We start from the raw sequence: 137,916 nt of genomic DNA, 5'->3' as shown, positions 1-137,916 counted from the left end.
CTCCATGGGAAACAAAGCCCCTACTGGGCGTGCTCGGGACCGCCGGGCTCCACCCGCCCCTCCATAAAGTGCCTACTAAGCGCGGGCGCGGTTTGCGGGAGGACACGGCTCAGGCCGGGCCCGCGCCGCCCCCGGGCCCCTCACAGGCTCCGGGGCAGGGGCCGGGAATGGGGCGCCGCGGCGCGCGCGTCCTCCCTAGTCCCGCGAGGGTTCCGGAGGGGGCGGGGCTCCGGGCCCGGGCACGCCCGGGGACAAAGCACTGGCGGGGAGGGCGCGCGGTGCCCGGCACAGCCTCCGCCTGGAAGCGTTGGGGGCGGGGCCGTCCCCGGCGCTGGCCGCACCCACATCCGGGCCCTTCGGGGCCCAACCTTCCCTGTGGTGACCGGTTTTAAGTGGGGGGTGGGGGGGGAGCTTCCTGGAGCTCGCGGTCGGGGGTCGTGCGCGGGCCTGACGCGGGGATAGGACTAGCAGGGTCACGTGGGCTGGAGGCTTGCGCAGGCCCAGCACGGCAGCAGCGCCTCCTGGATCACGTGCCCCGGCATCCCGCCCAGGCCTAGCCTAAAACCGGACCCTCCTGGTCATGCGGCTCCTCCCACCTCCCGTGGAGCGCGGGATGCGTTGCGCGCTGACGTCATCGGCGTTTACGCCATCAGTCTGCGCCCGTATCGGGAGCCGCTCCGCGCCGTCCGCGGCGGTGAGTCCGCTTTTCCGCTGGGGATTGTGGGGCGGGGGCCGAGCTCCCGCGTCCTTAGGAAGCCTTCCGTCGGGCCCCCCCCCCCCCCCCATTCTGCGGACCCTCCCTCCCGGCCCCGTCCGCCCTCCGCCGCTTCCCCTTGTGCCGCGCAGCGCGGCCCCGGCGCCTCCGTTTCTCTGGGACCGGGGGCCCCCCCGCCGGGGAAACGGAGGCGGCGAGTCCGGGGCAGGAGCCGGCGGGGAGGGGGCCCGTGGCCCTGCCCCTTCTACCTCCCCTCCCCCCCGCTCTCTCTCCCCCCGTCCCTCCTTGTGCTCCGGTTACTCCTCAGCACTTTCCGCTATTACAGTCCGCGGAAGGGGAATTCCCCTGTGACCCCCTCCCCCTCCGTCCCCGCCCCCCAACGCTGGGCCCCTCTCACCCTGGCCCCTTCCCTGTTTCTCCGAGACTCTCCCCTAGCACCGACTAAATAATAACCGTTTAAAAGGCAGCTGACCCAGCTGGAAAAGCACTTTTTTTTGTTTTTAAGAGTTATTTATTCATCAGGCAATCGCTTTATAAATCACGTTGGGAGAGAAAAATCAGAGCAGAGGGAAAAACTGTGGGAGAAAGAAAAAAAACAAACAAACAAGAAGCGAACCCAGCAAGTGTTGATCGACATTCCATCTCCATAGTTCTTTTTCTGGCTGCAGACGGCACTGGACCACGGACCACCGAGCAGAACCACGCCCTTCGTAGGGATGGTGGCATGTTGTGCTGTTCCTGCGTGCAGGGTATTCCTGGCTCTGCTTGTGCCGCTCAGCATCCTTTGTGTAAATCTTTCCAGGCCTTTCTAAAATCAGCTGGTTCATCATTTTTTAAAAGAACAATAATCCATAACCTTCATGTACCGCAGCTTGTTTAGCCACTCCCCAATTTTTCCGTTTTTTTGCTACCGCAGACCTCTTAGCACATATGGGTCCATTTCCCTCCTTCATGATCTCCTGGGGACACGGACCCAGTAGTAGCACTGCCGGGTCAAAGAACATGCACAGTGTGACAGCCCTTTGGGCAGAGTTCCGGATCAGTCACAACTCCAACAGCAATGCCCGAGTGTCCCAGTTTCCCCACATCCCTTCCAACCTTTATCATTTTCTTGGAAAAGCGTTTTAGCTGAGCCAGAGATTCTCTGGACCTGCCTTCTGGTACGTCTGCTGGCCCAACGTTTCTGCTGCTGGGCTGTCCAGTGCTTAGGGGGCCTGGGACTTAGGTCAAGGGTTAGAATAGGGAGTAATTGTCCTTTTTCTTGGTATCTTTCACAGGCCATGTAGGACATAGAACTGATGACAGTCTTCTCTCATCCTGACTTGCCACATCTGGGCCAGTGCTTCATTCACTTGCTGCCCGCGGGATGGCCAGCATCACCCAGCTGTTTAATGAGCTGTGTGAGGCTCACCTCGGGCACGTGCGTTGGAAGGCCCACCGTGGCAGGCAGGGTGCCAGCGTGCGGAGGGCCAAGCAGGGCCTAAAAAGGGTGGTGTATGATGCCCTTTTTGTGGACCTCTTCCAGGATGAGGGCCACAAGCCACCATCAGCTGGGTCCCAGCTTCCTGTGAAGAACAAAATCCTCATGTTGTCCTTCAATTTGCGGGTTGGGGGCCTGGGGCCTGATGCCGACAGGCTGGAGGAACTAGTGGAGGGCTTGGAGGCGGCCCCTGCCCTTGGCCTGCCTCTGGCTGACATCAGGGCTGTGCTGGACCTGTTGGTCCACCTGGCGGGGAGCGGCCCGCCGCTACTCCCTCCGAAGCGAGACTATTTCCTGAATAACAAGCACGTGGGCAGGAACGTCAAGCATCAGGGCTATGATTACTACGATGTAAGCATGTTCGAGGCCGACGCGCGCTTCCTGATCGCCAGCCAAGAGCAGCAGTGCCGCGACGTGATTCAGAAGACGCTGCAAGTGATGGAGGCCGCGCCGGGCACCGGCCTGCCCTCCATTGGGCTGTTCGCCCAGAACTACCCCGGCGTGGACAGGTTTGAGAGAGAGACCCATGGCTCGCTCTTCGGGGCCCTGGTGCACAGCCGCACCTACGACATGGACATCAAGCTGGACCTGCCGCCCGTCCCCGACAACGCTGACTTGTCCGGCATTGCCATCCAAGTAGGGGAGCCCGAGGTTTTCCCAGTACCAGGGTTCGGGGGCCCCAGAGAGCTCTTATCTGAGCTTTGTGTCCTTTTCGCCCTGGTGCCCGAGTTTCCGTACCTGAGTACTCGCTTAATAGAACGTCTCAGGGCTCTGAACTGCAGAAGAGATGCTAGCCCACTTTGGGAGAGGGGATACCTCACTCAGGACTTCCTTATCAGTCATTAAACACTTAAGCACCTACTGTGTGCCAGGCACTGTGCAAAGCATTGGGGATATAAAAAGGGGTTTAAAAAAATAACACCCGCCCTCAGGGTGCTTACAGTTTAATAGACATGCAAACAGTTACACAGAGTAAGCCATTTACAGGATAAATAGGAAATAATTCACAAAGAGAAGGCACTAGAATTAAGAGAGGCCGGGAAAGGTGGAATCCCAGGTTCATCCCTCTTGTCCCTTCTGCCAGTGAAAACAAAATTATTAAGGCTAGGCACGGTGCCAAGGGCTGGGGCTGCAGAGGGGAAGCCGAGCCAGTCCCCTGCCCTCAGGGAGCGCCCAGGGAGTTCTGAGGTGCTTGGTGCTCTCAGGTTGACCTTTTGTGCCCATCTCCTGACAGCCTCTTAGTGGCTCTAGCTCCACTGTCGGGTGCTGCCCCTGGGCCTTGCCACCTCGTTCTCTGCAGTGACCCCTGCCTGCCATGGCTTTGGAGAATATCTTTTTGGGGGATGGGCAGTTGGGGTTAAGTGACTTGCCTTAAGGGACATAGCTAGTAAGGCCAGAACTCGGTCCCTTCTCACTTCAAGGCTGGTCCCCTGGGTGCCCTGGAAACTTCCTTCGGGAGTTTATTTTTATAGATTCGGATGGTCCTGATAGCTCCGTCTTGAGGGCTTCCGAGTAGAGGGTACCAGGTGTGTATTGAGGTGGGGAGCTCCATCCTGCACAGCCCTTTGTACATCCCTCCAGCCAGCCCCGCTTGCAGCCAGGGTTCTCTGAGGCTCAAAGTGATCACAAACACTGATCGATGTGGCCTTTTGGAACTGATGGGGTCCTATACATGGAAGTAGAATTGAGAAGATGGAAAAAAGAGTAGGCTGTGACTGAGGGGGCCCCGCCATGGATCTAGCCAGAAGTCCCCCTCTCCCCCCTCCCGGTTTACAAAAAGGCCCAAGGATGATTTTGTTCCTCTTGCTGATCTGCAGGTTCCTCAGAGCATCGATCAGTCAGAAGATGAAGGGTTCCAGTCAGCATCAAATCTGACTCCCGATTCCCAGTCGGAGCCCAGCATGACCCCAGACATTGATCTCTGGGATGCTGCACTTAATTACGAGCCCAACAAACGCAGGTGTTGGGAGAGAATTGGCTGGTAGGTGGGATGCCATCTGGGTGTGGGCACGGTGCCATGGTAGAGGGCTCAGGCTGAGCAGAGGGAGCTAAGCTCTACCCCAAGGCGGATCTGCTGCCATCTCAGTGAAGCTTGTATCAGGCATGAGACAGAAATGGCCTGGAGCCAGGGGTGGGTTCACTCCAGGCCCTGGAGCTGTAGGCCTGCCTGTGCCTAGTTCTGGGTTCTGAGGGTAACCCAGAGGAGGCTTCACAGCAGATCGAGAAGATCAGTGACACCCATGAAACTGGGAGCCCGAGTCCCATTTTACAGATGAGATCAGAGTTTAGGGTGGGGAGGTGACACGTGTTAGAGGCAGGATCTGAGGCCTTAGGGGCTCCTATCTTAGAGCCCGGAGGAGGAGCTGGACATGCCCCCATCTAGATTAGCCCCAAACTGCCATCCTACCAGGCCCCTTATTTATTTATTTTTTTTCTGAGCTAAGAAGCAGAATCCCAGAGGGCCAATAGGACCTCTTCCTCCCTGTGGACTCGGCCCCTTCCTGGGATGGCTTCTGCCTCAGTGGGGCAAGGACACATGATGACTCTAACTTAAAAAGAAAAATTGTAAGATGCTTCAGACCAGGGGACTTTGCTGTTCTTCTGTTCCCTCTTGCACCCAGTGTGGCGCATTGCTCAGAGCAGGGGCCCCAGGAACATTTGGGGAATTGAAACAGTTTTTTCATTTAAAATTTTCACATCTAAATCTTTTTTTTTTTTTATCATGAACTCGGTCATCACCAAACAAGAGTTGCTGAGTCTAGAAAGCACAGAGAAGATGATTGTATGTGAAACTAAATTTTTGGATATGTAGTTTTTTTTGTCAAGGTATATTACATTGAAGTCAATAATAACAGAATTGTCTGCATATGAAATTGAGCTTTAGAAAGTGCTTCCTTATACAATATATATGTAAATATATATATATTTACCTCTTACTGGCTTGGCTCGGCCCTCGGAGCTTTCCTCCACAGTCAGGGTGCACCTGACTGAAGGGCAGGGAGCTCCCAGGATGGCATCTTGACCCTCAGCAATCGCTCTGTGGTTCTGGGCGTCATCTCTTTGAGCTTTGGCTCCCTGTGTGTTAACTGGGAGCATTGATACTCGAACTACCTGCCTTGCGGGGTTGTTGCCAGGAAAGTGCTTGAGAACTGAGCTAACGATGAGGTTATTGTTTAATGGGATGCTCATCAGGCCTTTAAGGAGTGGTCACGGCCTTCCTCCTGCGGCTCTTTAGCGTGTCCGCTATTTTCAGTGAGCTCATCCTTCTCTGGCTTTGTTTCAAGGCTTCTTTTTTCTGCATGCGGTCATTTGATATGTCCTCCCCTGGTGCTCCAGACTGGAGCCCCTGCCTGCTTTGCCCAGGAGCCACAGCTGGCCCCTGATTGCTTCAGGCTCCAGGCAAGCAGGGCCCTTCTCAGCTCCTCTTGACTCATGGACCTTTTCCACATCATCTGTTATTAAGTCCAGTCAGTCTCTCATCTTATACTTGTACACTCTAAATTCAGAATTTTATAATTACCCTTGCTAAATTTAATGAGCATTTTCTCTCATTTTTCTTCCTCTCTTTAGCTAACCAGATTTTACCATATTGATCTTTAAATTGTAGCTGGAGCTGCACAAAGCAGGCCGAGAGACGGGTTTTAGAATGCAAGTAGCAGTATAATTAATCACTTTCGGGGCGAGGAATATACTTTGCAAACTAGAAATTTGCACTTATTGCAAATTGAGTTGAATTTGATTTTTTTCTTTCCTTTGATTTCAATGCCCATGAGGAAGTAGATAAAAGATATGGCTTGGTCTCGCTGTACATTTTCATCTATTACTTGCTAAACTTAGAAAGCTAAAGAAATTAGGTGACGTTCCCTATAATGAAGTAACAGTATAATTAATCACTTTCAGGGTGAGGAATATATTTTATAAACTAGAAGTTCTGGGTATGAGATCTCCAGTTGTTGCAAGAAAGAGAGATTTTATACACAAATTATAAGTGGGAAGGGAGGGGAAGGGTGAATTTTTTTTTTTTTTTTTTTTAATAGCCTTTTATTTACAGGATATATACATGGGTAACTTTACAGCATTAACAATTGCCAAACCTCTTGTTCCAATTTTTCACCTCTTACCCCCCCACCCCCTCCCCTAGATGGCAGGATGACCAGTAGATGTTAAATATATTAAAATATAACTTAGATACACAATAAGTATACATGACCAAAACGTTATTTTGCTGTACAAAAAGAATCAGACTCTGAAATATTGTACAATGAGCTTGTGAAGGAAATCAAAAATGCAGGTGTGCATAAATATAGGGATTGGGAATTCAATGTAATGGTTTTTAGTCATCTCCCAGAGTTCTTTTTTCTGGGCATAGCTAGTTCAGTTCATTACTGCTCCATTAGAAATGATTTGGTTGATCTCGTTGCTGAGGATGGCCTGGTCCATCAGAACTGGTCATCATCTAGTATTGTTGTTGAAGTATATAATGATCTCCTGGTCCTGCTCATTTCACTCAGCATCAGTTCGTGTAAGTCTCTCCAGGCCTTTCTGAAATCATCCTGTTGGTCATTTCTTACAGAACAGTAATATTCCATAATATTCATATACCACAATTTATTCAGCCATTCTCCAACTGATGGACATCCATTCAGTTTCCAGTTTTTAGCCACTACAAAAAGGGCTGCCACAAACATTCGTGCACATACAGGTTGGGAAGGGTGAATTATAATACACTCATTCCCAGAGTTTGAATAGTTTCTCACATTAAGCCCACGGATGGAAGACAATACAACAATTCTTGCATTGTTTTGTATCTTGAGGGTTGTATGTGACTATTCCCTCCCCAGAACCAGAGTCTTGTGACGGGAACATTTTTCTGTAGTTCTCTATTTGCTTCATTTAAGGTACATAGGTACAGTATAACACCAGAATGTAGCTGTTATTAGAACGCTTGATCATTTTAAGCTGCATTGTGAGTTTCTGACTCCCAAGCCAGAAAAGGCAGCTCTGTGAAATCTAAATTATTGGTTTATTTATATATAATATAAATGTATGTGGCAGTTTTTGACAACCCCATAATGGCAGTATGGAAAGCTGGTGGCCAGACCCCCAAGCCAAGCAGGCAGCGGCCTCGCGGCCTGGGGGTGGTCAGGTCTGGGGGCTCTGGGTTTGGTTCTAGGTTTTTTTGTACGTATAAGCAAACCACGTATTGAATGGAATCAGGATGACAAGAGCCCTTGACATGGCCTTGGAGTGAAAAGACCCAGGTTTCAGTTATTAATCTCCTACTTCCTAACGTTCCTTCAGTTTCCTCATTTCTTAATGCGAGGGTTGAACTAGATGCTTGCTCAGGTTGCTTGAGCCAGTTCTGAGTTTCTGTGGTTCTGTCTCCCTTTGAAAGATGCCTTTCCTCACAGAAAATGAAATAGGACCCTCCTGGCCACTGACACAGGCTGTCTCTGCTGGCTCTTTCCGGCTTTGGTCCCAGAGCTCTCGGCCCCGGCGGGTGCTCGTCCTCTCCCTCTTGGGGCTTGTGGTAACTAATGGACAAACGGGACTGGCGTGGAGGCGACCTTCCTTCTTGGTGTTTCCCACACAGTCCGCCTGGGAATAAAGAAGAGCCGTACCTCACGGAGGCTGGGAGGGAGGCTTTCGACATGTTTTACCGCCTCCGGGAAGGGGAGCTGCAGCTTCTGCACAGCAGCCTGCTCCAGCTGCCGCCCCTGTTCCTGATGAAGGAGAGGGAACTGGTCAAAGACGTCCTGAACGTCCTCATCGGGGTTGTGTCGGCCACCTTTTCCCTCAGTCAGGTGAGTCCCAGTTCCCTCTGGGGAGGGTCCTCTGCTTTGGTCCTGAGGAGGCCTGGGCAGGGGGAAGCAAGTTCTGGGTGTTTCCTGAGATCACAGCTTCAGTCAGATGCCTGGGTGGGGGCGTCTCTTAGAGCTGCTGTGAATAAGGCTGTGCCCAAGGGCCTGCTGTGCCCTCCAGGCGGACCACAGCTGGAGCAGCAGCTGGATCTGGGCCAGGAAGACCATTGGCCACTAGGCAGGGCAGGGCAGCTGGACCAGCAGGAGGGCCTTAATTTTTTCCCTTTGAGCACCAAAGGAGCCACATCATTTCCACATAGTGGAAGTAGAGTCGTCATCCAGGTGACGCTGCAACTCACATTTAATCAAATTGCTTTTTAAAATGCACAATTTATCCCATTGCTTTCAAAGCTTCTGGTTTTTTGTGTGCTTTTAAAAGTGTACCCCTGTCCTTCTTTCTCTTGGGGTCAGAGGATCTCACCCATCCGTCCCACTCTATGTCTCTCCCCTTCAAAGAGTAAAAGCACCGCTGATGCTGTGTGAGGTTATCCTGAAGGGACCAAGGGCACGCCCTGGAGAAGAAACCAAATGTTTTGGGGAGGCTGTGGCGGGGATTGCTGATGAAGAGGGGCTGACCGAGATGGTCTCTTGAGGCCCCTTGTCTGGGGTCTGAAATTCTGTTTTTGACCTTGTTTTTTATTGGTTCAGCTTTTAGAAGTACTTTTATTCTGAATTTAATTTCTTTGGGTTTTCTCTGGATACTTGTGGTATCTTGAGGGGTCAGGCAGGGTGGGCTGGGGAGCATTCAGGAAGGTCCTTTTAGGGAGGCTCTTGGCTGGACTGGTACAGTGAGTGGAGTCAGTCAGGAAGACCTGGGCTCCGTGCCCGGCCTCAGTTTAGTCCTCTGTAAAGCTCGCTGGCCCGAAGCTTCCTTCCAGCTCTGGGTCTCTACTCTCTTGAGGATTTTCCCAAGATATTTGAGGAAGCAGGGTGGGCCGCCTCCCCCCATTAAAGGTCCGCACCCTCTGCCCGCCCAGGCCAGTCAGGCGTTCGAGGTGAAGCAGGGCGTCTACGTGTCGGGAACGTCTCCGCAGAACATGAGCAGCCTCCTGTCTGAGGTTGCCGAGTACGGCACACACTACACCCGCCTCAGCCGCTTCTCCTTGCAGCCTGTCCTGGATTCTTCCTACAGCAAGGGCCTCGTGTTCCAGGTGGGCTCACCAAGGTCCCAGCCTGGGGGACCTGCTCTGGGGGGGCGGTGTGCTCACACTCAAGCTCAGGGCAGCTGACAGGTCCCCACTGGGTGGGCTGCCTTTGCCGGGCCCCAGGCTGGAGAGTGTTGGAAGCCCCCTTCATCACTGAGCAGGGAGCCTCCCCTACCCCTGGGTCATGCAGGTTTTGGAGTGGAGGCTGGAAACCCTGAGGGCTTCAGATTGGTTGGAGAGCAGCAGTCTTCACAGTGTTTGTGTCTCAACCTGGCTGAGGCAGGTTTTATTATTATTCCTTCTGGCCTCCCAGTGGTTCATACCTGTTTCTTTGCCCAGGCTTTTACAAGTGGCCTACGGAAGTACCTGCAGTATTACCGAGCCTGTGTTCTCTCCACGCCACCCACCTTGAGCCTGCTGACCATCAGCTTTCTCTTCAAGAAACTGGGGCGCCAGTTAAGGTGGACGTCTCCTTGTGCCGGGCCAGAGAGAGGTGGGGTTGGGGGGGGGGGGTGTCTCTCTGCCCCTGAGGTGCTGGCCTGGGCATGAGCTGGGAGGACACTGAGGTGGGCTTGGATGGTTTCCAAGCCAGACCTGTTTCCCCGGTAGAGCTGGGCTGCTTCCCCCACTTTCCCCAGGGCACCCTGAATTGTGTCCTGGTGCTGTGGGCATTTGTGACCGACTGCTGGGCCGTGACCCAGGGCATGGCGTTGCCCTCTCGGACCTGGCTGTCTACTCTGTAAAATGGGACTTGGAGCCGATGTGCTCTGACAGTCTCTGATCACCTATGCCAATCTGGTATGGTGCCCTGGCAGCCCTTTACCTGCAGTCTTTCTGGTCAGTGAAGTCATCCTGAGCTGTCCCAAGTATCCCCGAGTGAGCCAGTCCATGTGGGAGCTCTGGGGTCTGGGGTGGCGGCCTCCGGGCTCTGAGACCACAGGGTGAGGGCTGGGCAAGAGAGTCCACAAAGAGCCAAGGAGCCTTTGGTGCAGCCGATGAGGGAATTGGGAACCAAGGCTTCCTGACCTGCTGCTGTGCCTTAGGGCCCTTCCTGGGCATCCACTGCATTGGCGAGCTGTCTGGCTCTGAGGCCACCAAAGACGGAGCTCACTTACAGGTGGCCTTGGAGCTTATGAGGCAGAGGAAGGGAAGGGACTTGCCGGGCCCTGCCCTGAGCCCCACTTCTACCTTCCCATGTGTGGGAGACCTTGTCCCACCCCCCAGCCCAGGCCTTTGGGATTGACATGGCCTCTCTCCCTCAGGTATTTGGCTGAGCTCTGTGGCGTGGGCGCTGCCGTTCCCGGGCTCAGCGAGGGTGGGACTAAGTCCTCCTTCCCGACTGTGAGTGTTCTTCTGAATCCTCCTTCCAAGCTCTGCTCCCCTGGGGTGCATGCACAGCCTGCTGGTTTCTGTGGTTCTCAGCCGGGCAGCAAAGGGGGAGGCTGGAGGGGCCCCGCTTCCTGACCCCCGCCAGCTGCCAGCCGTGCTTGCTTCTGCAAGAGCCGGCTCTCAGATACCCGCCCCGGACTGGAGCAGTGTCTGCTTCCCTCTGCAGGGCGTGAAGCTGCTGTCCTACCTGTACCAGGAAGCCCTGGATAACTGCAGCAATGAACATTATCCCGTCCTGCTGTCGCTGCTGAAGGCCAGCTGCGAGCCCTACACCAGGTGAGGTCCCCCAGCCCACCCAGGCCTGGCAGCTCCCTTCTCTGTCAGGCCACAGGGACCCTGCGGGGCAGAGGAGGAAACTCAGCCGGTCACATAGGAAGGGCTGCAGTCCAAGCCCAGACCCCTCCAGCAGCTCTGGCCAGTGCACGGACCCACAGCTTCTCAGCTAGCAGGGCCAGGTAGCCTGAGAAGAAATGGGGTGGGAGAGGCAGGCCCCTTACCACCTCTGTCCTCTTCCTTATCCCCACCCCATCTTCTTCCTCCTGCTCTGTCCTCCCCTTCCTTTCTCTGTCCCTCCCTCTTCCTTTTCCTCCTCCCTTTTCTCTTTCCCCTCTTCTTCCCTTTTAAAAATATTATTTTTTTTTTAATGTGCATTTAGAAATTTCTTTGCGTTCTAGATTCTCTCTCTCTCTAGCTCCTCTTTCATCCCCTGAAAAGGCAGGCAGCATGATATCCATTTTACATGTGAGGGCAGGCAAGACTTATTTCCACATTACCATGTTACAAAAAAAAAGTGAAGAAAAATAAGATAGTAAAAACTTTTCTTTGACTGCATTCGGCCTCCATCCGTTCTTTCTCTGGAGGTCTTTCATCATGAGCCCTTAGTACTGTTGACAATAGCGAAATCATTCATAGTTGACGATTGTACGGTATGATTATTTTTGTGTACAACGAAGCAACTCAGTGTCAGAGCCTGGAGTCCAGGAGAGCTGAGTTTGAACTCAGCCTCAGACATTTAACCCCATAGGTTTATCCATGACTGGGTGTACAGTGGCGTATTCCGTGACGTCTATGGGGAGTTCATGATCCAAGTAAATGAGGAATATCTCAGCTGCCGAGGTGTGTGAGCTAGCTTCAGGATGTGTGTGTGGGGGGGAGGGGAAGGCCATGGGGCTGTCCTGCATCCGAAGCTAGATTGGGGTTTGTGTGCACGGGGGGCAGGGCATGAATGGGGAGGGCATGGCATGAAGCATATGCTTTGGTCAGGGCAGCCAGGAGAGCTGAGGAGACTTTCGGCAGTACCCGGTGGGTACTACTAGGGGGCGTAGTGCTAATCTCTACGTGCTCTGACCACGTCCAGAAGAGTACCCAGGTGTGGGTGCCACCCTTTATTTAGGAGGGTTCTTGGTAGGCTGTGGAGCGTTCTTGGAGGGAACTCCAAAGACGAAGGGTTTAGGGACCAAGCTGTCATAGGAGGCCCGGCCAGAGGCATCGGGCTGTTAGATTTAGAGAGATGATGTCCCAGGGAGGAGGGCTTGATCCAAGGAAAACTTCCCAGCGAGCCTGAGCTCTGTCCTTGCAGATAGGAGGCACCCCGTTATTAATAGCTTGAAGTGGAGGCCACCAGCTAGGGGCGGGGGTGGTGTTCTGGAGGGAGGCCTGTCCATTGCTTACGGAATCAATGGCCCTGACCCCCAAGTTCTCTGGTCCTTTGATCCCACTCACGTGTGGGCCCTGTGATGGGCGGGCGCCTCCTTCGGCGGTGGGTTCTCCCCGGGATGCCCGCGGGCCACGCTGTTGTCCGGCTTGTGTGTCTGACTGTACCCATCTTGTAGATAAGTTTTACTGGACGCACGGGTACGTGCTCATTTCCAAGGAGGTGGAGGACTGCGTCCCTGTGTTCCTGAAGCACGTCGCCAACGACGTCTACGTCTGTGGCAAGACCATCAACCTGCTGAAGCTGTGCTGCCCCCAGGTGATTCTCTGCAGACCTCAGCCGGGGGCTGCTCCTGCCCGTCCTGCCCAGATACTCCCACCTCAGAGGTGCTGGGGCTCTCCGGAGGCCACAGCCCAGGACACTCACTGGGCGCCACTGTCACTGGATGCCAGGGGATCTGGCTTGGGCACCCAGTAGCTTCCTTTTGCTTGGAGTGTTCCATTTCTGGGCTTTGATTTAAGTGGATAAAGCAAACTGGAAGGGCCCAGAAAACACTACCACAAGGAGGATAAGTGAGAGGAGGGTTAGAGAATGATTATTTAGCCAGAAAAGACAGAGGCAGAGATCAGGAAATGGTCTTCAGAAGGAGCCGATGGCTGCAAATAGAGGCAGTTATCCCAGATTGGCATGAGACAGGCGGGGCACATGGTGCCGCAGGATGCTCAGATGCAGACAGTGGGCTGGTGAGGCAGGAGGGAGACGTGAGCTTGGTCGGGCCAGGTGGGCCTTGTGGCCTCCCAGAGACCTTCTTGGCCCAGTCCTGGACTCCTTGGTACCCCAGGAAAGGTCTTCCTGTCCAGAACTACGTTCCCCCTTCCTGTTCCGACTGTGCCTTCTCCTGGCAGTGCCCTGGGGCTTGCTCCTGAACAGTGGCGGGTTTGAATGAGCCGGCCCTGTGCGGCAGCAGGGATGCTACAGGTTATGGTGCTCTCTCCTCATGCAGCATTACATCTGTTGGTCCGACATCCCCGTTCCCCGGATCTCGGTCATCTTCTCCTTGGAGGAGCTGAAGGAGATTGAGAAGGACTGTGCTGTGTATGTGGGGCGCATGGAGAGGCTGGCCCGCCACAGTGCTGTGAGCAAGGAGGAGAAGGTGAGCCGGGGCTCTGGATTTCTGCCCTCAGACCGAAGGAGGAAGTCTGGTTCCCCTCCTCCAGGAACTGTGACCCCCTGACCAAGGGGCCCGCTCTCCAGCCTTGTTTGCAGGGGGCCTACAGCAGGCTCCGGTGACTGTGTGCTGGGTCTTCCCGGAGGTAGAGGCCTTGTCCCAAGCCTTTGTCCACAGAGTAGGGGAGACTAGGGAATCCCTGTGGCCTCCCCTTTGAGAAGTTGCCTTCAGAAGCGCTGGGCTGTCTCATAAGCCCTGGCTTCAAGTCCTGACTTTACTTCCCTGTTATGTGGTCTCAGAGCAGTTACTTAATTGCTCCAAGCTTCAGGTTCCTTATCTACTAACAGTTTGAAAAAGCCTTGCCCTCCTTACTTCCCAGAGACAAAGGACGGGTATGTCGGGCTTAGGACTACACAAGACAGTCTGTGATTCATCTGAGATGGCCCTGACGAGCCTAGGTGGAGAATGCCTCCACTGGCGGGAGAGTGGCGAGCAGTGCCTTCTTGGCTGGGCCTGGTGCTCTGTGGGCAGGGTAGAGACCAGGGAGGGGGGGCACATGGAAGGTTCTGTACTTAGCTCAATGGCCTGAGGGTCACACTGCCAGCCAAATGCTGAGCAACTGGGATAGGGGCTCAGAAGGGCCCCTGAGCTTCTTTGGTCTATTCCTGAACCGCAGGCCTGAGACCCAGGGACCGCGTATGACACTGACCCATGATTGAGGCACTTTAAGGAACTGCTATGGCACAGGTCTCCTGGGGAATGCTGTGGTTCTGTGGCCATAGTAGTTGCCTATCTGTGAAATGGGATTGCTGGCAAAATTTCTCCCTAGGATTGCTTGTAGGTGTGATAGAAAACTGAATTTTAAAATGAACATAAAGTATTTTACAGGCCAATGATTTGCCACAGAGTCTTGTAAATTCAAGTTGGTTATATGAATAGTGCTTGATTGCTAATGTTTGGAACTGGCAAATTGTCCCCCATTTGGGAAGAGTTAAAAGAGTGGAAATCGATGATCTTGGAAAAACAGGGTTGTAGGTGATCAGTGTGGCAAGGGAGGGGTTGTCAGGGAGTCAAGAAGCTTTTTTGGAGGGGATGCTCGGCCATTCCTGAGTACACAGAATAATTTTGTAAAGTGACAGCTGAGTCCAAATGTGTGCAGATGGTGGTGGTGGCGGGGGGGGCGGGGGGGAGCGGAGTTGATGGGTGCAGATGGAGTCTGGAGTTTCCGAGAGACTGGCAGGCAGTGAGGGCATCTGGGCCAGAGGCTTCTTGGAGGAAAGGGGATTTGAGCTGGCTTTGGAAGCAGCAGCAGAGAGCCATGTGGGAGGGAGATGTCAGGGGGTAACAACCGGGGGAGGTTTTGTGATGAGGGGCCTTCTGGAGGGGCCAGATGAGCCATCTGTGGGACTGAGCCTGGAGCAGGTCAGAAAGGGCTGCCCGAGAACCTCGAAGGCACCAACCACTCACCTTGTTTCCTGTCTTTCAGAAATTGCGGATGGAGATTGCCAAGCAAGAATTAATTGTGCATGCCCGGGACACGGCCTCCCGAGTGCTGAAGGCCTTGAATGGTACGCTCTGCTTCCCTGCTCCCCTTTACCATTTGTGCACCAGGAAGGATCCTGGATTTTATGAACAATTCAGATTGCTCAGGGTCTTCTCTAACAGAATCGTTCCTTTTCTGAACAGATCGACACGTGTCTGAAAGGATGGCCTTGGATGCCAAGAAACGAGAGCAGTTCCAGAAACTGAAAGAGCAGTTTCTGAAGGATCAGGAGGTGGGTCTGCTGTCTTTGGAAGTGTCTTTGGGGTGCAAACTGCAGGCTGTCTTGGGTCACTCAGTGCCAACATGTGTTGCTGTAGCGTCGCCTGGCAGCCAAGCAGGAGGAGCTTGATGATGACTTCAGCTACGCCCGTGAGCTGCGCGAGAGAGAGAAGAGACTGAAAGCGCTGGAGGAGGAACTGGAGCGGAAGGCAAGGTATGTTCTCAAACAGCTCAGGCCCGTTGGCAACAGAGTTTTTCAGGCCACAAGCCTCCTTGGGCCTGCCTGGTCCCATCCTCTGTTTTCCCAAAAGGTTCATATCAGTTTTAAAATTTTAAAAATTTTTCATTTTTTTTCATCTTTTCAAAAAATAAACATTTTTGTTTGTTTTTTATATATACATTTTATGTAACATTATAAAAACATTTTTAGTTCCAAGTTCTCTCCCTCCTTCCAGCCCCGCTCCCACCCATTGAGAAGGCAAACATGATGATGCCCATTATACATGTGAAGTGAAGCAAAACATATTTCTAAATTAGCCATGTTGCTGTGAAGACCGCGTATTTTAAAATCAGCCGGAGTCAGGAATTCAGGTTAGGGGAAAATCATCAATCTTTATTCTCAGTGAAGAAAGATCAGAGGTGGAAGGGAATAGGCAATAGCAATGTGTGCAGCTGAGTCAAGAAGCTAGCTAGACCAGCAGCTAGAACCCAGGCCAATCTCTCCCAGCTTCTCTTCCTGTCTCTCTCTCTGCCTCCACCCACCAAAATCGTCATTTCCTCTACAACACATCAGGACTTGCACAGAGAGTGGGTGGGGGCCATTCTTTATCCAAGCATGTATATTAATAGAGTATAGTCCAATTACTATTTAGCCTCATGTGCTTGGGACCTCAGTGCATCAACTTTGGTTCTGTTCCTTCAATATATTTGAGGCCTTTTTCATAGAAACTTGCTGTAAAATTTTTTCCCAGTTTTCTGCTTTGCTTCTAATTGTGACTTCATTTGTTTTGTTTGTGCAAAAATCTTTTTAATTTCATGTGATCAAAATTACCCATTTTATTTCCTTCTTTCTCTTTCTTGCTCATAAACACTTCTCTTATCCACAGACCTGCTAATACATTTTTTTAACCTAATTTTTTTTATGATATCATTATGTCTAACTCATTTATCTTTTTAGACTTTATCTTGGGTGTGAGATATAAATCTATACCTAGTTTCTGCCAAACTTCTTTCTAGTTTTCCCAGCAATTTTTGTCAAATGGCAAGTTTTTGATCCAAAAGCTTGGCTCTTTCTTTGGATTATCCAACCCTAGATTATTCTGGTCATTTGCTTTTGTATATTGTATACCTAATCTATTCCAGCAATCCACCATTCTGTTTCTTAGTAAGTACCAGATTGTTTTGTGATTACTACTTTGTAATATTATTTGAAGGGTGGTATTGTTAGGCCACCTTCCTTCAGATTTTCCTTGATTATTCTTCCCCTTTTGTTCTCCAGATGAATTGTGGTGTTATTTTTTTTTTTTTCTAGTGCTTCTAAATAATTCTTTGATAGTTTGATTAGAATGGCACTGAGTAAGTAAATTGACTTAACTAGAATTGTAACATTGGCTCAGTCTACTCATGAGTAATGGATATTTCTCCAGTTGTTTAACTCTCTCTTTATTTGTGTGAAAGAGTGTTTTGTAATTGTATTCATATTGTTCTTGTGTGTGTATTGACAGGTAAACTCCCATGTAATTTATATTGATTGCAGTTTATTTTACATGGAATTTCTTTTGTTGTTGTTGTTGGGTTTTTTTTTTTTTTTTTTTTTTTTGAGTTTTGAGTTTCAAACTCTATCCTTCCCTTTCCCTATTTCTGAAAGGGTAAGTAATCTGATAGAGGTTATACATGTGTAATCATGTAAAACTTTTCCATGTGAGTCATTTTGTGCAAGAAGACTTAAATGAAAAAGAAAAATGAAGGAAGTGGAGAAAAAAAAGCATGTTCTAATCTGTATTCAAACATCAAGTCTTTCTCTGGAGGCAGATAGCATTTTTCATCCGGAATTCTTTGGGGTTGTTGTTTTGGATCGTTTGATTGCTGAAAACAGCTAAGTCATTGTTATAGAGAAAAGAGTTACTCTAGATATTTTTGTACAGATACTTTGGACTTTCTCCCCACATCTGGCTAGACCAGTATACACCCACTATTCTGTAGAAGGCACGGACTTTTTGGAAGCATGTTATTTTCTAAGTCAGTTATCAGGGATTGACCTGAAGCAGGAGAAAATGTACTTTGAACTTTGTCTCAAGAGAACATGAAGGCTTATGGCTGCTATCTCCACGAAAGGCCACATGAACTGGTAGATTTTTCCTTTTTGTGCATTGCTTAAGCACCTTTGATGTGCTTAGCCCTGTGCTAGGTTATAGGGTTCCCAAAGGCCAAAGTGTTCCTGGCTTTCTGCCTGTCTCCTTGCTGTCAGTGCCAAGGCTGTTTTGCCTCAGCAGCCCTGAATGTCATTGTAAATGGAGCCTTTCTTGAATATTATACTGGGCCTCCGTGTCCCTTTCATTCATTGAACGTTTCCTGATGCATCTGAGGGATTTGTTTTTTGTTTTTTGCCAAGGCAATTGGGGTTAAGTGACTTGCCCAGAGTTACACATCTGGGAAGTGTCTGAGGCCAGATTTGAACTCAAGTCCTCTTGACTTCAGGGCTGATGCTCTGTCTACTGCACCACCTACCTGCCCCTATTTGAGGGATTTGTTGATGAAAAAGTACCTAGTATGAATCAGGAAGTAAATCCCCCAGCCTCGTGTCTGGACTGCAGAAGACATCCTTCCTCCCAAGTCTGAGGCCGGTTGGTCCCACTCTAATGGGGACTTCTCACACACTGGGTGTTGCTCAAAGCCATTGCCTCTGACTTCCCTGTGTCAGTGTTGGAGTCACCATAGACTGAGGAGGAAGGAGTTGGTTGGAATAGAGGTCGGGACCTTTGGAGGGCTTCTTTCAGATTTTTAAAAAAATGTGGATAGTCATCAACAAACACAAGTGATTCTCTATAGAAGGAAAGACGCAAAAAAGGAAGGTTGTTTTTGAAAGTGATTCTAACAAGTCATTTCTCGGTAGATAAATGGTCAAAGGAAATGAATATGCAGTTTTCAGAGGAAAGCAAAGTTATCTGTAGTCGATGAAAAACTGCTCTTATTCACTATGAATTAGAGAAGTGCAAATTAAAACAACTTTGTGGTGGGTGGCTGATGTGACAGAAAAGGAAAAGGACAAATGTTGGAGGGACTATGGAACAATTCGGACACTAAGGCATTGTTGGTGGTGTTGTGAACTGTTCCAGCCATTCTGGAGAGCAGTTTGGAACTACACCCAAAGGACTATCAAACTGTGTCTACCCTTTGAGCAGCCAGCAATACCATTACTAGTCTGTATCTCAAAGAAACCAAAGAAAGGTGAAATGGACCTATATGTATGAAAATATTGGTTGTATCTCTCTCTTTTTTTTTTTTTTTAAAGCTTTTTATTTTCAAAACATATGGATGGATAATTTGTCAACATTAACCATTGCACAGCCTTGTGTTTCAGATTTTCCCCTCCTTTCCCCCTCCCCTAGATGGCAAGCAATCCAATTATATATTATACAGGTAAAAATAAATCCATTATGTATAAACATATTTACGCAATTCTCTTGTCATACAAGAAAAGTCAGATCAAAAAAGAAAATGAGTAAGAAAACAAAATGCAAGTGAACAACATCAAAAAGAGGATTGCATCTCTTTTTGTGATGCAAGAAATTGGAAATTGAGGAGACGCCCATCAATTGGGGGATGTCTGAATAATTAGTTGTGCTATTAGAAATGACGAACAGGATGATTTCAGAAAATCTGGGAAAACTTACGTGAATCGCTACAAAGTGATTTACGTGAACCACTACAAAGTGACTTGTGTGAACCGCTGTAAAGTGACTTACTTGAACTGCTACAAAGTGAAGTAAACAACCAGAAGCACACTATACACAGTAAGAGCAACATTGTATACACCATGATCAACTGGAAATGACTTAGCTCTTCTCAGCAATACAATGTTTCGAGAAGATTCAGGAGGAAAAGTACTAAATGCCTCTAGAGAAAGAGGAGACTGAATGCAGATCAAAGCAAACTTAAAACTAGTTTTAAGTAACTAGCAAAGTAAAAGTCTTTGCTTTTTTTTTGTGGGGGTTTTTATTTTTGGTTTTGGTTTTTTTTTGGTCTGTTGTCTTTCTTGGCATGACTGATACAGAAATCTGTTTTACCTGATTGCATGTGAACTACCTGTAGCAAACTGGTTTATCTTAAAGGGAGAGGAGGTGAGGGAGGGAAAGAATTTAGAAGTCAGGATTTTTAAAAATGAAGGTTAAAATTTGTCTTTGCATGTACTTGGGGAAAGTTTTTATTTTTAAAAAAGTAAGTGTCTTAGTGTAGAGCTTGGGGTTCATAACTTCCCAGCCCTTCCTGCCTGGGTCCCCTCCTGCCCTTTGGAGGATTTATTTGATGTGTCTTTGATGCTCTGTTCTTGGGGGTGGGACATCTCTTCCCTCCCCCCCATTTTAATACATGTTCTTGAGGGCACACAGAGCCTCAGGACTGAGCTTTCTCATGCAGGGATGCATCAGGTCTGTCTCTGTCCCTGCAGGCAGGATCTAATTGACCACTACAGCAAGTTGTCTGAGGAGGCTGCTCGCCGCGAGCAGCGGGCTCTCTGGAAGATCCGGAGGCACAAGCTGGAGACGGCCCGGCTGAACTTTTTCAAGGAAGACCAGAAACGCATCCAGGTAGCGTCAGCTCGGACACCTGAAGGGTCACATATAGTCACCAAATGAGGGTCAGTCCCAGCTGGTGACCACGGGCAAGTCCTGTGACCTCTCTCAACCCCAGTATCTTCATCTGTAAAATGAGCGTAGTGATCCCTGTCCTGTTTATCTTGTAGGGCCGTTGTGAGGAAATCCCCCAAGGAGGCAGTCAGTTATTAAGCGCCAGCTCCCGTGTGCTGGGCACTCAGTTGGGTGTCCCTGTCCATGATGAGCTTTCACTCTGTTCTGGGTACAGATGAGAGTCTGAAAAGAGGCCCGAGCTAGCAAATCAGTGGGTTGCTTGCCCGGCTGCATTTGTGCCAGGCCCTGGGGTGGGTGCTGGGGAAATGGCTTATGGGCTCCTGGAGGGAGCACCACCGAGTATGAACGGCTATCCAAGCCTGTTGTATATTCGGAACAAAGAACCAAAGACTGGAAGAGAGCGCTCGGTAAACCTACACATGCTAGAAAGCATCGGTCTGTTGCTGTGCTATATTCTGAATTTCAGGAGATGCTTCAAAATGTCTCTGAAGGAAAATACAGGGAGAAACTTGACATCCTCCCCGGTGTCCGTCCTCCCGGTCACGTGGATGCCTCTGCAGGAGAGCCTGGAGTCCAGGTGAGCCCCCAGCATTGGGCCTGATCATCTGAAGCCCCCTTGGTCCCTTGGGATGGGGAACTGTCCCCCTTCCCTTCTTGGATCAGAGATCCCAGCTCTAGTTCTCTGCTCCCCAGCCCGCCCCACACCAGCGTGTGCCCTCCGTGTGCAGACTGGCGGAGTATATGTGGTGCTGACTCACAGTGCCGGGGGCTTCGGTCTCTGCTGTCTGGGATGACTGGCCCCCAGTATTTACTGTCAGGTTCCTGTTCCCCACTTCCTCACTGTCGTGGTACTGCCAGTTTCACTGGGATAGGAAGTGAAGCGTGAGCGTCAAGGACGGACCCAGTGATGGCAAACGGCCCTCTCGAGCTTTGAGATCAGGCCTGGCGATGGGCAGGAATAGGAGGGCTTCCACCCTGGGAGACTGGCGGGGGGCCTGAGGGGCCACTCACGAATATGTCCTGGGGAGTCCTACCCCAGCATGTGTAGGTCTGAGCACAAGCTCAGGTTCACTCCATCTGTTTCCAGAACTTTCCTTTGTCTCGTCCCAATCCCCCACGCTGCCCTGCTCACACCATCAGCCCCTGTCTCCGTTTTAGGCTGGGCAGTGCTCAGAGAACATTGGTGAGCGTGCGCAGGGGCTGCCGCCCTCAGTGGGCACCTGGACAGCAGAACAGATGGACCCTGAGAAGGAGGGCCCAGAGAAGGCAGGCCCAGAGGACGTGGGCCCGGAGAAGGATGGTCTGGAGAAGATGGGCCCAGATGGCCACACCCTGGAGCCCAAGCTGCCGGGCTCCGGCCTGGACATGGATGATTTCCTGCCCAGGCCCCTCCCAGAGCAGCTGCCCGCTGCCTCGGGCTCCCCGGCCCTGCTGGAAGCAGCGCTGCAGACTATCTCCGCAGACCTGCCCCCTGCAGCTCCCGGGGGGGCGGCGGACCAGGAGGGCGGCCCAGAGCAGCTCTATGACTTCAACACCATCCTCCGCTCCGCGGCCACGACCAAGGTCCATACAGATGGAGTGCCCCCGGCACCCGGGGACACGCGCCACCGACCCCGCTGGAACCTCCACGGTCACGCCTCAGACTCCAGCATCCAACTGGGAGAGTCGGTCCCGGAGCCGCTGGCCCCCCAAACCACGAGGGCCAGGTGGAATGTCCACGGCCACGTCTCCGCCTCCCACATCAAGATGGGCGAGTACACTGCTGATGTGGAGGCGGCCCCACCCCGAGGGAGCGTCCACGGCCACGTGTCGGACAGCAGCATCCCCCTGGGGGCCTACGTGTCAGAGGTGGTCTCGGCTCGACCCCGCTGGAACCTCCACGGCCACGCCTCTCAGTCCCACCTGAAGTTGGGTGACCTCACTCTGGAGGCCGAGGACCCCCGGCCACAGGGCAGCACCTTTGGCCACGTCTCAAAGTCCAGCCTTCAGCTGGGCCAGAGGGAGCTGCCCCCTTCTCCCAAGCCCCTTCCCAGACAGACGGTCCCCGCTGCTGCCACCTCCACCATGCAGTGGTTCCTGTACAACAGGGAACTGGGCTGCCCGGTCCCAGACCAGCCACCGCAGGCGGGGGAAGCACCCCGGACCTCGGCTGCAGCTGCTGAAGCCGGAGAACCAGGACAGGAGCTCGTCCCACGGATGGCAGGGGAAGCTGAGGAGAGGCTGGCCATCGAGGCTGAGGAGAGGCCGGCCATCAAGGCCGGGGAGAGGCCGGCTATTGGTAGGCACCCAGCATTTGTTCACCTCACCTGATACTGTGGCATTTGGACCATTAAGGAAGCCGTGGGTTGACGCCTCTCCAGGGGCCTGGTTTCCTCCTCCTGGGGGTTGTTGCCCCGACCAGCCCCCTCTGTCCTCTGCTTATGAAGGATTGGCTTGGTTTGCTCATGAAGCCCCCAGGGCAAAACTGGGGGTGGGGTGGGGAACCAGGGGGACAGAGGCCACCCTGAGGCCCCAGAGCAGTTTAGGGGGGCTCCTCGGTGCCAGGGGATCTCCTCTCCCCTCTCAGGGGCAGGTCTGCAGTGAAGTAGGCTTCTCACACAGCCAGGACCCTGGTATTGGGGGGCACAGAGAGGAAACTGAGACCCTGCAAAGCCTGGAGACAGCTCAGGCGAGGCTGTTGGTGGTGGACCCAAATGTGGGAGTGCTGGACGCAGGGAAAGGGGAAGGGGAAGGATATCCTGAATGCGATGGCCCCATTTGGCTTTTCCAGATTCAGACGTAATGAGCGATGAGAGTGGGGATGTCTCTCCAAACCAGCCTCCTGAACCACAGGTAAAGGGGGCTGAAGCCCGAGCCACAGCCGGCTGGGAGCAGGGACTCCGAGCTAGCTTTGGCTCCGCCCTGCCCTCTCCCCCACGTCCCTGTATTCCCTGGGCTAGGCCCTCGGTGACTCTCTGTCTGTCCTTGGGGAAGGGCCCTCCTCCCTCACCTTATACCTGCCCCTGATCCCGTACTTGTCCCTGGAGAAGGGTCTTCCCCCCTGCAGCCCAGAAACCCCCATGGTAATGATCTTGGCCTGGGCTGGTTCCAGGCAGTACCTTGTACTTCCTGGAAGGCGACTCTGCTCTGTCATCGAGGGCCCGAGCGCCTCCCAGGTGGGCACAGGCTGGCTGGCAGGGTCCCCCAGGAGAGGCCCACAGCCACAGCCACGGGGTTCTGCTTTGATGTTTTCCCAAAGAAAGAAGCAGAAGCCCCAACCATGGCCGCCAGCCCCGAGGAGGCGAAGGATGGAGCCAAGGGCTGTGCCCGGGAGCAGGCCTACCTGAAAGCCTTGTCGGACCAGTACTGTCTCGAGAAGTACCAGGACAGCTACGGCCTGATGTGTGAGTGGCCCTGGGCTGGGCCAGGGGCTGCGGGATGGGCCTTGGAGCACCCCAGGCCTGCAGACACAGCTGAGCCTTTGGGTTCCCTCTCCTGCAGCGGAGCCTCCAGTGTCCCACCTGCTGCGCCACATCATTCCCAGACCCTTCTCCTTCCCCATGGATCCCCGAGGGCCCACGGCGACTGACGAGACGTCGGTTCAGCTGAGTGAGCTCTTGACCCTCCCTGTGCTCATGAAGCACTCCATCACGGCGCCGCTGGTTTCTCAGTACGTGTCTGCCCGGGCCCCGGAGGCTGAGCGGTGGCCTTGCCGTGCAGGGGCTTTGTGGGGAGAGGCTTCCCCTGGGGTCAGGGAGAATTCCATAGCAGCTCTGGCTCTCTGAGCAACCTTGCATGATAGTGAGCGCCCGGTCCCTTGGAGCAGAGAAGGGGGGGGGGGTCTGAGGCCCCCCTGTCTGGGCCACGGCCCTGCCCTCGTGTCCGAAGGCCGGGCCCGGCCTTGACCGTAGCACGCTTCTCCCCGCAGCGTGTCCCTGGTGAACAAGGCCGTGGTCGATTACTTCTTTGTGGAGCTCAGCCTAGAAAAGCACTTTGAGGCCCTGAGGCACTTTCTGCTCATGGAGGACGGCGAGTTTGCTCAATCTCTCAGTGACCTGCTCTTTGAGAAGGTGTGTGTGTGTGTGTGCTGGGGGGGGGGGGGGGGTGCCGTCCCCGACGGGCCCAAAGAAGGGACCCCAGGGGGAGGGGCCCGAGGACAGCTGTTGGGGAAGGGGTGGGGTCCTGACCAAGCCCAGGAGAGCAAGAGCCTACTGTGGAGGGACCAAGAGTCCAGCCCAGGGCAGGCCCAGGGAGGTAGAGGGCCTTACTAAGGGACACTGGGGCTCCCAGCTGTGGGACCCGGGGCACCGGCCTACTCAGCCCTCAGCTCTAGGAAGGGGCTCAGGGGCTGCTGACACAGAGAGCAGGTCTTGATCTCTGCCGCCCTGTGGGGGAGGCTTTATGGGCTATTGAGGATTGGCTGCTGTTGATCTGGGTCTCTCTACTAGTCTCTGCAGAGACTGCACTACCTTGTGGGCAGTCAGCTACTGGGGGCACAGCCCCCTTATGGCAGCCCCTGCCAAGTGCCACATCTTGGTTTCTCTTTCAGCTGGGCTCTGGGCAGACCCCCGGGGAGTTCCTGAACCCTCTGGTGCTCAACTCCTTCCTCACCAAAGCCCTGCAGTACAGCCTGCATGGGGACACCAAGCTTGCTGCCAACCTTTCCTTTGCCCTCAAGTACCTGCCGGAGGTGTTCACCGCCAATGCCCCCGACGCCCTGAGCTGTCTTGAGCTGAGGTACAAGGTACATGGCGGCGCTCCTGTTCTTACATCCTCTCCTTCCTCTTCATTTCCAAGTGTCTCTCTGCTCCGGTAAAATCCTGGTGTTTAAGGAGACAAGTCATCCCCACAACTTCTGACTGTATCTGCCAATTGTTACCTCCATCTGAATGTAATGAGGGCATTGATACCCATCCCTTGCTTACCAACAAGGAGGGCGCAGAATCCCTGTTGGGGCAGTGGATAGGGAAAGGAGCAGTCCCCTGGAGAGGAAGCTGCCCAATCACAGTGAAGCCCCCCTAGATAATCTGGGCCACATCCTGAGGGCTTTGTGGCCATGTTGGAGTCGGCCCATCTCCATCTTGAAGTTCTGAAAGCTTCACTCGATTCCCTGCTAGGCTGTGCCCAGTTTCCCCCAGACCCCTTTGCAGGTTTTGTTGGAGTGAGCTCTTGCCCACACTGGGATGCTTGGGTTGGTCAAACACTGGGCTGCAGTGCTGAGTTTTTCCCCACCTCATTGCCACCCCCTGTCTCATCTATTCCAGTGAACATCCTGTTTCTTTTGATGAGTATAGCTTTTCCGTATACTTGGAGATCCCATCCTGCTGGCCCTTCCCATTTTTTAAATTTTCATTGATTTCCTTGCTACCCTTGAGACCCTTTGTTCCTCCAGATAAATTTTGTGAGATTTTCCTACCTCTGCAAATCTTCTCTTCAGTAATTTGATTGATATGGTGCCGAGTTAAGGAAATTAACTTAGGCCATATTCCTGTTTATATTATTGGCCTGCTGTGTCCATGAGGCCAAAGGATATTTATTCTTGCAATTATCTACAATTACTTAGATGTCTTTATGTGGAGAATGTTTTATACTTGCATTTACATGGTTCCCGTATGTGTCCTAGTAGGCAGATTCCCCCCAGGATTTTATATCATCTGCGGTTCTTTTAAGTGGAATTTTCCCCATCTCTTCCTGCTGGGTTTGTTGAGGATCTAGAGAAATAAGTGGTTGGTCTGGGTGGATTTATCTACGACTTTGCTCGGAAGTAATTGTGACCAGCTTAGTTGATTTCTCTGAGTCTTCCGTAAAAAGTGACTTTGCTGTCTCTGTTGCCTACATTTCAATCTCTTTTTCTCATCTTATTGCTATAGCGCCTATTTCTAGTCTCACCTTGAAGAATGGTGATAATCAGCACCCTTGCTTCTCCCCCGATCTTCCTTTAGCTTATCCCCTCACACACAATGCTTGCTGACGCTTTTAGACACTTTGCATTTTAAAGAAAGCTCCATTTATTCTTGTATTTTTATTCTGCGTAACAAAGAGTATTCTGTCAAAACCTTTTTCTGTATTTACTGAAACAACATTTTTGTTGGCTTAGTTATTGACACACGGTCAGTCCATGCTTCTCGTTTTTGAGAATTTTGGACCAACTCAGAATTCCTAGTGTGAGTCTGGCTTTATTAGTGTATAGCATTTGCAATAGTTTTCTAATTTCCATGCTCGTGTTTAAATTTTTCATCAGGAAAATTGTCCTAGAGTTTTCTTTGTGCTTCAGGTACCAAGATTGGGCAAGAGTCCTTTAGTCCTGGAATTGTTCTTTAAACGTCTGATAGACCTCACAGGCCCACTCGGGGCTTGTTCGGTTTCTTGATCTTAGCGTCTCTGTGCCCTGTGCCCAGGGGCTTCCACCTGCCTGAGCGCCCACCCTTGGGTCTCTCTCCTCCTTAGGTTGACTGGCCCCTCAACATCGTCATCACAGAAAGCTGCCTGAACAAATACAACAAGATCTTCTCCTTCCTGCTGCAGCTGAAGCACATGATGTGGACCCTGAAAGACGTGTGCTTCCACCTGAAGCGCACAGGTAAGGGCCCTGGGGCCTGCCGCGGGCCTAGCAGCCGGGGAGGCAGACCCAGAAGTGGGTGGCCTGCTTTCTGGGACGCTAAGGTCTCTTCTGCTCTGTTGGCTCCCTCGTTCCCTCCAGCGTTGGTGAACCACGCGTCTGGTTCGGTCCAGTTCCGCCAGCTCCAGCTTTTTAAACACGAGATGCAGCATTTTGTGAAGGTGATCCAGGGCTACATCGCCAACCAGATCCTGCATGTCACGTGGCGCGAGTTTGGCAACAAGCTGTCCTCTGTGAGCAACCTGGAGGAGATTCACCGCACTCACGCCGAGTACCTCAACAAAGCCATCTTCAGGTAAAGAGCGGGGGGGGGGGGGGTTCTCGGGGTGGCAGGAAAGAGGTACACGTATGGTATAATGGGAAGAGGGCAGCTTTTCTCTCCCACACTCAAAAGGGAATAAGCCTTTATTAAACACCTACTTTGCCAGGCAGTGTGCTAGGTACTTCACAAATATTTGAGCCTCACAACAACCCTGTGAGGTAGGTACTACTGTTATGCTCGTTTTCCAGTGGAGGAAACTGAGGCAGACAGAGGTGAAGTGACTTGCTCTTAGGCTGGATTTGAACTTGGTCTCCTTGACCCCAAGTGCAGGGATCTGTCCATTACATACCTCAACGGCCCTAGATTTCAAAGGTGCCAGTGTCTGCCCAGAAGTGCCACAGGAAACTGCTTGCACTCGTCTGTGTGCCGGCCCAGAAGGAAAGCTGGGCAGAATTCAAGTCGGTGGGAAGCATCTGTTAAGTGCCTGCTGTGTGCCAGACCCTGCCCTCAAGGAGCATAGTCTTATGGGGGGAGGGGGGCAGGATGGACACAGAAAACGTGCAAAGGAGCAAATGCAAAGCAAATTAGGTCCAGGATAAACAGGAACTAATGGAGGGAAGGCACTAGAATTAAGAGGGGCTGGAGGAGGCTTCCTGCAAGAGGGAGGGGCTAGAAATGGAGTCAGGAGTGGCTGATGTCACTGGAACGGACCCCCTGTCACCAAGGCTGGAGTTTGAGCAGGGGTGATGTGGTCAAAGCCATGCTTTGGTGGCTAAATGATGGGAGCAGGGAGATTCTGGAGGCAGGTAGCCCCCTGCCTTGCCCCTCCCCCCCACCCCCCCGTAGCAGCTCTTGCAGGGGCTGCATCCGGGCAGGATCAGAGGGGGAATGACCTTGGCTGGTTTGTAGGTGGGGCTGAGAGACAGGGTCCAGGATGCTGGTGAGAGCGCGAGCAGGATGGGGGGTTCTGAGGGATCCGCACCAAGGGCCAGGAAAGACTCATGAGCTCACCTGGGGGGGGGGGAGCCAGGACTGCTGCATGCAGTGAGATCAAGGAGACCATGGAGGAAAAGTAGGGGGGATTTGGCAACTCAGAGCTCGTTGAGCAGTTTGGGTGGGATGAGGAGGGGAAGCAGGGACACTGTGACCAGTCAGACATGCCTGGGGACTTGGTGGCCTAGGAGACCACCGGCCTGGAGGGCCGCCCTAGCATAGGATGGGTCTCTTCTCAGCAAAGGGAGGGCCCAGTGGAGACCAAGCTACCCCCATGGGCACAGCTGGTTGGGAGATGGAGGCCTGTGTTGAAAGGGCTCCCTTGGTGGGGAAAGGAGCAGAGGGCTTGGCTGGGGAAGCCTGACCTCGCCTCCGCTTGCTCCCCACCCCAGGGGGCTGCTGACGGAGAAGGCTGCCCCTGTCATGAACGTCATCCATAGCATCTTTAGCCTCATCCTCAAGTTCCGCACTCAGCTCATCTCCCAGGCTTGGACCTATGATGGCGGCCAGCAGGTGGCCGTGCACCCCAACTTTGCCCTCATGCAGCAGTCCTACAGCACCTTCAAGTACTACTCTCACTTTCTTTTCAAAGGTGAGGACCGGGGATTGGGGGAGCCATCTTCGGTGGCCTTTGTCACCCCGGGGTACATACCCTGCCTCTTTTTCTTCCCTGCAGTGGTCACCAAGCTGGTGAACCGAGGCTACCAGCCCCATCTTGAAGACTTCCTCCTGAGAATTAACTTCAACAACTACTACAGAGACACATGAGTCCCAGGCAAGAAGTGCTGTATAATAGAATTCACTTTCTTACTTTTCTGTAAATAGCCACTTAATAAAGGCTCTGGCGCCCCTGTGGGGCTGTCCCGGGCAGCTCTCCACCCGCCAGGTCGGAGGGGCAGTCAGCTTGAGCCATTTATTGGAGGGGGGCTGTCGGGCGGACAGGACAAGCAGCAAGGGCGGCCCCCTTCCCCTCACTGAGGTTAGCCATACTTTCCTAGTCGTGGGCCAAGTGTCTCTAAGGAACTGAAGGTAAAGAAGGCAGCAGCTGGGCTGCTCACGCTCTTCGGGGGCAGGAGGAGGGTCCCGTCCCCCTCTCCAGTCTTAAGTCCCCTCACAAGAGGGAGATCTGCATCCACCAGAAGTGAATGTCATTCCGTGAACAGCTTCAAAAGAAAGCAAAGGGGGAAGCGGGGGCTCTGACCAGAGCTGGAGGGAGAAGCACAGGAGGCCGGGCTGCTGAGCTGCCATCAGACAGAGACAGGTCAGAACTGACTGGATGTCTTTGTCTTCATGGAGAAACGACCAGAGGGGGCTGAGGTGGGGTGGGGCTGACCAAAGCTGCCCAATGGCCTGTTTCAGGGGCTCAGCGTGCCCAGAACAGCCTTGTGGGTAGGAAAAGACCCCCAAGGCGGCTACGAAGATCACGTCACACACAGCTCTGCAGCCCAGAGCGGGGGCTTTCTGCTGTAGGATGGGCGGCTGCCACCTGAGGCCTCCCCACTCTGTGCGGTCTCCACTGGGCCTGCGGCCTCTATGTCCAGGGCCGCCTCCCAGTCCTCACAGTAGGGCTTCTCCAGCAGCTTCAACACCCTCCTCACCTGCACAGGGAGGTGGAACAGAGCAGGCCATAAGCAGGGAACACGGCAGCCCTCACCCCGTGCCCTCAGCAGCTCCCACCCATACCTCTGAGAAGTCTCCCTGCTCTGCGGCTTCGATGGCATTCTGGGCGATGTAGTTCCTCAGCACGTACTTGGGGTTGTTGGAGCGCATGACTCTGACGCGCTCCATGCCCCACGTGTCCGGGCCACTTGTGCTCTGCACGTCTCTCTCCAACCGGGCCCTGGAATCACATGGAGGAATGCTGGATGCCAGCCGTGGCTCCCCCCCTGGGGTATTCACCAAACCCTGATTAAGCACCTCCTGTCTACCAGGCACTAGGCTAGGTGCAGCTGACCCCCCAGGGGCTTACAGTGTACTGGAGGACGGGCACAGGGCCCGGAGCTCAGAGGCAAGCCCCTCCTCACCTGTATCTCTGGAGCCACGTCTCCCAGCGCTCCCGGTTTCGGCTGATGAGCTCGGTGGGCAACAAGTGCTGCAGCTTGGAGGACTGCTCGATGCGTTCGAGCTCCTTATTGATGCTCGCCTTCGTCCCAATTAAAGCAAAGAGCTGCGGATTGGACTGAGCCAGCATCAGCATCATAGAGAGCTGCCTAGGAGCAAAGAGATTGGGGTGTAGCCTAGGCCCATGCTCCCACACAGGTGAGCCTCCCCCACCTCCTCACCCTGGGTACTGCTGAGTGAATCAGGGAACGGGCTGGCTGCCTGGGCCCTCCGGACCTGCTCTTCCCACCTCAGAGCTCAGCTGACCTGCACAGGTCAGGGAAAGTAGAGCCCCTCTCTCCTCCCCCATCCACCTCTCCAGGGTCTGTCCACAACCCTCGTGTCCCCCCCACTCTCTCTTGCAGCTTGTGGGTAATGAGCAGCTCTCCTTTCTTGTCTAAAGTTAGCTACTAGTGATCTGCTGGGGCACAGTCCCGGCCTGGCTTCAGAGCTCGCCTTTCCCCTGTCAAGCCTCCTTGCAATCTCACTCCCACAGCCTGGAGGTTCACCTTTCCTTAAGTCATTGGTGTCTAGTCCTACTTTGTCCCTTCCCATGGAGTGGCCTCTGGAGGCGCAGCCCCTTCCCTGCTTCTCTCAGGCCACCATGATTCAGGAATCGAGTGTCCTCCCCACCCCCAACCTTGTCCTGCTGTCACAAAGAGCGGACTGGCTTTCCACACAGTTGTCTCCCCCTGTTCTGCCCAGAGTCCTCCAGGACTTCCTCTGAGACCCTGCCCAGGCACTCACTCCTCCAGAAAGCCCTCTCTGACGGCCTTCCATCTACTAGCTCATGAAGGGCCTCAGGCCTCCTCCTGTCCTGTGTCAGACGTTGGAGAAGGGGTGTGGAGACTTCACAAGGGCCACTTCTGCATCCCAGAGGCTTTCTCTTGGCAGCCACCCAACAGGGACTAGTGTCTCTCCCTCTCCCCTGGGAGTGGGGGACAGCCTCCCATATAACTCCCTACAGCCTGGGCATGAAGCACAGCACAAAGCTCACTGCTAGGAAACTGCAGCTTCCAAACTCAGATTTCCAGGAGCCATAAAAATCTGAGCCCAGCTTAACCTCTCTGCCTGCCTCAGTTTCCTCATCTCAGAAATGGTAATGTCCATCTCCTGGGCTGGAGGCTCACATGTCCTCTGTAGACCCTAAAGTTGCGTCCAGTGAATGTCATTATTCTGCCCTGAAGAGTCATCAACAAGGGACAGAAAGAACTTCCCAGCTCCCTTGGGGGTCCCACAGAGATGCCATGAGCAGACCCAACAGATGAGCGCTCGGGACCCCCACCACTCGGAGGGGAGGGAAGGGCTGCAGTATCCCCACTCTGCAGAGGAGGAAGCTGAGACAGGCAAGTGCTCTAGGGTCACCCAGATGGGAAGGTCCGAGGCCCCGTGCTCAGGATGCCGTTTGGGCCACACAGGGCAACTACCTGGGATCCATCTGCGGCCTGAAGGCCAGCTTCAGTTCTTCCAAGGAGGCGCACTGCTGAGCCAGCTGGTCCAAGAAGCGGGCGTCCTGGCTGGGCTCCAGGGCCACCGAGAAGGAGCTCAGTAAATTGAAAGTGTTTGTGAAATCTGCCCCTGGAATCCAAAAGGAGGCCCGTGGGTGCCGGGGGCAGAGGCCCTGGCTCCACGGAGTCGCTCCCTTCTCCCGGCCCTCAGCCCACTGACCTGTGAAGTGCATGGTCTCTAGAAGGGCCGACACCAGCTCCCGGTCCTCCTCGAGCTCCAGCCGGATCAGACCCAGCTTCTGCCTCATCTTGTGCAAATAGTACCTCTCAAACTCGGCGTCGTACTCCTCCTCCAGGATGGGCTCGCTGAGCTCCAGGGGCAGCTCGGGCACCAGGGCCTCAGCCAGCTTCTGCAGGTTCCACTTGCACACCTCGGGCTGCTTGTTGTAGGCGTAGCGGCCCCCCGTGTCCGAGGTGTTGCAGATGTGGTCGGGGTCGTACCTGGCCGGGGAGTCACAATGAGTTGCCCTGTCCTGGCCAGCGTGGGGGATCCCTGGGTCCCGGGGAGAGGTGACTCACCTGTCCATGAACCCAAAGGGCCCATAGTCAATGGTGAGTCCCACAATGCTCATGTTGTCTGTGTTAAGCACGCCATGGCAGAAGCCCACACACTGCCAGTCGGCCACCAGCCTCGCCGTGCGCCGAGTGACCTGGTCAAAGGAAGGGGCACGGTCACCGCCCGGCTTCAGAGCTGGCTTCTGCCCGGGTCCATCTTGGTGCAAGCAGGCCACTCTGGTTTTTCTTTCTTCCCCTCCTCTGAGCCCATCACACTGCCCACAGAGGCTGGAAGGGCTGGCCCGGTGCCCCTCCGCATGAACAAGAGCCAAGGGGATGTGGCCTGGTGGGGAAAAACTCAAGAGGAGGCGGTTTCCTAGGGAGGTTCCCCAGGTGTGCGCCCGCCAGCTGTCCCACTCCTCAGTCAGAGATGGCTTCTTCCTAAAAAGTGGCCTGGTGGCCTCTGCTCTCCACCTAGTCCTTTTGCCCAAGGAGGAGGGGAGGTGGCCCCCCAAAAGAGGATCTCAGTCCCAAACTCCCAGAGATGGGGAGAGCACTGCCAACCATCAGTAACCACAGAAAGGTTTCCAAGAAGTTCAGTTCTGAGAACACAGACCCATGCCCTGCCTATCCCTCAGCTCCCTTGTGCGTCTTATATTTACTGATGGGCCAAGTACACAGCAGACAATAATAAAGACGCTGAAGGCTTCAGCAATAATTCAGAGGCCTCAGGCTATTGAAAACAGAGTTCCTCATCTTTTCTATCTATCCTTGGTTTGTCCTAATGGGATTTTCAAGCTGGCGTCCCCAGGAAAGGCAGGTGCTCTTGCTGCGGCCCTGGAGGGCAGAGGGGCCTGGCCGAGGTCATCTGAGCACCAGAGAGGACTCTGGGACAACTGCCCGGCCAGGCTGGCTCAACTCCTGAGGCTGCCAGAGCATCCTGCCTTCCCCTGCAAGAAGCCGGCTCCAGGTCTCAGGCTCCTCCAGCAGAGATGCAGAGGGTCTCCTGAGCCCTTTAAGACCCAGGGGTACAATGCTTAACAAAAAGACTCACTGAAACCTGGGCAAAAGGTCTGCCAGGAAGAGGGAGGGAAAAGCTACAGGAGGGACCCCCAACCCTACCCACCTCGCGGAAGAAGGCTGCATTCCTCTGCACGCTGTCTTCTGCAAAGGCCGCTTGGATTTCTGGGTAAAAACTGCCGATGACATAGTCAAGCATCTGGATCCGGATGTCATTCCGGCCCACACTGGGGCCCTTGCGCCCCGTTTGTTCATCTTGGGGCTTAAAAATCTCAAAAGAGCCAAATCTGGGAGGAGAAAAAGGGTCTGTGAGGACGGCAGCCCCTCCCTGTGTAAGCAGCCAAAGCTCAGGTATCACACCTGGGACCCACAACTCGGGAAAGGGGAAGGACCCCAGAGCCCAGAAGCCCCCTTGGGAGGCAAAGTGAAGCCAGTCTTTATAGGGACTCTCCCTGGCCAGAGGGAGGAGAGAAGGGCCTCCCCCCCATATTCCAGCTCCTGGGCTCCCTTTGGCCTCCTCCAGATTCCATGCCAAGAAAGCAGGGCGGGCCCTGAGCAGCTCTTTAATTAGTAACATCTCTCCTTGGCATCAGAGGCCCCGGGCTTGTGCCGGCCCATGCAGCTGGCACCGGATCAGCAGCCAGCGATAAAGGAGGTCCAATGTCACGGCTAACGCCGACCCCGTTCGGCTTTCAAGCCATCAACAAGGCACCCTTCCGGGGCCAGGCTGGCCTGCTTATTACATAACTGCATGCCCTAATCACTGAATTAGGGGGTCCCGGGTCCAGCAAAGCCAAGAGCCTTTCACTGTGCGCCTCAGGGCGACCCATGCCAGGAGCCAAGCAGACCCTAAACTGGCCATACTGTAGTGGACCTCCCCAAGGTCTTCCCAGCACCATCTTCCACTGGGGAGGGGGGACAGCATATACCCCCCCTCATCCCTTAGAGCCTGCCCAGAGCGCTTTGGTCTCGGGAGGCTGGCGTTGGGCCTGGGCCAGAATCCAGACCAGCCAATCCCAGAGTTAGCCCGAGGTGGGTCTCGACCCTCACCTCAGGAAAGTCGAGGCTATCCGCAGCACCACCGCGCAGTTCTCATACTTGGGGTTGCCGTCATAGTAAATGTCCCGGATGACTTTGGACTCGGAGGTCACGCACGAGCCGGCCCGGGTCGTGGGGATGCCCAGGTGGAACATGGCTTCGCTGCACAGGAACTCCCTGATGCTGGAGCGCAGGACTTTCCGGCCGTCGGCTTGCCTGGGGACCACAGGGAAGGTGGAATGCTTATCCCCGCAGCTAAAAGGGCTCATCTCCCGCTTCCCCCAGCTCTGACCCCAAGGCCACGGCCAGTATTTCCATTTTAAAAAGCTGTAGCAGACGCACCTCCCCAAAAAAACCAGGCCAAAGCCCAGGCGAGGACCTAAACGTGGCAGGGGGGAGAACCCAGACGGTTCCCTAGAAGAGTCACTTGTCTGCCCACATTTCTGGGGCCTCCATTTTCCTCTCTGAACTACACAATTTCTAACGTCCCTTGCAAATCTGAATCCTAAAATAAACAGGAACAAACAGGCTCCTGGGGCAGCCAAGGACTGTCCTGTGCCACAGGGATCAATCCATCCAAGAAGATAAACCTGGGGGATTATGTAAGCCTCTTCCCAAAGCAGGAACCTCACTAATGTGTCATCTTCTGGTCTCTGCTGGAATACTCTATATCACAAAGGAACTCGCTCCCAAACCCAATGCACTCTGGGACAACTCCAGCGCAGAGGAAGCCAAGCCCGGGTTCAAGCTCTCACCTGCAGACCAAGCAGATTAATCTTATCTCTCTGCCAAATGCCCAATCTTTCAAAAATGTCCAGCATTAAGTGATGAAGGGAAGAGGGGCACAAAACACACACAAGCAAAATCCCAGGCCTCAGTTATCCAGAAAACCACTTGGTGAGAAAGCAAGTGGAGGCAGAGAGTAAAGGAGTGATGGACCCTGACTGTCTATCACCAACAGAACTTCCCGGGAATGCTGAGATCTCGGAGAATCCATGTGGAATTAAATTCTCCCTGTGACATTTACCCAGAGAAGCTTCATTGGTTCAAACAGAGGGGGCTGGCCAAGCTGTGACCTGGCTCAGCATAGAGCCCCGAGCCTTGGCAGATACTGGCAAAGACAAACTCCCCTTGGCGCCTGTTTTAGCTGACCCTGAGACAAAGGGACTTACTTCTTATCCCAGGTGAGATTTCAGAGTCCTAATCCAGAATCTGGCAGCCATTCAGACTAATCCTACAAGAACGATCTTCCTGAAAGCCTGTAATGGGCTCTTAGGCTCCGGCAGTGCCCATTCTATACACGGGCACCTGACCAAGGAACAAACGGCAGCCCCCGAGCACCCCCAGTTAGACAGGCTGGGGAACCACTGGGTAGTTAACCCAAGTCGCCAAGGTTAGTGTGTGAGATGTCAGGCAGCAGACACACTATTACTATTGTCAGGTGCTCAGTTTCTACTGGGGTATCAGTGGGACCAGCAGCGCTTTTGTAAACAGCTGGCACAGCATTTAAGATTCAGGACTGCCTCCATCCCAGGCAAAGAGACCTCCGCTGAGGGTTTTCAGAAACAATCAGAAGTTTCACCCACAAAATGTTAAAACAAAAACTGGCAGAAAAGTCAAAGAAACCTGTGAAATCTGATTCCTTAAATTTGTCACCTGCTGCTCATATAGAAAACCATGTTGATCTTTGGTCAGAAAGGACAGAACACGATAGCCTGTGGTTATAACGGCTCACATTTCCAGAGCCTTTCCTGGTCACAAAGCACTTCCCTCACAGCAGGGCAGATTTTACAGAAAAGTAAACTGAGGCTCAGAGGTCATCTACTTGCAAAGCTGCAAACCCAGGCCAGCTGTTCTCAGTATTTGGGATTCTCTTAATGAGAGAACTCAAGCTAGAGACGGAGCATGTGCTGGAAACACGAGGGCTGAAGGTGGCTTGGGAAGGTAAGGAGGGGCAGAAATGTCCCGAGACTAAGAGGAAGCAGAAGCTTCAGACAGCAGGGCCAGGGGCCCTCCGAGGGGGACACACGATCACCCAAGAGGGAGGGCCTTAGTGACGGGAAGCGAGTTGTGTCAGGACAAGATGCATCACTATCTGAGCCTCCTCGGGCTCGCTGCCCTTCTGCAGGCCTCGGTTTCCTGTCAAATCAGGGGCCAGACAGACCCTAAGTCCCGCATCTCCGAAAACAGCCAGGAAAGAGGAGTGAAGCGGGTGCCCCCCGCCTTCCCCGGGAGGGGGCAGGGGAGGGGAGGGAGGGCGGGCTCAGGAACCAGGCACCTTTTCCTGTGGTCGAGACGCCCGAATTCGAGCGGGACATCGGTGCCAGCCGCGTATTTGGGGCGGGGGGGGGGGGGGGCTCCCTCTGACGGGCACATCTGCGGGGGCGGGGGGGGGGGGGGCCGGCGGGGGCGGGGATCGGGCGCGCGCGCGCGGGGCCGGGGGCTCGAGCTCACCTGGAGAAGGGCGTGAGGCCGGCGCCCTTGAGCTGCAGCTCCCAGCGCTGCCCGTCGGGGCCCAGCACCTCGCCCAGGTACATGGCGGCGCCGTCGCCCAGCTGCCCCGCGAAGCTTCCGAACTGGTGGCCGCAGTAGCAGTGCGCGGCGGGCTCCGAGCCGGGCAGCAGCGCGTTGCCGCTGAAGTACAGCTCCAGTTCGGCCTCGGCCGCGGAGGCGGCGCGGCGGCGGCGGCGGGAGGCGGCTGCCCCGGCCTCGGCTTCCTCTTTCTGCCCCCCCACCTCCTCCTCTTCGCTCTCGGGCGCGGCCCCGGGCGGCGGCGGGCCCAGTCCCAGCAGCGCCAGCGCCGGGGCGGACAGCGCCACGAGACGCGGCTCGCGCAGCGGAGAGGGCCGCACGCGGCTGAAGCAGGCGCCCGGCACGGGCCGAGGGGCCGGGTCTCCGCCGGGCGGCGGCTCCTCCACGGGCAGCATCCGCAGGGCCCGGTTGTCGAAGCGCAGGCCCGAGAGCCAGCCGCGGGCAGCGGGCGGCGGCTGCATGACGAGCGGCCCCGAGCAGCGCAGGCGCGGCCGCGGGCCGGGCCGGGCGGCCCCCGGGAGCGGCGGCGGCAGCAACAGCAAGCGCGGACGGCGCAGGGCGGCGGAGCGAGAGGCGGACGCGGCCATTCACCTCCGCGGCCCGCTCCTACTGCGCAGCCCCGGGGCCCGCCCATCGCTACGTCTCCGGTTCGGGGGCGGGTCTTCTCGAAACAGCCAATCCGAACCCTGGAAACGTCATCTTACGGGGCCTGGGGGAGGGACTTCGTCTTTTTACAACTTTCGGACTCGACGCCAGAAGTGGAGCTCTTCAAGCGGGGCGGGGTAAAGGGGCGGGTCTCCGCGCTCGAACGGAACTCGAGAGCTCGGGGCTGGCCGTTCAGAGACCAGGCTTCCTGAGGAGCCGGCCTTTGCACTCCCAAGGCCGAAGAGCGTGCCGGGCGGGGCTCCGCCTCCCAGAAAACATCGAGTCCTACGTCCGGAGCTCTGCTGTCCGAAAAACAGCGAGCCGAGGGGGCGGCAGCGCGCCAGCCAAACGGCACCGAGTTCAGGGATCGCGGCTCCTGCTTGCGGCCGATCCCGCATCCCGCACCCGGCGGCACTCCTCCCTCTAACCAATACGGAGCCCAGAGGTCCGCGTCCAGGGGACGGGGCTCAGTCCGCCAACCATCTCCGAGGGGAGGGTCCGCGGCTCCACCCTCCAACCAATAGGAAGGGTCAGTGCCCGCACTTTGTTTACCAAACAACCCAAAGTCCGAGGGGCGCGGTTCCGCCTTCCATCCACTCCGGAGCGGAGAAAAGGTAGCCCCGCCCTCCAACCAATAAGGACCAGAAGGGACGGGGCTCCTCTTCCCGAGCAAAACAAAGTCTAGGGGGCGAGGCTGCGACCTCCAACTGTCGCCGAGCTGAGTGGTAGTGGCTCCGCCCTCCAGCCAATAGGGAGCGGAGGGGGCGGAACCTCGATTTCCAAACAGGGAATCCATGGGGCGATCCGAGAACTTCCAGGGATCTCCAAGTTCGTGGCCCGTGGCTCCGCCCTCTCCCCAATATGGAGGAGAAGGAGCGAAACCTCGCTTTCCAAACAAAAGGTCTGGGGAGCGGGGCTTGGCTCTGTAACCGTCCCCCCTGTAAGAGAATGTAACTCTGTCGTCCTGCCAATAAGGGGGAAAGGAGGCGAGGTTTCTCTGTCCCAGCCGCAGAGATTCCTGGGAGCGGGGCTCCGCCTTCCACACGTCACACGGGGGAGGGTCCCGTGCGGGACTGTCTCTCCAGTAGTGATCGAAGGCGGCGGAGCTTCGTACTTCGGGGCTCGGCCAGTCTTGGTGGCGGAATAGTGTGGACTCTAAAACGGGCTGCGAGGTCCTTCTGGTCAGAGGGGGACTCGGGGCTCTTCTTCCCCCTCTCAACCAGCATTGCTGGGCTGAAAGCAACTCCGGGCCACGCCCCCCCGGCACCTCCCAGAGGAAGTTGGGTCCGGGCTCCTCCCGCCCTCCCGAGAGGAGTCCTGGAGGCGAGGTTGGCCGGGAGAAGTTGCCTTCAGAGAGAGGCCACGAAGGATTGGACTTGGGTCGCCCGAACCAGGAGAAATGCGGAGAGGGAGGCCGGACCTTCCGGCTTAGGGGCGGGCCTTCGTCCTTCCACCAATGGGGAGCCGCCGGGCCGGGACTGGAGCGGCCGGGGAAGGACTGGGAGGACACAGGCCCCGCCCAGCGGGAATGAACCGCGGGAGTGTGACTGCTGCGGCCGAACGGGGAGGAGCTGAGCAAGGAAGGCTCGGCTCCTCGCATCCGGCCAGGTCCGGGGGACTGGACCCTGACCCCCCGCGGACAAGAAGGGCGGTCCAAGGGGACGGTGCTGGGACTTCCAGCCAATAAAGAGCTGAAGGAGGCAGGTCCTGCCTTGCGTCCGCCGCCACTACGAGGGGGTAGTGCTGCTCCCTCAGACCATTGGCGAGTCGAGGGGGCCGTACTTGGTCTTCCAGCCAATAGGGAGCTGAAGGAGGCAGGTCCCGCCTTGCGTCCGGCGCCGTTACGAAGGGACGATGTTGCTCCCTCAGACCATTGGCGAGTTGAGGGGGCGGTGCTTGGTCTCCCACCCAATAACGAGCTGATGCGGGGAGCCTCCGCCCTTCGGCCTTCCCCCAGCCGAAGGGAGGTGGCTCCGCCCTCACGCCGGTGACGGACGGTAGAAGTTCCCCTCGGAACGAGGAACGGGCTAGTGGGACGTTCCCCTGGTTCCCAGCAATCGCCTTGCTGAGGGGGCGGGGCTCGGCTCTCCCGCCGATGGCGGTCCCCCGGGGCGGGGCTGCGTCTTCCCTTCACGCCGGCACCTCTGGTGAGCTGGGCCGCCCCCCAGCCTTCCCCTCGCGGGCCGGGGGTGCTACCCGACACGTGCCTCCAGGGTTGAGGCACGGGCTGGGGAGCGGGCCTGGTACCCAGGCGCGGGCTGACTGGGTGCGCCGCTGTCTTCCGAGGCCTGTGGTCCGAAACGTTCCGCAGAGCAGGCCGGGGCGCTGCTCCTCCGAAACTGCCGAGCGCCGCGGGGTCTGGGGGCGGAGCTCGGCATTCCCGTCTCCGCGGAGGCGGAGAGACCCCGGCGCTCCGGCCCACCACGAATACGGAGCCCAGGGGCCGCGGCTCGGCTTTCCAGCCCTCCCACGGCTGCCCCGTCGAAGAGCCCCTGCTTCGGCTCACTACCACTACCGAGCCCAGGGGCCGGGACTCGGCAGTGCCCCGGCCTCGAGCCCGGGAGTCCACCACTCCCCACCCCGCGGATGGGCTCCGCCCCCCGGCCCAGGAGCCGGCCAATCGGCCCCGTGTGCCGCCCGCGGGGCCCCGCCCCTCTACCAATAGAGGGCCCCGCGGCGGAGGCTCCGCCTTCCCGCCGTCACCGCTCAAATCCACAGCGGCCCGGGTGGCGGGCCTCCGCATCGGATCAACCACGGCGGGGAGGGGGCGGGCCTTGGCGTTTTCCCGCCCCCACGCCCGGCCGGGCCGGCTCTCAGCTCTGGGCAGAGCGCCCCGCCGCCTCGGCCTCGCTCCGGGGGGGCGGAGCTTCTAGGACACGCCCCTGTATCTTTATGACGCCACAAAGGCGCACGTGGGTCGCCCCGCCTTCCTCGGGTCCAGCTTCTCTGGAGGCACTTGATGACTTTGGCGGAGGAGTTGAAGTGTAGACCGTGTGTTTGCGCGTGCGCGTGCGCGTGCGCGCCCACAGACATGAGCTCTCGGGTCCGCCGAGACGCCTTCCCCAGCCAAGCACCAGAGCTCCGTAGTCATCGTTCACGCGGGGCGCCCACCTGGCTAACGTTGTTGTGTGCGCGTCTGAGCGCGCGCGCTCTCCAGGGACCTGCCCCCTAGTGGTGTAGCCAGAAGGGCTCTTGTCAGATTTGGGGGCTTGGCATTTTTATTCCTTTTTAACTAATTCTGGCTATTTAGTTTAATACAATTTAATCAGGCAATTGAGGGGAAAGCGCAGCCCTGGAGGCTTGAGGGCCTGAGTTCAAATGCGGCCCAGACACTTCCTAGCTGCGTGACCTGGCCAACTCACAACCCCAATTGCCTGGGGGGGAGGGGGGAGAGACTTTATCCCCCTAGCTATAGAAGGTAGTTAGAAAAAAAAAAGACTACCTTCAATTTCTGATTAATATTGACTTCCGTGATTTCCTTTGATCATTACAGCAATCCTATGAGCCAGGCAGGGAAGGGGATGCGAAGTTGTGAAGCACCTATTATATTCTAGGTACTGGACTACTTACACTTAGGCTTTACAGATATTGTCCCTGTTTTACAGATGAAGAAACTGAGGCTGAGGCTACATGATCTACCCAGTTTTTCATAACAAGTTTCTGAAAAAACTATTTGAACCCAGCTTTTCCTAATAGCAACCTCCGTGTCTCATAACTCTACGCTCGTGCTCTGCCCTCATGGTGTGTGCCGAAGATAGGGTCTTCATGTTGTAACCTTTCTTCCTTCCCATTGATTGTATGATTGTAGAAAAACGTTCCCGGGTTCGGAGAAATGGGGAAGGTGACTGTTTGACTTCTGGTTTTCTGATGATGAGAGATGAGAAGATGAGAGAAGATGAGAAGAAGCTCATGAGATGAGAAGATGAGATGATAAAATGAGAAGATGAGATAATGCGAAGATGAGAAGATGAGAGATAATGAGAGATGATGAGATAATGAGAAGATGAGAGATGAGATGACAAGATGAGATGAGAAGATAATAAGATTATGAGAGAAGATGAGAGATGATGAGATGATGAGAGAATGATGACAATGATGAGATGATGAGAGATATTGAAAGAATGATGAGAGATGAGTGATGATGAGAGATGATGAGGAGTGATGAGAGAATGATGAGAGATGATGAGAGATCATCGAGTGCCCGCTCGTCCGCATGGAGGCAGGGGCAGGCGAGGACCTCCGCAGTCAGGGCTGCCGGGACATTTGCTTACTGAACGAGAAGCCTCCGCGAGAGCCCTGTCATTTAAGTCTCAGCTCAGGGGTGGGACTCGCTGTTTCTAACATGAGGATTTGTGCCTGAACCCAACTTGGCTGGGGGAGCGCCGGCCTTCCCGTCCCTGCCTCCTCCCCTGGGTTTTCTCTGAAATGTACAAAAATCTTGCTCCTAAGTGACCAAGCACGGTGGACAACGAGAAGCACCATGTTGATGGGTCAGTTTTAAAACGTCTCTTTTGCCCTCTAGACCTCGATTCTAAAAGGGTGGTTGGAGTCCATGGTCCCAGATTAACCCTCCAGCTCTGGCAGAGGTTTGGGGATTGTCTCCAAGATCGATCCAAGCTTGAGTTCTCTTCTAATGGGATTCCTCAATGACACGGTGTGAGAAGGGGCTGTGAGATCTGCAGAGACGCCCCTGTTGGTGTCCTTGGCTCCGATGGCTCAAGTCTGGGGGCAGTGAGAACGGGACACTTTTTATCCTTTGCCAGGGAGAGGAAAGGTGCAGCTCGAAGTGGAAGGATGGGGTGAGGTTGGAGAAGGGATCGCAACCCTTGTGATCCCAGTGTGGCTGAAGGGGGAGGGCAGGGAAGCGACACATAATAGGAGCAAGCTTCTGTCAACTCTGAAGCAACTCTGGGGGTCTCCAAAGAGTAAGTGGAGTGTGGGGAGAGGAGAAAGACTGCAAGCTTGATGCTGGGCTCCTTAACGAGGGAGAATGATGTGGAAGCCGGGAGTTAGCCACCAGACTATGGAAAGGGGATGTTGCTGCTAACATTTACCATGTACTAGGTGCTGTGCTAAGCACTTTCCACATTTGATCTTTACTTTTGAATCCCGACTGGGATGGTTGTTATTTCCACTTTACAGTTGAGGAAACTGAGGCAGAGATAAGGGACTCACCTAGGATCACAAGCAGGTTTAACTAAGTTCTTCCTGACTCCAGGCTGGGATCAATACTGGCCACAGAGAACCCCCATCCCCTTTAGGATGGTTGCGGGCAGTACAAAAGAAGGGGCAAATGTGCCTCAGCCCTCAAGATACGGACGAGGTAGCAGAGCAAGGTCTTCCATTCCCTACACGATGTCCTCGGCCTTTTTCAATGACTCGTAACAGGAATGTCATTCATGAAGAACTGTGTTGGGTACTCCTGGCTCCCTTCTCAGAATGATAATTTTATTTTGTTTTAATTAAAGCTTTTTATTTTCAAAATTTATACATCACATGATAATTTTCAACATTCATCTGTGCCAAACCTTGTGTTCTCATTTTTCCCTCCCTTCTCCCCACCTCCTCCTCTAGAGAGCAAGTGATCCAATAGATGTTAAACATGTGCAATTCTTCGGTACATATTTCCACATTTATCTCATTGCACAAGAAAAACCAGATCAAAAAGGGAAAAAATTGATGAAACCAAATGCAAGCAAACAACAAAAAGTGCAAATACTATTGTTGTGGTTCACACCAGAACGATATTTCTAAATGCATGAACTAAAACACAGGATTAAGAAGGAAATCAATTCTGTGGAAACAGCAAAATATCAAAGGACTCGATGGAGCTTAAGAAAGGCTCCTATTTGCAGAACTCATTATATTAATCGAATCGAGCACTATCACAATTCAAAGCTTGCTGAGTCAAGTCTACAAAGTATCATGACCATCCACACGGGGAAAACAGTGTCTGGGAACTACATCCTGGCCAGCCAGTGACGTGCAGCCAGAAGCATTGGGTGACGAGCGAGTCCATCAGCAGACTAGAAGGGCGTTCAATAGGCCGGACCCAGCAGGAGGAAGAGGATCCTGGGCTTAATTCTATTTGGGATTTGGGCCACACTTTCGGGGATACTAACCTGATTTAAAAGCACTGGGGTTTTCCCAAGGCCCGTCTATGGTCTCAAATCCTAAAAAGTCACAAGCTTCGGGAAAATAAGAGATTCCAGGACCCACAAAGGTGGGGAGGCATAAGTAGTCTGTGGCACTTCACCAGCAAGTTCCGAGGCATCAGAGCCACTGGGCCCAGGGGTGGCAGCGAGTGGGCACAGCACAGGAGGAGATGGGGGCGCGACAGAGATAACGGCAAAGGGGGAGTGCAGGCTCAGCTTCCCCGAGAGGGTAAAAGGATATGGAGGAGATTTATAAAGTGCACAAGACAAGATGGTCTGCCACTGCAAGTCTGCTGGGGGGGGGAGGGGGTCTGCCTCCCCTCCCTCCATCTTCCATTCAGCTTCCAAAATGATTTTCCCAAACTCCATCCGACCAGCTCACTCACTACTCAGTCATCCTGTAGCCTCCAGGATCAAACTCAAAATTCAAATCCTTCAGAATCCTTCCTTTCTAGGCTTCTGGCACCTTAGTCCTCAGCCTTAGCCCCTGGCCTTCTCTCCAGTGACGCGGCCTTCTGGCCAGTCCACAAACGCGTGTTCTTTCTGGCCGTCCCCCTGGCCCCGGAGACTCTCTCCTCATCTCCCCCTGCTGGCTAACCGGGCTTCCTTCAAGGGCCAGCCAAGATCCCTTATTTTACAGGGACTTTTGCCTTCCTCCTTTTGATTCTAGCACCTCCCCATGCTAACGAAGGACACCCCCAGTGGCAAAGACACTATCAATGAAGGGAGAGGGGCTACAGCCTCAGTGGTGTGGGAACCTTCCATGGAGGAGGAGGGCTGGGGATGAGGGCAGGAATCCCCCCCCAAACCTCCCCCCACACACCCCGGCCGTGATGAGGGAAGTGACACATTCACACTGTCCCCAAGCTGATCGAATAAGACGTGTTCAGCAATCAATTCTGAAGGACTCACTCTGGCCAGGGCACCGAGGGGAGGGGAGACAGGACCCGGAGGGGCAGCAGGAGCAGCAGGTCGGGGTCCCCTTCAGCCAGGGCACTGAAGGGGGGGGAAGGCAGGACCCAGAGGGGCAGCAGGGGCAGCAGGCCGGAGTCCCCTCCAGCCAGGGCACTGAAGGGGGGGGAAGGCAGGACCCAGAGGGGCAGCAGGGGCAGCAGGCCGGGGTCCTCTCCAGGCAGGGCGTGGAAGGGAGGGGACGCAGGACTCAGAGGGACAACGGACTGGGAGTACTGGGACTTGCTCTGACAAGGGGAGGGGAGACAGTGTTAGGGCTGGTAGGGGGGACCCAGGAGGAAGAAGGGTCTCGGCCCCTGAGGCAGGAGGCTGTGGCTTTCAGGTGTTAGATTTTTGCTTAGGAAGCAGCAATGACGCCAGGTGTCTCCCTTCTGCGGATCCACCCACGCAGTGCTGAGCCAGATGGGCGCAGGGTAATCCCAAAGGAGAGAAACATGAATGGCAGCTTTGCCATAGTCAAAGAAGAATAAAGAAGTAGAGAGAGAGAGAGAGAGAGACAGAGAGAGACAGAGACAGAGAGACAGAGAGAGAGAGAGAGGAGAGGATAGATGAAAGGATGATGAGATAATGACAGGATGATGGGAGACAATGAGGGGTTGATGAGAGACGAGAGGTTGATGAGAGATGATGAGAGGTTGATGGGAGATGATGAGAGGTTGATGGGAGATGATGAGAGGTTGATGAAAGATAAGTTGATGAGAGATGATGAGAAATAATGAGAGGATGATGAGAGATGATGAGAGATGATGAGAGATGATGAGAGATGAGAGGTTGATGAGAGATGATAAGTTGATGAGAGATGATGAGAAATAATGAGGGATGATGAAATATAATGAGAGGATGATGAGAGATGATGAGAAATAATGAGAGGATGATGAGAAATGATGAGAGATGAGAGGGTTGATGAGAGATGATGAGAAGTTGATGAGAGATGAGAAGTTGATGAGAGATGATGAGAAATAATGAGAGGATGATGAGAGATGATGAGAGGTTGATGAGAGATGATGAGAGATGATGAGAGATAATGAAAGGTTGATGGGAGATGATGAGGTTGATGAGAGATGAGAAGTTGATGAGAGATGATGAGAAATAATGAGAGGATGATGAGAGATGGAGATTGGGGATGATGAGAGGTTGATGGAGATGATGAAAATTGATGGAGATGAGAAGTTGATGAGATGTGAAAAAATGAGAGGATATGGAGATGAGATTGATGAGAGATGATGGGGGTTGATGAAAAGATGTTGATGAGAGATGATGAGAAATAATGAGAGGATGATGAGAGATGATGAGAAATAATGAGAGATGATGAAATATAATGAGAGGATGATGAGAGATGATGAGAAATAATGAGAGGATGATGAGAAATGATGAGAGATGAGAGGTTGATGAGAGATGATGAGAAGTTATGGAGATGGGGATGGAGGTGAGAAATTGAGAGGATGATGAGAGATGATGAGAGGTTGATGAGAGATGATGAGAGATGATGAGAGATAATGAAAGGTTGATGGGAGATGATGAGAGGTTGATGAGAGATGATAAGTTGATGAGAGATGATGAGAAATAATGAGAGGATGATGAGAGATGAGAGATTGATGGGAGATGATGAGAGGTTGATGAGAGATGATGAAAAGTTGATGAGAGATGAGAAGTTGATGAGAGATGATGAGAGATAATGAGAGGTTGATGAGAGATGAGAGATTGATGAGAGATGATGAGAGGTTGATGAAAGATAAGTTGATGAGAGATGATGAGAAATAATGAGAGGATGATGAGAGATGATGAGAAATAATGAGAGATGATGAAATATAATGAGAGGATGATGAGAGATGATGAGAAATAATGAGAGGATGATGAGAAATGATGAGAGATGATGAGAGGTTGATGAGAGATGATGAGAAGTTGATGAGAGATGAGAGAGATGATGGAATATGAGAGGTGATGAGAGATGATGAAGTTGATGAGAGATGATAAGTTGATGAGAGATGATGAGAAATAATGAGAGGATGATGAGAGATGAGAGATTGATGAGAGATGATGAGAGGTTGATGGGAGATGATGAGAGGTTGATGGGAGATGATGAGAAATAATGAGAGGATGATGAGAGATGATGAGAGATGATGAGAGATGATGAGAGATGATGAGAAATAATGAGAGGATGATGAGAGATGATGAGAGATTGATGAGAGATGATGAGAGATGATGAGAGGTTGATGCGAGATGATGAGAGGTTGATGGGAGATGATGAGAGGTTGATGAGAGATGATGAGAGGTTGATGGGAGATGATGAGAGATAATGAGAGGATGATGAGATATGAGAGGATGATGAGAGATGATGAGAGAATGATGAAAGATAATGAGAGATGAGATGATGAGAGAATGATGAGAGATGATGAGAGATAATGAGATGATGATGAGATAATGAAAAGATGATTAGAGGATGATGAGAGATGATGAGAGATAATGAGATGAGATGATGAGAGATGATGAGATGAGATGATGAGAGATGGTGAGAGATGATGAGATGAGATGATCTGAGATGCTCTAACTTACTGATGAGTAGTTTAATAACAAAACAGTTCTGAGATGCTACCTCAGCCTCTCAGATTGTAACAGAAAAGGAAAATGACAAATGCTGGAGGGGATATGGAAAATCAGGAACACAAATGCGTTGTGGGGAGAGTTGTGAACTGGTCCAACCACTCTGCAGAATAATTTTGAGCTATGCCCAAAAGATTATAAAGTTGTGCATACTCTTTGACAGAGCAATACCACTACTAGGCCTATATCCCAAAGGGCCCAAAGAAAAAGGAAAAGGATCTAATTGTACAAAAATAAAGCTGAACTTTTTATGGTGTGAAAGAAGTGGAAACAAAAGATACCAATGAATTAGGAAATGAGTTATAGTATTATGAATGCCATGGAATGCTATTGTGTTGCAATAAATGAAGGAAATAGTTACAGAGAAACTGGGGAAGACTCTATGAAGGAATGTAGGCTGAAGGGAGCAGAACCACTGGAAACCTAATTGTACAAAAATAAAGCTGCACTTTTTATGGTGTCAAAAAAGTGAAACAGAAGATACCAATGAATTAGGAAATGAGTTACAGTATTATGAATGTCACTATTGTGTTGCAATAAACAAGGGAAATAGTTACAGAGAAACTAGGGAAGACTATGAATGAATGCAGGCTGAAGGGAGCAGAACCACAGGAACAACTTACACAATGATAGCAGTTATTGTAATGACAACTGTGAAAGATTTAGTAAGTGGAATCAAGACAATGATCTAACACAGTTCCAAAGGACTCAAAATGAAATGTGCTATCCACCTTTAGATAGAGAACTGATGGTCTCACAGAGATTGAGTTATATATTTTTCTTTTTTCCCTTTTTGCTTTCCCCCTTGAAAGACAGTTAATATGGAAATGTTTTGCATGAGTTGATGTGTATAATGTGTATTCTATTTTTTCCCTGAAGAGTTTATTTTTTTTTGTTCCAATTTCTTCTCCCTCCTTCCCCCAAACAGGAAGTAATCTTATATAAATTATACATATACAGTATATTATATTTCTTGCCTTCTCAATAGGTAGGAGAGGGGTGGAGGGAGAGAGAAATTTTGGAAATAAAAATAAGAGAATTATGTTTGTGAGGGGCAAATGAGCTTTGATTTTCAGTAGAAATGGGTCTCATGGGGGATGTGGGAAAACTGGGACATTGATGCATTGTTGGTGGAGTTGTGAACGAATCCAACCATTCTGGAGAGTAGTTTGGAACTATGCTCAAAAAGTTATCAAACTGTGCATACCCTTTGATCCAGCAGTGTTACTACTGGGCTTATATCCCAAAGAGATTATAAAGAAGGGAAAGGGACCTGTATGTGCACGAATGTTTGTGGCAGCCCTTTTTGTAGTGGCTAAAAACTGGAAACTGAATGGATGTCCATCAACTGGAGAATGGCTGAATAAATTGTGGTATATGAATATTATGGAATATTACTGTTCTGTAAGAAATGACCAACAGGATGATTTCAGAAAGGCCTGGAGAGACTTACACGAACTGATGCTGAGTGAAATGAGCAGGACCAGGAGATCATTATATACTTCAACAACAATACTATATGATGACCAGTTCTGATGGACCTGGCCATCCTCAGCAACGAGATCAACCAAATCATTTCTAATGGAGCAGTAATGAACTGAACTAGCTATACCCAGAAAAAGAACTCTGGGAGATGACTAAAAACCATTACATTGAATTCCCAATCCCTATATTTATGCACACCTGCATTTTTGATTTCCTTCACAAGCTAATTGTACAATATTTCAGAGTCTGATTCTTTTTGTACAGCAAAATAACGTTTTGGTCATGTATACTTATTGTGTATCTAATTTATATTTTAATATATTTAACATCTACTGGTCATCCTGCCATTTAGGGGAGGGGGTGGGGGGGTAAGAGGTGAAAAATTGGAACAAGAGGTTTGGCAATTGTTAATGCTGTAAAGTTACCCATGCATATAACCTGTAAATAAAAGGCTATTAAATAAATTAAATATAAATATATATATATATATATATAAAGAAAAAATATATATTTATTCAATACCAAAGTTAAAAAAAAAAAAAAGAAATGGATCTCATGGTACTTTGAACCTAGGAGACTTTTTTGATGGTTGGTCCTCAGATGTGACAGAAGTACCTCAGGTGCTATACACATTATAGTCACATAGACATATTAGACATATGCAGAGTCATGAATACATTACACAGATACAGCTGTTACATAATTTGTTCAGTTATTATTCCAACCATTTGGGCATAGTTTGTTTCCAGCTTTTTCCTACCATAAAAAGTGCCGCTATGAATATTTTGGTGCACATGGGACCTACATATTTTTTGCCTTTGACTGACTGTACCTGGCTGGCTAGGTCAAAAGGATGAACAGTTCAGTGACTTTTCTCCCATAATTTCAAGTTTTCAAGAATGGCTGGACCAATGGACCCTTGAGCCTATCTTCCCACAGCCCCACCATTGTTTAGTAGAGGGTAGAATAGAAATTAAAAGCAAGCACCAATGTCCTGAAAGATATTGCAAGATACAGTATTCCTCTTCCCTCTAGGCTCAGTTCAAGTGCCATTTGCTATGCTCCTTTTCTTTTTTTATTATTAAAGCTTTTTATTCAGAAAGCATATATGTATGGGGAATTTTCCCAACACTGACCCTTGCATAACCTTTTGTTCCAAATTTTCCCCTCTTCTACCCCATCCGCTCCCCTAGCTGGCAAGGTAATCCAATACATGTTAAATATGTTGAAATACATGTTAGATCCAATATATGTATACATATTTATACAATTGTTGCACACAAAAAAATCAGATCAAAAAGGGAGAAAAAGAAAAACTGAGAAAGAAAACATAATGCAAGCAAATAACAGAGAGCATGAGAATGCTATGTTGTGTTCCACACTCAGTTCCCATGGTTCTCTCCCTGGGTGCAGATGATTCTCTTACTGCACAAGTGGAAGTGGTTTGAATCATCTCAATGTTGACAAGAGCCCCGTCCATCAGAATTGATCGTCGTATAATCTTGTTGCCGTGTACAATGATCTCTTGGTCCTGCTCATTTCACTTGGCATCAGTTCCCGTAATTCTCTCCGGGCCTCTCTGAAATCCTCCTGCTGGTCATTTCTTACAGAACAATAATATTCCATAACATTCATATACCACAATTTATTCAGCCATTCTCCAATTGATGGGCATCCATTCAGTTTCCAGTTTCTAGCCACTATAAAGAGGGCTGCCACAAACATTTTGGCACATGTGGATCCCCTTCCCTCCTTTCAGATCTCTGGGATATAAACCCCATAGAAATACTGCTGGATCAAAGGGTATGCACAGTTTGATAACTTTTTATATCTCCTTTTCTGATATCCCCAGTTGTTAGGGCTTTATTCCCCTCTCCCGTTACTGAACTGTGTACGTGTTGTGTTCTCCAACAGAATATGAGCTCCCTCAGAGCAAGAACTGCTTGGTTTTTGCATGTGTGAGGCTAGTGAATGACAGAATGATGCATCATATAATAGGCTCTGAGTTGGGCTGAATGTCCTTGTGAAAGCTTCAGTGTTTTCCAGGGCCACTGGGACAAATGCTTCCCTGTCTTGGGGGTCCCCGTGCCCTGACTCTCCTCCGAGACTAATGGGGAGTGGATGGTTCCCAATTTTTTTCCTTCCATTGGTAGTGATAAGCAGGGCATTTTTGATCAAAGTCATGACTATTTTCTCCTCTATCAAGGAATGTAAACAAATGAGAGTCCTCATTGGAAGAGACCCTTAAAGGCTGTATTTGAATGTACTAAATCAAGTGTTTACCCCTCCCTCCATCAACGGACATTATATATATGGAGCAAAAACATGGGGATATGCCCGCAACCTTGTCCCCACCTGGGGCACATGTGCTCTGGTCCCTCGTTAAAGGGGCCAGATTAAAGACTCCCAAATTCTGGAATCTCAGGCTGGGAAAACCCATCTCAGGATCCACAGTGACCTGGGCCTAGGAGGAGATGCCCAAGAACAAAGAGGAAGCTAGGGTACTGCAGTCCCACCCAATCCTCCTTAGCTGCTGTTGGAGTGGGGGGAATATTCCTCTTCTTCCTTCCCTCCCTCTCCCAGCTAGAAGTCCAAGAAGCTGGTCTGGCTGTGTCCCATCTTGTTCCCTGTAGCCAACAAGAGGGCAATCCTTCCCGTTCAGGTCTCCTGTGCTTTCCTCAAGCGGTGACGGTGCTGGGCGCCTGCGAACAACAGGATTTGGTAAAACAGCAGCTCTGGACCAGAATAAACTGTATTTGAATGAACAATGGTTCCCACACTTGTTTATGAGCTAAAATTTCTCTAAGACCAGGATCTGATTTCATTGCCCCCTTTTTATTTTTTAAATTAATCTGACCTAGAATTTCATGGGTGTGAGGACTTCCTGCTGGGTAAAGAACCCTTGACATCCCTGCTCCTTTGAGTCGAAACAGAGTTTGAACAGAAAGTGACCCAAATCCGGACTCTCCAGCAGGGCCAACATTTCCAGCTCTGTTCACATGGACGGGACAGCCGACCGGCCATCTGACCCAAGCTCTCCAGCTGTAAGGGAACAATGTTCCCTTATGGTGAGTGGAAAATGGCTGTCATGGTCCCGGTGCACGCAAAGGAAACTTGAGCTCGTCACTTGAATATGAGCTTGGGAGAGAACCTGAGCTCGTAGGCGGAGTTGGTCACTCTGCCAGGAAAAGTGGGGCCTTTTCCCTGATTTCGTTGCCCCCTCCTTTTATTTTTTCCCTAACCTTTAACGTGCCAGGTTCTACCACACATGGGACCTGAGAGTTGGGCAGGCAGAACCAGCCCAGCAGGGGGAACGGGGTAACATGGGGCTTTCCAAGGGGAAGACCCTGGCACGAGGGCTCAAGTGAGGCACCTCCAGGGCCATTGGGAGCTGCCATGTCTCCCAAGAACGGTGGAGGCAAGTCTCAAAGTGGGGGTTGGAGCCCCAGGGAGGCGCCAGCTTTTGACTGGACAAGAGCTACCTAAGGGGAAGGAGACCCCCTTCTGGGATCCCCCCTTCTGGGGATGGGTATAGATGAGGTACAGGAGGACCAGCTGAGCTACACACCGACCACAGATCGGGAAGCTGGAGTCACAGACCCTCAGGCCAGGAGGACTGCTGGGAAATTTTCCCTGACGTTGGCCCCAAGTCGGTCATTTTGTAACTCCCATCCATCCTTTTGGGTTCAGGACCACCCAGAAACAGCCCGATTATCCTTCTTTAGCGTGGCAGCTCTGCAAATAACTGAAAATGCTCGTGTCCACCTTGAGGTCTCCCCAGGCCCAATATCTCCTGTGCCTTCAAGTCATTTAAGGTCCTTCACTATGTTGGCTGTCCTCCTCTGGACCGCGGGGAGGAGATGTGATTCCCTTCCTTCCCCCAGTTCAGATGATACCGTCTAGACTAATAATGTCAATCTGAGATAAAGATGGAGGACCCTGGTACATGAAGACCACAGCAAGCACAAACTGACCAAGGAAAACATTTGTTAACATTACTGACGTTTTATTGTGCTTTTATTTATTTTGTCACATCTTTCCCAATTGTATTTTAATCTGGTTTGGGCTGAATGAGGAGTGTTTGGGAACATTTCTGGTCCAAGAAGCCATTCAACATATTATTGAGATGTAACTATTTCTTGTAATATATGTGTGTGTGTGTATATATATATATATATATATATATATATATATATATATATATATATATTTTGCTGAGGCAATTGGGGTTAAGTGACTTGCCCAAGGTCACATAGCCGGGAAGTGTTAAGTGTCTGAGGCCAAATTTGAACTCAGGTCCTTCAGACTTCAGGGCTGTCTTGTAATATCTTTATGACGGCAAATACCTCTCTGAATGAAGGCAGAAACACAACTGGCTGAGAAAACATTTGGCCACACCCCCTTGGTGGCTTTAAAAAGCTAAGCCAGGACAGTCTGAAATTCAGAGACATTGGAAATTGCCTGTAGAACAGACACAGGGCAGAGACCAGGAGAGAAGTCTATTCAGTTTTTTTCAGTCATATTCAATTCTTTGTGACCCTATTTGTGGTTTTCTTAGCAAAGATCCTGGCGTGGTTTGCCATTTCTTTATTCAGTTCATTTTACAGATGGGGAAACTGAGGCAAAGAAGGCTAAGTGACTTGCATAGGGTCACACAGCTAGTAAATGTCTGAGATCATATTTGAATTCAAGCCTTCCTGACTCCAGGCCCAGTGCTCTATTCACTGCACCATCTAGCTGCCCAGCCCCTATACTGCCATATTATAGCTTTGAATTTGACCAGTTGGAAATAATATATCCCAAGGGACGTGAGACACACTTCAGAGAGAGATACTAAGATTCATGAGAGTTAGGTTTAAAAAAGCCTTATTCTATTTTTGTTGATAAATCATCTTTATTTCCAAATATATTTCCATCTAGTTCGCAATAGATCACTAATAATAAAATTGAAAAAGAAAGGGAAAAAAAAGAAACTCAGTTCAGGAAAACCAATTTAAAAAACCAACAGTGTCTCATAGTAAGTATATCTCTGCACATACGGACACCCATGGTCTCTCTTCTCTGGAGAGTCAGGTAAAACTAATTTCAAATCCCAGGTCAGATTTACCAGCTGTGACCCTGGGGAAGTCAATCAACAACTCTGAGTCTCAGTTTCCTCACTGGTAAACTAGGGATGGGGCAGTAGGTGGCTCAGTACTTAGCACACGGGGCCTGGAGTCAGGAGTGCAAATCTGACCTCAGATGCTTACTAGCTGTGTGATCCTGGGCAAATCAGTTAATCCCCGTTTGCCTTAATCCACCAGAGAAGTAAACAGCAAACAGCTCTAGTACCTTTGCCAAGAAAACGCTATGGACACGATTGGTGTGCTGTAGTCCACAGGGTCGTGAAGAGTTGGACTGAACAACCACAAAATAGGGTTGTTCAAGGAACAGTGGAGACATAACTGAGATATGGAGAGAGGGCACTTTGGAAACCTTAGAGTGCTATTGAGAGGTGGATTTTTGCCCTTGTTTTTCAAGCTTAACACAAATATTTGTAGGCATTTTGTCCTTTTCTGAGTTGGCGTTTTGATCTTCCCTGTCCCCGTGGTAGTTTTTTATGGTCAGTGTTCTTTCTTTTTTTTTCTTGCTCGTTTTCTTTCTTTTTCCTATTTCGGGACTTTTAAAGTCAAGCTCTGCTCCTGAAGCACAAGCTTCCTGTGCAGCTTCAAGCTTTGCCTTTGAGCAGTGGGTCGCCTTGTGTACTTGCTCATAGCACTGGGGGTTGCCTGACTCAGTCCCACCGGTTGTTGCCTACTTTCCTGGACTGGCAGCTTGCCTTCTGCATTGGGACTCGAGGCTGTCCCACCGCTGTGCTGTGTTACTATTCTACTGAGCCAGGATTAAGGGGTCTCCAATGATCCATGCTGTGATTAAGACCCTCCCACTGGTTTTCCTGGTCACTGTCTATGCTGGCCAGTGTACCACTTTCACCCCGTGAAAATGACCTTTTTTGAAGTCCTCCCAACCTATCTTAGCTGCAAAGTTGTTTCATTCTGTCTCTTTTTAGGCTCTGTTGTTCCAGGATCTGTTCAGAGGCGTGATTCCATGTTGTTTTCAGAGGAACTAGGAGAGCTCGAGAAGCTTCCTGACTTCATTCACCATCCAAACTGTTTGTTCTTAACTTGCTGTGTGATCCTGGGCAGGTCACTTAACCCTGACTGAAGAAGGGGAAAAACTGTATCTCCTTTGATTAAATCCACTGGGGAGTGGATTTTGGTTTGGTACCTGTGTGTGACAGAGACATTTCATGCTCGGTGTCTCTCAAAAACTAAGAACCCTGCACTGTAACAGTAGCCAGGACCTGCTCCTCCTCAGTCCTCTCAGATCACAAGTTCCCTGAGGGCAGGGCCTCCTCCAAAGTCTTATTACCACCCTCCTCCCCCTGTCTTTCCCTAGAAAACAGGTAGATTTAAGTAGGCAGAACCAAGGAAGGGTGTGTAATATCCACTTTTATTGATCATTGCCCAGTATCTACAGCAGACAGCCCCCCAATTTCTCAGTCCCATGAGATCACACTGTCATCCCCAGGCCTCCTCTGATTGGCTCTCTGGGCCGGCCACCTTTCTGATCTGCTTCTGGGGGCAGCTGGAAAGGCCCTTGGCTCCTAAGCCTTAGTTGCAGCCTTCTTGATGGTCTTCACCTTCATCTCGGTGGCCTTTAGGGAATCAGTTGGGCTCCAGGTTCCCCAGTGGATGTCAGAGCTCCAGCTTTTGTGGTCCCCCTCAGGGTGCCAGTCCCCATGGAGGTTGGCTTCCCCACAGTCGCTGAACCACCAGCCTGATCCCCCATGCCACTGGCTGCACTCATTGAAGGCTATATCCCCGCTGAGACAGGGGTTGCAGGAGTCGTGGTCCCTGTCCAGGGTGCTGAAGGCAGTGCCTTCCTGGGTGGCGGCTCCCGCCCAGTTTTCACCACGGAAGGCGTCTCCTGTACGGAAGAGCAATGGTTGGGACCATGGGCTCTGGCCCGGAGCCACCTCCTTTAAGTCTCACAGAGCCACCCCCCAGTATCTTCCAGATTGTAGCTTTGCAACCCTCCATGAGTTCAGGTACTATTTGTCAATCACCCCATACCAGGTTCATAAATTCGTTCTGTCTCTGACCAGTGAGTGCCAACCAGGGCTACTTTCTCTGTCTGGAACGCAGGCGCTGAGTCCAGAACCATCTTCTCTTTTCAGGCCCCCTCTCTATTCCTGGTCCAGACTCACCTTGCCTATCACTCTATCTCCCCTCCCATCTGGGAGCCAGACTCAGAGGGCTTCCTCCCTGTGTCCAGGACCCAAATGCTAACCCCAGAGCCACCTTCTCTTTCAGGCTGCTGAGGGAGCAGGCCCCAGGGGCTGACTAGGACCATCTTTTTCAGCCTTGGAGCTCCTCTCTCCTCCTGTCCAGGGTTCAGGCTCAGAGTCGTCCCCCTGCCTCTGTCCAGCTCCTTCCCATGCACGGATGGGGCTGTTCTCTCTGTCTGGACCCAGGCCCCCACCCATGCTCCACTGGGGTGCAGGCACTGGCCCAGTCAGCCTGCTTCTCCCTTTCCCTGTCTGTGACGCTCACCCCATCCTTTCTCCACTGTCCTGTATGACCACCTGGCAGTATAACTCGAGGCCCTGTGCGATTTAACATTTTCCTCCATTACGTAAGCCATTTAACACACGTGCAAGACTAGACACAAGACTAGGAGGGAGAGGCAGCTCATTGGATAAAAGGATAAAAGGATTAACTGACAAAACCTGGCAGACAAAAGCGCCAAACAGAACCTAGTAAAACGTACTTCAACAGGGATTAAATGTGGAAAAGTGTGCATTTGGCCACCAAAACAAAGTCCCAAGTGTCAGATGAAGGAGGAGGCAGAGATAGAGAGCAACTGTTATGAAAAAATTTTTTTCTGAATATGTCATGAAAAAATTGTTATGTGGTAGACCACAATTTGTGTACCAGTCAGAAACATGATCTGGAGGCCAGAAAACCCGTGGGCTCTCAGGCTACATTACGAGCTTCTAGGAGAAAGGACGTAACAGACCCTCGGTACTCCAATCTGGCCAGACCACATCTGGGTTACAATTTAAGGCAGTCATGGAGTCTCCAAGAGAACCAAGTCCTTGTGATGGGGAACAGCTGAAAGAACCAGGGTTGTTTGGGCTGGAGAAGAGAAAACGTGATGGGGTGACATGCTGGGAGGCTGGGTTTGGGGAGTGGGGAATGAGAATTGTTTCCTAATTCTGAGAACTAGTCGTGGGCTGCTCCTCAGTAGGGATCTCCAAGCAGAGGCTGGAGGACAGGGACGTCAGCCATAAGGACTAGATGGGAACTTATTGGGAATTGAGAATGTTCCTTCCAACATTACACTTAAGTGCTCTCTCAAATCCTGACCTCTCCTAAATTCCCTCTATCTGGCAAAGGGTCCGACATCTTTCCTAAGTCTGGATGACCTTAGTCATCTAGTCACTCTCCTTCACCCCTAATGTCTAATGGGTGCTAAAACTTGATTCTTCCTGCCCCAATCCCCTCCTTGTCACTCCTTCAGGACCTTCTGGCACGTTCTCATCAGTCTCTCCCTTCTCCAATTTTTCCTCTACCCAGCTGCCAAAGGGACATCCCTAAAGCTCCAATGGCACCACTCCTCCACTCAATAGGCTTCCAGTGACTCCCTATTGCTACTAGGAAATGCCTCCCTTTGGCATTGAAATAACCAGATTGATTCTGGCTTTTTAACTGATCCTATTTATGATTAATTAATATTGTCCCATAACTGCCCAAATCCTGATCCTTTGTCTCTGAACTTAATTCAGAATTGTAGCTGGTTAGTCATGAGTTAAGTTTAAAAATCCAATTCCTCTGCTCATGGCTGTTCTATTCTTGACTGAAGGAAATCTGTTACCCTTGAGGGATGCAGCTGGATGCCAGGGAGTCTGGTCTAACTCTTTGCTGAGTACGTGGCCCGGCACACGGTGGGGCGCTTCATAAGCACTGAATGGATGAAGGCAAGACCAGTACTGAGGGATTGGGGAGGCCCTGCCCGTCCAACATGGATCTTCAGTTCTATCTCTAGCTCCTTCCGAAGAGTCTCCTAGGGTCCTGTCTCCATCCTGTCACCTTTGCCTCTTGGAGTCCCTTCCAGGCTTAGCTCAAGTGTCCCCTTTTTACAAGAAGCCTAGGAATGATGCCCCAATCACTGTATTTTGGGGATTTATAGTCTGACGATATTTCTCTGTGAAGTTGTACCCCCCCCAATAGAACAGAAGCTCCCCAAAGGTATTGTGCTACATCAGCATCTGGCCTGTACTTTATAGTAAATAAGTATATATTACTATATTAAATATAGTAAATAAGCACACTCTAGCTTGACCTCAATGGTCTTCTTAAACAGTAGGAACCAGCACGCCCCGAACACTGGACATCACAGCTTTCAGGGAAGCCTACAATTGTGTTGGACTGCCAGCTCACACTGCTAACACACGAACTTGGAGTCTACTGCGACTGCCAGGATCTTTTTCAGATGAATGGCTGTCTAAACATACCTCTTTCACCTTTTACTTGAGAAGCTGATGACTAGAACCCAAATATAGGGATTTATTGTTACATTCTAGTCTACAGAAATCTTTTTTGGGTCCTGATTCAAGTATCCAATATATTAGCTGCCTCTAACTTTAGGTCATCCATAAATGAAAGAAGTATTCCACCTCTGCCTTTATTCAAGTAATGGGTAAAGATTCTGAATAGTTTATGGCCGAGGGCAGATCCCTGGGATGCTCCACTTAGAGACTTTTAGGAAGGTTAAACTATTATCACTCTCTGAGTTCAGCCATTAAACCAATTCCAAATACACTGAACTGTGCTATCATCTAGTCCACACGTGTTTACTTCTTTGTCCAATGCTCTAATGATAGCATTAGAATTCTCCTTCTCCACCAGTTTATCATCCTTCTTCTTTTTAGACAGGTTAAACCAATTCCAAATACACTGAACCATGCGACCATCTAGCCCACATGTCTTTACCTCTTTGTCCAATGCTCAGTTAAAATCTGGGCTAATGATAGCATTAGAATTCTCCTCATCCACCAGTTTGGCTTCCTTTTTTTAAAGACAGATTTACTAAACCTGCCTAAAAAAGAAGGAAGTTAATCTGAACATCCTGGTTCTTTGAGGTCACTGCTTCCTTTTCTAAGTATTCATTAAGCATTCTTTTTTAAAAAAAATCTTCTAGAAAGCTGGCAGGAGTCAAGCTCGCTGACCTATAGTTTGAAGACTGTTCTTTGTCTTTTGTTTCTTGAAAATCGGGACATCTGCCCCAGGGCCCCCGGAACACTCCCCCTCCCCAATTCCCCATGACCTTTCGCCAATAGATGCCATCCCATCTGTTAGTACTTCTCAGACCCCGCTGAATTTATCCAGGGCAATTAGGGACCCCTATTATCTCCTTCCTTCAATTCTGTTTGGACTAAAAATGTTAGTCATTTTGCTTCTGCCTTTTCCAGGTCAAAGATCACCCTTTTTCTCAGATATGGTGGAATCCAGACCAAACCAGTCCTGTCTTCTCTATCTTCAGCTCCCATCCCCCGCAGGAGGCCAGTCCCTTCACTACAGAAACACTGCCTTGTTCCTTCTTGCCGGGCGAGTTCATTCGGAGCTCTCGTGCTTCACATGCTCTCTGACCCAAGGTCCTACCTTACGTCGGTCCGGAACATTATCCCTCCTCTTCTTACCCTCTCGATTTCTACTCATCCTTTTAAACCCCACACTTATGTCACCTCCTCCGGGGAGCCTTTGGTGAATGCCCTCCTAAGGAATGACCTTTTCCCTCTGAACCCTCTCTGATGGGCTTATCATTGTAATGTATGGGTTTCTGGATTTATATCTTATTCATCACCAACTCATTTGGGAACTACTCAGGCAAATTTTGTATCTCTCCCATGCTAAGTTCTGGGGAGCTGCACACAGAAGGAGCTTAATAAATGCTCACTCAATTACACAGGCAAATTTTGTATCTCTCCCATGCTAAGTTCTGGGGAGCTGCACACAGGAGGAGCTTAATAAATACTCACTCAATTACACAGGCAAATTTTGTATCTCTCCCATGCTAAATTCCAGGGAGCTGCACACAGGAGGAGTCTAATTAGTGTTTGCCAGATCCGACCACTTTAGAGGGCAGAGCTGGGCTCACCTGCATTTCCGGAGTACCTGCCCAGGGTCAGGGTGTAGAAACTGGCCGCGTCCCCGATCTGGAAGGAATCATAGAGGGCATGGCAGCTCTCGTTTTCAAAGCTGTGCAGGTCCACCCTGAGCTGGGTGCGGACGCCGGGCTGGTGCGTCAGGGAGTGAAGCTTGGCCAGGCCCAGCCAGTGCTCTCCTGCGAAGGGAGGGACACCCATCACGGAAGGCCGGGGCCAGGGAATCGGCCGGTCTTCGCCCCGGCTGCCACCTCCCCTGACAGGGATGCCCCTGGGCAGCAGGGATGGGCTCCCCTGACTTTGAGGGCTCTGGGACAGGCCTGCCCCGGAGGTGGTCCCTTGAGGCCCTTCCAGCCTCCGGCCTCCCCTCCTGCCTGCGCTAACCCTGGGCATCTCCTTCAGGAGGCAGCCTCCCACCTGCCGGCTCCTTACCCCCGGCCCCATCCCAGGCCGGCCCCCCGGCAGCCCTGACCCCAAAGGACCTGAGCAGGCCCGAGTGGGCACTCCACGAACTCCCGGGACTGCGGTGGGACATTCTGGGTTAGAGTTCTGTGGCAGAGGGGGAGACATATCTGACACGTTGCATTGTTCACCTCTGCCTACTGGACTCCCTTCCTTGGGGTTGTCTGATTTTTGGGGGGCTCACTGTGGGCATCTGTCCTTTGCTCCAGGGTTAGCCAAGGTTACCCAGTTGCTTTTTTGGGGGGTGTAGAAGGATCGTTCCCTTTTCTAGGTATTACCCACACTTATCTGCCCCCTTGATTCTTCCTTTGGGGGTTCCGAGTGGGGAGATGGGCCCTGCTCTTGGTGAGCCCCACCATGGCCCCAAGCAGTAGAGGTTCAGGAGTGAACGGGGGGCAGGACCCCCACTGAGCTGCCGCGCTGGAACTCTCCAGCCTCCTCACCTTCCACGTTGCCAAAACCATTATCGTACTCCCACCAGACTCGGTCAAAGGCCAAAGGCTTGCCGTTGCCCCCTGTCCGCCTCTGGAAGACTGTCCAGCCGCCATCTTCTTGCATGTCGCAGTAAACCTGGGGGTTACAAGGCATGAAGGGGGCATCCCCTCCGGCCCAGACTCCTTATAGGCTGTCGTCCCTGGCTCCCCTCCACAAGGGGGCCTCCTGACCGCCCCAGAAGCCCCTCCTGGCAGACTTCCCCATAAGAGGCCTGACCTCCCGGCCCTGGAACACAAGCCCGCTCCCCCCCTCTCCTTCCAGAGAGCACAATGGAAAGCACTTCCCCCTCCCTGGCAGGGCTTAAACACTGCTCCTCCTCCCAGAGCCCCAAGAGCCAGCAACGCCTGCTCCCACTTTATGGAGCAGGAAACTGAGGTTTGACCGCCCCAGAAGCCCCTCCTCTGTGCTCGTCCCCGCCTCCTTCTGTGAGCACTCCTAGCTTCCCCCAGACTGGCCCGCTGCAGGTGGTCTCCCTGCAGAGACCACCGCCCACCCCTGCAGGCCCTGGTATACAGTAGGCACTTACTAAATGCTGTCTAACTTACCTGGAAGGCGTCCGGGGCCCCCTCTGGCCTGATGACATAAATGTCGCTGGGGGACTGCGGATTGTCTGTCCAGATCTGGGAGCAGTCCTTCCCTGCGGGGGCCCAGAAGCAGAGCTGAGGACCCCTGCCAGGAGTGGGGCTGCCCCATCTTCTCCCCTCCCAAACCCCCGGAATCTGCCCAAAGGGCCGGGGCCCTGAGGCTGTTCCCTCTCTCCTCCTATCAGCTGTTAAGTGACCAGGGCCCTCAGAGATCATCTCCTGGATCCATTTACAAGGGGCAGAAAGCAAGGCTTGCCCAGGGGAGCCGAGATTCCCACTGGGGCCTTCTGATTCCAGAACTAGTAAAGAAATGGGAAACCAGGGCAGCTGAGGGGCGCAGTGGAGAGAGCACCGGCCCTGAAGTCAGCAGGACCCGAGTTCAAATCTGCCCTCAGACACTTAACACTTCCTGGCTGTGGGACCCTGGACTTAGCCCCAACTGCTTCAGCAAAATTAAAAAAAAAGAAAGAAAAAAGAAATGGGAAACTGGGTGGGGTCAACCCTGGAAGGCTTTCTGATGGAGGGGGCTTTTGAGGAAACTGGAGTATTAAGGACGTTGGACAGTTACTGTCCCACCCTAACCGCTGAGGCAAGGCCATTGGGGAGGAAGTCCATGGTTCCTCATGACCCAGACCCTGGGCCCAGCTTCCCAGGGGACGGTCACCTCCAGGTCGTCCCTGGACTTCGGTTCCAGTGGAGAGTCCAGCTCTCCTCGGGTCAGGCTCGAGGTCACGGTTTCCCTGAAAGTCCCTGCCCTAGGCCCCCCAACCAGGCCCAGACCACCTCCCCCACACCCCCGTCCCCATGCAGACCTTGCTCATTCAGCTTTGCATTTTTCACTGGCATCTGTGGAAGGAGAAGAAATGTAAGCCCCCACCGTGGCACTGGCAGCCAGGAGCCCCCAGCCATGGCAGCCCACCCACCACAGCAGGGAAGGGTTAGAGAGGGGGAGGAATCTGAGGGCAGAGTCCGAGCTGCCTCCCGGCTGAAGGCAACTGGCCTGCGACACAGTGGGTAGAGCGCTGGTCCTGGAAGCAGGAAGCCTAGAGGTCAAATCCATTCTCCGTGTGACTCTGGGTAAGTTCTGTCGTCCCGTCTGCCTCAGTTTCCTGATCTGTCAAATGAGCTGGAGAAGGAAGTGCAAACTACTCCAGGATCTCTGCCAATGGGGTCACAGGGGGTTGGACACGACTGAACAACAATTAGCTTTATTCCTAACAATCCGGTGGAAGAAGTAGTGGTGGGGGAGGAAGGGAGCACAAATATTCCTTTCTTTTCATAGATGGGAAAACTCACAAAGAGTTGTTTCCACATGGGTAGATTGGAACACAGACCTCTTGTCTCTAGATCTAAGGTTCTTTCTCGTGCTCCCTGTGGCCTGCTTAGACCCAAATAGCAGGGTGACCCTAAGGGCTTCCTCATGGCACGCCCACCCCAGCTGGCACAAATCCCAGCAAGGTGAGAGGCCCAAACGCTGAAATCGGCTGCAACAGCTCCCAGAAGGAATTGCAAGGACTGAGTATTTCCTCTTAACAAGGTGGGAGAGCAAGCTGATGTTTGCCTTTCCAGCAACAGAGTCACTATTACTAAGGCTCAGAACGCGGGCTGAATTTTCACTCCCTCTGTTGTTTGCTTGCATTTTGTTTTTTTTCCCAGTTTTTCTTTTCCTTCTTGATCCGATCTTTCTTGTGCAGCAAGATGACTATAAATATGTATACATATGTTGGATTTAACATATACTTTAACATGTTTAACATGTATGGGATTACCTGCCATCTTAGGGGAGGGGGTGGAGGGAAGGGGGGGAAAAGTTGGAACAGAAGGTTTTGCAAGGCTCAATGGGGAAAAATTACCGATGCATGTGTTTTGTAAAAAAAAAACAAACAAAACGTGCAGGCTGATCTCTTTTCCAGGGTCCAGTTTTCAAGGTTCGGTCAAAAAGCAGAACAGAGAAGAAAAAAATGAGAGATGTGAAGTAGGGCATGGAAAAGTAGCCTAAAATGTGCCAGCAGGTCAGGGGAAGGGCAAAAGGAGTGACAGAGGGTTATGATATCATCAAGAGGTCCAACAAGCATCACGTTGTCTGTTAAGGCTCTTGTGAAGACATCCTGGGACCAGAGGGGGAGATAAAGTGGACAATATCTGGGTGAAGGTCAAAGGAGAGACCAAAGACGCTTGTCTTGGAAGTACACTACAAACCACTTGGATGGGAGAAGGTGGAAAAAGTGCTGAAGAAACAGGTCATGATCCTGAAATGAAATCATGGAGGAGACGGGGCTCTTAGCTTGCCAAGAACCACATGTACCCCCAATATTCCAGACTCCTCCAGCTGCCCTCCAGGACGTGGTTTCCTCATCGGAACGTAAGCTCCTTGAGGGCAGGAACAATCTTGCTTGTTTGTGCTCCCATCCACGAGGCAGGCACTCCTGCTCATTCTATCCTTTCTTTTCTCTCTTCCTCTATCATCTTGCCCTCTTCTCTGCACCATTCCTCTCATCTATTTATCTACCTATTACCTCTCTAGTGATGGAGAACTTCAACAGACAATGAAGGGAAGATAGAACTCTTGTCAGTTAGTCCAATTGGGGTTTTCTTGGCAAAGTTGCTGGAGTGGTGTTTCATATCCTTCTCCAGCTCATTTTACAGATGAGGAAACTGAGGCAAATAGGGTGATGTGACCCCATTGGGGGTTTTCTTGGTAAAGATACTGAGTGATTTTCCGTTTTCTTCTCTGGCTCATTTTACAGATGAGGAAACTGAGGCAAATAGGGTGATGTGACCTCATTGGGGGTTTTCTTGGTAAAGATCCTGTACCATCTTTTATTTCATTTTCTTTTCTCTACCCAAGAAAACAACGCTCTGTGTACTGGAGAGAACAAAAATGGTCAATGAAGTGTGAGATGGTACCACAGTTCCTGTCACCAGGAACTCCGTTATGGAAGGAAGAGTCTTCCATAATCACTCTGCTATGTATCAATGACCTCAGAATAACTTTGTAGAATAGGAGAAATATCAGTATTGGAAAAGGATAAAAAGTGGTCTTGTTCTGCAAAAGATGGATGAGCCTAGAGTCAGCAAATTCTAGGCCAGTGAACTTGACTTTGATTCCTGGCAAAATTCTAGAAGTACCAAAGTAATTCATGGGTCCCTCCCAGTGATTGTTGAAAGGTCATGGGAGGGGAGCCCCAGCTTTGAAATGGGCAAATAGTCCCAATGTTCGATTTTCACACAGGAAAGAGGCGGGAATTTGCAAAGGAGAGGCCAGTGATCTGGACTACCGGCATTTTTTCAAAGGTGTGGTTGGTGAATATGGAGGAGCAGCAGCAATGATCACCAAGAGTCAGGAGGATTTCATCAAGAACCATTGCCCCATTTATAATCAGGTTTTCTTCCCCGAGTTACTGAACTGGTAAATCAGGCTGAGGACAGAGATCCTCATGATAGACCGTGATGGGCAAGACAACAAAACGAAGGGCTAACACTTACTGGGCTTTCAAGTTTGCAAAGCACTCTACGTGTCACTTCTCCCAAGTCCCTGCTCTGGGATACAGAGCCCTGGTGGTCCTCTGGCCCCTGATGTTCTCGCTCCCGCCTCCGCTGGGCGGCCCGGGCCCGGCACTGTGGACGCTGTTGGGCTGGGGCGGATGCAGCTCTTGTTTTTCTGGAGGGCCCCGACTTTTAGGGGACTTGCCCACCTCCCGCCGGATCTTTTTGCACATCACACCCCATGTAGAATTTCATGTTTTTCTCTATTAAGTTTCACTCTGGTTAACTGAGTCTGTTCATTGTTCTGGTCCCTTCGGATCTTAACTCTGTCCCCCAACTTGTTATGATTTACAAATCAAACAGCTCCAAGTCACTGCCAAAAATGTGGATCCCCGGGGCCCTCCACCAAGGCCCACCCTCCAGGGGGCCTGACTCAGGGTCTGATCATTTGGCCACCTAATTGTCCTCTCCTCTAGAGCCGGGTCACCATACCTCTTCCACAAGCATGAGAAATCTCAAATGTTATGATGAAAGCTAAATACGAAGTATCCCACCCTGATCCCTGGATCTACCAGGAAATTCCCTCCACCCATGAGTCTGACGGGTTAAGTAGGGGCTGCCTAGCCCTACACCCGGCATCGTTACATGCATCCCAAAGGGGATGAATCTAGTCCTAAAGAGTGGTCATTAACAGGTTAGTGCAAAATTAAAATGCTTAATAAAGAGCTTAGCATATACTAAGTGCTTAATAGGTGCTTATTCCCTTCCCTTCATGTCAACTTGGAGGGGGAAGGTCTCTTGGGAAACTTAAGGATCTAGGTTTAGAACTGGGCTGTCTTGTGTTTTTTTTTTTTTTTTTTTTTAATCCAGGCCTAAGCGTATTATTGGCAAGCTTGTCAAATTTAGGGGTGACAGGAAGCTGGGACAGAAGGTGGGCAGCCACCGTGGTAGAATATTGGGGTGCACTTAAGAAGGCTAATTCAAAATTCAAAAAATCAACGTGGAGGACGGGGCAGGGGCGGGACAACGGCATTTTGTCTGGAGAGCCGGCAGGTGGGACAGAGCAGCTGGAGGATCCCCATGGTCTCCGGGTGTGGGAGGAGAGTCTCTGAGCTTCCAGACAAGGGGGCGAGGGGGGCTAGACCCCACCTGGGACAATGTCTGTGTTCCGGGTGCCATCTGGATGACCCGGGCCACGTGCAGAGACAGACGGGGCTGGAGCCTCGGGGAGAAGGCTTGGGGCTTTCCGGAGGAGGGGTCTGCCTCGCTCTGCCTGGTCCCGGAGGGCGCAAAGGCAAGACCCACGTTAGGGCTTTGGCAAAAGCTGTCCCGGGGCGGCAGCCTGGCCCACCCAGAGAAGGCCGGAGGATCACCTGACTTCGGAAATCCGGCTGGGGGGTTAGAGAGAGAAGCAGGATGCTTCTGGGCTGCGGGTCTGGCTCCTCTGAAGGCCCAGCCCAGGCCTTGGCTCAGGGGGCCCTGGAAAGGGGAGCCGCAAGGGGTCTTGGGGAGCACCTGGTCCAACCCACTGAACTGCTGCCCCGGCCGAACAAGTTAGGAAGCTGAGGTCCCAGGAGGGCGGGGGCTCGACCAAGGGCCCGGGGCCCCGGGGGAGGAGCTGGAGGCTTCTCCCTATGCACCGGAGCTCCAAGCGGCCGTACTGGACACCTTCTTACCTTACAATCTGGCCAGCAGAGGCAGTAACGAAATCAACTGAGAAAGAAGGTATCGGATGACTGGGACGTGCTTAGCTCGAGCCTGACAGCTGGGAGCCAGCCGGCCACGGAGCCACAGGTCCGTCACCGGGGGACCCTACTGGGCCCATCCCGAGCCCAGCCCCTCCTGCTGGGAGGCTCGGAGCTCCCTGGGCTGGCAGAAGCGGGGGGACGCTGCCTCCTGGGAGGGGAGGGAGAAAGCGCCCAGGGCTGGGGAGAAAAATGGGGCTCAAGGAGCCACTTCTGAGGAGCCGGCCCAAGGGGAGAAGCCGGCCTGGGACACGGGCCAGGACACTCACCCGAACCTTCACCGTTGCTGAAGTGATGGACGGCCAGCAGAGGAGGACGATGACAAGGACAAAGCCCAACTGAGTCACCGGTGCCATTGTTCCTGGGTGGGAGAGATGGGGACTGTGGGTGCCCAAGACTGGGACCCCTGGCCCTGCTCCCTCTGCAGCCCTCCTTGTGCTCAGGGAGTCTGCACAGCCCTCTCTAAACTCCTCTCTCCTCCAAACTCCCAACCATCTGAGCCCCCTCCCCTTCTCTAGGCCTCCTCCCTTTATCTGAGCCTCTTCCTCTTATCTGAGCCCCCCTCTCCCCTTCTCTGGACCCCATCTCCTCCTCTAGGCCCCCTCTCCTTGCCTGAGTCCCTATGCCTGTGCCTGAGCCCCCTCCCCTTGTCTGAGCCCCCTCCCCTTCTCTGAGGCTCCATCCCCTCAGGGCTTAGCTCACGCTGCTTGGTCTCCTGCCTCCCAGAAGCCCTCTTGCCCCACTCTGAGGCTTGGGCTGTTTATACCTCTTGGGAGAGGCGGCATCGGGGCGGGGCAGGGTGGCCCCACTTGGCTTGGGCGGCACTTCCTACCCCATAGAGCCTGAGCGCCCGGTGCTTGGGCCGGGCCCACACAAAGGTTCCTTCCTCCTCTTCTCCCTCACATCTGGGAGGGGGCCACGGCTGCCCATCACTGCAATGACCTCAGCTGTGAAACGAGGCTCAGAGAGGGGCCCGCCCGTGGTCACGGGGGCCCGCGTTCGGGGATCACTGTCCCCTGCTGGTCTTGGGCCACCCTCCATATGTCCAGGCGTTGGCCTTAAACAGGCAGGAATGAAGGCCTAAGCAGAGCAAACCAGGGGGAAGCTGCATCTCCCCCAGTCGCTCCCTCCCAGGCCTGGGGGCTTCCTGCCTCAGTCCCTGCTCTCTGGCCTGTTGTTAAGCCTGCCCTGACCGCCACTGGCCGGCGCATCTTTCTGCACTCCAGACTCCCAGAGGCCCCGAGTCTGTCCCACTCCCCAGCACTGGTCCCACAGTGCCTTAGGCCAGGCTTTTCTCTCTGGGTGGGCAGGATCCCTGCTGGGGCCCCTTGGGACAGCGTCCCTTGGCCTTTGGCCCCTGGTGACCCCCCCTACAGAGAGATCAGTCTCGAGCCCTTCTTTCACCCTCCGTATGGACCCTGAGGTCCCTCCCAAGTTCCAGGAAAGTCTGTGGGATCATCTTTCTGCAAGGAGGGGTGCTGGGCAGGAAGGGCAAACTCTCCACACTTGTTGGGAACAAAGGTAACCATTGACCAATCCCTGGGGTGTGCTCCATCCTCAACAAATCCTTTGACATCTCAGCTCAGCTCAAGGGGACCCAACCCTAAGTCAACACAAGCCAAGCATCTCCTGCAGCCAAGCAGAACCAGGGCTGGGTGCTGCCCGACCGAGGGGGCCGCAGGGCCTGGGGAAGCCCCGAAGGCTGGGTCCCCGGCCGAGGAGGAGGGGGGCTCCAGCACCTCCAGGAGAGGCCCTCAGGCCTGCCTGACTAGGGCTACGGTGGAGGCCCCTCCAGAGGCCCAGCAGAGGGTCTGGCCTAGGGCCTGTTGGGAGAGGGCCAGGGGAGGCTCAGGGCAGGAGGGCCCGGGGACCCAGCCGCAGCAGGAGGGCGCTCAGGCCAGGAAAGAGAAAAACTGGTCAGGCTGGGCTAAGGGTCGGGGCCTCCGGGGCCCCCCGAGGTGTTTGGCCCACCCACCTTTCCCCTTCCTCCCGTAAACACCCGATGGACATTTGAGGACGTTGGTCCCCGTCCTACAGCTCCAAAAAGGGGCTCCCGCAGAACGCTTCTTCCCGAGCCCAGATTTCCCACTGCAGGGGGGGAGCACCGAGCGCTGGGGGATTTGTTAAAGAAGCAACAGCCACGTTGCTCCCGGCCCTTCTGGTCAGACTCTCGGCTTCCTTCTGCACCCATTAGCCTGCCTGTAATTCCTAGTGCATCCGTTGGATCCAGGGAGAGAGTCACCCCAGACCAGCGGCAGGACAGCCACTTGTGGGAGTGGTGGCCCGGGAAGGCATCGGTGCCGTCTGAGCCCCAGCGCCCACAGCAGCGAGTCCTCCCCGACGTCTCCTCCCCCCCCCCCCCCCCCGGCCACCTGCTGAGCTTTCCTGGGCCGTGGCTGCTGCAGGGGCTTCAGCCTCTCGGAGCCGCGGTGAGAGCCCAGAAAAGGGCTCAGCGGCCCCTACCAGAGGCATGGTCCCCCTGAACATCCCTTAAGTAGCAGCCCAACCATTCTGCCCTGGAAGATCCCAGGGGAAACATGAGAAAAGCAACATGGGGAGCACCAGGGGAACGAAGGGGCCAGTGGGTCAATGCGGGCAGTCAGGAGGTCAGAGGTGAAGGTTCAGGTGAATGGAGGAGGGCCAGAAAGCAGAGACTGGAAGTGCGGGGATAACGGAGAGGCACAAGTCGGAGGCAAGCGGCCAAGGTCAAGTCAGTCCTTTATTAATTGAACTGGATTGAGTCCTGGGACTACAGCAGACAGGGTTCCCTCCTCGTCACCTTCTTGGCTAAACTGGGCCTGTCCTTTCAGGGATCCCCCCACCTCAGCCCCAACCCTCCCACCTGGAGAGGACCCCTGTTCTCACCTACCTGAACAGCCCTCCTTGTCCTCTCCAGCCATCTAAAACCCGGCCCAGCTCCCGGCCTGCCGACTCCTGCAGGACATAAGAGTTCTCGATTATTCCATGGGCCCCCTCTCCGGCCCCCTGGTGCTCAGAATGTCCCCGGGTCAGGGGCTCTTCCCCTTCCCATCCCCCTGATGGGCCTCCAGTCCCAATAGCTCTACTTTGGGAGTCCTGTTCAAATAAAGTCAACAAAATGACATCTTCTAAAATTAAAGTTTATTTTCATTTCACAAGGAAACCACAAATCTCTGAATTACATGAAGGACATGATTGAGAGAACTGTAGCCTGCACTACAGCCTGGCACTTAAGAAACCGAGGCGCTGGCCTCTGAGAGGGGCTGCGCCTCCGGAGCACCCGGCGGGCCCTGCCCACCAGCCGGCCCACAGTCTTCCATGACACTTTGGGAAAACATTCTCCAGCTGGTTACATTTCATCCGATTTGGTTTAACACTGAGTCAGGAAAGTGGGTCAACAGCCAAATTCTGGCCCGTTGCATTGAAAAGACATGAATTCATCTCCACAGCATTTTGTAAACTGTCATAAAAGCAGGCTGCTCTACACAAGTGATGAGGGCGGAGGTGGGCAGCCAGGGCTGGCACAGGGGAGGGAGGCTCCATGGGGGCAGCGACTATTTCTCCATTGCCTTAGGACAGTACCGGGGACACCCTCGCTGCTTCCCCGGCCCCTCAGGAGCAGCATGGGCGCCATTCAGCACAGCCCCCTCTGGGCCCAGGCCATCCAGGACAAGATGTCGCAAGCAGGTGGGTCTGTGGGCCCCGGGGGCTGAGCTTACACAAAAAGTGTCCCCTAGCCTTCCGCCTCCTCCGCGCCAAGCCCTGGGCAGGCCGAGGGTCACCCAGCTGAAAGATACAAGTGTCCCAGCTGGGGTCTTGCCCCGGAGGGCTCTGGGCCCCTTCACCACCGGTGGAGCCGGCCCCTGGTTCTGACTGCCGGGCACAGGAGCAGAGGCTGGGGAGGGGGCTTACAACACTTTCTTTCATCCTGGAGAACCGGGGGAGGCAGGAATAGGAGGGAGCCCTCAGTGCCTCCAATACACTATGGCTCTGCAGGATCTCAAACAAGGACGGATGGAGGGGGAAACATGGGGGGCAGGCTGAAAAGGCCCCAGCCAACCAGCTCCTAAGCCCAATGAGAAGGCCCTGCCTGATGGCACTTGGCTGCCAGAACTTTCTCCTTCCGATTCCGGCTGGGGCCCACCCCCTCACACTCCCAGGCCACAGGCTCGGAGACAACCCAGCTTAAGGCTTGTCTGACATTTAATTAGTTTTTAATTTATAATTACCTGAGCAGAGGTTTTATCAGATTTTTTTTTTAAAGCAGAATGCACCGAACTATACAAGCTAGAAATATCTTTAAAGAAGAAAAAAAAAAGCCAGAACCAAAAAGTCCCCAAAAAGGCAAAGCCAAGCCCAGGCCTCCTGGCTGGGCCCCCAAAGTGGAGGAAGGCCAAGGCCCACACCCAAGTTCCTCAGCAGCCAGCACCAGAAGGGGCTGGCCGAAGGCATGCCCCCCCAGCAAGCTGGGGGGCTTCACTCGGTGGTTCCTAACAGCAAGAGATGACTGAGTGTGTCTCTGAGTTCCTCCCAAGAACAGTGATTGAGATGGAGCAGCCTCCCTACCTCACCCAAAAGGCTGGGCAAGGTGGCCCAGCCCAGAGAGAGATGCCAGGGATACCAGCCGGGCCAGAGAATGGTGCCAGGGGTACTGGCTGTAGCCTTCAGCTCTGGGCTGTCAGAACTGATCTCATCTCAACTGAGTGGGGACATGGACTTCTCGCATTTCCAGACCATGATCTAGAAAGGAGAGAGGAATCCCAGACAGGCATGCAGGGGCAGAGGGCAGAGCAAGGCAGCCGAGCAGCCGACGTGAGGCTTCTTAGAGGAGTCCAAGGCCCAGGACTCTAACGATTGAGAAGTTGGTCCCCGACTGGACCACTGCACCCCTCCTGAGCCAAAAACCAACCTTGTCTGATTGACTAGTCTAGAAAGGCCATTTTTGTTAAATAAAGCTCATAGGGAGAAGCTGTCTGGGGAAGGCTCGGAGCAGCAAGGACTTAGGAAAAGCAGCTGGTTGGCAGCCTCCCTGATGAATCCCCGGCCAGCCTCTGTAAACATGAAAGGGGGCCCTGCGATGGCCTGGGCCGCTGGGCCATGGGGGACGAGGAGCTACGGGGCCAGGACTGAAGGCAACTGCGGAGGGGGGTCCATGAGGGAGGGCACGGATGGGCACACAGGACGGAGTCAGGTCTGCTGCAGCTGACAGGTTTGTCTGAGAAGCCAGGAGCTTTGAAAACGACATCCCACCCCCGCCCCCCAACACACACACAGACGCTGATGATTGATATAAAATTCTCCCCATAACAAGATGATCGTTCAATTGTCTTATCCTATAGGTGCTTGGCACCAAGAACTAACAATGGTATCATGATACCAACACGGTCCACAGCTGTCCCTGCGCCACTCGGCAGGAACCCACCACCAGAGACCCTCGGGGGAAGGAACCCAAGCCAGAAGATGCCCTCTCGAGGCTGCCCGAACGTGGCCACGGGCATCACCGGCGCTCGGCGACGGCCGCTGGTTGGGCCGTGGCTAGGGGGGCGGACGTTGGCCCCGGGCCCGGCCCTGCCCCCCGCCCCCCAGCCCAGCCCCTGCGGGCCCCGCCTGTGTGTGGCTGTTAGCACCCATTCAGATTTTTGGTTGCTGCCCGCCCGGCTTTGTCTGCCGCCGTCGCCTTATTTCTGAGGTCTGATCTCAGCCAGTCTCTGGAGACACGACTGTGCGGCTGTCATGGAAAGGATTATGTTGACCGTCCGTTTTCCCACCCGGTAGAAGCCGTAGCACATCAATCCAAAGAAGGAAGCTTTCACGACAAACCTGGACACTTTGCTAGAGATGGATGGGGGAGGGACGCTGGAAGACAAAGGCAGGAAGAGACAGGTGACTTCCCGGTTCAGGCAGGAGGCCTTCCCAGCTGCCTGTCTCTCATCCCACGTACGGTTTCCCACACACCGTCCACCCTGCACATGCCCAGAGGTGGCTGTGGGACTCCCCGGCTCCTCGGCCCTCCCACTGGCCCCCCTCAGCCCGAGCCCCCCAAGCAGCTGCTCCGCACTCCGCCTCTGCTCAGACTGGGTTTCCCTCCAAAAACAGCTGCCCTGCTGTTTGCCCCTCAAGGTCCGGGTCAAACAGACCCTCCTCTGGAGGGCCCTCCTATATGATTTTCCTGTTTCCTTTTCTGTAAAAAGAGGGAACTGGAAGTTGCACCTGCCCTCAATCTAGGTGCCCGGTCATGCCTCTAATCCTCCCGAAAGAAGGGCCTGGCAGGCCTGAGTCACAGGGCTGGGACACCCAAGTCAGGGAAGTGAGCAGCACAATGAAGAACGCGTGCTGCCCGTCATCGGCCAGTTCCCGAGGCTCACCCAGCAGGGTGACTCAGGCTTAGGGAAAGGAAAGCTCGAGTGGGATGGGTCGCTCTCTGGGACGCTCACCTCATAATCTCCTGGATGTTTAAGTCCGTACTCCAGTTCTTCTCGATGCCAGGGACGTGGCCCATTCCCACCACTCCGACCACCACAGAAGGGATGCTTTTCCTGGGCTCAGCTGTGGACGGATGGGAGAGAGTCAAGGTGGGAGTGGCCCGAGGAGCTGTCCCTCCACTGCAGTGCTGACCCCCCTCCCCAAGCCCCTTCAGCAGATTCCTTCCTAACATTCCTGGGACCCCTGGCTAGAAAGAAGGGCTCCCACATTTCTCCCTGGCACAGAGGCAATAGTTAGCTGACAACAACAACAGTAGCAGTAGTAGATGCTGCACGTTTCCACACCTGATCCTTTCTCCACTGATCAAATTCCCAGTCACATCAAGGGCACCTCCTCACCTCCCGTATCGTCCCATCTCTATAAACGTTCATTAAGCGCCTACTATCTGCCACAATGTGCCAAGTAAGCACTGGGGACACAAAGGAGGCAAAAGCCAGTCCCTGCCCTCACGGAGTTCCCGGTCAAAGTGTACAAAAGGAGAAAGCAGTTAACCTCTTCCGGCTTCCTCCTCTGTACAAGGGGATCATAAGCACAGCGCCCTCCTGGGGCTGCTGAGAGGACCCCGTCTCCCCCCCCACCCCCCCACTGGACCGCAGCAGGGGTTCACGAGAGCCAGGCCCCTCTTACCTTCGGAAGCACGAGGGAGCTCCAGCCGCTTGGCGGCCTGGCGCAGCATGTACGTCAGGTAGATGTCTCTCTCCGAGACGATGGTCCGATGGAGGTCGGGAAACTCGCCGATCATCTCTGCCATCATTTGCTCCAACAAGTCCTTCTGCTTGCACTTTTCTACGTCGTCCTTACTGAGAAACCCAGAGAGAGAGGAGGGTTGTCAGGGGCCTGGCTGTTCAGCCTCAGCCCGGGGAGAAAGGGGGAGATTCACTTCTGAGCCCACACAGCAAGGCTCCTCAGCCCAGGAAGACGGCGTTTCATCTGCCTCTGGGGACCCTGACACGAAGCATGGTGCCCCGTGGGACTCTAGGGCTCAGCCCGCTCAAGACTGGGAATCTCCAACCCACGTGTATTTATTTGGGGAGGCAGCACCGGAGCTGGTGCACAAGGCAACGCTCTCTTCACCACCCTCAGAAATACTGATTAATGCGACCCAACCCTAGGCTCAAAGCCTCCTTTTATTTCTTCCGATGATTATTCTGGTCTCATTTCCTTCCTCTGCTCCATCTGAACATTCTCAAGCTCCTAGAGGGGCTGGGACATAAGCTGCCTCCCAGGGCACTCGTCCAAGGTGTCCTCCTGATTTGTGCCTCGGCCTCAGCCAAGAGGCCCAGCAGGTGGGCAGTGAGCATCCCCTCCCTGCAGTGCCAAGGGAAGGTGGCTGGTCAGTTCTCGAATGAGCAGGCCAAGGTAGGGTCGGCGCCTTCCCCCTGCAATCCCATGATTCCCTGGGAGCGTTGGGGGTGGGGTGCTTGGCTCCCCCAGGCCAGCCCTCTCTGAGCCTGAAGCCTTGACCCAAAGCCCCAAAGGCTGCCCGGCTGGGAAATGAGGGACCTCCTGCTGGGCACGGGGCTGGCTGGGCCACACGTACCTGATGGGGTCAGAGAGGAAGCACAGGCCCCAGGCCAGCTTCACTTTCTGCCAAAAGGAAAGGGCTGCAATGGCTCTCTTGAAGGTCACCGGGATAGGCCTGTCCCCAAGGTGGAACTTGCAGAAAGGTACTTTACTGGCCTGCAAGAGAAGGGGGGAGGTTAAAGGTCAGGGGCTCTGCCACACTGCCAGGTCCTGGAGGGGGCAGGCAGTGTGCACAGCCTCGGGGGCCTGGCCCGGAGCGGAAATGTGCTTTGTGCCAGCTCTCAGGAATCAAGGCAAATGTTACCTCAGCCTCGGGTAATTTTATATTTTGCAAGTAACTGATATTCTGTCTTTCCTGTGATCTCACTTAAGAAAAAGCTATTTCGCAACAAAAACACAGAGCTCTATTTACCACAAAACAGTACAGGGGGAGGGGAAGGAAGGGAGACCAGAAGGGACAGAGAAGGCCAGTTATTTGGGGCAGGGCACGAGGCTAGAACCCCAACATGGGCCGAGCAGGAGACATCCACAAGCTGGGCCAAGCACGGCAATTCCGGGGCTGACTGGGAACCAAGACACAAGAGCAGCTGAGAGCTCCAAGTAAAGGGGACTCTGGCCATGAGGACTTTGGGGATACAACGAGTCCTTCAAGGCAAACCAAGGGGAGACTCTATCTGGATGGGCCCACAGACGATAGGGCTGGAGCCCCCCTGGGGCACTGCATGGGTCCGGCCTCAGGGACCTCCACGAGGGTCCCTGAGCTGACAGGGGGAGGATCCCATCTAACTTGGACACGGTAGATCCTCTGGGAACCAGGGACCGAGGGAGAGATGGACGTGCTGAGCGATGCCCCAGACTCTTGGGCTTTGTAGAGCTGGTAGAGCTGGCTGGGCTCAGGGTGGGCTTCACTGAAATAGTTCCTGAAACCGCTCTCCCAGGGCGAGGCAGGGACTCGATGGTCTCTCCTCTGGCTCACTGGCCCCTGCCTGGGGTCAGTGCTTTCAGCACACGTCAGTACGTCTGTCCCAGGACAAGACCTCATGGCACAGGGGGCAGGGCACAGATGGGGTCAACCAGGCCTCCGGGGGTGCCCTTACCTCTTTGAAAGCCTCTCTGAACTCGCCCCCCGGGGCCATCCCCAGCTGCTCCGTGATATGCGCCGAGACCTTCAGGAGGAGCATCTGCATCAGGCCCGACATGACTCCGTTCTAGAGGAAGAGGGAGGCAGGGTGTTAGATGGCCAAGAGCCAAGGCTGGGAAACGATGGACGGAAGGTGCCCGCCACAGACTCTCGGAGAGATGGGGGTCCCTACGTTCAGCCCTGGCTCTCCAAGGGGCTCCCTGAGAACCAGACAGGGAGGTAAAAGGAAAAAGCTGGGAGGCTAGGGCCAGTTTTTGGGGGAGGGAAAGATTTAAGGTCTTATAACGGGAAATGGGGATAGTAAAAGTATGGATGCCCCCATCCATGAGGTGTGGGGGCCTTTGGGAGGACGGTCAGGGGAGGCTGGGACCCCGCTAGAGGGGCCACATATTCCCCAAAGCCCAGGGAGAGATGCTGGGAATAATGACAGGAGTGCCAGGCCAAGGACGGTGACGCCATTGCACTGTGCCCAGGCCCTCAAATATTGACTCAGGGGGACGATGACAAGTTTGCTTCAAAATTAAATACAGACCATTTGCTGCCCCGGAAAACATGGAGGTCCCCCAGGGCACTTGCGGTATGGCTGCCCTGGCTCCTGCGGCAAGTCCCCACCCCAACCTGCTGAAGGCGGCCCGAGGGTCCCCAGCCTCGGCTTCTGCTCCTTCCCTCAAGCCTTCGCTCCAAGGAGGGTTTGGGGCAGCAGCCACAACCGAGATCCCAGATGGTGGGCATCTCCTTACGTGTGCACATGGCGCCCCTGACAGAATGTCAGCCCCTCGCGGGGCATCCCCAGCCCAGGGCCCAGGGACGAGGTGGGTAAGGGGTGCTTGCCAAGCGATGGCACCAAAGGCAGAAGAGACCAAGAGAGGGGCACAAGAGCAGGCCAGGGGCTTCAGATGGGGAGGATGTGGATGCCTGCAAAGGTCTGACCCTCAACCTTCTGGTGGTGGAAGCTGATGGGGTCAGAGCATGGGACCCAAGGCCCACTGGCCTTGCTGTCTTTGAGTGGTCAGTGGGTGCAGGTGCTCAAAACTATTTGGAAGGGAATTCCCCACAGGAAGGGCCTCTCTGCAGCCTCACAGAATTCCTGTGCCCAGGGACCTTTGGGAAAAGGGGGCCCTTGGCAGATGGTTGTGGTCATATTTCATCCAGAAAGGAGGGGAGCCTCAGCTGATGGGCAGCATGGCTGACTGAGTAAAGGGAGATCACAAATACGGATTACTGTGGTCAAGAGGCCTACATGAGATTGGGCCAGACAATGGGGCTGGGCAGTACCTCCCCCCAAAGAGACAGGAGGCCAATTATTGCAAAGGTGAGAATGGTACCCGGCTGTCTCAGCCGATTCCAGCTTCAGGACTGCAAGGGCAGAGGTGACACACTGGGAGAAGATGGGACAGAGAAGGAGACAGGTAGCAGAGGGCTCTGACAGCAAGGATAGGAGGGGGATTATGGACACTATGGCGGCTCATGGGCTGAGAGGCTAGGCTGTCTGTATAGGTAAAGTACCTAAGCATTAGAGGAGGGATCAAGATGGGGCAGGAGGCTGTGAGTCAGGCCCGGGAGGCTGATGGAGCATCAGAAAGGGGCACGACATCCCTCCTTCTCCTGAAGGTAAGGGCATCCAGCCTAGGAGAGGGAACCTAGGATTCAGGGTCTTCTACAAGGAGCCAGTTTCTGCTAAGTGCTAGCAAAGGAAAAGAATGGGGCTGAAAGGCACCCTAGGGGAAAAGGAGCTTGTTAATGATAGACATAAGTGCCATACAACAATGAAGGGAGGGAGGGAGGGAGAGAGGGAAAGCTAGAGACAGAGACAAAGAGAAAGAGACAGAGACAAAGAGACAGAGACACACACACACAAAGAGACAGAGACGGAGAGAGACAAAGAGAAAGAGACAGAGACAGAGAGGAAGAGAGATCTTGACCAAAGAAAGGCACAGAAAATAAAACAGACACGTCCAACTAAAACTGAGGCTTTTGCACAAACAAAAACAAGGCAGTTAAAATTAGAAGGCAAACAGTCAACCAGGAGAGTAAAGAACCATTTGTAGTACAGGCTAATATTCAAGATATCTAGGGGACGCATTTAAATAAATAGATAACAAGAGTCATTCTCCAAGAAATAAAAGGTTAAAAGATAGGAGTTTTGAAAGGAGAAATCCAAGTTATCAATAACCACAACTGCACATTCAAGCAATCCTGAAGTTCCAGCAGCTACACACCCACCAAGGAGGCTGGCAAAGTTAGCCAAGAAAGGAAAATGCCAACTGAGGTAAGGGCATGCTGAGGGCACTGCTGCTGCAGCTGTAAATTGGTCCAGCCATTCTGGTCCAGCCAGATGGCAATCTGGGCTGATGGCCTACATCGCTGAAGTTTCTAACATAGAGGCGCCTCTGTGAGGCTTATTCCCTACGGAGATGCAAGAAAGAGGACAATGTTATACCCATGTGTGCCAAAAATACAAGTAGCACCTTTTTGTTCTAACAAAGAACTGGAAAAGAAGAGAGTGTCCCATCAGTGGGGGGACTACTGGATAGACTACAGCCCATGAACATGATGAACGACCAATGGGGTCTAAGAAATGATCAGAGTAGTTTCTGAGAATGCTGGGACATCTTGTCTGAAGTTGATGCAGAGGGAAAGATAGCAAGGAGACAAATGCTCAAAACCTCTGACCTGCCCAGTGCCCAAGGCAACCTCAGAGCCTCCCGCCCTCTCTGAGAACACAGCACCTGAGGTGCAGACTGAGCCAGAAGGATCTGAGTACTTGAATAAATACACTCACTGATGACAAAGAAGGATATGAAAAGTTTGGGGGAGGGGGGGCAGAGGGAAAGAATCTTTGATGAGAGGGAAAATGAAACACATGTCAATAAGACATTAAAAAAAAGAAACTCAGAAGAGAAGGTCAGAGGGCACCAAACAGCATGGCTTGGAAGCCAAGTACAGAAATGGTCCCATGCTTTTAAAAAGGAAACGAGCTGGATTCCATTTTATATGATACTCTCTCCTCTTTATTTATGGAAATATCTGTGTCTGTCAGGACCAGAATGAGGAGCAGCAGCAGCAGATACTGTCTGTCAGACCATCATTGGACTGCGGGGCCACTGGAGTCGCCAGACCTGCCAGTCACAGGATGGGCCAGGTCTCCCTGACAGGGGGTTCTCGTAGGCCTAAGAGGGCAATTCCTGCCGGGAAAGGTGAGAAGGGGAGGGCAGAGGCACTTGAGGTGGTCACACCCCCACAAAGGATGCAGGGCAGCCTTCCACAAAATGCTTCAGTGACATTTTGCAAAGCACACATCCGATGGGGTGGCCAAGGGCACAACTAATCCCCATGAGGCTGAGCCTGGGCTTAAGGGGCAGGCCTGATTAAACATGGGGTGACAGGGACCTGGCAGCTCCACCAGGATGCTGGAGGCCTCATTCACAGGGCCCGGTGCCAGGAACATCATGGGCAGTGGCTCCAACTGGGTCTGGGGCCCAAGAGATCAGCCAGAGGCTTCCTGCCCTGGGCTCTCATGGCACCTTGCCCATCTCTCCACACCCTACAGGGGAGATCATGGGCCACCGAAGGTTCAAAAGGCTTCAGCTATGGGCCTGGTAATGGGTAGTGTCAGTGGCGGAGGCCCAGTGGAGTCATCCTGGGAGTCCCTGGGCAGCTCTCCAAGGCCATCTGCTACGTGCGTCCCTCTCTCCTTCAAGACACAGTTCAAGCATCACCTTCCACACTGGCTCTTCCTTGAGCCCCATATCTTCTTTATGGGTTTGAGCTTCTCCTTCTTTGTATTTGTAACTCCAGAGTCTGGGGTGCAGTAGGCACTTAATAATGCTTGTAATCCAAGGTGGGATCTCACGGCTCTCTCCACCTCCCTTTCAGCTCATCCTTGAAGACTTGCCACAGTCGGTAGGAGAAAGGGGCTGCAAGCACCCTTTTTCATTTCATAGATGGAGGTGATGAAGGAGGGTCTCCAGGCTCATGGGTTTTAAGAGCCAAGACTCACACCTCAATCTTGCCTCAAGGTCACTTAGGGAGCAGCTGGGTGGCTCAGTGTGGACTTGGCATCAGGAAGAATCACCTGAGGTAACTCTGGCCTCAGACATTTCCTAGCAGCGTGGCCCTGGGCAGTCACTTCACCCTGTGCCTCAGTATCTCTGCCAAGAAAGCCCCAAACGGGTCACAGAGAGTCGGTCGTGTCTAGGATGACTAACCCCAAACACTTGTTAACCCCCTTCTTCCACGCTGGCAGCCCTTCTGCCGAAAGACCTGAGCGGTGCAGCTCATGCCAGCGCTCCTCATGCTCTCGCTGAGCCTGGACCTCCTTCTGCAGAGGTACCACCATGCTGCTCACCTCCCAATCTGTGGGGAAAGAAAGAGCTGCCAAGGGGAGAGGTTCCCCAGAGCAGCCTTGGCGGGTAGGTCTGTCTCAGTAATGAGGGTGGGGACCAACAAGCCACAGAGGGGAGCCAGCTGTGCAGTGCAGCCTCCCCAGGAAGCCCTGACGACATGGGTGGGAAAAGGAGTTCCTTCAAATGAAGGTTGCTCAAGTTTCTAACATAAGCCTCTTCTGTGAGGCTCATTCCCTAAGGAGATGCGAGAAAGAAGACAATGTTATACCCATGTGTACCAAAAACACTAGTAGCACCTTTTTGTTCTAACAAAGAACTGGAAAAGAAGAGGTTGTCCCATCAGTGGGGGGACTACTGGATAGACTACAGCCCATGAACATGATGAAAGACCAGGGTGGGTCTAAGAAATGATCAGAGTGGTTTCTGAGAATGCTGGGCCCAAAAGGCCCAGGAAAAAGCCAGCCTGTCTGTGAGGGCAGGGACCAGCGTCACTTCCCGGCCATTTCTGATGGGATCCCTGAGGTGCCTCTTGGAGGAGCCGTCTCCTTCTACTGCTCTCTTGGAGAAGTGGAGAGCTGTGGGTCAGACGGTCGCCCCAGCAGAGCCACAGCAGGTGGGATGGCTAGGTTCCTGTAGCAACCAGGGGTCTCCTGGGTCACCAACGCTTTTACCAAGAATGTGGATCAAGGCGCAGAAGGCAAGCTCATCAAATCTGTGATGACAAAAAGCCGGGAGAGACAAGAGACAAAGGATCCTCGGCAGGTCGAACCTCAAAGCTGCCATCAGGAGGGATCTAGTCTCCCAAGTCCCAGATGCAGGAGAACTCTTGGAAGTATCTTAAAGAGACCGAGGGACAGGCCACAGCCAAGCCATCTGAGTCTGCCAAGAGGCATCAGCACCTGCTTGAGCTGGGTAGAGAGGGCCAGGGCTTCCAGACCAGGGAGGGGAGAGCCCCATCGGCCTCTGCCTTGGAGTCCTGGGCCCAGATCCAGGCAAAAGAGTTTCAGGAGGAAATAAGCTGGAGAGGCCAGAGGAAGGTGACCAGGAGAGCGATGAAGGGCCTGAGGTCCACACCAGAGGACATCCTGTCTTCAGGTATCTCAAGTTATGAGGAGGAGGAAGGATTAGCCTTGTTTGGTTTGGCCCAAGGGCAGAACCCTTAGTTTGCTTCTGCAAACCCTGCAATCTCTTCCGGATGCCGGGTATGGGGATGATGGGGGATGAGGATGATGTGTGCTCTCCCCAGGTGACTGGGCTGGCAGTGGGCACCCTCTGCAAAGGCCTCTGAGTAGTGGCCCTGACCACACCAGGACTGCGGAAGATCTTCCCCCACGGCCCAATGCCCTTTGGTGACTCTGCAAAGTGGCTTCTCCGGCTCGTTTTCAGGGCATTTTACCTCACTCCTTGACTCCAGGCAGACCACGGGGCACTGGCTGTCCACCTCCCTCTTCTAGCAATGGTGGGCCCAGCAACAACTTCTTTCTTCTCATGACGACAGCTCCAGCGCCCAACAGCTACTCCCTGCTGGAACCTGAGATGTCCCCAAGAGCTAAGAAACCACCACATGGGCCCCGGGCATCCAGGAGGAGAGCTATAGCGTGCTTCATGCATTCATGTAGCCCACCAGGAAGATAAAGGCTGAGGAGCAGCATTTCAAAATGGCCCCACGGGCTCCAGAGTGACTGAGCCAATCCAGAGGAGGGTCGCAAACTTCTGCAGAAATACCAGCTGGTCACAACCACCCGAACAAAAACTAACATGCATTTCTGTGCCCGAGGGTCCACATGAAACCCAGGCCTGCCTCAACAGAGGCACTTCATTCTCACTCCCGTCCTACCAATGAGCTTTTAAAGCTTGACTGGGGGGCAAGGAAGGAGGGAATTTGGGCACCAGCCAAGTTGGGCAGGGGGCAGAAAGTAACAGTCCCGGAGTGGGTCCTCAGTCCCTTTCATCCTGGGTCTGAATGGAAGGCTGCCCAATATCCTCAGGAAATGCTCCTGCTCTCAGAAGGCACCCGGCAGATGGTGGTGGGACAAGCAGTTCCAAGGCGCACCCAGACCTCGACGCAACTCAGGTTTTAACAATGTGGACAAAGCAGAAGCTGGCGCAGGCGACCGGAGAGCGTGCAGTAGCCGAGACTCCCACTAATCCTGGGAGGTCTCGGGCTTCGCCTCAGCCTGGCAAAGTGGAGGCAACGGCAAGATGGGAAGTGATCCTGGGAGAGCTGGGGAGCAGGGCGGGCATGGGGCCTGGCCCCAGCATTCTGGAAAACCCCCCTGGTGGAGGTGGAAAGAAGCCCAGGTCACAGTGACAAATTTGCGGCTTCATTTTTAGTCTCGGTTAAGAGTTGGAACAAAACAGATGTACACGGCAGTGGGGGGGGGGGGGGGGGGAGGAGACAGCTCACCGAGGCTGTGGCCCAAAGAACACACAGCACTTCTACAGGGTGAGAAGTGGCAAACACGAAGGAGGCTGGGGCGGGGGACAACGACACATGCCCTGACAGCCGGCAGGTCTCTGGGCCTGGAGGCAGGAAGAGCCAAGTTCAATCTGGCTGCAGACTGGTCTAGGGGTGGGTCCTGGCCAAGGGGCTCAGCTGTTTCCTCAACTACAAAAAGGGGCCAGGGTAATCGTGCTCCCTCCCCAGGTGGCATTTGTAAAGCTCTCGGGACAGGGCCCAGCATACAGAAGGCAATCTATACACGTTCGCTACAACACACAAGACACATTCAACAAGAAAAAAGGGACAACAAAGCAAAACTCAAACTGAGCCCAGCCCCAAAGAAGGGAGAAGGCAAGGACGGCCCCTCTCTGTCTGGGGCCAGACCAAGAACACACGCCGCCCTTGCCCAAACCTGGGCCCAGCAGCCCAGGAGACAAGCAGAGGCAGCCTGCCTGAGGGGAAGCTTGCCCAAGATGCACGGGAGGAGAAAGGCACCAGGAAGGCCAGTGGGAGAGGCAAGCGGGCAGGCAGAGGGCATGGGGACCCCGAGGATGCCAGGGAAGATGCTCTCTGGCCTGGACGCCCTTGTCACCACAGGAAGGCAAGCGGCCTTTAGGGAGCCCCAAGTGACGACTAAGCCGCTCTCGGCAATCTGCAACGAGTGCTGGATGACGGGGACCCGAGGAAGGCAAACGGGGTCTTGAGCACAGTTTGGTTCTGCCGAAGTTATGAAGCACAGAATTGAGAGGCATGGCACTGGGGGTCCAGCTTCTCTCGTCAAGACAGACTGATGATCGGTATCTGTCACTGTGTCCTTGGTCCTGTTTCCCAATGTGGGAAATGGATGTGGCCGGTGACAATGGCATTAAGGATAAGGTACCACAGCCATACCTGAAAACTGGGGGTCTCTCTGCGTCTCCACAGTGCTCTGCCCAGACTCAGCAGCAGTCATGCAGCCCCTCAGAGCCAAGTCTGCCGCTCCCTGGCTCAGAGCATTTGGGGTTGCAGCCGTTCTAGGGATGCTCAGAGCCTGCAGGCCTCGGTTCCCAGCCTCCAGGCACGGCGCAGAGCTCCCAGGACAGGGGAGGGGCTCATACCTGCTTGACGGCTTGCTGGAGCTTTTCGAGGTTGATCTCCTTAGCCTCCTTCAGCAGCGTCTTCTCATCCATCTTCAACATGGACACCCTGTACTGGCAGAGCTCCACCACCACCACATCAGGCTGCACCTCCTGGATGGTCTGTCAGGAGAGGAATAAAGGGCAGTCACTCAATGGGCCCCCTCCCAAAGGCCTCCCAAGGTGGGATCTCAGTAAGCCTGCAACAAGTCAGGAGCGAGACAGGATGCTAAATGCCCCAGCATCTCTGCTCGCTCACGGAGCCAGGCTTCTATCTGGGCACCCGGATTTTCTGGGAATGGGTTTCTTGGGTGAGGTTTTGCACTTCTTGTGCTGGGCTGTAAATTTCCTTTCCCATTATTTCTTCCACACCTTTCTCTTCATTTCTTTTCCAGCTTTGTCCCTCTAGCACTCATCATTCATTTATAAAAACATTTTCAACTCAAATAGCTTTTTAGAGTGGGATTCTTTTTGTTTTTGATTTGTTCACCTTTCCAGTCTCCTTCCTGACCTTGCCCTTTATGTTGGGGTTGGCCGCTATACATTTCTGAAGGGAAGATATCGTCTGACCCTACGGTACTTTTGGGGAGACACGGAAGGTCTAGAGGTTGGCCCAGGCCAAGGGCCAGCAAGCTTTCAGGGCTCCCAAAGTGAATGGATTCAGGGCAGAGTCTGATTGCTGGACGCCTGCCCCGGGTTTGGGTCTGAGCACCAGCAGACAGGCAGGCCCAATCACCAAGCGCTGAGACCCCAGTCGGGCCTTAATGACATCCCTGGGCACCAAAGCACAAGAGTGGGCTTCTCCCTTTCCTTAAAGGCGGCTTTTGCTGCCGCCCCTCTAGGGGAGCTCTAGAAAGGGAGCAGGCTGCCTGCACTGATGCTTCAGACCAGCAGAGGGCACCAGCACCCAGGCCCCACCTGGCCAGGATCCCCAGCCCAGCCCAGGCCTCCATTTCCACAGGACCAGGAGGGCAAAGAGCACAAGAGACCCCAGCCCTGGGCATTCGCGAGGGGGAAGGGCCCCTGCTGGCTGAAAGTCCCCAGGCCTGTCCCCTGTGGAGTAGGGAGGTCTGGCTCAGAGAGGGCCTGGGTTGTTTGTGAGGAGCAAGCCCTGGAAGCTATCCCGCCAGGCTCGGGGCTAAAGCTACCTGCCCCTGCCTCCTCTTCTATCTGACAGAAAACCAAAAACGGATGGGGTCTTTGCTATCTTCCCCCCCCCCCCCCCATCTTTTGTCTCCCCCCAAGAAACCTGCATCCTCAGCACAATCTCTTACTCTTCTATTCCACCCCCCACCCCCCGGCCAGCCTTCTCCAACATTCTAATGTCTCCTGTTTCTCTTTCACCCCTTTCCCTCATTCCCCACTTGAAACCCTTCATAAAGGCAGCATTCTTTGGAAATACAGGCAAGATCCCTCCCATACACTTTCTGATACTGCTAACTGTGGGGGGAGAGGAGGGAGGGAAAGAAGAGAAGAAGAGGGAAATAATATGTTCAGAGGGAAAAATGCGTGGCTATTTCTTCCTTTCCTTTTTCTCTTCTCCTCAGCAGCAGGCCCAAGGAAGGACTAAGCTGAGATAAGCCTAGTGTCCCGGCTCCCTTCTCAATGAATCCCAGAAGAATTATCATTAATTAATTAAAAGGATTCCCGGGGACGATCTGGCCTTCTTGAAACTGGGTGGACAGAAGGCAGCTGGGGGGGAGAGATGCCCCTGCCGTCTGGCACTGTGCTGAGCAAACACAGGACGCGAGTCGGTCAGAACCCTGCGTCGAGGAGCCCCTTCGGGGCCCTGGCCGGACTCCCTGGGGTCTTGAGGCCCGTCGGAGCCTCCCTCACACGGCTCCCCCACCTACAACACCCCCAATGTACCTTCACTACGTCCCGCTTGCTGTCATCACTGAAGTGGGCCGTGCCAACCACGTACACCTTACTTCCTTCTTCTGTGACCAATTCTGTGACAGTACCTGGAAGACTGGGCTGCTTTTGTCTCTTCTTCATTTTCATCTCCAGAAGGATCTTAAAAGCATCCACATCAGCTGCAAACGAGGCAAAAAGACAAGCTACTGCGACTGTACATGTGCCTGCATGGACCCGGGGCGTGTGCCTGTGGGGTCAGGCAGGCCACTGTGAGGGTAGAGACCCCTTTCTCCCCCCCCAGGCACAGTGAAATAAGAGCCCGCAAGTTCACCCCGGGCTTCTAGAGACAAGGGCAGGCTTCTGCTTCTCAGTGTCTGGTGGGCTGGCAGAGCAGGGCTTCCTGGGACACAGTCCTCAAGCCTCACCAAGACAAATGCCCTTTTGGGACCACAGGATACCCTGAGACGTCCCGTCACCTTGTCATCCGGTCAACAGCATCGAAGCTCATACATCTACGGCTTGTTTCTCACCATCACACCAGTCAGGAGGTGACCCCTAGCCTGCCCACAGGAGCCCCCTCGAATGTAACAGCCCAGCAGCCCCACAGGAAGGACACTTTCTACATGGGCAGGAAGCCCTCCGGGATTTTCCCTAGCTCTGTGTCAGAGAGCAAGAACACAGTGAAAAGGGCAGCTCTAGGCCTCCAGAGAGTGAAAAAGGAAGACAAAGCCCGAGCCACTGGTTGTGGCAAGCACAAGCAAGAAGCAGCTTGTACTAAGAGGCCCAAGGGCAGGACACTGCAGAGTCATTGAGACCCTTCCGGCTTCATCATCCACCCTACCTTTCCTCCAGTCTCCATCTCAAAACAAAATCCACATTGGGTTTGCAACCTGATCTCTATCTAAAGGCAAATGGAGACGAGAGCCTGCAGCAGTGAGTGCGTCAGCACAGTCCTGGGAGGGGAAGTCAGGGCATCTTGCAAAGCTGGAAGTCGCAAGCCTTTGGCTACAAAGCTTTGGGAGGCTACTTCCTATTCCACTGAAGCCCTCTCCCCAAGGCTCATTTGGAGGGTGATAGTCAGTGACCTGCCCCCTAAGCCCCTTGGTTGGACAAATTCTGGCAAGAGAAGACTGGTTCCCCACAACCATATCCCTTCGGCACAGGGGCTGGCTAACTTTGGGACAACTTGTGTTTTCCTCTTGGGACTAGAGCACCATTGATACTGGCCTCTTACCAGTAGGAAGAGTCAATGAAATTTCTACCGGACAAACTTACAGAGATTCTGGGAGTCACTGGAGAGTGCCCCAGGGTCACATTCCGAGGCCGCCGCCGAAGGGGCCGGCTCCTCCGCAGCCTGCAGAACAAAACAACGGGATGTTTCAGGAGAAGCCGCGGGGATTAAAGCAAGCCCAGCAAGCAGGAGCTGCTGGATTCCTCTGCCCTTGTCCCCTGGCTGGTCGGCAAAGGTAACACAGCTTTGTGACTGCTCGAGGACAAGCATTAACAAGGCGGGCTGTGAGACAAGCTCACTTTACACACACTACTTGTGCATAAGTAAAGCACCGTCCCACGTGCCCTCACCATTCTGGGCAGCCCCGTCTATGCAGACGCTATAAGGCCGCCCCAGCCCAGACAGACCCGACGCCTACAGGACGGACAGAGAACATCATCCCAGAGGGGCAGCCCACCCTTGCCTCCAGTGCTCAATGGCTCTCATGGGCTCGGTGTTGGCCAGTAGTCAAGCACAGAGAATGCAGGAGGGGGTGGCCGGACCCCTCTTCCACTATTATCTCTGGAGATCTTCCCCCGTCAGCCGTGTCTACCTCAGGGGTCAGAAGATGCTCATTCCCAAATACAAAAACATCTTGGCCAAAAATGAAAAAGATCTTTTGTGTTTTGAGAAGGTGGGTCTCCTGATCCCCTCACCTCTTGTAAAGGGCCCATCTCTGGGCATGGGACAACCCATACAGCAAGGAGGAGGCACCAGCTCTGCAGGCCCCCTGACACTCAAGCTGGGGCTAGACACCACGCCTGCTCCCATTCTGCTCAGATACGAAGTCTTCTCACTGGTTCTGACCTATCTTTTTGTCAAATCCCAAACTGTTTGACAGTTATGTCTTTGGCCCCACCAGGTGAGCCGCCCTGTACCCCCCACCTCAGTTCCCTGTGGTCTGGCATCCACTCCTGCTCCTCTGTCCCAAAGATCCTCCCAGCCTAGGCCAGGCATTCCTCTAAACCTATTTTCCCTGTTACTCAGAACAGAAACTTCCATTTTTTTGTTTTCCCCTTTCTCGCCCCCTAATCTAGTAGCCACCCGCCATCCCTTTCTCGTTTGCACCCCCTTTCTCTCCTCTCACTAGCACCCTCGGGCGGGCCTTCATTGCCTCCAGCCAGGGCTTCTGTGACTGCCTGTGTTCTGCCTCTTCCTAGTCTTTCTCGGGTATAACCACTTAAATGATCTTCCCGAGATTGGGCTCTCACCGTTCTGCTCCTGCTGGCTCCTGAGCTCAGCAATAAGGCCCTTCACAATCCCGTTCCTGCAAGTTCTCCCTGACTGCTTCCCACCACTGCCCACTTCGAGTGCTCCAGCCTGACTGGGAGAGGGCTCTGAAGGTAGGATGCTGCATGTGGGCAAGCGCTCACTCATGGTCGCCCCGGGAGTCATGGGCAGATGTGCTCATAAGGGAGCTTCCTCACAGCAGACACAAACTTACTTCTTGGGGCTGTTCCTCCTGCATCCTGAGGGAGCTGGCTTGGGTCTCCGGTGGAGGCTGGCCTGTAAGAAGACATAAAGAGACACTTTACCCAGTGGCAGGACTTTACCCAGAGGATCCCCCTCCCAAGGCCTCAGAGCAAGATTCTGACTGCAGTCAGACTGGCAGTCACCGGTAACGATGCCCATGGAGCCATGATCTGAGCACCCCTGAAGTACAAGACACTGATCTTTTAAAGGTTTCACTTTGCCAGATGCCAAGGGAACCCAGAGCGGAGGGTCAAGACTGAAGTGCCCTGCAGGGCCATGGGCAGGCCCCACATGGCTGGGACGGGAAGCAGATGGGGGTCCTTGCCATGCCTCCTGGATGATGAAGCACGTATGCACGAAGAGTTGGGAGGAAATGAGGCAGCCAGACCAGCACTAGGGGGTTTCCCTTAACCACTCCCCATTCCCTCTCCTCACTCCAGTCCCAGGTCAGGAATGAGGAAAAGGGCATTAGAGAGCCACTCTCTAATGCCAATCACTCCTAAGACATTTGGGGAGGCAGCTCTGCTCCTGGCTATTCCTCTAACCCAAAACCTCGTGATGGAAGTCTCACTCCATCCTCCTTGCTATCAGAAGACCTCTCTGGACAAGACAGAGCCTTTCGGTCCACAATTAAGGTCAAAGGCCTGGGGCTGCCCACCCCAGACGCCCTTCTCTCTTTCGCATTTAGAAAAACACTATTAAGGACAGCTCACACGTATACAGGGGCTTATAGTTTGCAGAGTGCTCTGTACGCTGCCTCTGATCCTCAGAACAAAGCTCTCTATGAGTCACAAGTTTTCCAAACTAGGAGCCATTGGTGACCCTGTCTTGTTACTACTTCTATCAGACCACCAGGTCCTTGGCACGGGACAAACCCAACCTTGCTATTGCAAGTAAACACTGACAACAGTAAGAACACCAAGAAAGAAAAGCCCAATTTGATCCGAGCAAATCTCTAGCAGAGGTCTAAGAGAAAGGCTGCTTTTGAGGAACAACAACCATGTTCTTTCTTTCACATGTACCAAAGGAATAAAAACTCAGTGTTGGGCACGAGCGAATCATCATTCAAACAGATTTCAGAAAACACTTGATTCTGCCTAATTACTCATTACATTCAAGTTTCAATGAAATTCATCTTATGTTTCACCAGTCAGTCACTCATCACCACTGTTTGTTTTGGCGCTGAATATTGTCATTTAGGGGGTTTTGTTGCTTTACCAACAACAGTTCTTTTGGCCACAGTCAAGAGCAGAAAAATGTTTTTATTTCTTATCAGGATAAGGCATGTTGCTGCAAAATAAATATTTGATGTTGACATTTTGAAGAATCTTGATTAAAACATTTTAAAAATCATTTTAAAATGTCATAAAACTATCATTTTACTCCAATGGATCTAGATCTATTCAACTTCCTCATTGGAGTTCCAATAATGCAGATAGCAATCTAGGGATCTGCCCCCTTGCTGGTCCACCTGTGTGGTTCTTGTCCAGATCCTCCCTGCATGTGTTAGACAGGGCCCCCCACTGGCAGCCCTTTAGCTGCCCACCCCAAGTGACCGATTTGTTCTTTCACCCTGGCACGCAGTTCCTCAGTGACACCTTCCATTCTTGTTCTGTGACGTGCCACTTTGGTTCTGGGCTGAAAGCCTACTCTCACGCACCCACTGATGCCCTTGGGACGGTCATTTGTGATTCTTCAGAGATTGTTCTGTCCCAAGTCTTGCGTACATCCAGGAGGAACAAAATGTTGGCTTTATAAAAACAGGCCAATAAGGGAGCTTTGCACTTGCCTGAAAGCAATAGGGCCAATTCTCTTCATCCTTTTAAATTCTATGCTTAATTTGCTATCCATTCAACTGAAAGTCAGTTGACTGGGCAAGAGAGTTTTGGGTGGCTGCTTGAGGACAGAGAAAGACAGACAAAGAAAAGGGCAGAGAAAGAGAGAGGGACAGAAAGAGGGGAGGAGGGAAAGAGGTGGGAGTATGAGTGGGGGGGGGGGAGAGGAGAGAGAAGGGTAGGTTATATGTCCATCAAGGATCCTAGCAGGAAAAATCAATTAGCAAATCTAATTTTAAAAGGGGCATTTCAGTCCATCTGGCCTAACTCAGTCGATTTACAAATTGAGAAAGCTGAAGCCCACAGAGGGCTGTCTCTTGCTCAAGGTGACTCAGCAAGATAGTGGCTTTTTCAAGGTCCTGGGCAGAAGTTCCTCATCGGCCCCGGCTCTATTTATTTCAAGGCCTTCGGCCCACCACAACCTCTCGGATCAGTGGGTCAACATAAGCCCAACTAAATCAAAGCCTTCTGCGTTTCACAAAAAAGACCAGGATGAGTCCATGCTTTAATACAGAGAGATGCTTGCAGCCGACCCTGGCTCTTGTGGCCCACCAGTGACCTTCTGTGTTCTGCAACCTCTGGGTCTTTACCCAACACTATTTGCTCCCTTTCCTGTTGAATTCCTACCCATCTTTTAAGGACCAAAGCGACTTGTTCCAGGGAGCCCTTCCAAGCCCTCCAGATCCTGGTGCTCCTGCACATTAAGTTACTTGCATTGGGACCTTCTGCTCCCAGGCCAGGAGCCCCAAAGGCACAGGCTTTGGTCTTAGCTAAACTCTGTAGACAGCAGGTACTCAATGACTGTTTACTGCAGTGCAGCTGGGGGAGATGAACACCAGCCCAGGTGACCAGTGTGGCGGGTACAGGCCGGCAGCCACCGGACGGGGCTCTGGGCTCTTCCGACACCTCCCTCACCTGATCGGTGCCACGGGGAGGATCCCCGAGTCAATGACACTCAAAGTGCCGCCTGCTCTCAAGCCCCAGCCCGGCGCGGCAAGGGGCCCCTCCCTCCTGGCTGGCCCAAAAGGCATCGGAAGGGCTCGGGCCCCCTCCAGACATCAGCCCTTTTTTTCAGTCCTGTTTTTTCAAAATAACAACAGCTGCTGCTTCAAGCAGGAGAAGGCGTTTGCTGCCCCAAACACCCAAACAGATTAAAATCTTTAACGAGGGGGGACCTAGTCCCCCAGCCTGGCTGCCCCCACAAATGAGACACATCTGTCCCAAAACTCCCTAAGTCTCCTCCCCCTCCCAGGACCCAGATGTTCCACCTTCCTCTCACCTATGGTTGTCCCAAGCCCAGCAGCCCAAGGCTTGAGAGTTAAGCCCTGGGCCAAGTAGGCAGCTCCCGCCTGGGAGGTCCCGGACTAAAAACAGGCTCCCTCCCCCCCCAACTATTCTCCTCAGAGCTCAGGCCGCTCTTAGGGGTGTCCCAGGCTGGGTCTCCCCATCCCCTGAGGCTCACGGGGACCCTTTATGGCGAAACGCACAGCACCAACTCCCCTTTTAAAGCTGTGCCCACCTGGGGCCCCCCCCGACTGCTGCCTCCTGGAACCCTCCCCGCCGAAAAGGCTTCAGGAATGCAGCTTTGGGGAATTCTAGGCCCCAGAAGGAACTCGTGCCCCCGCCTTGCTCCTCAGACATTCCTCGTGAAGCCGGGCAGTGGGACGGAGCGGAAGCCCTCCTGGCCATGGGGCCAGCCAAAGCTCTCTTCAACTGGCCTCCATTCCCCATCTGTGATGGTACCCGAGTGGGAGGCCCGGAGGCAGGCCAGGGCCCGCAGCCTCAGTTTCCCTGCTCCCCAAACCCTCGCGCTCTCTGGCCTGGCCCTTTGGCTCCGTGAGCCCCTCCTCTAAACGCCCGTTTCCTCTCCCAAGCGCCCCTCCGCCCCCTCCCCTACCCAGGGCCTGACCTCCCCGCCCGGGCCCGGACAGCCGCTCGGAGGGGAGGCAGCCCCTTCCCCGCCGTTCAAGTCTGCGGGGAACGGGGGAGGGAGAGCCTCCCGGTGTCGGCTGGAGGCCCCTTTCGGGCCGGCGGGGCCCCGGGGCCCCGGCCCGGCACTCATTAAGCGGCTGCTGTATGCCCGGCGCGGGGTCGGCCCGGGAGCCTCGGTGCGGGACAAACGGCGGCAAGCGGGGGGGGCCGGGCCGGCCCGGGGGCGCCTGCTGGCCCCCCCCCCCCGGGCCGGCCCCTCTCCCTGGCAGCCGCGCTCTGGGGAAAGCGCAGCGGGAGGGGGAGGAGGAAGTGGGGGAGGGGGAGGAGGAAGGGGGAAGGAAGTGGGGGGAGGGGAGGCCCGGCCCGGCCCGGGCGGACAGAAACCCCCTCGGGCCACGGACCGGGGGCCCGCCTGGGGTTTGTGGGGCGGCCGACTCCCCCCTCCCCCACGAGGCTCCGGGAGCCCCCCGGCCCTGGCGAGAAAGCCGCGCGGGAGCCGGCCGGCCCCGGCTCTGAGGGACAGCGCCCCCGCGCGCTGCTCGGGCAGCCCCCGGCCGCCCCCTCCCCGGGACCCGGACCCGGTCAGCCTCCGCCACCCGGCAGCTCCCTCACCTCGCTCGCTCGCCAGCTTGCTCGCTGCTGTCCGTCGCACGGGAGGGAGCGGGGGGAGCGCGGGGCCGCGGGGCACGCTGGGAAGGGGAGTCCCGGCCTCCTGTCCTTCCCCAGGCGGCCGCCCCGGACCTCGGAGAGCGGACTACAACTCCCAGGGGGCAGCGCTGCGCCCGGCGCCCGAGAGCATGCGCGTCGGCGCCGTCCGGCCTCGCGAAGGGGCGGGGCTCGGCGGCAGAGGGAAGGGGAAGGAAAGGGGAGGGAGAGGGAGAGGGAAGGGAGGAGGAGGGAGGGGAAGAGGAGAAAAAAAAGGGGAAAGGACTCCTAACTTAGAACAAATGAAAAACCCCTCCCCATTCCCCCAATACCTTAAAATCCCTTTTTAAAAGGGCCTCCAAAACTATACCTCCAGGGTCGGCCCCAGCGCCCCCCACTCTCCCCTCCCCGCCTCCTCCCTCCCCCCCCCTTCCCCCCCCTGCGGACCCCCCCTCCCCTGTTCCCCCAGCCCCAGGCCGGGAGGGACCCCCACTTGCAGGGCCAAGGCCCCTTCTCCACGTCTGCGCCCTTCCCTCCCCCCCCGCTTTCCCTCCCCCCCTCCCCCCCCCCCCCACCCCTGTCCCCTCCCCTCCCCTCCCCCCGCCCTGTCCCGTCCCCTCCCTCCCCTCCCCGCCTGCCCCCCCCGCCCTTTCTCCCCCCCCCACCGCTTTTCCCCCCGCCGCTTCGTCCCTCCCCTCCCCTCCCCGCCTGCCCCCCCCCTGTCCCTCCCTCCCCTCCCCTCCCCGGCCTGCCCCCCCCCCGCCCTTCCCCCCCTGTGCCTCCCGCGCCCCCGGCGCTGCCCAGGGACCGGCCGGGGAAAGCCGGAGCTCTCTCCCGTCCAGCACAGGCGGCAGCCCGAGGCTCAGAGCCATCAGCGGCCGGAGGGGTCAGCACGGCGGGGGGCAGGGGCTGGGAAAGGGGCCCAAGGCTCTCCCCGTGGGGCTCCCCCCTCGCCCCCCCCTCCTTGGCCTTTGGACCCCAGGGGGCCTGGGTGAGTTATTCTGGGCATCCAGGCCCCTCCCCTCCCGGGTTCCACCCCCCACCAAGGCTCAGGATCCTCTCGGACTCACCCGGCAGCAGGAAGGAGGGAAAGGTGGAGAGCGGGGGCAGCTTGAAGGGGGGGGGCAGGGCAGGGCCCGGGGGGGGCCCCAGAACCAGGGTCCGCCAGCAGCTGCTCCAGAGCCGCGGCCCGACTCCCCAAGCCTGGCCACTCTGGGGGGCCTTGGGGAGTAAGGGCCTGGGCTGGCCACTCTGGGGGTCTCTGGGGGCAGTGAGGAACGGCACCTCTCTGGCACAGTTCTCCACATTCGGGAAGGTTCTTCCCCCCACCTAGAGCTCCTGCGGCCTTCCCCATTTCCCTCCATTCTCCCCCCATCCGCGAACAAGCTGAGCCTCTTTCCGAGGGGCGGGGGTAGGAGCTGGATGCGGACTGGCTGTCCCTGGGCCCAGGCCCCACCTCTGGCCGGCCCCCTGCCCAGCCCCTCCACTTGCCTGCATTTATCCCTTGCTGCCCATGCCAGGCCCTGCCTGCCCTGGGTCGGGTAGAAGGAAGATAGGGCCGGTGGCCGGAGGGGTCCCTGAGAGGCCCCTGAGAGTGGGGGACGGCTGGGGGCTGGGGCACCGAGGGCCCCGAGGTTTGGAGGCGGGGGCTTGTGGGCCTGGGACCATGGCGCTCTTGAAGCTCTCGGTGCTGGCATTCAGCTTCGTCTTCGGGGCGGCCGGCCTAACGATGCTGACCCTTGGGCTGTGGGCCGAGATGGCTCTGGGAAGGTACCTGGTCCTGTCCGCCCGGGGGGCCCCCAGCGCCCCCTCCCTCCTGCTTGCCGCCGGGGCCGCCGGGCTGCTCTGGGGAGGCCTGGCTGGCGGTGGGGCGGCCAGCGGGCACCGGGGCCTGCTCCGGGCCTCTGCAGCCATCCAGCTGACCGCCCTGGGAGCCGGCCTGGCCGCCGGCCTCTCGGGACTGGGCTACCGGAACGAGCTGGCCCAGGGCTTCCGGGCGGGCCTGTGGCGGGCCGTGTGGGCTTCCCGGGGGCCGGGGGGGAGATGCCGCGGGCGCCCTGCAGGGGGCCCTGGGGCTGCTGCGGGGGGGCCTTTCGCGGGCGCTGGACTCCCCTTGGGCCCGAAGCCCCCGGGCCCCGGGGAACGGCTCTCTGCCCCCCAGCTGCTGCCAAGACCAGGCTGACTGCCGGGAGGGGGCCAGGGCCGTGGCTTCCGATGGCTGCTTCTCCAAAGCCAGCGACTTTGTGGCCGACAACATGGACTTCATCGTGGTGGCAGCGCTGGGCCTGGGGGCCCTGCAGGTGGTCGGAGTCGTGCTGGCCTGCCTCCTGGCCGCCCGGATGGCCCCTGGCACCCGGGCCTCTGTGGAGACCCCAAAGAGCCGTTCCCTGGAGCCCCCGATCCCCGACGTCCCCACTGCCCCCCCGGAGCCCTGAGGCCCCCGCCCCACCCCCATTCCCCCCTCTCTCTAGGCTGGGCCCTGTCTCCTCATCCCACCCGGGACATAGCCCTCACAGCCTCGCCCCTGAGCCTGGTGGGCGCTTCTTCGGCCCCCAAAGAACTGTTCCTTTCCCACCCTGCTCCGGAGGGACAGTAGCTGGGGATCCTACCGAGCCGGGCCAGCCTGGACCCTGGGATATGGAGGCGGCTGCCCCAGCTCTGGCTCCGGGTGAGTGGCTGGGGGTCTGAGCAAGGTCTGGATTGTGGCAGGGGAGGCCAGAGCTGGGGGCAAGGACGGGCCTGGGCCCTGAGAGTCCGTAGCAATGGCAGGTTGTGGGGGAGAGCGGCCCCGGGGCCTGGAGAGAGCCGCAGGCAGGGCTGGCAAAAGCCTCCAAGGCCCAGCTTTGCAGGACTCCGAGTGGAAGTTTTGTGCCCTTCCTCTTTGCTGATTCTGTCACCTTCCCTCCTCCCAGGCCTGTATTTATGGGCCAGCCTAGAGCGGGGTGCCCTAAGCTGTGTGTCCACGAGGCGTCCAAACTCAGGGGTCACCATTGCCCTCCCACCGCCAAAGCGGGGGGGCCCCTGCGGGGAGCTCTGACCTCGGCCCCTTTCGGCTGTGGGGCGGGCGTGAGATTCCTCCAGGGACCTCACCTCCCTGCTCCACAGGCACCGATCACTGCGGACACTCAAGAGAAAACCCAGAATCCTCCAGTCGGTGACTCAGGAATGGTCCCAGCCCTGGACTCCTGGCCAGAGACCCTGGAAGGACGCTTTCTGGCATATCTCAGATGAACGGGCAGCCGTGTACCCGGGGCTCTCCTCTGGCTGACCCCTTGCCCAGCCCTTCTCTCTGGTTCTCCCCTTTCTCTCCTGTTCCCCCAGCAGCCTGGTGCCCGGCACAGGGGGCAGGGAAGGGGTACCTCATTACATAGATGGGGAAACAGGATCCAAGGGGCAAGGGTCTTGTTTAATGTCACATGGGTGGTTGCTGCCCCCCACCCAACCCCTCTGGCTTGGGATGACTGGCTGCTCTGGACCTGTGTCACCCACCAGACTTTCCCCTTTACTCTGGGCAGTATTCTGCCCCCCACTGGAAGCCCTCGTTCCTCAGCCTCCAGGTTTAAGGACCTCCTGAGGGTTGACCTTACTTCAGGATCTCCTCAAAGCCCATCTCCTCCTCCATCTCCATCTCCTGCCTCAGTCTCCCCATCTGTAACATGGGGATAATAATGGCAGCCATATTGTAGGGGGAGGCCCACCCTTACTCCCTATCCTCATCCTATGCCGACAGAAGCTGGGGAAGCTGATGGCCGGAGGTCAGTGACTTCCTCAGTCACAAAATGAATTGGAACAGGAATGAAGTCACAGCTCAGAGCCAGCGATATTTAGAGGTCATGGGGGCAGGGGAGATGGAGTCCTGCGATGTGCCCATTCTGTGGATGAAAAAGCAAGGTGGAGAGGGTGCAAGGAACTTGTCCACCAGTGTCAGGCCTGGGTCTGGAGCTAAGTCTTTGGGCTTTAAGTCCTCCCTCCACTTCCTGTTTTAGTCATCAGCGAGTTAGAACGGCTGCATCTCCAGTGATGTAGCGGCAGAGGAGAGACTGAGAATCCCAGTATCCACCCTGTGAGGAAAGTGCTCCCGGTTCCAGCCCCCGGGACCAAGCAGAACAAGGCCGAGCCCCTTCCCCCAGGCACAGGACCCGGGTTTGAGGGCCCCCGTGATTATTTCCTGCTGGGGGACCCTGAGACAAATCTGTTTCCTCACCTGAAAAACGGGGATCATACATTTGCTGTCCCTCTCTCAGGGCTGGTGAAAGTGTCGCTTAAACTGCATGAGGACAGGATGGGAATATTCTCCCAGGTGTCCCTCTTCAAGGGTTAAAGGCGGAAGGGAGCTTGCCCTGCCCCCCAGCCCCAGGACCGTTTCCCTGTGGTCTGAATCTCTGCCAGGACTATCGGCACTGCTGGCCCAGCTCTGGCGCTTCCAAGGAGGGCAGCTCTCAGCTTGGCTCTTTATCTGCAAATTGGGGATAATGTTTATAATCTCTACCTTGTTATGAAGCTCAATGTTAAGGAAAGTGCTTTTTAAACCTTTAAGACTAGATTATCAGCCATGACGATGATGTTATCACCCTACCCTGGATTATCATGGCTCCTGTCCTCAGCTTACCACTGTGCTGGATGGTAATCTCCCTGAGGGCAGGGACCCTCTTTTTTCTAGGACCTGGGGGGCTCCTCTTATTCAAGACAATCCATTTATCAGGATAGAATTAGAAAAACCAGAACTCCGGTCATGTGGTCCAAGTAATGGCTCATTCCCCTAATCCTTTGCAGCCTCAGTTGGGACTCCCCAGGGTGCAGAAGCCAGTGTGGCTCCCTCAAGAACGCCTTTTGGGCAGGGCTAGGAACCTGGTACGCTGTAGCTCCAGGATTCTTCCTTTGCTGGAGAATTCAGCAAAGCAAACTGTGTCTGCTGATAGGAGGTACTTGATAAATATGATAAATTATTAACAAATATAATTAATAAATATATGATAAATCCTTGTTGGGTCCTTTGATATCATCGTGGATGAGATGGGGAGACAGGATCCCGATCGGTTTATTGGAAACTGGTTGAATGGTCACCCTCAAAGATGAACAGTCTCAGGGTGTTTTGGAGAAGTCTCCCATGGTGGGCTCCTCCAATAATTCCTGCTCCTAATCTATTCCTGTCTGGGTCAACATTTTTATCAATGATTGGAGAAAACGAGAGATAAGGACAAAAGTTAACATATGCCAGGATCCTAAGAGCTTTACGAATATGCTCTTGTTTTAAAGGCAAATACTCTCCTCCAGGATGAAAGTTGGCAGATTTAAATACAATGACAGGAAGCTGGGGCAGCTAATCAACATGGTGGATGCTTTAACCAGGATCTACAAGGACTAGAGAGTGTTGAATGAGAGGACTGAGCTAACATGGTGAAAGTTTAAAATGAAATGTAGTCTCCGGCTTGGGTGCATTTTGGACCACACGGAGATATTCTAGAGAGGCTGGTCTGCGTAGTGACCGTGGAGGGCCCTGCCCCTAAGGAGGTTCCGATTCTGGAGAGCGCTCACTTGTGGGATTCCCGATCTGCTCTTCTGCAGCTTCTCCCCGGGGTTGGATCTGTCTCCCCCAGTTGCAGGGAAGCCCGAGCTTGGCTAAATGAAGCCCTACCTGCCTTTACTGTATGTGGGCCCCAGGGTGATGTGGGGCAAAGGCCTGGCCTAGATGCCCCCGCTGGGCAGGGGCCCAGATGGGGAACAGGGGTTGGTGGGGCAGGGGGTCATGGCCCAAGTCAGCTATGGCCCAGGGGGTCAGTCTCCCAGAATTCCCAGAAACCACCTGGTCCACCCTGCGCCTGGACAAAATGAGCCCCAAACATCGCCGGTGTGGTCGGTAAGCCCCTCGCTGAAGAGGTGCACACGGAGATCCCCTCAGCTCTGGAGGCCCCTGGGGGATCAGGGAGCCCCGGGAGATCCCCTTTATGAAGCTGTGTCCTTGTTGGCAGCAAGGGGACCAGAGGAAGGACAGTGAACCCCCTTGCTCGAGCCCCTCTGCCAGGGCCAGAGTCTCTGCCAGACATGCACTTGGCAGGACCCGGTCCCCTGAGACAGACCCTGCGGAAGGCGCCCCTGGGATTAGGCTCCTGAAGGAGACCATTGTGAGAGGAGGAGAAAGGAGGAAGATTAGCTCCTTCTCATTATATAAAATCTCAGGATTGTGAGCTGCCCTGGCCTGCCCATCAGCTGGACAGCACACCCCAAAGCACAAAAAGGGAAGGGATCCAGATCACCCAGGCGGGTCGAAACCCCTCCTCCACCCAGCTGGGCCCGGAACCCCTCCTCCACCGGGCTCCATTGGGCCCCTACACTGAGCCAGAGTGAGCCTCCCACTGAGAGCCTGCGGGGCAGGGGGAGAGGGAGGCTGGAGGGGGAGCCCAGGGGTCAGGGAAGGGGGAGAGGAAGGGGCTCCCTCCTGAAAAGAGGAGATGGGGATCAGGGAAGGGGGAGAGGGAGGGGATCCCTCCTGGGTGGCCAAAGGGAGAGTTGAAGAGGTCAGGGAAGGGGGAAAGGGAGGAGCTCCCTCCTGAAAGGGGGTACTGAGGGGTCAGAGAAAGGGGAGAGGGAGGGGCTCCCTTCTGTAAGGGGTACTAAAGGATCAGAGAAGGGGGAGAGAGAGGGACTCCCTCCTGAAAGGGGTACTAAAGGGTCAGAGAAGGGGGAAAGGGAGGGACTCCCTCCTAGGAAGAGGTGATGAGGGGATCAGGAAAGGGGGAGAGGGAGGGCCTTCCTCCTGGGTGGCCAAAGGGAGAGCTAAAGAGGTCAAGGAAGGGGGAGAAGGAAGGGGTCCCTCCTGGAAGGGGCTGCTGAGGGGTCACAGAAGAGTTAAGGACTGGGGCCTCATTCTGGCCCTGAGAAGAAGGGAGTGAGGGTCTTTCCGGTTGCTGACCCATGGTGCTCACCCCGTCAGGTGCTGGGAAGGGGAGGTGGTGACACGGAAAGTGACGGACACACTGCAGAGTGATTTCGGGGCCTGTACCCGGGGTGGGTCAGTGGCCTGCTCTGTCCCCGGCAGGAAGGGCCTGGGGCCTGGTTCCCTCCCCTACCTCCAAAAGGGACCCCAGGCCGATTTTGTTCAGCCCAGGAGGCTGGGAAGAGAAGGGGCCCTGTCTGTGACCAGAGGCCGGGGAGCTGAGCCGCCCTGCTCCTGGAGGCTCCTGGGGCACCGAGGAGGAGGCGCCCCGAGTTTTCAGCTTTTTCATTCAGTTTGCTCATCGCCTGCAGAGCATTTTTTCTGTGAAGAATTCCCATCTCCCAGCGCCGAGCTGACGGCCTCCTGCCTGGTAGCCCTTACTTACCTTTCCATCCGGCGTCCCCCCCGGAAGCCCTGAGTTCCAGCGGAACCAGAAGGCACAGCCTCAGGCGAGCACCATGGGCCGTCCCTCCGGCTCTCCTGCCCCGTGCCCACCCTGCCAGGCCCCCAGGGCTGCCCCTTCGCCCTGGCCAGCCCGCAGCCGGCTCAGCTCCGTCTGCCTCCTCCCAAAGGGGCCTGAGTCTTCTCCCCTTCTGGACTGGGGGGTCCTGGGAAAAGGGCCAAGGCTGGCACCAAACAGTGGGCATGCTGGTGACCCTGGAAAGTGGGGCTTTGGCAGCCGATTTCCCTCTGTTTCCCTCATAAGGTTGGATTTGATACTTTTTAAGGTCCCTTCTAGTTTCCAGTCTGTAGATGTCACACAGCTACTGAGGGGGCCCTGATTCCCTGCAGCCCTCCTGCCATGCCCTGGGCCCCGAGTCCCTGCAGCCCTCCTGTGGTGCCCCAGCCAGATCCCGCCTTGCTTTCTCTTCCTCATGATCGCTTGTGGATTGGCACCTTGCCCATCCCTCCAGACCAGTTCAGATGCCCCCCCTCCAGGAATCTCTCCTTGGTTCCTGCTTCCTTCTCTCCTTCCTTCCCCCCTCCCCAGCCCCAAAGCTTCTGCCTAATAATCCCCCTTCTCAGGACTCATCGCCTCAAGTGAAGAGAGGAGGGGGGACGGCCTGGGCAAACCTGGAGGGCTTCCCGGTGGGGCTGACCCACCTTGGCCCATCCTTGCTATCTCGGGCGGGACGGCCGAGGACACGATGTGGACCTGTTGTTAGAATAATATTTATTTATATATTTAGTGCTATTTTTGTTCAACACTGCCGTCCGTCGTCGTGTCTGAGGTAATAGATGCGAGAGCCAGGCGAGCCTTCGTTCCCCCTCCAGGGCAGCCCCCCTCCCCCCAGCCCTGGCCCGTCCCGCCCGCGAGCGCCCGCAGAGGGGGCCTGGCAGGGCTCGGGGCCGTGGGGCTCGGGACGGGCTGTTATTGCAAGATACGGTTTGTACATTCTCTGTGCCCTTCCTCCTCCTCTTCCTCCTCCCTCTGGTCTGGTGAAAACTCGGCTCCGAGTTTCCAACCCCGAATGATCAATGATTACAGCATTCATAACAGAATGAAACACATGGATGTTGAGTGACAAAGAGAAAGTGCAATTGAGAGGGCGGAGAGGACCCCCGGGGGTGTTGGAGGGGGAGCACTCCCAAGAGAGACACTGAGCTGGGGGGCTCTGGGGGTGGGGAGGGGGCGCCGGCCTGGGTGGGACACGGCCTGGGGTGCTGGGGTGGGGTCAGCCCCAGCGGGACGCTGAGCCCGGAGCTCTGGGGGAAAAGGCTGGGGGGGAGTGGGTCTGAGCTTGGAAGGGGGTGGGAACATCACCCTGGACAGACCGGGCCCTGGAGGAGGCCGGGGCTCCAAGGTGATGGAGTTGGGAGGAAGACGGAACCTTCCTGAGAGGGAGGGATTGGGGCAGAACACTGCACCATGTGGGGAAGCCCCAGGCTGAGGGCAGCTGGTGGGGGCCGGAGGCCATCCTGGGCCAGGAAGCTCAGGAAACCTTCTGAGCGTTCCCACCCTTCCGGATCCCCCCATTCACTCCCCAAATGGATTCCCTTCCACCCTTCCGCACCCAGGGAGGAGACGTCCATCCTCGGAATAAACACCCCAGCACCCTAGGTTAATGACAAAATAGATTAAAAAAATAAACTCTTCATCTGGCCTCTGCAGGGCCACACATTGCTCCTCGCAGGGCCGGGGGAGGCCTCGTCCCCCCGCCTGAGGACAGGGCCCATCCTGAGCCCTGCCCCGGCAGTCCTTCCCCTCCCCTCCCGCCCGGGGGAGCCGGCCCCGGAACTGTATTGCATATCTGGTGTCCGTGAGGCCGCGGGGAGCCCTCCTCGGCTGGGCCGCGAGTCTCGGCGGTCTGCAGGAAGCACGGGCGATGGTGGCTGGGCCGGGCCAGGTCTCGGAGACTCTGGGGGAAGCGCAGGCCGGCCGGGCGGCTCAGGCAAGGCCCGGGGTGGCTCTGGGTGGGACTGGCCACGACGGGGGGGGGGGGGATCTTGGCTAAAGTGCATGGTGAGAACCACAGTGGCTGCGGACAGGCCGCCCCTAGCTCCCAGACGCCAGAGGTCGGGGGCCAGGGCAGCAGAAGCTAAGCAGGGTGGCCGAGGATGTGGGGGGGAGTGGGGATCCCTAGCTGCCCCTGGGCACTGGCAGTGGGTCTATGGGAGACTCGTGCTTGGGCTGGCGCTTCGGGGGATCTCGGCGAGGGCATGCAGTGGCCGGTTTCCTGTCAGGTCGGGGAACTGGGGGCAGGTCCTGACGACGACCGGGGCTGGAGGGGGGTGGCTGTGAGTACTGGGGGAACTTGCCGCCTCTCCCTAAAACTCCACAGTACTCACAACTGTCCGGGGCTCCTCAAAGGTGGCAATGAGAATCTGCTTTGGGGGGGGGATGGCGATGAGGTCGGCCATGTCAGGGGAGGCTCGTGGCGGGGCCTCCTCCTCCTCCTCCGCCCGGTGGTCCTCATACAAAGTATTGATGTGCAGCAGGGGGTGGGTGGCGTTGTGGCTCAAGACAGCTATAGGTTCAGGCTTCCCAAGGCCGGGGGTGATACCGGTTGGGGGCCCCGGGACCCCGGTAGCTGTGGTAGGTGGGCAGCTATGGAAGGATCCCGGAGGGGGTGCCATGGCCCGGCCCGGTTCCACTGGGTACAGGATTTCTTTTTCTGGGCCTGGGGGATCTGAAAACAGGATCAAAAACATCAAACTGTCTCTTTCTTCTTTCAGACATGGATTCCTCCTCCCCAGCCCCCTCAAATGTAGTATAGAATGAATGGACTGGTGAGTCTGACCCCCAGTACCCAAGCGGCAAACCCCACATCCGTGTTAGATATCGGGCATCTCAGAGGGGCTCTGTGCCGTGGCCTGGGGCTCCCTGCTTAGAAAGGTCCCACACCGAGCTCAGCTTTGCGGATGCGTGTTTGGGGCCACTTGTGAAGGGACCGTGGACCTTGGATGAGCTTGGAACATGGGATGAAAAGAAGGGGGAGGGAGTGCCAGGAAGGACACCTGGAAGTGGCGGCCATAGCAGAAGAAAATCCCAGGGCCCAGAGAACCAGGAAGATCCGGGAGGTTAGTTCCAGGGCCAATGGCTGGACCTTAGTGAGGGCCTGGGGAAGGCCCACAGAGTTGTGAGGTGTGAAAATCATGGAGCCAAAGCCAAAGGGTCTGGGGATGTGTCCGGGGCAGAGGAGCCGGTCAGTGGATCTGGGTCAGTCGTGAACAACGGCCAGGGAGCAGCCTGTCACTGGCCCAAGGGATGATTACTCATGGCTTCAGAAGGCCGAGAAAGGACCCAGACACCTCCGCCTAGAAGGAACCTTAGAGACCATCCACTTTAATCTCCTAACTTTATAGATGAGGAAACTGAGGTCTAAAGAGATTCAAGGAAAAGCCAGCTTTTCTCATTTCTGGCTCCAACCCTCTTTCCTCTACACTGAGCCACCAGGCCAGCTCTAAACAAAAATAGTGGACAAACCTATGAGAGAAACTGCGTCCTCCGGGAAAGTAGCAAGGCTGATAGTACACAACCCAGCATAAAGACCTGGTCTGATGCTCGTCTAGAGCTTTTCTAGAGAACTCCTGAATAATGGGGTCTCTGATGGAGCTTATGCATGACCCAGGACCCCAGAGATACGTCCCTGCAGGGGCCAAGGCACAACTACACGCTCATGTATGGGCATCTTGCCTTTGAATCAGCTGGTTCGAAGGAAGTGAGCCTTGGGTTCCATGCTCCTGCAGCGGGTCTAGCAAAGGCTTTGCCAGCCTGGATTCGTTTAGGTGGCAGAAGAGAGTATCTGAGCTGGTCCTTGGTTATGGGTGATGAGAGGAGCCCTGTCCTACCTGGCTGGGCCGGCCGCTGAGCAGCAGGATGGCTTACACAGGCTGCCTCCTTCCTCCAGCCGGGCTCTCTCGGGGCTCTCTCTCAGACTGAGGTCTCTGCGTCAGAGCCGTAACTGGCAATGTGCATGGCCAGAGCGAGCTCTGTGAGCTTAAAGACAAACTTGGGAGGAGGGGGAGGTGGCGTTCTTGCTCAGTCTCTGTGATCCCTTGGACCACTGGCCCTTCTGTCCTCCACTGTCTCCCAAAGTCTGTCCAAGCTTGTGTTCATCGCTTCCACGACAAGCTCTCTCCATCTCATCCTCCGCCATCCCCTTCTCCTTTTGCCTTCCATCACCCAAACATCAGGGTCTCTTCCAATGAGCCCTCCAATGCAGGGTGGCGAAGGGGAAGCCATGCTGAGATACGTGGGCTGGGATTCCACTTCAGATACTTACTAGGAGTCTAACTCTGGCCAAGTCCTTCCCCGGTTCTGAGCCACTGTACCATCATCTATATAATGGGGATAATAAGAGCCAAAGAACTTACCTAACAGAGTTATTGTAATCTGTAAGAGCTTTGTAAGCCTTAAAAAGCCATGAAAACATCGGGACTATTACGCTTGAAGAGCACCCCATTTCTGGGTCTTCTCTTTAAGCTAAACATCCCCAGTGTTTTCAAGCAATCTTTATTTCGCTTGGTTGATCCTCAGGCTTCTCCCCATTCCGGCTGCCCTAATCTAAATAATCTACGGCAGAGCTGTCCAACTCTTAGCTGGATTCTCCATGTGGCCCCCCACAACTCCCTGAATCAGATTTAAATGGTATTGAAAAACTTTAACAAAATTAACAAAACACAGTTCAACATAAATAATGCGAATTTGTAGTTTTCTAAGTCAATATGCACCTGTTTCCAAAGCATTCTTTATGGAGTCCTGAGTTCTATGGATACAATAATCCAGATGTGGGCAGATCAGGACTGTACCTTTGTTATTCCTGAATACCTCCTTTGGGCATCCAAAGATCACACTATGTGAGGGAGACTAAGGGACACCATGGCACACTGCTGTTCCACTAGACCTCCGAGAACTTTTTCACAAGAAATTTTATGTCATTTTATTGGGGCAGCTAGATGACATAATGGATAGAGCACCAGCCCTCCAAATCTGACCTCAGACACTTAATACTTTCCAGCTGTGTGACCCTGGGCAAGTCACTTAACCCCAATTGCCTCAGCAAATACATATTTATTATTATTATTAGACTGAGTCTCTCATTCTAGCATATCAAAAAATTTAAACCATGACCCTATGACTCTAAATCATATCTCTTCCCTCCAGATTTTACCTTGTATGTATATGATCTATGTCTATATTAAAGTCATGGGGAATCATTTTAGATTGGACAGATCAAGTACAGAGTCCCCTGGGAGACTCCACTAGAGGCTTCCATCCAATATAATTCATTCATGACTCCTTTTTGGGTTCAGGCACCCAATGAGTTCTGAATCTATCTACCTGGACTACCATTTAGCTCAGCATTTCTCCATCTTGTCTGAGGAGGGAATGAATCTTGGTCAAATGTTTTGCTGAAATCTAGTTAAAGTTGATCTAGGGTATTTCTCCAATTGACTGGTCCATTAACCCCGCCAGAATAGGAATTGAGGTCTGTGCTGACCTATTATGGATGAAGTAAGGCTGGCCCTCAGTTAATTGACTTAATATCTGAAGAAACCATCTTTTCCCCCTTTATGAAAATTAGGACAGCATTTGCTCTTCTCTAGGACCTTTTCCATTCTCCATATTTTCCCACAAATCACCAAGAGCTGTTTAGCAATTATATTTCTCTCTTATTATAACCCTTAGTATGTTACTTCTCTAGGCTTGGTAACGATTTCTCTGAGGACACCTTGTTTCTCCTCTCTTGGTATTTCCACATTTATCTTAAATTTTAATTGATAATTGATCAGTTTTGCTTTTCTGTTCCCCGTCAGAAAAAAATATTTTGGTAGAGAAGACAGAATTAAAGAATTAGATTGTTCTTCCTTTCCTCCATTGCCTCCTTTGATCATTACCCAATCCACCTTGAGCAATTCTTCTCTCCTTTCTTCGATCGTCTCTCCATCCCTCACACTGGAAAATCTTTTGCTGTCGTAGCTTTCTCTGCTGGTCTTCGTTCTTCTGGTTTTTAGCTCTCTGCTGCTGCCTTTTGATATCTGTCTTCATTTATGCCCTTCTTCCACTTTTTGTCCACTGTCTTTTTCAAATACGAGTTGGCCAATGTGTTTCCTAAATTCATATCAGTAAGTTGAAGGAACTTCTCCCTTTATTCCTAATTGGGTTCCTTTGTGTTTGTGTTGTTAGAATATCATACTTTAGAAGAACATCACATTCATCTCAGGTCAACTTCCTTGGAGGATTTTAGGCCACGAGTTTCTTATAGAGTCTTTGAAATCTACTTTCTGAAAATCTCAGATGCAGCTTTCTTCCCCCTACTCATCTAGTCCAAACTTGACAATGGAGTTCTCTTTCCAAGGTTTCATCATTCTATTTCAGCTAGTTCATCTTTACCGCTCAGAATTAACTCCAGAGTAGCTGTTCCTCTTGGTCACATCCTCTACCAAGAATCCAGGATTGTCAAAGCTCAATTGAGAAGTTAGTAGCATGACTTTGACAGAGTGAGCACTGGAGCACCAGAGGTCTCAGAGTTGGAGTCTCTCTGGCTGGCTTCTGGATCACTTTCTAGAACTTATCTTTTGTTGTGGATTATAGCCACAAGATCACTTCTGATCTCTTCCCTTTAACAAAACTTCTCTCTGATGCTCCTCCATCTCCATCAATCTTCATGACTCTCTTTACATGAATATATTCTTCTCATGAATCCTCCTCCATTTCTCCTTTCTTTGGTTCCTCTTCTTCTGAAATCTGAATGCCTTTCCATGATTCCCATATTTCTGCCATGACTGATCTCCCAGTTCACTTGCTATTTAGTTTTCCACACTGATTTCTGGACTTCCTGAGGCCATGGAACTTAGTGGTGGCTCTCTTCCTGGATACATCCCCCTGTGAGTTATTGTTCTCTACAATAATAGCTGCTTTTAGTCTCCATGGTCTCCAGCTTGGCAGATTTATATGGGTTGGTTTCCCCCCTTCCATTTTCAGTTTAAAACCCTTTGGATTCAATCTGCAAGTCTCTAAAGAAATTAATTTTAATGTTCCCCATGAGAATCACTTTACTCCTGCCAAAGAGCCTATCAGTCCAATATATTCCATAAATCCAAATTTACACTCTGACAGTGGATCGCCCTTTCATTAAGATTCCACCTGCAACCAGGAGCAGTAAAGAAAATCTTACTTTCCCCCCTAAGATCTTTAGTTTCTCTCTTAGGATTTTTTCTTCCTCAGCAATGCTTTCTAGGGGTATTATCTGTCCTCACATAACTCACCAAGAGTGTCTGATGGTCACCAGGCTTGGAAAATATTAGGAAGGGGTCACATTCAGAGTACAGGCTCCAGGATGGAGTATGTCTCTTGACTGTTCCATTCCCAAGTGATCACTGTGAAGCACCACCAGTTGTATCTGTCCAGTCTCAAATGATAGCTTCCTGGTGGTACTTGTGTACTCACAGTATTACTTCTTGGCGATCACATCTTTCTCTTCTGGGCTCCAGCTTTATCCTCTTTGGGAGGGTACTCATGTTTGTTACCTTGCTCCAAAGTGTCCCATGATCCTCCTCTTTCCTCTTTGTGTTGCTATCTTCTACCCTCCTATCCGGGTAAGGATTCCTCAAGAATCAAAGGACCCTAGCTGCAGAACTCAGTGTCCACAGAGGCCAGCCTCCTTTTTCTTTCTTCCTGTGGAACTCTTATGTTAAGAAACACTTCATTCTCTTTAATAAACTGGAAAGTAAAAGTGCATTCCTCCATTCCCTTCATCTCCTTCTTTAGGAGGAAGGCAGTTCGGGTAACCACCACTAACAGAAGCACAAACTCACCAGAACCCATCCTTATTGGCCGTCAAGGTCTCAGTTCTCCCATAGGCTTGCACAGAGTAGGTGCTTAATAAATAGATAGTTATTGTCTAGTTTACTAATGAGGCTATTTCAGGGAACCACCTGGTAGCTGGTCCACCCTGTCTCCTGCTACAGACTTAGAAATATTTGCTGGGTTATTTGTCATGTACCACAAGAGCTCTGATGGCCATAATAACTGCCTAAGGAAGGAAGGTCTCTGACGTTTTAATTCTACAGAAGTGAGATTCCTAGCATCTCTTTCCCTTTCCTTCCTTTCTCTCTCTCTCTCTCTCTCTCTCTCTCTCTCTCTCTCTCTCTCTCTCTCTCTCTCTCTCTCGTCCCTTGGTCAAATATTAGAGAAACTCCCTGCATCTTTCTCCTTCTCTTATCTTTAGGTTAAAGCAACCTCCTCGTCCCTCCCTGACATAGCGTAACTGATTGTGCCCTGAATGAATTTTGAACTCCCCAATAAGCAAATGAGGATTTTTGGATTCTCTGTTTATCTGGCTGATAGAGAAAGTTGGGTCCACTTCAAAAGAAAAAGGATTGTCCTATCTTATTTGCCAAGTATCCTCAAATAATATGCTGTCTCCCTTCAATAAGCTTTCCACCCAGAGTTATTCCTTCCTTTAAATATATAAAAATGGGAGCAGCTAGTTGGTGCAGTGGATAGAGCACCAGCCCTGAAATCAGGAGGACCTGAGTTCAAATCTGGCCTCAGACACTTAACACTTCCTAGCCGTGTGACTCTGGGCAAGTCACTTCACCCCAATTGCCTCAGCAAAAATAAAAACAAAGCATAAAAAATGCTTATTGACCCCTCTGAGTAGAATTCTTTCTCCCACATCTCCTGTGTGGGTCCCCCTGCCTTCTTAGTGTACAGGCTACTGAAAACAAACTCCCCACCCCCCAAGGCCCCCAGGGGGGTACTCATCACTGTGGCATCACTCAGAGATGCTCAGAAGGGCCCTGGTCTTCGGAATACCCCACTCTGCAAAGCTTTTACCACCTTGTTCCTTCCCAGTTTTTTTTTTTAAGCTGCTGTCCATGGTTCTGTCTAGAGCAGACCACTTTCCCTTGCCAGTGCATAGAAAATAAAGCTAAAGTAAACTTAAAAATTACCCTAATCCTAGCTTCAAGGCAGTAATCTGATTTGAAGCACCGAAATTTAAGGCCCCTTTTAAGGCTAGGGAGGTAGAGGGGGGAGTCTGAGAGTGGTTCCCTGCCTCTGCTCCGGAGTAAAGCCTACAGTCTTTTTTTCTGGCAGATCCAAGGCCCCATCCTTCACTTCTAGGATCATGGCTGAGTTCTGAAGGCCGGGGCCTCTCCAAGTCTAGGGAGGAGATTATTCTCTCTCTCTATTTTTTAGATTATGGATTTAATGGGGGGACGGTATGATCTGCTGCTTTCGGTTCTCCTTGGCTTCCCGCTCCCCTGTCCATCCTCCTTGAGTCGACCTCACTGCGGCCCACCCCCTTCCCCACTTCCTACCTTTGGCAGGCGCCATGCGGGTCCCTCTGCAGTCCTCCCCCTGGGTGAGGAAGGCACCCTCTTGGCTCTTGGAGGCGGGCAGGGCGGCAATGGGCGGCAGCTCAGGTTTAGGCTTCTTGCTGCTGAGGATGTAGGGCTGAACGTCCAGGGAGAAATGTCTGGCGTGTTTCTTCTCGCCGCCGGCGGACGGGGGCGCGGAGGAGGGGCCGGAGTCTCCGGCCCCGGCCCCTTTGTGATGGGCGGCTCGGGCATCCAGCAGCGGCGCGATGAGCGTGTCCGTGGCCGTCTTCCTCCTCACCGGTTTGGGTTTGTCCGCCTTGTGGTTCTCCACCTTCATGATGGCCAGCTGCTCCTTGAAGGGCTGGGGCAGGGGGTTGCTGGTGGGGATCCACTTCATCTTTTTGCGGGGGCGCTTGACGACGGGGGGCTCCCCCGAGTCGCCTTCGGCGGGGTTGGCGCTGGGGTCCACCGTCTGAATGCCCGAGTCTCGGACCGTGGGGGTGGCGTCGTGGTTGGACTGGGCCAGGGCGGCCAGCAGCTGTCGCACCACGTTGTCGTACATGAGGTCGCTCTCGTTGGTGATGAAGTCGAGCCGGTTGAGCGACTTGATGTGGTCCCGGTTCTCGTTGCAGAACATGGCCAGGATGTTGATGTCGCAGAACTGGGAGCGGCGCCACTGGCGGCGGGTCCGGATGCCCACCTTGTGCAGCTTGTCGAAGATGAAGTTGCTCTTTCGGAAGATGAAGAGGTGGATGAGGTTGACGAGGATGATGAGGTTCATGAAGCAGAGCAGGACGATGTCCACGCCGGCGATGATCCTCTGCAGCTGCACCGAGGGCAGCTTGCAGCTGACGCGCACCGAGCCCCGGGGGCCGTCGGGAGGCTCGCCCAGCGCGCACGTGAACTCGTTCTGCTTCTGCGTGGCGTAGTAGGTGCACAGGTAGCTGATGGGGACGACGCTCAGGAGGAGGATGAGCACGTGCCGGGCGAGGTAGAGCTTGGCCAGAAAGTTGCTGCGGCCCCGGCGCTCCAGGTACTTCTCGAACAGGTTCTGCTCGGGGCTCTTCTCCTTTTCGGCGTTCTCGATGATCTCCCGCTTCTCCCTCTCCGTGATGCCGGGGCCCTTGGACTGGATCTGCTTCTCGATCTTGGGGGCCCGGCCCTCCGCAGCCCGATGGTAGCAATTGTCAATCTCCTGGAGAAGGAAGTTGAGCTCGGAGGTGAGGCGGGTGGAGGCCAGGAACTCCCAGCCCAGGGCGGGGACGTACATGATGCCGGCAAAGGCCAGCAGGGCATAGGGCAGGAACTTGTGCTCGAAGAGGGAGGGCCAGTGGCTGGAGTCCACCCCGGGCAGGGCGTCCCTAAGCTCTGTCCAACAGTAGCCACGTGCATAGAGGGCCTGGTCACGGGTGAAGTTGTGAGGGGTATAGCAGTAGATGGGTTCCTCTGGAGGGCAGAGAGGAGAGACACGGCTCAGGGTCATGGCAGGGATGGGGAGGGGTCCACAGTGCTCATCCCTCCTGGCAAAGGGAGGACTCGGATTGGGGTGGGCACTGAAAAAAAATTCACCCACTATTGCTGTCCAACAAGGGGGCCGATCCTTTTCCTGTATCCCCTTCCCACCTGTCCCTAGAGTTTTTAAGGGTGTAGGTGAACTCACAGGGCAGACCTTGATCGGGAATCCTGAGTGGCCCGGCCTGGCAAGGCTGTACACCGGCTGGGAGCCTGTCCTCCCATTTCCCCCTGCTTCTTCCAGAAGGTACATGATTTCTACTCTAAAAGACCCAGGATCATTTCCTGAAATGATCTCCTTCATAAGAGGAATTCCTCCTATTCAGGAAGTTTCCAGAATGAGGCTATCAAGTTGGCAGGTAACTCTGAGATCATATCATCTAATTTGACATATTTATGTAAATAAATATATTTACATATAATCGTTTTACAGATGAAGGTACTGAGGTCTGCAGGCATGTAGCTTTGCCCTCAGGTCACATGGATAGAGTCGGGAGAGGAACAGAGCACTGAAAGGGGAGTCAGGAGACTTCAGATCCCAGTTCTGATACCTATGAATGACCTTGAGTCTGTCACTCAGAGCCTGTCTGCACATCTGTAAAATGTGGAGGACAGATGACTTCTAAGGTCTCTTCCAGTTCTAGATGTAGGAACCTTTGAGCCTAACCAGGTTACTCTGAACCAACCTACATTTTTTTAAAAATAATTTTTATCCATGGTCATGGACTCCAAAGCCAATGCCCCTTCCTTGACATTAGGTCAGTGCTAAAGACACATACTACTTTCCCAAATACTGTATCTCACAGAGTTCTGTGTGAGAGATGGTGGAAGATGGGCTGAAGAAATGGAGAAGGGGACATGTCCTGATTTTCAAAAAAAGGGAGTGGGTAGAATCTATGAATGATAAATTAGGGGAGCCTGATTTGGATGTGGGGCAAAATTCTAGAGCACAGCATTAAAAGGATGTTAATTGAATATCTGGAAATGCAAGCAGTGGCCACAAAGATCAACATTGCTCACTAAGAACAAGTCACACAAGACCAATCTCTCTTCCTTTTTGGGAGGCAGGATTACTGGACTAATAGATTGGGGAAATGCTGCAGATACAGTTAATTGAGATTTCAGCAATCTTTGACTTGACTCAATCTTTCATGTTATGGGCAAAATGAAAAAAAAAAAAACACCTAGGGTAAATGAAGCATAATGAGGAACATTTGTTACTGGTCGATCGGCTAGACTTTAGGTCAGTTCACGAGGTCTTCAGCAGGATGCCCTAACGATCTGGATTTAGATTTGTGTTAATTCTGGTGGAAGCGTGCCATGGCTATCCAGAGAGAGAGCTGAGAAGACTGAATGTGGTTAGAAGCAGGTATGCTTAACTTTTTTTGTTTGTGTTTTCCCCCTTTTGGTCTGACTTTTCTTGCACAACATGACAAATATGGAAATATATTGGGAAGGATTGCACGAGTTTAATTTATATCGGATTGCTTACTGTCTTGGGAAAGGGGAAGGTGACAGGTGGGAGAGGGATTTGGAGCACAGGGTCTTGCAGGAATGAATGTTGAAAAACATTTTTACATGTATATGGAAGGAAGGAAAAAATAGAGCTGTGCTATTATTGATTTGTTTTTTTGGTCAATGACTTGTATAAAGGACTTCTATCCCTTTATATCCATATATCTATATATGATACATGTCTCAGAGGTACAGCTAACATACTAGATAGAAGTAGAATAAAGCAAAATGACTTAATAGGTTAGAAAATTGGGCTCAAAAGTAAAAAAAAAATGACAGGGCAGCTAGATGGACAGTGGATAGAGGACTGGCTCAAGAATCAGGAGGATCCGAGTTCAAATTCATCTTCAGACACTTAACACTTGTTAGCTGTATGATTTTAGGCAAGTTACTTAACTCCAATTGCCTTACAAAAAAGAATAAGGACAAATACAAAATCCTATTATTGGTTTCAAAGAATCAGCTTCATAGGCACAAGATGGGCAAAGGGTAGTTTGTTCAGCAGTCCAGATGAAAAAAAGATTGAGGGAATTTAGGGAGCTGTCAGCTGCATGCAAGTCATTACTATGACATGGCAATGGGAGAGCTGGTGTGACCTTGGGAAGCCTGCAGAGTATCAGCCCCAATCAGATCCTATCTGTTGTACTATGTGTGCAGTCTGGGGCACCACTTCTGAGGAAAGACACCAATATACTATAGATTTTCCAATTGGATGGTGATGTCCTAAAAGGAACTCAGAGAAGAGAATACACAGGGAGGACATGATCAGTTTTGAATAGATGTCAGGGAAAAGAGGCTCAGGTCTTTGCTCTGTTTGGCCTTGGGGAGCAGGACTAGGAAGAATGAGTGGAAATTGCTAAGAAATAAATCAAATCTGGATGGAAAGAAGAACTTTCCTACAGGAAGGAGAGCTGTCCCAGAGTGGTGGGCTGCCTTGGAGGAAGGCTCGCAAGATGTGTTCCAACAGAAGCTGGACGATCATTTCTGGAGGTAGCGTGGGATGCTTTTACTGGTAGGCAGGACCTGGACCAGAACACCTCTCACAACCCTTTTGGGTCTAAGCTTCTATGCATCTACCATTATCAAGGGAAGTTGAGGAAACTGAAGTCCAGGGAATTACAGTGATTCATCCAAGCCAATGAGAGAGCCTAGATTGAAATCCCAGATGTCTCTTCTAGGTCAGGTGGGTTAGGGGAGAAAAGATCCTGTGAAACAAACAGGGGATGGCTCTCTAAACATTGGGGAGTGTGAGTGGGCTGCTCCTCAGCCAGTCAACTCTCAAAATTTCTCTGTTCTATCTAGCTAGAAGCAGAATGTGAAGACCAGAGCAGAGTTAAGACTTAGAACCAAGTGGAACCTAACTCTGCCTGCCTAACACTGGAACATCTCTTCCTCCTCTGCTTCTATTAGTGAACTCCCTTGGGGCTGGCTTCATTGGTGACCTAAGCAGCTGAGATTGGAGAGCAAGTCAGCTTGCTGTGGGGTGAGGCTCCTGGGGTAATGAGCAGAGCCCCATGCTGGAAGCTGGAACAGCTGGACTCTGCCTTTGCTGTGGGACTCAGCCAAAACTCTCTGGACTTCAGCTTCTTCATTTGTTTTTGCTTTTGTTTTAAATTTTGATAATAGAGTTTTATTTTCAAAATATATGCAAAGATAGTTTTCAACATTCACCCTTGCAAAATCTTGTGTTCCACATTTTTTCTCTCTCTCTATCTCCTTCCCTGAACAGCAAGTAATCCAATATAGGTTAAGCATGTGCAATTCTTCTATACGTATTTCCACAATGATCATGCTGCACAAGAAAAACTAGAGGAAAAAGGGGGGGAAATGAGAAAGAAAAAAAAAGCAAACAAACAACAACAAAAAAGGTGAAAATACTATTTTGTGATCCACATTCAGTCCCCATAGTCCTTTTTCTGGATGCAGATGACTCTCTCCATCACATCTTTTGGAACTGGCCTGAATCATCTTATTGTTGAAAAGCTTCTTCATTTGTAAAGTGAACAAATTGTATTAGACCATCTCTAAAGTACCTCGCACCCAAGGGTGTGCTGAAGCCAGCTTGTATTGGCTCCCAAGAATTGATCATTAAAATTTTAATGTGAGCATTTATGCTGAAAACTCTAAAAATCAGCCCTTAATTTACTGCTTTGATGACTGTCTAAACTTAAGAAAGTGACAGAAAAATATTAATAATGCAGATTAAATATACAAATATGCCATGAGCAATGTTTTTCTTGGAGAGTCAGTTGTTAAACATTTACCACAATTTTTCATTTTCCAATTCAGAAGTCTCCTCAGACTGTCTCAGGAAACTAGAAGAAGGAAGGAAACAGGAGTGGAGACTGAGGGTCATCCTTTCAGCATAGCTCAAGATCTTCCCCATCTAGCACCATCCTAAGTCTGAATGGGGATACTTGGTCCCTTTTCTCAGAAGGAGAATGTGAACTTATTCTATCAGTCCCAACTTTACTTTGCTCTGGGAACCTGCCTTCCAGAGACAGGCATTTCTCAACTATACATCCCAGATGCATAACTGAAAAATAAAAGTGGATCCCCTAAATTGTTTGTTTTTGGAATCCAGATAATACCTTTGGATCCAGTTACTCTGTTGACCAATACTTGCTGTGTTGTGGCCCTGTGCTGGGTGTGACTGTGTGTGGGAAATAGGTGAGGGTGGACTCCCCTGGATGATTGAGTCAGCCTGGGATTCTCATAACTTGACTTCCAAGGCAGGTCAGAGGCCTGTAGGCAAGGAGGAAGCAAGTATCGGTTGGGGATACTCAGAGGGGGAACTGAGGTACAAGCCAACTTTACCCCACTGCCCCTAACCTTGGACCCTTTTGGGCTAGAAACAGGTGGTTTTCTTTGATATACAGTTTGGTTTTTTTCCCAAGTATTTAGCAAACACAACACAGTTTTAAGATTTATTTTACTAATTTAACACATTAGTTCCCCCATTGCACCATTAGAAAAGAAAAACAAAATCCCTTTAACAAATATGACAAACAAAACAAATTCTTGCTTTGGCCCTGTATGTTGAAGGATTTCTTTAAGCTAAAAATTCATTGCTGTACTGATAGCCACAAGACACTAGGAGATCCAGAAGTCCTCTGCCTCTACAGAGGGCTGATGGGAGGGCCAGAATGGCCATCGGGGCCAGCCTGGGTTAGCAGAGGGAGCTCCTACAGGATAAGGTCATGGAACTGCGTGGGATCCCTACCTCCCCCTCTCAAAGTGTTCAGCCCTGTCTTCAAGGAGCTTACAGCAAGAGGGAGACATGAGTCACATACAGATGACTCAGAACACAGAGGATGCCCAGAAATAGGATGAAGGGACTCTAAGGGCTAGATCAGAGAGGGCTGCCTGGAGGAAGGGGGACTACTGAAGGTCCCTAAGCAGGTGACTGATAAAATTAGGGATGTACCTATCAGACAGATTTTATGGACACTGGTGAGGAGAGATTGGAGGCCTCCAATCTATGAGGAAGATAGTCCAGACAAGAAATGAATAGGGTGTGAATAAGTGGGTTCATGAATATGAAGGAGAGAATAAAAGTGCCATTCAATTCAGAAACATTCATTTATTAAAGGCCTGCTATGTTCAGGCAGATAGGATGGAGTGACAAGTCTGGAGTCAGGAAGACTCTAAGCAAGTCATTTAACCTTTTGTGCCTCAGTTTCCTCATCTGTAAAATAAGCTGTAGAAAGAAAGAGCAAACCCTCTTGCCAAGGAAACCCCCAAAAGGCGTCACAAGGAATCAGATACAAGCAACTAAACAGCAACACTGTATTAGGTAGTGGGGCACAAAGACAAATGATCGTCCCCACACTCAAGGCGCATATTCTGTAGGAACAGACATTGTGTAAATAGAATTGAGAAAATTAAATAAGTGAATATCTGTAGTCGCTGAATGGCTGTTGTTGAATGTCCTGTTGAGACCAGGGCTCCCCCTGGGCAGGACTATGTCTCCTCATCTTGTTTCCTTGAATGTGGGATTGGTCCACAAAAGTCTTCTGACAGAGAAGAAAAGATGGGGGACCTCTTTGATGATTGAGTTCATTTCCTGCCTTGCCTCAAATGGTCACTATCCTACCTCCCAAATTTAAAAATTTGGTTAAGGGGGCAGCTAGGAGGCACAGTGGATAGAGAGCTGAAGTCAGGAGGACCCGAGTTCAGATCTGTGTGACTCTGGGCAAGTTATTTAAGTGCCCCCCCAAAAAATGATTAGAGTTTCCTACCCCCCTGCCCTGACTTCATTTCCCACCCCCCCTACCCCAATCCTGTGTCCCATCAAATACCCACTGGCTTTCCCTAACTGGATGTATCTAAAATCCAACTGTCATTGGGAGAAAATGCCTCTTTATGAATTGATCCCAAATCTCGTGGCTCTCTGTCCCCTTGATTCAGTACTGAAAGACCTTCACAGTCTCTTCTGCCCGTTTCCCAGTCTTACTGCACACGGCTCCCAACGCGCCCTACAGTCCAGCCTTGCCATATCCTCAGACACACCATCTCTCACTTCTTCCCCTTTGCCCAGAGAGCTCACACCCTCAAGCCCGGCACACCTTCCCTCTTCCACTTGCCCTCTTTAGAACGTCTGAGATCCCGGGGCTCAGCCCCAGGGCTGCCTCTTGCAGGAAGTCTCTCTGGGTCTCAGCAGTCCTGCTCCTCCCCGCTATGACCTCATACTTACTGACAGGACATGTGTTTCCCCTAATACAAGTAGAGGTTCGTCGGGACCTGGGATGTCTCCTCATCTCAGAGCCTGACACAGAGCCTACACATAGCGGATGCTGTAAATGGGGGGTCTCCCTGTGGCCTGTCCTCCCTTGTCATGGTTTGGTAGCTGCGCTCTCCTGGGATTCTACCCGATTCACAGAATCATGGCAAAGGAAGGTAGGAAATCAAGCAAAGATGCCACAAAAAGCTGTGGGAAGGGGTGTTGTCAAGCTCAGATGGGAATCCAGCTCTACTCCTCTAGGGGCAGGGGAAGCTCAGGCAGGGCCAGTCTTAGGGCCTGCAGGTTCAATGGCAGTGAGGAGAGTGACAAGGCAGCAAAAAAGTGAATGCAGCCAGAAGCTCCCTTTAAGAAAAGCCCCAAGAGAAGCAGTGGGTCTGTTTCTGGAGTCTACATTTTAGGAAGGGCATCAGCAGCCAGGGCAGGTCCAGAAGAAGGTGGCTTGGACAGAGATGGGGGTGGAAAGGGTCAAGGACTTTCAAACCAAGTCTTCATGCGATCAGCGGAAGAAACTGATTATATTTGGCCTGGAAAAGAGAAGTCCTGGGGGATGAGGAAAGGGGGTGGGGGATGCTCACAGATTTCCCATAATTAAAAGATGGCCACTTGGGAGAAGAATTAGACAAATTCTGCTGAGCACCAGAGAGCAGATCTAGAGGCACTGCAGAGAAGGGGCCAAAATGCAAATTTAGGTTTGGTGTCAGGAAAGACTGCTTAATAATTAGGGCTGTCCCAAACTGAAACAGACTGCTTTGGGAGGGAGGGAGCTCTCTCCAGACAGCTTTTCAGAATGAATGCCTTCCTCCCTTATTCTCTGGACTCCCTGAGACTCCTCTGTCCTTTTCTGTGTCCTCCTGATCCCCTTACAATCTCCCTTAGACCCTAGCTTCCAGAGATGTCCCAGAAGGGAATGGGTCATCTCTCACTGAAGCTCAAGCAGAGGTCAGGCAATCACTTGTGGAGTACATCCTAGGAAGGATGTATCAAGTGACTGCTAAGGTCTCTTTTAGCGTCACGATTGACGAACAATTTGGGATAAATCACTTTCTTCTTGATATAGCAATGTCTTCATCTGCAAAATGCGGTGGCTGATGGTAGCTCCTTGCCGCCCTAAACTGTCAGGAGGCTTAGAAGGGCATAAATGCCTGAGGGCAGGTGAGAGTGAGAGAGAGGAAAGGAAACTAGGAGAGTGTTAATAATTGGGGGATCAGAAAATGCTTCATGAAGCGATCTGGCAGAAATTAGGCCTAGAGCAACATCTGAAACCACATGCTAAGACAAGGTCCAAATGGATAAATGATCCAGGGTGACATCATAATCAAATTAGAGGAACAAGGAAAAAAATTAACAGATGTACGGATTACCAAACAAAGTAGAGAAGATACAAGAAGGTAAAAGAGACAATTTTGATTATATGAAATTAAAAAGATTTTGCATAAAATCGTTTCAGTTGAAACTAACCTAACACCACACAAAAAAACCTTTGCAGCAGGTTTCTCTGATCTTATTTTCAAGATGTAGGGAGGACTGAGTTTAATGTATAAGACCAAAAGCTATTCTCTAATTGATCAGAGGATATGAAAAAGTAGCTTATCAGAGGAAGAAATCTAAACCAGAAATAACCATATAAAATGCTCCAAATATTACTAATAATTAGAGAAATGAAAATTAAAGTAACTCCGGAATTTTACTTTATATGACAAAAAAGAAAATGACAAAAGTTGGAGGGGTTACAGAAAAACAGGCACTCTAATGCATTGTTGATGGAGTTGCAAATTAATTGGTCCAATTATTTGGAAAAACAATTTGGAACTATTTCTCCCAAAAATCACTAAATTGGGCTTATCCTTTGATCCAGTAATATCCAGTAATATCATCACTACTCTGCCTCACAGAATTCAAGGAAGAAGGAAAAGGACTTGTATGCACAAAATATTTATAGCAGCAAACAACAACTGTTTTTAAAGGAAAACAACTCAGCAAGACTTTGAGACAACATCAGTGCAATGTCAAGTCACTGTTCAAGAATCCCAAAGATGAAGCATGCTACCAACCTCTAATAGAGAGGAAAATATACAGAAGGAAACGGGTTTTTGAACAATTCGTTTGACTATGATCATCAGAAGGTTTATTTTTTAAATGGGGAGTGAGGGGAAGGTGGGAGAGGGACCAAAAATAAGATATGTTAAATGAAAAAGGAAAATACTTTGTAAACTAGATAACACCTGGGTATTACTGAAGAAAGATGTGAATCCTGAAAGACTGAAAAGAGAAAAGAATGTACTCCTAGCACAGGGCACAGCTTGTGCAAATGTGCCATGAAAGGAAATGGAGCAATGAGTTTGGAGAAAGACACCTACAAAGTCCTTGGATCAGGGAGGGCAGGAAGGGGAGTGATGTGACATTAGGTAATATCAGGATCAGATCACTGAAAGACTTAAACACTAGGCTAAGGACTTTGCATTTTAACCTATCAACTGGAACTATAGTGATATGCTCAAAAGAAAAAAAGATAGGTTTGGGTTGGGGAGGGAGGAAGGGAGAGAATTTAGAACTCAAAATTTTAGAAACGAGTGGCAAAAGTTGTCTTTACATGTAAGTGGGGGAAATAAAATAGTAAATAAAATTAAAAAAGAAATAGATGAGTTTATTGGAAGAGCAGGATTAAGCTGGGATCAGTTCTGTTTTGGGCATGCTGCATTTGAGATGTTAATGTTTTATCAGAAAATTACTAAGGTTATTCTGAGTTCCCTAGGACAACATGCAAACTTCTCTGTTGAACACCGAAAGCCTTCTCTGTTGGACACAATCTTCCTCAATGTATCTTCCCAGGTAGATCATTCCCCTTCACATACTCTTCTATGTCCTGGCCAGATGAGCCCATTTCCCGTTCCCTAAACATCATATTTCATCTTCTGCTTTTGTGTCTTTGCATAGATTGTGTACCATTCCAGGGATGCTCTCTCTATCCTCTTAGAATTCCTAACTTCTTTCCCAATGCAGCTCCAGGACTACCTCTGACTGGAGGCCTGCCTGGGTCCTCCCAACTAAAAGCACCATTTCCCCAAAGGGAATCCCTCCATGTCCTTAGCTCTTTTATATTCTGAGTGTGTAGTGTGTGTGTGTGTTTATAATATATATATTACAGCAGTTGGGCTACACACACACACACACACACACACACACACACACACACCAGCAGTTGGTCCCAGAGTAAACCTGAACCTAAAATCTCAGCAAGATCATGTTGGCAGCTGGGAGCTGGATGGGTATTTCAAAAATAAAGCTAACTGACACATTAAAATAATTATGAAGATGACAAAAATAATAATGGGCTCAAATCCGAATTAAGGTTTACAAAAAGCTCCTTGCACATTATCTCCTCAAAACTGTTACTGCTCACTGAAACATTCAAGCATCTATTTTAGAACCGGAGACCTTTAGAAGGACCTCAGGGGCCCTCCAGTTTAATCTCCTGCTCCGCTCAGGGATGCTCTCCACAACATCCTTGTCAGGGGTCATTCAGCTGATGCTTGGGCATTTGTAGTGAGGGACTTCACCAGCAGAGAAGGGAGCCTGCTCCGCTCTTGGAGAGCTGTTATCATTAGACAGTCCTCCTTCCATCCAGCTCAATTTAGCTTCTTGGAACCTTTCCCTTCTATTCCTGCTCTTGTCTTTTAGAGCTAAGTGAATTTCCCTTCTTTCAACTAGGCAGCTATTATGTCATTTACCTCCCCTCTATTCCCTTCTCAGTTACTCAAATCCCCCCTTTTTTTCCAGCTAAGCATCCCTATCTCATTTCTTCAACAACAAAAAATAGTCCTAGATCTATAGTTCTGACAACTGCCCTAAGGCTAGAAACCACATGTCTAGCTCCCTCCCCAAGCCCAGCCTCACCCCAGACCAATCTCTTCTCAGTTGGGGGCCCCAGAAAGTTGGGACTCACCCACTGGATCTCATCTGACTTAGCCTCCCATTGGTCTTTCTACTGACCAAGAAATGCCAACCTGCCAGTGCCAATCCCCTTCTCCACGGAAGGTCTGCATTTATTTAAAACAGGGTAATTCACCCCACTAAGGGCAAGACATCCCCGGGTATTTTTGCACACCAGCGTGCAGACCGACATGGTGGTTGTCTGGGATCCCCAGCCAAATGTAGGCGTTTCTCCCCCTTCTGCATGGGTGATGGGGAGATGCCTGCCAGCAACATCTGGCCAGCTGTAGCCCTCCCTGGGGTCCTAGGGGCTGGCACACTCAGGTATCAGGGCTTTTCCTTACAGGAAGAGCTGAAGGTAATTTTAAGCGGTCACATGGGCACCGAGGAAACATAGGAAGGCCCCGTTTAACCCAGGGCCCAGGGAAGGAGGGCCCACTTCTGTGGCCGCTCCTGCCAGGCAACAGTTTCCTGGTGATGGGGCTGGGGATGCTCCCTGGTACCCAGGGCTTCCGGAGGCTCCCGAGGGAAGGGCGCCTGGCCTCTATTTTCCCATTCTGTGGGGAGGCCCCGAGGTCCTGCGCCAGCCGGCGCGGTGCTTTCTAGGGCCCCCCGGGAGCTGTCCAGCGCCAGGCTTCTGGCTCCCTCGGTATCGCGGCGCCGGCCGCCTCTTCTAGGAGGCGGTGAAAGCTGGGAGGGACTGCACACCTCCCGTGCCCCTCACTCCCTCTCGCCCACACACGCACGTCTGGTCCCTGAGGTGCCTGGACATCTCCTTGTGCTCGTCTGGTCTCTCTCTTCCCCCTCACTCCATCTTGGGCAAAGGGCAGGGGAAGGCGAAGCTCGGGAGCAGATAAAGAAGCCCCGGGGAGGGGGAGACCGGGCAGCCCCGGAGGAGGGAGGGAGGGGGGAGGGAGGGAGGAGGGCTGCCCCCCACCCCGGGGGCCGGGCCGGGTCTTACCCGCGAAGTTCTTGGTGAAGACGAGCGTGACGAGCAGGATGGGCACCAGCACGGTGCCGATGGTGACCACGCGGTCGAAGGGCAGCTCCAGCTTGAGCTGCAGCAGCAGCGCGGCCAGCGCGCCCGCCTTGTCGTCCTGGGCTCCGGGCAGGATGAGCTCCCGCAGCTTCTCTCCCGCCAGCAGCGCCGTCGCCATGTCCGCGGGCTGCTCCAGCAGGTGGTGCATGGGGGGGCGCGGGGCCCGGCCGGCGGCCCGGGAGGGGGAGGCCTGGGGGGCTGCGGGGAGCCCGGCGGGCCCCCGGCCCCGCGGCGGGGGCGGCGGCGGGGCTGCCCCTGCCCCGGCCGGGCGCGGTGGCTGCCGCTGCCGCTGCCTCCCCGGCGGCGGCGTTCAAGTCCAAGGCTGGGCGGCCGGCCGGCCTGGGGGGCGGAGGCGGGGGCGCCCGGCTCGGAGCCCCGCTCCAGGCCCGGCCCGGGCCGGCGTCCCGCCTCGCCTCGCCTCCCGCTCGGCGCTCCCTCACTCTTCGGGCCGGCCCGGGCCCGGCCGCCGCGGACCCGCGCCCCCGGAGGCCACTGGGACACCCTCCCCGGCCCCGGGCGGCCCGGAGCGCGGGAGCGGGGAGGGGGCGCGGGGCCTGTTTACCTCCGGCAACTTGGCGGCGCGCGCGGCTTCTCCCCGCGGCCCCCCCCCTCCTGCGGGTCCCCCCCCGTCCCCCCACCGCCCCCCGCGGCAGCTGCGGCGGCTCCGATGACTTGGCAAAAAAAAAAAAAAAATTACATGAAAGGGCCCAGAAAAGCTCCAAGCTCGCCCCTCCCCTTCCTTCCCGCTGGCACTCCCTCCGGGTCTCCCGCTCGCCCGCCCGCTAGTGTGTCTCCCACCCGGCTGCTCCCCGCTCTGCGTCTCAGTCTCCGTGGGTCTGGCTCTCTAGTGTCTGCCCCTATCGGGCTGCCGGGCTGCGCAAGCGGCGGCGGCGGGGAGGAGGAGGAGGAGGAGGGAGGGGAAGAGGGGGAGGACAGAGGCACTGGCATTCACGGGGGGAGCCGGGGAGGACTTAGGGGAGGCGCCCCCGCCTGCCCTCACATCTGGCCGATGGGGTCTGGGCGCAGCTGCAACACGTGGCCGACGCCCTGCCTGCCTCTTCTCCAGCCCCTGCGTCCCTGCATCCCGGCCCGGTAGCAGCCGGGGTTCCGGGCCCACCCCACTCCGAACCCCGCATATGGCACTCTGGTGTCTCTGCTCTCCTGCCCTACTGGCTGTCCCCAGCACCCTCTGCGGCCCTCTCCCGATGGTTGTGCCGATTGCCAATCCCCCCCTCCCAATATGGCTCTCTGTTCTGGTCTCTCCGGGGCACTCTGCCCGCAGCCCCCGGCGCATCCTTTCCCCTCCAGCCCTCTTCTGCCTCGTTCTTTGGGGGGCCCCGTAGGTGGCAGCATCTGGCAGGGAAACCCCCGCAGAAATAATTGGGTCGGAAGGAGGGAAAACAGGGAAGGAAGGTGGACCTGGCTCCAAAGAGTACGAATCAACTTCGAGTAGCTTTCTGTCTGCCAAATCAAGGGACACTAGAAAACGGTTCCCCATCATCATCACTCCCAGCACCTTCATCGGTGACAGGCCCGGGGAAAAGAGCTCTGCCTTTGGGGACTCCCGCTGAGCCAGAAGGAGCAAAGAAAGTCTAGGTGTAGCTGGGCTCTGCTACCTCAGATCATCTCTGAGCATGGATCTCCTTTGAAAGGAGAGGGTTGCATTAAATCAACCCATTGCCTCCTCTTTAAAGTGAGCACGATTATGTTTGTGCTACTTAATTTAGGAGGTGTTGTGTGGAGAGGCCTCTGGGAGCCCTTAATATGCTACAGTCACAGGAGTTTTTGCCTTGCCTCCTTTTCAGCACTTTCCCTATTATCACCTGTCACTGAAGGGAAAGGGATTATGGCTATTATCATTATGATTATTTTTGTGGGTGCGAACTCTAAGGGTGCCCTGTGAGGCTGGATCCAATTATTCGAATCTTTGAGATATCAGAATCTGATTCCGTTTGATTGTGTTTCCTTATGGCTCTTCCACAGCCGTCCTTCAATGATTCCTTGTGGCATGGTGGCAACCCTGGTCTGTCAAAGTCTCTGCCAGTGAAGTCTAAGTTCTGGACCATTCTTCAGAACTGCGGAAGCTGTGAGGATGGTCCCAGAATCAGCCTGAATTTGCTGTTTTCTGAGGGCCAGCCTAGCCAAGTATAGAGTGGATCATCACCAGGAGGCTGGCTACTTCATGATCAGTTCTTTGGTCACAGCAAGTCACAACTTAAAGACAAATATGAAATGTCCCTCAGTGCCTTCCAAGTCTACAGTGACAGTGGCAGGGATAGAAGAGGGGACAATGTTAGAACCATAGAATTGTTAGACCTCTATCAACTTTAACTTAGCTATGGTACTCTAAATGCAAGGTCTTTGTTCAGTGATTTATCAATCAATCAACAATCATATATTAAGAGTCTGTTGCCTGTCTGAGGATATAAGGAAGCCTACCCCCCCAAAAAAAGGCCCCCTATCCTCCAGAAGCTTCTGATTCAATGAAGGAGACACTCTGAAAACAATTAAGTACAAACAAGGTAGACAGAAAGTCATCTCAGAGGAGAAGGCACTAAATTCAGAGCAGAAGCTGGTTAGACCTGTGGCAGAAGGTGACACCTGAGCTGATTCCAAAAGGTGAATGGGAAGAGAGAACTTTCCAGGGCTGGGGAACAACCAGTGCAAAAGACGGGCCAGAGCCCGAGTGAAAATGCAAAGGGAAGGAATGAGGGAGGAAGAATGATGAGCCAGGGCTGTGACTGGATAAGGAAGAGGACATATGGGATAGAAATGATGAGATTTAGCGATGGTTGGATGTATGGTGTGAGGGAAGGGGAAAAGGGGAAGGAAATATCCTGGAGGACTTAAAGGATGGTGGTGTTCTCAATAGTAATGATGGATTGGGAAGAGGGGATGGCATTGGGAAAAAGACAGTGAGTTTTAAAAGGATTGAGTGTGAGCTGTCTCTGGGGCATCCACAGAGAGTAGGGATGATGAGCGCAATCTGCTAAAAAAGGAAGAGAGAATGAGATCATAGGAACTCATAGAGAGGTTGGTCTTTGTAAAGAGAAGGATCACTTTATCAGAGATGAAAAAAGGACAAGGTAGTGGGATGACGATAGTGGGATGTGGGATGAGGAGAGGATAGAAGAGGGAACTCTGGGAGAAGGACCTACATTTTCTTTAATTTTTTGGTATTGTATCACTCATGGAAACTGCAGCAAAATGAAAGGATGTTTACAGGTTCTCTCTGGAGAAGAAAAGAGGAGGGGTTTATTGATTGTTCAAAGGTGACAAACACTTGGTCACTTTGCAGCGTTTGTGATAAATAACTGCTTACAAAAAGGTTGCTATGGAGATAACTATAGTTTATGCAGAAACTTCTGCAGCAGAGGATGAAGAGGTCAAGAAATTTCATGAAAAATCTGATAAGATTGTTCAATTAAGTCAACAGATATTTTTATATTTGCAAGGGTGCAATGCAAGGGTAGGCATGGGGAAGAAAAATGAGAATTATGAAAGCAAGTAAGAAACAGAAAAGGCTAAAGGCTTGTAGACTACTTGAGGGATTTACACCTATAAATGACAAATACTTTTTTCAAGAAGAGAATCAGGAAGTGCTGAACATAGTGAGCACCGCCTGATTATATATTGTGTATTGTGCATTGTGTAACAAAGATGAAATATTATATTTGAACAGGAAATATTATTGGTATGGGAGTAATTTCTAAGAGTATTACCTATGTATAGTTAGACCCCAGACTTAAAGCAAGAATCAAAATCACGATCAAATTAAAAGAAAAGAGTCATGGAAGATACATAGGATGAAGTCCAAAAGAAAAAGGGATTTCCTAGAAATGGCAAGGTCTTCCAGACACTGTGCATATTGTACTACTTTGCCTCAAGATTCGGAACATGTCAGGGTTTTCTAAATGAAATACATAATCGCTTAAAAGAGTTCAGTCCACAATTCACACAGGAACAAATAAGTGGATGGATTGTTAATTAGAATAGGAAATGCAATTGTATGGACAGCCAATGGAGCTTAACCATCTATATTGATATCTTACTTGAATCCTACAGATGAGCAATAAATCAGAGGAAGGAAGCCAACTGGATTTCAATGTAAAACGTTTTAATGACCCCAAGCTTTTCCCTAAAACAAAAACCCAGTTTAAAAACCCCCCACTAATATTCTTATGGTGATACTGTATTGTTGTAAGTCATAGAATGTCACAATCTTCGAGGAATCAAAATTGTAAGTCACCCAAAGGGCAAGAGAGGAAGTACAATAGAGGGCACAAAAAGGGCATAGCACATTATCAATGAAGAAGAATCATGTGAAAGAATCAACATAAACGATATCATCAAAGAGAGACGGAGCAGGAAAAAGGGGCCAACTGGGTATCAACAACAATGAATAACTGACAGACACTCCACATAATAAACTGGTATCCAGGTAATGCCGAGAAGTACGAAAGAAGGCTCTCCCATGCTTTGGTGTACCTTTTGTAGAGAATTTATGAGAGTGTACCGAAAAAAGGTTGCAGAAAATAAGACAGAATGAATTTTGTCTGTATCAAGAGAGGGAGTAGAGTCATTCAGGCCATGGAAGTGGAGGAGCAGGAAGATGTACAGCTGAACGTTCCAGCACAACTTCTCCACAAAAATCAAGAAAATGCAACCCTGATTGGGAAATCTAAGAAAAGAAAGCAGAGCAAGTCACATTTCCAAGCCAAGTCAGGACAGAGAGAGGGGCAGAGAGGTCTGTGGACAGTGGAACAAGATCTGCCCATTAAAGCACTAAAGAACATTTCCAGATGCTGCTGGAAAGAAGAGGTTCTAGCCTTATCCTGAAGGACCCTGACCTTGCTCAGGATGTGGGAACAGGTCCAGCTAACAGTTATTTCATTCTCTATCTGGTTCTGGGTCATAGATGTAGAGTGGATTGTGGAGGGGAACCTAGATTGAGGGGATCTGGACTTGTACTCCAGAGTGGAATTCTATAGTGGCAATAGGTGCTTTTTGGTGTACTTAAGAAGGAATGTGCTCGTTCCCTCTAGAAGTGCCCAGAATATGATCCTAATATAAATTCTAAAGTTAATAAGAATAAGAATAAGCAAACAACAAGAGCAACAACAAAAAGAGTCCTGCCATAAAGAGATATTGTGGCGATAGGAACATTCAAGACAAATCTAGAAAAAGATAATGATTCCAAAACATCTATAAGCAAAACTTCAGAGAAATACATAGTGTTGTTACCCGTTCAACTATATTTTCTGGAAGAGATAGAGTAAGATTTTTTTTTCTTTTTAGGATCTATAAATAACTTTTAAAATCAAATAAGAGGAAGAAATGGGAAAAAGTAATAAGAGCTATGGATATGAAAAAAGAACAACTTGGAACAAGAAGTATAAAACCTTACCCAAGAAACAAATCTCTTCAACACTAGAACAGATCAAATAGAAGCTAATGATTCCATGAGACCTTAAGAAACACGAAAAAGTCAAATGACTAAAAAAAAATAGAAAATTTAAGGTATCTTATAGCAATAACAATTGATCTGGGAAATAGACTGTGGGAAAAAAATCTAGACTACTTGAAGGCCAGGAGCAAATAAAAATAAATAAATAAAAGAGCCTAGATATCAGAATTCAAGAAATCTTAAAACTGCTCAGAACTCTGGAAAAAGGCTAAGAATCTTGTATTGGCCTCTAGGTAAGGAAAAGAGGAAAGGGATAAGGGAGCAAGACCAGATTATACCAACCTTTGCCTCAGAGGGCAAAGTGGAAATAGAAAACATCATTTTATTACTCCCTGAGAGAAACCCCCAGATGAAAACTCCCAGAAATATGATAGTGTAAATCCAGAGCTTCCATATCAGATTTTTTAAAATGTTGCAAACAGTTAAACATAAAGAATTCAAGTACTGAGGAGCCACAGTTAGAACCACATGTGACTAAGCAGAGAATATGAATACAACATTTCTGAAGGCAAATAATATTGACTTACAACTAAGATGATTTATTCAGCATAACAGAATAATCCTACAGGGGAAAAATGGATCTTTAATGAAACAGAGAACCTCCAAGCATTCCTGATGAAAAGATCAGAGCTCTATAGAAACTATAAACAGTTAAGAGAGTTAAGACAGAAGAAACTATGAACAATTAAGAGAACTATAAAAAGGTAAACACTAATGAACAATCATAAGGGATTAAAAAGGATAATCTGTTTGTATAATTTTAACATGGGGAAATAATACATGTATTTCCTCAGAACTCTATCATTATCAAGGAATTTAAGAGGGAATTTAAGCAAGAGAGTCTAGGACTGGTTCTTATGTTCTGATGATCTTAAAATAAGAATGAATATGAAGGAGAAGAGGAACATGTTAGGAATAGGAAGAGAAAGGAAGGATGGGAAGATTTATCTCATAGAATTGGGGCACACAAGTAGTAGTCTATACCAAGGATTGGTAAACTATGGCCCAAGGGGCAAATCCAGTCTGCTGCCTGTGTTTGTATGGTCAGCAAAGTAAGAATGATTTTTACATTTTAAAAATACAAAGAGGAGGACATTTGAACCTCACTCTTATCTGAAATGATCAGATGAAGGATACACACACACAGTTGGGTGTAGAAATAAATCTCATTCAACAGGGAAACAGGAGTGAAAGGGGAAAAGAAGGGAAGAAATAGGATGAAATGTCGATTAATCCAAGGAGGGATTAGTAAAATAAACAATAAGAAAGATGGATTCTGAAGAAGAGCTTAAAAGAAAAGCAAAAAAGGAAAAAAGCTAAAGAATCTATTGTTGGTCTCTAGGTAAGGAAAAGAGGAAAGGGATAAGGGAGCAAGACCAGATTATACCAACCTTGAGCACTGGGGCTGAGCTCCTTTGTCTGTTACTACCCTCTTCTTTATAAATAAGGGGTGGAAAACAAAAAAGAAAGACAAGCATAAGGGAATAAGATGGAGGAAAATCCACCATTAATAATCATAACCCATAAAATGGCTCCATGAGCCAAGGAGCTGGGTTCCTGGTTTCCCTTTGCTTGTGAAGTCAAAGATCATCCACATTCTGGGCGCTGGGGCTCCAGTTTTGCAAGGAAAGTTTTTCATCATAGTGTCCCTTGACTTATGGCCAAGCATCTCTGAAAAGTTTTGTGAAAATAATTCCATTTCCTCTCTGCACCCAGCTCATTTCCAATTACTCTTCAGTGGGAAGTAGTTCCTAAAACTTATGTTGAAGGCAGTAAATGTTTTATTTTTTGTCTTTGTAACCTAAAGTTCCCAGTACAGTGCCTAGCATAGAATACTTGATTTTGTTCCAGCTAGGGAAGTTTTTCTTAATCTGGAGTCAAGTATTTGTTTGTTTGTTTTTTAATTTTGATAATAATATTTCAATCTAACTTATTTCCTTTGTACATTTAATGCATTTTATTTTATAAATTTAAGAACATGATTTTTGAACATGGATTAAAGAAGAGATAAGAATGCCGGATTCAAATAACATTGTATATAGTAACAGCAAGATTATGTGATAATTAATTATGGTAGACTTAGCTCTTCTTGGCAATGTAGTGATCCAAGACAATTCCAAAAAAAAAAAAAAAAAAAAAAAAAAAAAAAAAAAAAAAAAAAAAAAAAAAAAAAAAAAGGAATAGAAAATGCCATCTGCATCCAGAGAGAGAGAACCATGTGGATTGAGTGCAGATCAAAACATACTATTTTCATCTTTTTTGTTTGTTTTTTCTTTCTCATGGTTTTCCCCTTTTGTTCTGATCTTTTTCACAAGACAAATATGGAAATTTTAAAAAATGATTGTACATATATCACCTGTGTCGGATTGATCGCTGTCTTGGGGAGGGGGGAGCGAAGGGAGGAATGGAGAAAAAATTTGGAACTCAAAATCTTACAAAAATGAATGTTGAAAACTGTCTTTATGTGTAATAGGAAAAAATAAAATGCTACTGGGAAAACAATAAAAATAAAACTCATCACTAAAAACCTTCCAAGTTGGGGAAAAAAAGAATTCCTGCTCAAGGAGTTAATTTTCTACAAGAAACCCCTCAAACCTAAGGGAACGCTAATGAAAAGACAAACCTTTGAAATGAGAATACTCTCCTTCACGATTTCCCCTATCTCCCAGGTAGGGTTTATTTATACAAATTGCCTCTCAAACATTCAGATTCTGATGACTGAGAGTGTATGTGGGAGGGACCTTCCCTTTGCTGAGGAAAAACTAAGGATTTCAAATGACCTAATCTGTTAATAAGTTCCAAATATCAACTGCTGAAGTACAAGATGAGGGAGGTATGCCCAGAGTGAAGTTAATTTGTAAAATTAGCACTCTAGACGTTTAATGTAAGAAATTGTGATGTGGTAGACAAAAAATGTAGAAAGGATCTCAGGCTATTGAGGGGCTTGGCATCTATGGCAGAATTTGGCTGCCCCTGTTAGTGCATACTGAAGGGGATCATACTCAGCTCTCGAATTACTCTTTAGGGAGGGCATTGATCATCCAGCTGGACAGAGTTCAGAGGAAAGCAAGCAGGTGAAATATCTCGAGATCAGTTGAGGAAAGAAATGATGGATGGTCTGGACAGAAGGACTGAGGATGGAAATACTATAGCTCTGTTCAAATATTTCCAGGATTGATACTAGATTTGTCTGCTGGCCCCAGAGGGCACAAGTCGGAAGACTGGGGAAAGTTGTAAAGCAACAAATTTTGATGCTAAGGCTATCGGATTTCCCACTGGGTAATTCCAGTGGGCTCCTCTTCAATGGATCTTTTTAAACAAAAAACACTTGTCTGGGATGTGATAGAAAGCATTGAGGAAGGTAATTAGGAGATCAGCACCAGAAAGCAGCTCAGAGGCTCTTTAGGGCAATCCCAACCTGACTTCTGATGTGGTCATCCACCTTCCAGGTCACCAGCTCAAGCAAATTTCCTGGCAGAGGTGGAGAAAGAGGCAATCCAATCCACTTTGGAGAGTCCTAATTATTAGGAAATCTGGCTCTGTTAATTCCTAGGTTGTTCTCAATTCGGCTCTGTGAGATTACATAGAAATCCAAACCCTTCTTCAGAGAGCAGCCTTTCAAATTCTTGAAGAGAACTATCCTATTATCGTTAAGTCAACATGACCCACGAAGAGCTCATTCTTTAGTTACTAAGGAGTAGCAGCTGATCTGTATCTGTGGAGGGATCTTCCACAAGAGGAGTTCCTCATGCCAACGAAATTGCTGGGTACTTTATAAATGCTTGTTTCCTTCCTTCTCCACCTTGAAGGAAAAAAATACATTTCAGTCTTTTATTTTATTGAATATTTTTCCCTTGTTACATCCAAAACAAAAAAAAAATTACATTTGTTTTTTAAATTTTTTGAGTTCTAGATTTTCTCCCTAATTTCCACCCACAATTATGAAATCACTTGTGAAATTATGGAAAACATTTCCATAAAAGTCAAGTTGTGGGGAAAAAAGCCAAGAATTGATTTCAGTAAGATCAAAAAGATTTGATTGATAGAAAATGAAGGAGGAAGAGTAGAGTGAAGGACTGTGCCAATAAAATAAACCTGGGTATATCAGAGGATGGGGTGCTCTCAATAGAAACAGAGATAATTGGAGGAAGAGGGAGAAGTTTTGTAAAGGGGAACAGTTCAGTTTTGGACAGGTGATTGGAGGTGCCTATGGAAAAGAAATGTAGAAATTCCAGCAGGCAGTTGATAAGGCAAGAGTGGAATCCAGGAAAGGGCTTAGGACTTGATACAAAAATGGTTGAGGTCATTGGGTTCCTTCCCAACTCTAAACTTCTGTGATTCTGTTTTGTGAAGAAAAGTACGATTTTCATAGAGATGTGATATATGTAATGAATATGGTCATAATTAGATTTGTCAGAGCTAGATTTTCCCAGTAAATTCTGACGGCGGAGTCGAATTTCACAAGCTTGAAATGATCAATTCTTGACAGTGCTCTTCCATGCATGTTAAGTGGAATGAATCAAAGATTGCTGAGCCTGTTCCTGTCACAGAACTCTAGGCCTGTCCCCTCACAAGTTACAACCCCCCAGGATTCGAAACACTCACTTAACAATTGTTCCCAAAGGACTAAAGAACACCCATATTGTCCTGCACTTGTGGGCTTGTCATGAAAAACCATTTAGGTCCTGAAAATAATTGTATTGTAACCCACCTTATGATTTGTGTACAAAATCTGTGCTTTACTTTGAAAGCTGAAGTCTCCTGCCCAGGAGAGCTTCCAGTTGCAAACTCTGAAAGTGATTAATTAAACCGATATTTGATCTCTACGAACCTTTCTCTAGGCTTTGTGTGACTTCAGCTATTCATAGTTTAGAGACCGATACAATAAAATTCTGTTAATGGTTTAGAGATGAAATCCATGGCCAACTCAGCCAAATCTCAGCAGATTCCTTTAAGTGCATCTGGCAGACTCTATTATTTTTCAATATGTATAATGCATTTTCTTCTTCTAAATGAACTTTAGAAAACCTTTATTGTGGCCTGGAATACATGCAGCCATCGAGGAAGAGGGAAATAAGATCTGCATGAAATGCCAGGAAAGAAGCAGCAAGGCTAGCAGAGAAATGAAGGGGGAAGGAGCAGCAATCTGAATGATAGATCAAAGGATAATAAACCTAGAGTTGCAAGGGGCTTTTCAGGCCAATGCTCTCATTTTTTTCCAGAAGTGAAAACTGAAGCCCAGGGATAAGTGGCTTGCCGAGGAATCTAATCTAAAGTCAGGTTCTGAAACCAGAGCTAAAACACATGATTACATATTATATCACCTTGATCATATACTGTAGCTCTCTGAATCCAGGGAATATCAGTCACTCAATAAGCACTTATTAAGCACTTATTGTGTACCAAGAACAAGGACCAAGTATAGCACCAAGGATACACAGAAAGGCAAAAATGGTAAAAATAAACCAAAAAAACCTAACCCTGGATTGCTGAGAGAGAGAGAGAGACAGACAGACAGACAGACACACACACACACACACACACACACACACACACACAGAGACACAGAGTGAGTGACACGGAGAGAGAGAAATGGAGAGAGACAGAGAGAAAGGGAGGGAGAGAAGGAGAAGAGAGGTAGGGGAGATGGAGAAAGAGAGGAAGAGATGGAAAGATGGAAAGAGAAAGAGGGAGGGGAAAGAAGGGAGGGAGAGGGAGAAAGAGAAGGAGAGAGGGAGAGACTCTGATGCAATAGTCCATACAAAAGTGATGATGATCTGGACTAGGATAGTGCCTGTGGGAATGGAAAGAAGAGGACATAGGGATGTTGTGAAAGTCAAAATAACTATTTTCAACAATGGATTGGATATGGGGTGTGTGTGAATTTGAGGGAGGACTCAAAGTCAAGACCAAGTTTGCAAATCTGGGCTCCTGAGAGGAGGGAGAGGAGGGTGATTTCCTCATCACTCAGAGGACAGTTCAGAAGATGGCATGGTTTTTGGGAAAAGACAATGAATTCTTCTTTGGATACAATGTGAGATTACTACAGGACAACCAGTTCAAAATGGTCCATAGGTAGAAGAGGTGCAAGCCTGGAGGTCAGAAAAGAGATTATGATCAGAGCTATAGACTGAGGAATCAACTGTATAGAGATAACTCAACTCAACCCATGGGAGCTGATGCAATCAACAAGGGATGTAGCATTGGGAGAAAACAGAAGAGGAGCCACTCGGGGGAAAGAACTCACTATTGGACAAAAACTGCTGGGAAAACAAGAAGGTCTTGTGCTTTATACCAAGATAAGACATGTGATCCATCAGTAAGACATATAATATCCCATCATAAACAAATGAGAGGCTCGAGGAAGAAATTACATTTCTGGTGAATAGATAAGGGAAGAGTTCATAAACAAACAAGAGAAAGAGGGGATCACAAAAGATAAAATAGACAATTCTGATTCTATAATATTAAATTTTTTTTGAAGCAATGAAGTTAATGCAGCTAAAATGAGAGGAAATAGAATCTGGGCAAATCTTTGAAGCAAGTTTTTCTGATAAAGTTTAAATTTCTAAGATATATACAGAACTGATTAAAATTTCTAAGGACAAAAGCTATTCCATAATTGATAATCAAAGGATATGAACAGGCAGTTTTCAGAGGAAGAAAATCAAGTCATTGATATGAAAAATATTTCAAATCATTAATAGAGAAACATAAACTAAAGCAACTAAGAGATTTCACTTCATATCCATCAGATTGGCAAAGAATACAAAAAAGGGAAATAGTTTCTGGAGAGGTTGAGGGAGAACAGGCATATAAATGTATTGTTGGCAGAGCTGTGAATTGGCCCAGTCATTCTGGAAGGCAATTTGGAACTATGACCAAAAAGCTGTTAAACTATGACCACCAGTAATTCATTTTCTAGGCCTAAGCTCCAGAAAGAGGAGACTAGCTCTTTTTGTACTAGCTCTTTTTTGTAGTGGTGGCAAAGAACTAGAAACTGAGGGGATAGCCTTTGCTTGGAAAGTGACTAAATAAATTGTATATAATTGTAATGATTAATTCTTAAGCCATAAGAAATGACAAAATGTAAGATTTCAAAGAAATCTGAGAAAGTTTATATGAAGTGATGCAGAATAAAATGAGCAGAATCAAGACCATGTTCTATAACATCAACATTTTTAACAATTTTAACAATTTAAAGCAATTTTAAACAATTTAAGTATTCTTATCAATGTGACCAATTGCAATTCCAAAGGATTAATGATGAAACATGCTGCTCATTTCTTTACAGAAAAATGAGGGACTCAGAGTGCATTTTGAGACATATATTTTTTTGAACATGGCCAATGGGGTATTAGTTTTGCTTGAGTATATGTATTTGTTGCAAAGATTGTTTTTCTTCCCTCACTGGGGAAGAAAAACATGGCGGGGGGGAGAGAAAATAGATATTAATTAAAAAATAAAATAAAAAAATTTGAACATGAGAGGAAGAAAGAGAAGAAGGCTCTGGACAGAGCTTTGGGGACTTTCCATACATTAGGGGCATGTCACAGATGAAGATCTAGTAAAGGAGACTAAGAAATAGTCAAGTAGGAGGAAAACTGAGAGCGAGAGAGCGAGAGCATGAGCAGTGTCCCAAAAATCCATTGAGGAGAGAGTTTACTGGAAGAAAAGATGGTCATTAGGGTCAAATGCTGCAAAGATTAAAAAAATATGATAAGGATAGAGAAAAGGCCATTAGATTTGGCCATTAAGATATGTTGCCTTTGAAGAGAGGTTTCAGTTGAGTGATGGAAACCAGATTGCAGGGGTTTCAGAAGAGAATGAATGGATAGATGACTCTTTCAGGGAATTTAGCAGAGAAGGGAAGGAGAGATATAGAGACAGCATTATCAGAGATGGTAGCAGGGGGAAGACTGAAGATTAGAGAGAGTGGGGATTAATCAGAAAGGGGACAGAAATGATGTCGGGATAGATAGGATTCAGTGATCAGGAAGAATTTAGAAAACAGTAAAAGCTGAAAGCCTTGGGAATAAAGGGATAGGTCCATAAATGCTGGTTTTGAAGAAGGAGCTGGTAGTTTATAAGGCTCACTGGACCAGTGAATGAAGCTCAAAGCTGGATATCAGAGAAGGCTGTAGAAGAAAGGGAATCCTCCTTCTGCTCCCCTCCCCGCTCTCATGTGCACATATGATTACTTGAAAGTGCATGCATGTGCTATTGTGTGCACAGGGACACACACACACCAATTTCATAAAGAGCAAAATTCAAATTTTGCTAGCTGTCCCAGCAGGGCTGATCACGACAAGTTTCACCAACAGCAATCAGGCCTGGGCTGGGCTGCTAAAATCCCATATTTTTGCTAGGAATTGGTACTTTGACCATAGTTGGAGGGGAAGGGACTTAGGGATTTCAGTGTAAGCAGCCTTTGCTCCACACAAGTGGAGCTCTTCCAGAATCAGCTAAATATTCCATCACATGAAAAGCTTCTGAGCTGGAAGGGACCTCAGAGACATCTAGTCCACGATCCTATGCATGTAAATCTCCTTTAAAACATAATTGACAAGGCGTCATTCAGCCTTTGTTTAGAGGCCTCTGGGGAGGAGAGAAGTGACTCTTTCTGGAGAAAGTCCATTCTATTTTTGGATAGCTCAATTGTCAGGATTTCTTGTTTTGTTTTGGTTGCATTAAGCTTAAATCTGTCTGTGTAATTTTCTCCACATTGCTCCCAAATCTCCTCTCTGGGGTCCAGCAGTGACAGCCCTTCAGATACTTGAAGACAGCAATCATGTACCACTCTGAATCTTCTCTCCTCTGGGCTACCCCTCCCCGCCAAGCCTTGTATTATGAAGTCTAGGGAAAAGCCAGGAATCTGATTTTCCTTGTCTGGAAATGCTTTGGCTTATGGTGACTTTCCTAAAATATGGCATCCAGAAATGAACACCCTATTCCAGATCTGATCTGATCAAGGCCAAGAAAGGGGGATCCATCCTTTACTTTGTCCTGGACTGGGCTTCTCTCCAGGCAGTTAAGATCACACTGCTGATTAATGTAGACCTTGGAATCCCCTAAAATTCCAGATCTTTTTTGAATGAAGTGCTGCCCAGCCATATTTCTAGCACTGTGGTCTGGCAAGATTATTTTTTGAGCCCACACCTAAGACTTTGCCTTTATCTTTTTTTGCATTTCACTGTATTCCATTCAGTCCGATGTTTGAGCGTATTAAGATCCTTTGGACTTGGACTTTGTTCAGTATGTTAGCTATGCCCCCTAATTTTGTGTCACTGAAATGCTGGTAAGGTTATCTGCTGTTTTTGTCCGAGTCATCGATAAGAATGTTAAGTAGCATAAGGCTAGAAGTAGTTCCTTGGTGCACTTCCCTAGAAATCCTCCTCTAAACCAACACGGGTATTCTGTGAGTGTGCTCATTCAATCAATCCCATGATGCAATTACTGTCCAGTCTATGTGTTCCATCTTTTCACAAGAACATGAAAGCCGTGGGTCAAATGCCTCCCTAAAATCTGGAAAAACGACATGTGTGGCATTTCCTGGTCTATCAATCTAGCAACCAACCCGGTCAAAAAAGGGGAAGTGAGGTTAGTCTGGGTGAAGTTATGCTTTGTCCAGAATTATCACCTGGACTTGATAGTCTTTCCAAAAAAATCAGAAACTACATTCAATTAAAGAATAATTTATTGTTTTCTCCTCCTCTTCCTTCTTCTTCTTATTCACATTTTGAGTTCCAAATTCTCTCCCTCTCTCTGGTCCTCCCCAACCTCTCACTGAGAAGACAAGAAATATGATATCGATTATCAGGTGAAATAATGCAAACTATTTCCATATTAGCCTTTTTTTTTTAAAGCAAGAAAAAATAAAGTGAGAAAGTTATATTTTCATTTGCACTCAGACCACTCTTTGGAGGTGAATAGCATTAAAAAAAAATTTTTTTTTATCAAGTATCCTTTGGAATTGTCTTGGATTATTGCATTGATCAAAATAGCCAAGTCTTTCACATCATCATTAAAATATTGCTTTTACTGTGCACAATGATCTCCTGGTTGTTCTCACTTCACTTTGCATCAGTTCATAGAAGTCTTGCCATGTTTTTCTGAAGCTACCCCCTTGTAATTTTTTTTTTTTAGCATAATAGTATTATTCCATCACAATCATTTACCACAACTTTTTCAGCTATTTCTCAGTTGATGGGCTTCCTCTCAATTTCCAATTCTTTGACACCACAAAGAGAGCTGTTAAAATATTTTTGTACATATATAGGTCCTTTTCCTTTTATCTAGTAGTGGTATTGCTATGTCAAAGGGTATGCCCATTTTTATAGCTCTTTGGGCATAGTCCCAAATTGTTGTCCAGAATGGATAGACCAATTCATTGCTTGTATGGGGGTAGATCAGAGTAGAAATGTGACCTATGACCCCACAGGAAAATGTAAACTACCTTAAGTAAATGTAAACAGCACAGAAGCTTCAACTATCTGATGGGAACACTTGCAAGTGACCCTGAGTCATCTCTGGCACT

General features: G+C 51.8%; 6 protein-coding genes across 12 annotated transcripts; 2 read left to right on the top strand and 4 right to left on the bottom strand.

Annotated features, from left to right (window-relative positions):
• Window positions 1–445: 445 nt before the first annotated feature.
• Window positions 446–29,048, top strand: TUBGCP6 (tubulin gamma complex associated protein 6). Of its 5 annotated transcripts, XM_031938670.1 has the most exons (26): window positions 447–694; window positions 1,993–2,831; window positions 4,013–4,176; window positions 7,789–7,999; window positions 9,034–9,207; window positions 9,541–9,662; window positions 10,464–10,542; window positions 10,757–10,866; window positions 11,615–11,706; window positions 12,423–12,562; window positions 13,248–13,397; window positions 14,899–14,980; window positions 15,099–15,187; window positions 15,273–15,388; window positions 19,841–19,979; window positions 20,506–20,616; window positions 21,198–22,317; window positions 22,810–22,871; window positions 23,278–23,422; window positions 23,520–23,688; window positions 23,947–24,088; window positions 24,568–24,762; window positions 26,466–26,598; window positions 26,719–26,932; window positions 28,285–28,484; window positions 28,569–29,048. In XM_031938670.1, the coding sequence occupies exons 2-26, from the start codon at window positions 2,082–2,084 to the stop codon at window positions 28,658–28,660; spliced, it is 5,001 nt and encodes a 1,666-aa protein (XP_031794530.1). In that variant the 5' UTR covers window positions 447–694; window positions 1,993–2,081; the 3' UTR covers window positions 28,661–29,048. The 5 variants fall into 5 exon arrangements, with proteins under 5 accessions (XP_031794528.1, XP_031794526.1, XP_031794530.1 ...); XM_031938668.1 differs by having other exon boundaries at window positions 446–694; window positions 26,466–26,932; XM_031938669.1 differs by having other exon boundaries at window positions 28,285–29,048.
• Window positions 28,530–37,190, bottom strand: SELENOO (selenoprotein O). The gene is made up of 9 exons (XM_031938671.1): window positions 36,508–37,190; window positions 34,066–34,269; window positions 33,122–33,302; window positions 32,020–32,150; window positions 31,661–31,941; window positions 31,420–31,570; window positions 29,917–30,102; window positions 29,576–29,732; window positions 28,530–29,490 (listed from the first exon to the last, which is right to left on the bottom strand). The coding sequence occupies exons 1-9, from the start codon at window positions 37,170–37,172 to the stop codon at window positions 29,305–29,307; spliced, it is 2,142 nt and encodes a 713-aa protein (XP_031794531.1). The 5' UTR covers window positions 37,173–37,190; the 3' UTR covers window positions 28,530–29,304.
• Window positions 37,191–50,245: 13,055 nt separating this feature from the next.
• LOC100927696 (angiopoietin-related protein 5) lies at window positions 50,246–69,440 on the bottom strand. Of its 3 annotated transcripts, none has more exons than XM_031940944.1 (7): window positions 69,294–69,440; window positions 66,694–66,785; window positions 62,006–62,039; window positions 61,155–61,246; window positions 60,558–60,684; window positions 59,646–59,831; window positions 50,246–51,145 (listed from the first exon to the last, which is right to left on the bottom strand). In XM_031940944.1, exons 1-7 carry the CDS (start codon window positions 69,322–69,324, stop codon window positions 51,102–51,104), a joined length of 606 nt encoding a protein of 201 aa, XP_031796804.1. In that variant the 5' UTR covers window positions 69,325–69,440; the 3' UTR covers window positions 50,246–51,101. The 3 variants fall into 3 exon arrangements, with proteins under 3 accessions (XP_031796804.1, XP_031796802.1, XP_031796803.1); XM_031940942.1 differs by lacking the exon at window positions 50,246–51,145 and adding an exon at window positions 54,899–55,412; XM_031940943.1 differs by lacking the exons at window positions 50,246–51,145; window positions 69,294–69,440 and adding exons at window positions 54,899–55,412; window positions 67,127–68,743.
• Window positions 69,441–69,527: 87 nt separating this feature from the next.
• Window positions 69,528–92,558, bottom strand: TRABD (TraB domain containing). The gene is made up of 10 exons (XM_031940941.1): window positions 92,435–92,558; window positions 88,027–88,088; window positions 86,588–86,666; window positions 85,325–85,491; window positions 83,438–83,578; window positions 75,508–75,618; window positions 74,427–74,566; window positions 73,514–73,686; window positions 72,838–72,949; window positions 69,528–72,259 (listed from the first exon to the last, which is right to left on the bottom strand). The coding sequence occupies exons 2-10, from the start codon at window positions 88,048–88,050 to the stop codon at window positions 72,082–72,084; spliced, it is 1,125 nt and encodes a 374-aa protein (XP_031796801.1). The 5' UTR covers window positions 88,051–88,088; window positions 92,435–92,558; the 3' UTR covers window positions 69,528–72,081.
• Window positions 92,559–93,875: 1,317 nt separating this feature from the next.
• LOC116419292 (tetraspanin-7-like) lies at window positions 93,876–97,639 on the top strand. Its single transcript, XM_031938488.1, is given in 3 exon segments — window positions 93,876–94,489; window positions 94,491–95,135; window positions 95,573–97,639. Coding segments are annotated over 2 exon segments (921 nt in total). The 5' UTR covers window positions 93,876–93,980; the 3' UTR covers window positions 94,903–95,135; window positions 95,573–97,639.
• A 2,976-nt stretch (window positions 97,640–100,615) lies between these two features.
• On the bottom strand, window positions 100,616–122,111 carry PANX2 (pannexin 2). Its single transcript, XM_031938197.1, has 3 exons — window positions 121,835–122,111; window positions 109,173–110,618; window positions 100,616–102,532 (listed from the first exon to the last, which is right to left on the bottom strand). The coding sequence occupies exons 1-3, from the start codon at window positions 122,058–122,060 to the stop codon at window positions 102,171–102,173; spliced, it is 2,034 nt and encodes a 677-aa protein (XP_031794057.1). The 5' UTR covers window positions 122,061–122,111; the 3' UTR covers window positions 100,616–102,170.
• Window positions 122,112–137,916: the final 15,805 nt, after the last annotated feature.

The sequence above is a fragment of the Sarcophilus harrisii genome, chromosome 5 (genome assembly GCF_902635505.1).
Source record: "Sarcophilus harrisii chromosome 5, mSarHar1.11, whole genome shotgun sequence".
NCBI classification, from domain to species: Eukaryota; Metazoa; Chordata; class Mammalia; order Dasyuromorphia; family Dasyuridae; genus Sarcophilus; species Sarcophilus harrisii.
The sequence above is the reverse complement of the archived record's forward strand: the minus strand, read 5'-3'. Positions and strand labels throughout refer to the sequence as shown.

What these genes read in the sequence shown, in the direction of transcription:
- TUBGCP6 (XM_031938666.1), top strand. Translation starts at nt 2,082, where the DNA reads ATGGCCAGCATCACCCAGCTGTTTAATGAGCTGTGTGAGGCTCACCTC. An exon ending in AAACTGGGGCGCCAGTTAAG is followed by an intron (nt 9,663 to 10,463) that starts GTGGACGTCTCC and finishes TCTCTCCCTCAG; the next exon opens with GTATTTGGCTGAGCTCTGTG. An exon ending in GGAATATCTCAGCTGCCGAG is followed by an intron (nt 11,707 to 12,422) that starts GTGTGTGAGCTA and finishes CCCATCTTGTAG; the next exon opens with ATAAGTTTTACTGGACGCAC.
- LOC100927696 (XM_031940942.1), bottom strand. Translation starts at nt 69,324, where the DNA reads ATGGCTGGAGAGGACAAGGAGGGCTGTTCAG. An exon ending in GGACAAGGAGGGCTGTTCAG is followed by an intron (nt 66,786 to 69,293) that starts GTAGGTGAGAAC and finishes TCTCCCACCCAG; the next exon opens with GAACAATGGCACCGGTGACT. An exon ending in GGGCCCCGGACGCCTTCCAG is followed by an intron (nt 60,685 to 61,154) that starts GTAAGTTAGACA and finishes TGTAACCCCCAG; the next exon opens with GTTTACTGCGACATGCAAGA.
- TRABD (XM_031940941.1), bottom strand. Translation starts at nt 88,050, where the DNA reads ATGCAGGAGGAACAGCCCCAAGAA. An exon ending in TCAGAGAGGCTTTCAAAGAG is followed by an intron (nt 74,567 to 75,507) that starts GTAAGGGCACCC and finishes CTTCTCTTGCAG; the next exon opens with GCCAGTAAAGTACCTTTCTG. An exon ending in TTCCTCTCTGACCCCATCAG is followed by an intron (nt 73,687 to 74,426) that starts GTACGTGTGGCC and finishes TGGGTTTCTCAG; the next exon opens with TAAGGACGACGTAGAAAAGT.
- PANX2 (XM_031938197.1), bottom strand. Translation starts at nt 122,060, where the DNA reads ATGCACCACCTGCTGGAGCAGCCCGCGGACATGGCGACGGCGCTGCTG. An exon ending in CTTCACCAAGAACTTCGCGG is followed by an intron (nt 110,619 to 121,834) that starts GTAAGACCCGGC and finishes TCTGCCCTCCAG; the next exon opens with AGGAACCCATCTACTGCTAT. An exon ending in CCGCATGGCGCCTGCCAAAG is followed by an intron (nt 102,533 to 109,172) that starts GTAGGAAGTGGG and finishes TCCTGTTTTCAG; the next exon opens with ATCCCCCAGGCCCAGAAAAA.